General features: G+C 43.9%; 2 protein-coding genes across 4 annotated transcripts; one reads left to right on the forward strand and one right to left on the reverse strand.

Moving 5' to 3' along the window:
• Positions 1-9918: 9918 nt before the first annotated feature.
• TP53INP2 (tumor protein p53 inducible nuclear protein 2) lies at positions 9919-58158 on the forward strand. 3 transcript variants are annotated; one of them, XM_056845552.1, is made up of 4 exons: positions 9919-9971; positions 36554-36912; positions 55336-55681; positions 57735-58158. In XM_056845552.1, exons 2-4 carry the CDS (start codon positions 36789-36791, stop codon positions 57982-57984), a joined length of 720 nt encoding a protein of 239 aa, XP_056701530.1. In that variant the 5' UTR covers positions 9919-9971; positions 36554-36788; the 3' UTR covers positions 57985-58158. The 3 variants fall into 3 exon arrangements, with proteins under 3 accessions (XP_056701530.1, XP_056701531.1, XP_056701532.1); XM_056845553.1 differs by having other exon boundaries at positions 55546-55681; XM_056845554.1 differs by having other exon boundaries at positions 55549-55681.
• Positions 58159-71240: 13082 nt separating this feature from the next.
• On the reverse strand, positions 71241-102072 carry NCOA6 (nuclear receptor coactivator 6). Its single transcript, XM_056845555.1, has 13 exons — positions 101793-102072; positions 99996-100151; positions 98292-98414; positions 97400-97528; positions 95570-96385; positions 93127-93273; positions 91348-92464; positions 82837-82958; positions 78963-81926; positions 76494-76547; positions 75092-75128; positions 73652-73800; positions 71241-71843 (listed from the first exon to the last, which is right to left on the reverse strand). The coding sequence occupies exons 1-13, from the start codon at positions 102025-102027 to the stop codon at positions 71797-71799; spliced, it is 6096 nt and encodes a 2031-aa protein (XP_056701533.1). The 5' UTR covers positions 102028-102072; the 3' UTR covers positions 71241-71796.
• Positions 102073-131287: the final 29215 nt, after the last annotated feature.

Here is a 131287-nt window from a genome sequence, read left to right on the forward strand (position 1 = left end):
ACCTAAGGGAGGTAGGCCCATTTCAATGACTGTCATGTTTTTGTAAGGGGTGAAGGCCCACACTGATTACCTTTCAGCAAGACAGGTTACCAACAGAGGCTGCAATGACTGTAAAGGTAAAATCACCCTTCCTGCTTTTTATATTGTAAACCAAGTCAGGTCAAAGTCTAATTTCCTAAATTATAGAAACATAGAGCTGGAAGGGTCCACAAGGGTCATCTAGTCCAACCCCCTGCACCATCTAGTCCAACCCCCTGCACAATGCAGGAAATTCACAACTAACTCCCCCAGACACACTTTCCCAGTGACCCCTGCTCTATGCCTAGAGAAAGGCCAAAAACCTCTAGGATCCCTGGCCAATCTAGCCTGGAGGAAAATTCCTTCCTGACCCCAAAGTGGCAATCAATATTACCCTGGGCGTGCAAGAAAGGACCATGAGAGCTGAGCACTGAATCATCCCTTCCTGCCCTTCCTCTCATGATCTGCCTAAGGTCATAGAATCAGCACTGCTCACAGATGGCCATCTAGCCTCTGCTCAAAAACCTCCAAAGAAGGATAGCCTACCACCTCCCGAGGAAGCCTGTTCTACTGAGGAACTTCTCTAACTGTCAGGAAGTTCTTCCTAATGTTTAGCTGAAAACTCTTTTGATTTAATTTCAACCCGTTGGTTCTGGTCCGACCTTCTGGGACAACAGAAAACTCCACACCATCCTCTATATGACAGCCCTTCAAATACTTGAAAATTCATGTCTTTATTAGGATAATATCTACAACCACAATTTCAGTTCTCAGTTAGGATCTCTGGGCAATAAAACTAGTAAATAGCAACAACAGCAACACATAAGTAAATAAAAAGTCCCTTTAAACTGTGTGATTGCAAATTCAAAAGAGAAAAGAAACAAGAGGGAGAAAAATATGTAGTAAAGTCAGTTTCTTGTCTTACTTATGTAGGGTCAGCTTTTAAAGGACAAAGACGTCGCACAGGCTGCCTGCATGTCGACCATTAAGTGATTTCAAGAGACCATCCCGTGCAAGGAAGAAGTCTTCTGAAGAGAACAGAATCATTGTCTCATAACATGATGTAACCCTTGGCCAACAAGACCAGTGTGCATTCAGCCCATGTTATTTTTATTTGATGTCATGTGCAGTTTTATAATTGTTCAGGTAGGTGTGTCCATATGTGTATACATATCTATCTAAATACCTAATATATTCTAAATATGATAATAACTCTTGTGTGCTCTAGATTGCTCTAGGCTGATCTTGGCAAGAATTGGCAAAAATCTCTCCTCTCCCTTCTCTCACTTACTTATTTAATGCTGTTCTCCCCGATATGGACTTAAAACAGCTTACAACAACTGTGACAGACAGCTGAGTACTGATGTGTTGTCCCAGCTATGGAACCTTGAGTGACAGGAGGTTCGAAAAGAAAAAAAAAACCAGATAATTCTACTGTTGGCTGTTGAGACTTGGCAGTTGGAGAATGACAATTGACAGTTGGAGGTTAGTACCCACGGTTGAAGGAACACAGTTGTGAGTAGGATCAAGAAGGATCCTGTGTGTGGGAAGTGAATTGAGTATCCTTCCCTGAGGGAAATAGCTCCAAAGAAAAGGGGTGTTCCCTAACCAACTTTGAAGAGGAAAACTGGGAACCTGTGTGTTTTGTTCCTGCCTCCACCAACTTTAGAAATATTGTTTCAAAGACGCTTATGTCAATTCAACCAAGCAGTGACTGTCAAGTGTTCAACCTCTCAAAAGCAACCACCCCGTCTGTGAAATTTATCAGCTAAATACAAAATTTCTGTTGTATATAATTATTCTTGTTGTGGTGTTACCTGCTGAATTTACTCCTGAAACCTCCCTGACAACCTGACTTTACCATTTCCCCAAAAGAGAAAAATAAAACAATTTTGAGTTCTTAATTCATTCAGCGTCTCTTGTGACACTGTCTGACTTAAACAAAGGGTTTTTTGGCTGATTCCAAATTGTCCTCAGTGTGGGTCAGAAAAACAACAAGAGACAAGTCATAAGTCTCTGGAGTGACCCTGGTGAGGACTAACATAAAAGAGATCCATCATAACAACATACTCCTCTATTTCATTTTATTCTTGCAACAACTGAGAGAGACTTGTTCAAGGTTGACCAGTAGGCTTGCCAAGTGCCTGCTTCAAGCAGGCAATCTCCTGGGCAAGGGCCCTCCTACCCATCCTTGCCTCTAGAACCAGTCGGAGAAACAGTGTGTGTGTGTGGGGGGAGAGAAATGATGTTGGGCTACATGCCAGTTTCATGTCTGGGGAAAAACCTTGACATGATGCCAGATGTCAGCTGATGAGCCAGAAACTCTACGGTAATACTATAGTGTTTAGCAAATCAGTCTATGCACTGACATCAGGTTTTTGCCCAGATGTGATGTTGGCATGTAACCTGACATCATTTCCACCACTTGCCCCAACCCAAACCTCCACCTGGCATCCCTATCACTCAGTGAGTTACCATGGTAGAGTGGTAAATTGAACCTCGGTCTCCCAGATTTTAATCTGATACTCTAACCACTAGAACATGCTGGCTTTCACAGGATTCCCAGCTTGCTTGTCCCCCCTCCCCCAAGTGCTGGCTAATTCGCCAGTTGTACCTGTTCCTGGACAACTAGGAAATCGCCACAATCATCCACGACATATTATTCACATTACTAAAATCCACATGGAGGACAGTTTGCAGAGCTGTCTAGGGGGCACAGAGAAGGAGCCAACCATGGCCACCTCCATCTCCGATATGGCTTCCTGGTGCATTGCAGAGGAGATGGCTGAAGGCTGGCTGAAGGAGGAGTTGGAGGAGGGGGTTGGAGAATGGGGGCGTGTTGAGACGTGGAAAGATTGATCGCCAGCTGAACTATACACCTACTCACATCTGAGATAAGCAAAGAAGAAAACATATTTTTGGGATAAAACAGGGATTGGAAAAACTGGGGAAATTGTGGAATGGAAGCAAGCTGAGCCCCCAGGGAGGGGGACATCGTGCATAATCCCCACAGAGAATCGGGACATTTGAGGGAGAATCATAAGACAAACCAGGCATGCATATCCGACCCTAGTCTGAACAGTCCCCAAGCCTGCCATGCAAAGACATCAGTCTTTAGTGACTTCTAGTTTACAGTACTGCAACTTAACATGGAGCTGCCGTTGAGATGGCTCAGAAACTTCATTTTGCACAAAATGACATAGCCAGATTTTTGCTTGGCACAACCGTGCAGGATTGTATTTCTCCAATACTGAAACAGTTACATTTGCTTCCTGTTTGTTCCCAAGTTATTCAAGATGCTGGCTTCAGCGTGGTGTTGTGGTTAAGAGCGGTGGACTCTAATCTGGAGAAATGGGTGTGATTCCTTGCTCCTCCACATGAGTGGAGGACTCTAATCTGGTGAACCGGGTTGGTTTCCCCACTCCTACACATGAAGCCTGCTGGGTGACCTTGGGCTAGTTACAGTTCTCTCTGAACTCTCTTAGCCCCACTTACCTCACAGGGTGTCTGCTGTGGGGAGAGGAAGGCAAGGCAATAGTAAGCCGGTTTGAGCCTCCTTAAAGGTAGAGAAAATCATCTTCTTCTTCAGCATTTGATGCTTTAAATGTAACTGACACACAAAAATGTCCTGTCCCTTTAACAGAGGTTTAATGGGATGTTATTTACCTGGTGATATGTGCCTCCATGCCACAAGAAGCCTCATCTGCCCATTTCCACACATTCGGTCTGTACTAAAGGCACAAGGCCTTTTTTTCTCCAGGTCTGTTGGCAATCCTACCTTAAAGGTTAGATTCTGGGAATCTTAGAATGTGACTATTCCCATATAACCTCCTTTATGGTCTCAGATCATCAAGTGAGGCTCTAATTTGGGTTCCATTACTCAGAGAGGCCAGAATGGCCTAGATGTGCAGCATGGACTTTTGGGCCCAAAGTTATCCATCCATGGCAGAGTGGAGATTAGAACCTGGGTCTCCCAGACCCTAGTCTGACACTCTATCCACTACGCCACACTGGTGAAATGGGCAGTTGAATCTTTTCATGACATGGCGGTAAAGTAATGTCACCTGGTAAATAACAGCCCTAATTGCTACATGTGGTGTTGGATGTGTTACGGATACCGTGGACTGCCAAAAAAACAAATTGGGGTTACAGATCAAATCAAGCCTGAACTGACCCTAGAAACTAAAATGACTAAACTAAGGCTATCGTATTTTGGTCACATTATGAGAAGACAAGAGTCACTGGAAAAGACAGTCATGCTAGGAAAAGCTGAGGGCAGCAGGAAAAGAGGAAGACCCAACAAGAGATGGATTGACTCAATAAAGGAAGCCACAGCCCTCAATTTGCAGGATCTGAGCAAGGCTGTCAAAGATAGGACATTTTGGAGGACAATGATTCATAGGGTCGCCATGAGTCAGAAGCGACTTGACGGCATTTAACACACACACAGTTGGTACAGTCTGTTTTGGATAGTCTGGGTTCCATCAATCTCCACAGAACGCTAAGGTCTTTATTAAGGACGCTTCTGAAATATTTAATGTGTGGGGTCCTCTCATCGAGTCCAGGTGAAGCTCTAGCATGATAGTATCAGTTGACTCCATAATTTAACCCATTTCAGTCAGCCAAGTTTCTGGAATCCCATTCCACCATCATTGCCACACCATCAGGAAAAAAATAGATTTTTATGGTACACAGAGCACACAGCCCTCCCAAAGTACACACAGCCAAAGATAGGATGAGACTCTGGTTTCTGGGTTATTGTTCACCACCTGGATATTCTACTGACTGCTGCATTTTGAAAGGGGGAGGGTGCTTTATATGCTAATAGGAGGAAACTCATCAGTTCTGCACTAGCTACAGGGAACCCTAGTCAGTTGGGAGGCCTTGTATTGTGTGAGTGTTAACAAACAAGTGTTTTAAACTGCCAAGCTTTTAAATGCATACAATATGTACTCATATATAATGTGCATACATGCGTTGTATGCAAAATATAAACAACAACATCACCAGTAGGCTACCTTCATTTCCCCACATGATGTCCATGAGCTTGTAATGATTCTAATGATGTGTCAATTAGCCCTATTTATGTCCCAGTTCAGTCAATTGTTTTAATGGCTTTGCTAGATTCATGTTTTGTAGATAAAATACCTCTCTCTAATTCAGTTTCTGGCGTAGCAAGAATGTGCGGTCCTAAGCAGAGTTACACCCTTCCAAGCCCATTGACTTAAGTGGACCTAGAAGGATGCCACTCTGTTAAGACAGAACTGAAATCCAGGTCGCTGGTTCAAATCTCATCTCCACTACACACGTGCATAAAAAGCTTACCGGGTAGCCTCAGACAAGCCACAGTTACCCATCTCCGATGTAGGAATAATATTGCCCTACCTTACCGGGATGTTGAGAATTACTACGATAATACATGTGAAAGTACTGTATAAATGCTAAGTATAATTATTAGCAAAATATAGATTTGGGAGGGAAAATTTTTTCTGTCATCAGGTGCTTTTAGTCTGCACACCAAACAGAACCAGAATTGCTATCATTTTCTCATCAACAGCCACAGGCTAATAACGCTGGTTGGGAATTTTCATCCCACATATAGATAAAGCTGCATTATACGGAGTCAAGCCACTGGTCTATCAAGGTTAGCGCTGTCCATTGAGTGACTGAAAGTGATTCTCCAGTAGAGATCTTTCACTTCACCTACCACATAATCCTTTTATAACAGGAGATGCCAAGGACTGAACCTGGGAGCTTCTACATGCAAAGCAGATGCTCTGCCACTGAGCCACAGCCCTCTCACAGCACATGAACCAAAGGCCTGGAAGCCAGTAAGTGGATATATCTATCTAATAGTGCTCATACAGCTATAGCCTGGAGCAGAAAATAAAGGAATAAAAAAATGCCTTACTTAGTGTTATTCTTGTGGTATGTAATTATTGCCCCTACCGTATAAATTTAAGACAGAGTAACAGAATCATTTGTATCTGATAGTAGCCACAGCTCCCGTGCCCTCCTACTGCCAGATGCCTTGTTGGACATTTCCATATTTTTAAATAAAGGAGTAATTAAACTGGCCCTCAGCTCATTAAATACAGGACACTCCATGACCATATGTTCGATAGTTTTAAATTTGTCATGTGAGCATCTACATGTTCTATTTGATAGTTTTAACTTTGTCATGTGAGCATCTACATGTTCTATTTGAATATGGCATGTGTCTATATCTGCCCTCCAAAACCGCCAAAGGAAGGGCATTCATTCTTGCCAAAGTAAAAGCTCTTCTGAGCTTTGGTATAGTCAGGTAATAGAAATACTTCAGCAGTTGCATCAGAAGGGCAATACCCCAAAAGGAAGTCGAGCATACCCTACGAGCCCTAACAAATGTACTGTTAGAGTCTAATTCCTGTACTCGCAGTTATTACCTCTAGTTATTTCTATGGTCTCTGTAGTCTTTACTATGTCATTTGTAATTCCTAGACATTTCATTTTCTTTTCCAATAAATAATCCCATTGGCTAATGTGCATGGATCTGGGTCACTGGATTTGGGTTATACTTGTCAATACATGTACAAATGGGTCAGCTAAATGATGAATAAACTTCTTTCAGTTTTAATTAGAATGTTCACAACCAGAAAGCATACCTCCCCAACCCCCCAAGTTTGACCTCTTTGGCAGGATAATCTTCAATTTATGATCCCCCAGGCTAGTTGCCCAGCCCTGGATAGCCTAGGCTGCCCCAATCTTCCTGGAAGCTAGGTAGGGCTGGCCCTTGGACGAGAAACTACCAATGAAGTCCAGGATCACTATGTGGAAGCAGGCAATGGCAAACCACCTCTGTTTGTCTCTTGCCTTGAAAACCTTACGGGGTCAACAAAGTCTGCTGCAACTTGATGACACTTTACACACACACACACAGGCAAATTGAGGCTCATCTTGTAACATCTGCCACTTGCTGGGTTTTCGGTGGTTCTTTTTGAAGCTGGACCCCCGCTGTCACTGCAAGAGGAAGGCCACATCCGTGCGAGAGGAGGACTCGCATCCACCATTTCTGTATTCTTCCTTCCAGCTGGTTATTCTAGCAGCCTCTGAGTTGCCCATCGTTCATGCAGATAAGCTGTGGTTTTGGATGAGTAAGGTCTGATAAAGGGACTTCTGTTTCATCTCTAGCATGCGGGGGATATCTGTGTAGAATTACCCGCCGCTTATCTAATTTCATTCCCCTTTTGTCAGAAACAGATTAAGGCAAAATTAATCTTGTGACTCAACACAAGACTTTCCCTTCCGTGTCTAGCATGTATTGCTGAAGGATGCCACCAAAGCACCTACTTCTTGGAGGCCAAAAAACTAAGGTGATCGTGGCAGGCGAGCAGAAAATGAGCAGAAAATAAGTGACATTCATGGTACTTCACAAACATTCCTTCCAGATGCATTCAGACATACCAAAATGCAAGGAGTGAGCACAGTGGGCCCAGCCTCACCCAGTTCATGATTAAGCTGTCAGATGTGCCAATCAGCAAACTGAATGCTGACTCAGTTGACTGTCCTTCCCCCTTCCTCATTCTTCATATGGGCTGCCCGCCTTAGAAATGTTCTAAAGTCCATAATGCGTGTTCAGTTGAACATCTGTCCCTTCCCTTATTTAACACCACACACAAAACCTTTTCTAAATGTTGAAAAACTGCTCTGGAGCATGAGGGAGGAGTAGCCTTATGATGTCATAGGGAGCCAGCCAATCAGCAATGGGCACATCCCGCTTCAGCAGCAAACAGGAAGGACAGGTTTCCCTTGAAGAGAAGATTTATGTCTGAGCAAACATGGTACGTGTGCCTTCGCAGTGGGCTCACTGCTCAAATTGTATACATCTAGACACACCCTCAGTAACCTTTACAATGATCCTATGAGGTAGGTTAGAATTATTATCTCTGTTTTGCAGTCTGGAGACTGAAACTGTGTCTGTTGCATAACAGCACATTGCAAAGTCATGCAGGGTGAGATTTGAACCTGGGACTTCCTTGTTTGCAGCAAAAACACCCATACTACACTAGCTCCTACAGTATGCAGATACTCAGAAAGCAAGAACCTGCTTCCTTTTTACAGACAAAAATACCATCAAAACCTTCCACTAGGGAGATTCACAGCACAATCCTAAACAGAGCTGCTTTCTCCTTATTCTAGGGATTCAGGAGGGTCTAGCTCTGTTTAGGACTGCACTGTAATTAGAAGAGTTGGTTTTTATACCCCGCTTATCTCTACCGAAAGGAATCTCAAAGTGGCCTACAATCACCTTCCCTTCCCCCCACCAACAGGCACCTTAAGAGATAGATGAGGCCGAGAGAGTTCTGAGAGAACTGTGACTGGTCCAAGGCCACCCAGCAGGCTTCGTGTGGAGTGGGGAATCAAACCTGGTTCTCCAGATCAGAGTCTGCTGCTCGTAACCACTACAGCACACTGGCTCTCAGTTAGCCTCCAGTTCTGCTGCTCATCTTTACTTTGGCCCTCAGCCTTGAGATGAACCAGCAAGGCCCGTGCATGGCTTACTGCTGGTTTTATGTTTCCGGAGGGGGTTCTTGCACCATTTCTGTGGCCCCGTAGAGACTTTGTGAAACCAGAGACCTCTGTATATGGCAAATCCATTCAAACCCTACCTCGCCTTTATAAAAGTAAAACAATCTACATATGTGGGTCTTTGACTGAGAAGACAAAGACACTTCATTGTCCCCTGGAATGTCCAACTGGTAGATGAGTTACCTGCAACCCAAAAGCTTGCACAGTGGATCCTGAACAACAGTTAGTCCTAAGAAAGGTATTGCTTTCCTGATTCTTTGAATGTTGTCTTGAATTAACTTTCACTTTAAGAGGCATCCTAGGGTCGGAGTGGACAGTTTTTGCTTCCAGAATCTTAAAGCTCACTAGGATATAATGGAGGTAGAATTGGTGATAATTCCATAGTTCAAGCCCCAAATGACTCCTTTAAAAATAAATCTCATCAACAGGATCCCTTTCTAGACGGACTACAAAACGGGTAGTGAGAGGCGAAGAATAGGTTTGCCAGGTCCCTCTTTGCCACCCGTGGGAGGTTTTTGGTTCGGAGCCTGAGGAGGGTGGGGTTTGGGGGAGGGACTTCAATGGCATAGAGTCCAATTGCCAAAGCGGCCATTTTCTCCAGGTGAACTGATCTCTGTCGGCTGGAGATCATTTGTAATAGCAGGAGGTCTCCAGCTAATACCTGGAGGTTGGCAACCGTAGCGAATAAGCAGTCTTTAGCCCATTCTCTCGGTCCAGGAGGGGTGGGTGTTCCATGTTTTCCGTTGTACACCCCCCCCCCACGGCCCAATGGCCATATCGAAACCTGCCCGAGACCTATTCCTACGGCCGCCACCCAGCCTGCCTCCCCTCCACGGGTCCCAGAGTTCACGTGGAGCAGCAGAAAGCTCCCCCCACGGCTTCTCCAGAAGCCCCGCCTTCCGACCGTTGTCTGTCTCCCATTGGCTGTCGCGGACGGCCGCAGCTCCGACAGCGGGCGGGCCCCTTTGTGACGCCACAATCAGCTGTTTGAACGTTCTAATTTCTGAGCCGAGATCAACCCGGGATTCAGCAATAACAGAAAAATAATAATACCAAGACTGCAGCCAGGGGAGGGCGGGTGTCCGGAGGCCAGAGCAGCCGCAGGCAGCTTACAATGGTGTATATCTTCTGAGAAGATCCGAAACACCGTTCAAATCATCGCCGCCGCCGCCTCCTTCTCTTCCCCTGCATTCTCTTTGTGTGTGTGTGGTGGGGGTGTCCTCCCCCCCCATTTTTTAAACATCATTTCTATTATCGATCTTGGTTGATTTCAATTAAAACTACCTCACAGACTCTGCCTAAAGCTGGTGCTTTAAAAAAAAAATCGTGTCCGGTTTTCTTTGTGGCGTTGTTTACAAAAAACATTTGATGACATTCAAGGCCAGGTAAGCGTTCTTTTCTTCCCTATTTCTGTGCAGCTGATTTCTTTTCAAACTTGAGGAGCCTCCCCACTCTTTGTGGTGGAACTGAACCCTACCTGTGATTTTTTTGGGGGTGGGGTGGGGGTGCTTTTCCGTCGCTGAGAGCCATCTCTTTGCATGTAAGGTATTTGAATGGCTTGTGGCATTCGGTTTTGATATCTATTCCCTTTGTATCTCGCAGCTTGGATGCGGCCGGGAGCGTCGTTTTTATGCTTATGAATACGTTGTTACGGACGCATTATGATTTCTTTCTCTGGTTGGCAGGGAAAGAGCGAATGCATCACCTTGGGATAGGAAGGCACTCAACACTGGGGTGGGGGGGTCTTTGTATTGGTTTGAGTTCAGAAATAGAAAGCCAAGAGGCACCAGGCAGAAGCTGCGGGGTATTCGGGGTTTGGGGGAAAGGCTTGTGTTTACTTTACCCCCACCCCCCGCCGGAATCATCCTCTGCTTTGACTTGTGAATTAAAATGAGAAGGGGGGGGGAGAATGCCTGTGGGTTTTTGAGAGCACCTCCCCGTATTTACACTCACGATTTCATGGGAAGGGGCCTCGGTATTAAACAAAAGGCTGTGGGAGATCGACCGCGCCAGAGGCGCCGGGATCTGGCTTGTTTGTCACTTGACTCCCTTTCTTCGAAGCGCAGAAAGGCCCTTTTGTCCCGGCTTGCTTGGGCGACCGAAAAAGGGCAGATATTAATAATAATAGCGGGGGGGGGGAAGGGGACTCGGGGGAGCGAGGCGAGGGAAGGGGAGAGGCGCGAAGGCCAGCCCTCCCCTTGTTTGTATGGAGCCCCGTCTCCCTGAGGTCATAACAGGCGAATGGAAAATGTTCCTCATCATTAACTGCAGCTCGGAGCTGCAAGTCCTGCCAGCGACCGCTACGTACGGGCCTTAGAATAGACGGGCTCGGTTTGTTTTCTTGGGAATGGCTGATATGCCTCCCCTCCTTGTCTGTTCTTTTTATTGTTGTTGTTGTTGTTGTTGTTGTTGTTTGCATGGGTAGGATTTCTCACTGCTGGGAACCTTTGCAAGGGGTCGCGTGTCAGATCGGTCGCCTCTCTCTGGCTTTGTAAAATGTAATCGACATTACATTGGGGGAGGGGTCGGGAAGGCAAGGGTGGTTGGGGAAATGCGCGGTTGCAGACAAAGCTCTCCTTTCCGCACCGGCTAGCCTTTCAGTGCAATGAAGATGCGTGCCGAGCAGGGTCCGTAAAGTGCAAATAGGCATATGCGGGACCAGAATCCAAGTCATCCGCTAGAGGACTGGAGGGTCGCTGCCTCTTTGGGCGAAAACGCAGGGGAGGTTCTGCCTTGGATTTGCCGCTCTCTAGATGCCCATTTCCCCCATCTGAATTCTCAAAACTCTGCATGGGGGTTTATTTTTGAGTTTTGAGAATTTGGCTGGGGCAAATGTGCGCTTGGAGAGCGGCAGATCCAGGGCAAAACCTCCCGTGCGTTCGGTCAAACTAGCAACAAAGAGCTGACTTGTGAAAGTGGCCAACAGACATCCCGTTTGTAGAGCTGGAGGGAACTGGTGAGTGGGTTTCACCAACCTGCTGATTTCTCTCCTTATATACACCCCCTGCTTTTTGCCTCTTTGTTATTTGTTTCTTGGCCAACGGAATAAGACTTCAGGTTGATCTCTCCCCCCATTGGCTGCCTGGCATTGGAAGCTTGTGGTGACGTCGTCGTGATTTGCATATGACATTGAGGCGTCACCAAGGCCCGCCCTTTCCAAGCCTCTCCCCCCCCCCCCCACGCATATTGAAGCTGTCCTCCTTTGACCTGTGCAAAAAGCTGTCGCGGGTTGCGGGGCCCGAGATCGGTGCATTCCTTTGACGATTTTGTAGGCAGAGGCCTGCGTGGAGTCATGGAAGATTTTTTATTTTTGTACCGCTGAGCAGGAAAGCAAGAAAGCGGCTCAGCAGAAAAGGCCCCTGAGGAGGAGGAAGGAGGGATGTTCTTCGCCTTTGCGCCACTAACTCATCTTTGTTGAGAGCTTTGCAAAGAGTTCGGATTTCAGGCTCATTCAGCGCGTTATGTTTTATTTACCTCCTTTCTTAAAATATTTATAATCTGCATCCTCGGTTTAAAAAGATCACCCGTGGTTGCTCACACCAAACTTTTAAAGAAATATGTGAATCAACGTTTTTTTTAAAAAAGCACAGAAGACCCATTCACAACAGCATCGGTTTAGCATCGGTTTCTATTAAAACAGCAGCAGATGATAAATCATCATCTCAGATCACGGCATGCTAATGTGTAATTTCATAGTGGGCACAGCAGGAAAGCAAAATCTTCCATGCGCCATAAAAGCAGAATAGGCAACAGCGCAGTTTTTCCATGGTTGAATTAAAACGAGAACTCAGAGAATGTTTTGAATGATCTCAATATGTATATATGTCTCAGTGTGTGTGTTGCATCAAAACATATTCCATGCTTGCCCAGAAATTGTTCCCTAGTCTTTGTATTGCATTATTTAATCACCAAGTGTGCCTTTTCTGCACTGAGATGATCATTCATTGCCCTTCATCAGCACGTAAAAAAAATTGTGTTCCAAGATTTGAGTCCAGTAGCATCTAAAAGACCAACTGGATTTCCAGGGTGTAAGCTTTCAAGAGTCAAAACCTCCTTAGGCCATTTATGTTTGGGTACTTTGCCTCTTGTTCTCTGCTGGACTGCTTTGGGGATTCGTTGGAGTTAGTCATGATTTTTCTGACCTTCAAAAGTCACTTCGTGGCCGCTGCACACTTGTCCCGTGTTTACAAGAACCTGTTTTGCCACAAATTTAAATGCTCAGAGCCCAAATCGCTGCAAATTGATGCCATTTCTGTGCATAGATTTAGCTTCCTGTTTCTCTACCCACACCCATTCTCACTTGTCCCTCCCTCATCCAACCCCTCCCCTAGAACCCCTTCCCTATTTTGGTGTGTTTCAGCAGCATGTTGAATGTAGCCAACTTTTCTCCCCCCTTGCCTCATACACATCCTCTCTGGTCAGTTTCAGCAGCGAGTGGGGTTTTTTTGGTTGCCAAATTTGGCTATTTTGTGTGATAAGCAGGATAGGCATTTATATTACATGCAATTTTTTTACCATGTCCACTGCTGATGTTTGGCTGACCTGGTGTCCATCCATTTTTAATAATCACAATGGAAAGGTGACAATGATGCCAGAGGCATCAGTGTGAGAGCTGAAATGCCTGCCATTTATTATTGTGTGTATTAAAACCAACTGCTCATTTCAAGCTTGCCTCTGCAGCCATAAGTGCTAGGAAGTTGCTCAGATGGGTTCTTCTGTAAGGACAAGTGTGATAGATTCAAAGGCACCAGGAGCACTGCAGATAAACTATATATGGGAGCTGCAAGGATGAATTCTCCATATTGCAAAAGCCCCCCCCCCCCACTTTCTTGGTCATGGACCAGGAAAGCAAATGGCAAAGGTTAACCCATCCTCCAGTCCAAAGGCAGGGACGCCTAAAGAAGACTGGCATCTTTGTTGAGGAGGATGGCCCTCCTGGTTTGGGTCTTTTCAGCTGCAGGTAGAGTCCCTCCACCACTCGTGGGCCCTTCTTGAGAGAAGAATTGGTGTGGTGGTGAGAAGTTTAAGCCTCCCAGCTAACTAAAGTTTTGAATGAAGACTGTAGAATCTCTCACAAATCATTAGATCTTCAGGTATAGGCTAGGTAACAAACTTGAGGGGGTTTTTTGCCACAGGAATCCTAGTTGAATAGACATTGATGAGGATCCTCCCCACAGATTTCGTTCACAGCTAATGGCATAGCTATTTACATAGTGTTTCTGTTGATTATCTATCTTTTAAAATGGGTTTTTAACAAAGGACTAGCTTATGCTGGTATTTTTAAATGGTTAACATTGTTTCCATAAGCCACATCAAGTCCTTTGGTGGAGACATTTGGGGCAGAAATGACATCACAAGTCTACATCAGGTTTGTATATGGTGATATTGTGGTAGACACGTGGGCCATTTATTTATGGTAATTAGCAGCGCGTTCCAGGCTGAACTGCGTCTCATATTTTTTTGAATTTTACATGCTGAACTGTCATTCCGGAAGTGACTGCAAAGCCGGCGCATACCTGCTTTGTATTACTAAAGAGTTAACTTAACGCGGTCTTTGGCGTTTGCCTCAAAGAACCATGCAAAACAACAGTGGTGCGTTAGCTATACACATGCTAATGACTGCAATCAGGAACAAAGGAGCAGGCGAGTGGTGGGGTGGAATTTCTCCTTTTGCGTCTGGACCGTGAATGGGCATTTTTAAAGTTGCATTTTAAAAAAGAGCTTCGAGGGAGCATCAAAATTGACCATGAATAAATGGCCATGGTGTTCTTAGATCTGTTCTGAAAGTCTTTCCTTCGCTTGTCTTCAGTGCCCATTCTGTTCTGAGGTATATGGGGTTTGGACACTGGAATAGCACTGTCTAAATAGTTATTTTGTTAGAAGTACTGTCCCTGTTAATTGCCAAAAATAAGAGCCACTTACTCCTCCCAGTCTGAGATATCGGGTTTTTATGTATAATTTCTTTTGATTTTTCTCCCGGGTTTATTTAATAGGATTATTTGACGTAACAGGATAATGCTCACAAAGCAACAATTGTAACATTTGTTCCACTACGAGAAGAAGGATTCGCTTGTTTTATTTTCTGTTTAGTTTCCCCTTACCAAAAAAAATCTGTTCAGTATCCACTTCCAAATAACGCAAGCCACCTATGCAACAAATTTCTCTCAATGCAGAGACAAATGTCCAGTTTGTAGGGTGAATCTTGTTGTGACCAAGGTCATTTATGCATGGGTACTTTCACTCATGTTCGCCCCCAGTTGGTCTTGGTTATTCCTTGGAGTTATGCATGAGTTTTCCATCCATTAGTGATGACCTTGCTGCCAGCCCTCGATGTCCGGGTCTTCCCATTCCTCTGTTAACTGGACTCTTCCATCATCCCTGAGCAAAGCCCGGGTAAAATCCCCATGCAGAAGGGACATGCAAGCTTGGTTTTGCTCACAGCTAATTACAAAGCAGCATGTCCAGAGGTGGGGTCTGAAATACTTCCTGCTTCCTTTGAGCTCTTTCTGAGCAGAAGAAAATCTTTTTTTAAACTGAGGCTTGGAATTCTCTCCCCCCCCTTTCAGATTGCTCCATTTTTTTATGTTGTTGTTCTTAAAATGCTTTTTTATATGGCATTTGGGTTTGGGGGGATTTTCTCTCACAGTAAGCTCTACAAATACGGTAAGCCAATCACAAAGCAGCATTTAAAGGGGTGGGACTTGATTTTTTGCTTGGAGACTGCTGGTGCATAGATTCCCAACAGGAAAGTGTGGGTCTAGCGAGCAACGAACCTCAGGTAAAACTCCCATGCATAAACGACCCAAGGGACCTTTGCAGCTGAAAACTCTCCGTGGGTTTTCATCTCCTTAGCTGCTTCCCCGCCTATATTTTGCTCTGCCCTGGCTTCAAAATTAGAGGATTTTTTTTAGCATTCATGCAGCATTGTCCTCTAATTGCCCACTTCACAAGTTTTTCACTGTTCTGCTCCAGTCTTCTTTGCTATGATCTTACTTGAAAGAACAGAGTCTAAGCACATTTGTGCACTGTCTGAACAGGAAGGGGTCGTTTTCAATGGCCTTGCCCACATCAACACCATTTTCCTTCAGCTGCCATTTCCCCTGCCAATGGAGGGATTCTGGAGGGCTTTCAAAACATGAGTAATTGCTATAGTGCAGTCTGTTGCCAGAATCTCCTAGTACCTTTGATTTCCCAGTTTTCATTTTAAAAAGTTAGTCTCTAGCCATTTTCAGTCAGAGGAACCATCTAAATACAGCCATGAATCTTGTGGCTAGGCTATACACTTTGGTTCTTCAATTATTGTGAAAGTCCATGTCTTTTTTGTTGCCTGTACCTGCTCACACTGGATTTTTCTTTTTTTGCATGTAATAAGCCATATAATTGGTTGCCAGGTGCTTGCTGTGTCAAAGCAGGTTGGCTGGGTCTATGTGTTTATAAAATTTTAGTGCAATTGAGAAAGTTATACGATCCCTCCCAGGCCCTTGGCCCTTGCCCACAAAGCAGGAAGCTTTTGTGAGATTTTGATGCCAACTGTGAAGCCTGGTTAAGTTTATTGTCCCATAGAGTCAAGAACAGGTGGAAGTACTTTGACATTAGCTAAATACATTTTCCAGGGGTTGGGGAACAGGTTTTAATGCCTGCGTCATTGTCCCCCAACCAATGACTCACAAAACCAGAATAAAATATGCAAAACAGTAAACAAGTTCAGAACAACTGTAAGATTTGCATGATTAATACAAGTTGGGGTTTCTTTTTGGAACAAAATTTCAGTGGTCTGGATACAAAATTTTAATATTTTTTTAATTGGTGAGTATACCGAGCCCTGACAATTAAAAGGATGTTAACAGTTCATCCAGCTCTTAAAGAAAACACACATTGAATCATTAACAGGGTACACAAATGTTAAGTGTTCAAAGATGCCTTCTCTACAATATCGTAAAGTAGCATGGAAAGTCTGTTGTTTGCACAGGCCTAACCTAGGTTGCACCTATGATGTTAACCTTCCCGTGACATCTCAGTCTTTTTTGCTTTCAGAGGAAGGAACATTTGACATGAAAGAAAGGGCTGCCTGGGGAAGAGGGGGTCATCCTGGGGGTCCACACAGTTGGGCGTGTCAAGTGATTTTTTTTCATATGATGTTGGGGTTGAATCTGGGTAGTGTGAAGGGGAATATAGAGTGAATGCTTGTCTAGGGGCTCTGGTGGCTCAGCAGCTCTGGGGTAGAATCGTTAGATTACACATGTATTGGAGCTGTGAAGACAACATGAAATATGTGGATAATCAATATGTGGAAGAGAGAATGGGAATCATACTAGGGATGCCAGCCTCCAGGTGGGACCTGGAGATCCCCCAGAATTACAGCTCATCTCCAAACTGATCTCCAGAGATCAGTTCTCCTGGAGAAAATGGATGCTTTGGAGATTATGCATCATGACTAGTATCCATTTTGACTAGTAGTCATGGATAGTCCTATCCTTCCAAGTTGACAGCCATCACCACATCCTGTGGCAGAGAGTTCCACAGTTAAACTATGCATTGTGTGAAGAAATACTTCCTTTTTTTCTGTTTTCAATCTCTCACCCTTCTGCTTCAGCAGATGACCCCCCCATTCTGGTATTATGAGAATATTAGTATTATGAGTAGGATTGCCAGGGACCCCCTCGCCGCTGGCGGGAGCTTTGTTGTGGGGATGCGGGGGCTATCCATGCGTGCATGGAGCAGCTTGTGGTGCAATGGGTGCTTGCCCTGGAAGCGATGGGGATGCTCTAGCACATTCCTTAAAAAACTGTATGGAAACTGTAGAGTTTTTGGAGGAATGTGCTAGAGTGTCCCCATCACTTCCGGTCTTATAGCTGCAGTATGTCCAATGGGGAAAATATAGAACTGTTGAAAGGGTTATAGTCTGGTAAACCTTTGGGCACTTAGAAAAAATGCTATATACATTCTAAGCAGCATTTTTTTGTTATGAAAGCTTTGATTCATTGAGCTAATCGAATAATAGGTTTATAGCTGCTTATTTCAAAGTAAAGATGGGTCAGTGCAATACAGGAGACAGATCCTTTTTGCAAAGCCAAATGTGGAGCTTCATCACCAAAATCCAAGTTTTGAATCAGGTGAATTTAGTGTCTTTTCAGGTCTTGGTCTCGGTATGATTTTGAATTATAAACAAACCAACCAAAAAGGCTATCCTATATCTTCTCTTTGGGACCATGTAGTCAAGCTTTTTCCCCAAACCCCAATCTTCACCCCCCAATTCAGGAAAGGAATCTGAAAAACTCTTCCCCAAATCATTACCCTCGAGGAAGTCAGCTGTGAGAACAATGGAGGGGTAGAATGTTTGACCAGAAACTGTCCGCCAACACAGAGAAAATTACCTGCGCTTCTCATCCCATTTACATCAATGGGATTGAAGCTAGTTGTAACGTGGAAAAGTCCTCATTTTTTTCAGTGAAGAATGACAAATTTTCTATGGATCACAGCTAGTGTATATCTCTAGCATTCCCAGTAAATGCAGGTCAGATGTGGGGGAAAATCAGACTTCTGTCCTTAATAGCTTTATTTAAATCTCTGTGATTTAACTACAGCCAGAATTTTCTCCTTGGATTTCTGTGATGCTTGGCATTTGGCAACTGATGAATCAGTCCTATGGCAATTGCTGTGTAGGCTTGATGGTAGCAGAAAACAATGAGCTGGAGCCTGCATGACATTTCTGGCAGTTTATTTATGGGTTGCACTGGTGTGCATAGGAAGGGAAGGCATAGTATAGTCTGATCTCGTCAGATCTTGTAAGCTAAGAAGGGTCGGCCCTGGTTAGTATTTGGATGGGAGACCACCAAGGAATACCAGGGTTGCTATGCAGAGGAAGGCATTAGCAAACCAGCTCTGTTAGTCTCTTGCCTTGAAAATCCCATAAGGGGTAGGGTTGTGGGGGGAAAGGTTCGGTGAATTTCGGGTTCGGGTTTTTTTGGCCCATTTTTTTGGGGGGGGGGGTAAACCTGAAATAAACCCAATACCCATACCGGTAAATATCGGCATTCAGCTTATTTTCAGGTTTTCCGAAAAATTCAGGCCCATTATAGTCAATTGGGATTTTTTTCTGAAGCTCCTGGGGAGCATTTTTGAAGGTAGAGTCCCCAAATTTGCAGCATGGCTGCAAGGGACTCTCCTTCAACGGACACCAAAGTTTGGTGAACTTTGGGACAGGGGCTTCAATTAATGGGCCTGCAAAGCTGTCGCCCCCATCCTCCAGGCATTTGCTAGCTGAGCTGTCCATTGGTTTTCAGGTTCAAAAGTTCAGCGTTGCCAAGGACTGGTGGAAAGACTAGTCTTCTGTTGGGTGATATACCTGGGAAGCTGGTCAGACCACGTTGGCTCCGATTACACGATCCCCATCTCAAAAGGCCCCAACTATGGGGCCCTAGCAAAACCAGTCAAAAAAAGAGAAATAAATTGGGGGGAAAGCACAGAGCCATGCCTCTGAGCAAAGATGAATAGCTGAACCCGAAAAGCCGAATATGTATTCAGCTTTTTCAAGAGTTGCCTATTCGGCTTTATCCCCATGGGCGTTCAGTAAATCAGAATCCCGAAATTTATCAAAATGGCTTTTGACTGCAGTACTGCGCCACGGGGCTCTTTGTACTTCCAGTTTAAAACTATAATAGGTGGGAAGGTGAAGCTCACAGAGTATGCATTAATTGGTTTTTCAATGCTCATGCTTTTCAGGTTTGTAGATCAAGGTTCATTAATGGATGACATATGTTTTTTTCCCATTTTGAGCCAACTTTGGAATAACTAGAAGATGCCACAAGTTGTGGTCTGGCATCTGCCACGTAAATTAAAATGCTATAGGTCTCAAGTTCGTAATTTGTTAACGGGGTCATATTTTCAGCTGAGCGAAGGTTAGAGATCAAACAATTTGACTCATTTGAATACAAGCTAGGGATGCATTAACCTCATTAACCTAACTTGAACACAAGCTAGGGGAGCTCTGTGGCGCAGAGTGGTAAGCTGCAGTCCTGCAGTCCAAGCTCTGCTCATGACCTGAGTTTGATCCCAATGGAAGTCGGTTTCAGGTAGCCGGCTCAAGGTTGACTCAGCCTTCCATCCTTCCGAGGTCGGTAAAATGAGTCCCCAGCTTGCTGGGGGTAAAGAGAAGAAGACTGGGAAAGGCACTGGCAAACCACCCCACAAACAAAGTCTGCCTAGTAAACGTCGGGATGTGACATCACCCCATGGGTCAGGAATGATGCGGTGCTTGCACAGGGGACCTTTACCTTACCTTAGGGATGCATTAACCTCATCTAGAAGGAATTTCCCTTGCACAATTTTGACCGACAGGAATGGGAGTTAAGAACATAAGAAAAGCCCTGCTGGATCAGACCAAGGCCCATCAAGTCCAGCAGTCTGTTCACACAGTGGCCAACCAGGTGCCTCTAGAAGCCCCCAAACAAGACGACTGCAGCAGCACCATCCTGCGTGTGTTCCACAACACCTAAGATAATAGGCATGCTCCTCTGATCCTGGAGATAATAGGTATGCATCATGACTAGTATCCATTTTAACTAGTAGCCATGAATACCCCTTTCCTCCATGAACATGTCCACTCCCCTCTTAAAGTCTTCCAAGTTGGCAGCCATCACCACATTTTGGGGCAGGGAGTTCCACAATTTAACTATGGGTTGTGTGAAGAAATACTTCCTTTTATCTGTTTTAAATCTCTCACCATCTTTAGCAGATGACCCGGTGTTCTAGTATTATGGGAGAGGGAGAAAAACTTCTCCCTGTCCTCTCTTTCCAAACCATGCATAATTTTATAGACCTCTATTATGTCTCCCCTCAGCCCCCTTCTTTCCAAGCTAAACAGCCCTAAGCGTTTTAACCGCTCCTCACAGGGCACTTGCTCTAGTCCCGTAATCATTTTGGTTGCTCTTTTCTGCACCTTCTCAATCTCTGTAATATCCTTTTTTAGGTGGGGTGACCAGAACTGTACACAGTATTCCAAGTGTGGTCTCACCATAGATTTGTACAAAGTATGATATTAGCAGTTTTATTCTCAATTCCTTGTCTAATTATGGCCAACATGGAATTTACCATTTTTACAGCAACTGCACACTGGGTTGACATCTTCATCGAGCTATCCACTACCACCCCAAGATCCCTTTCTTGGTCTGTCGCTGCCAGCACAGATCCCATCAGTGTGTATGTGAAGTTGGGATTTTTTGCCCCAATATGCATCATTTTTACACTTGCTCACATTGAATCTCATTGGCCATTTTAATGCCCATTCTTCCAGTTTGTAGAGATCCTTTTGGAGCTCTTCACAGTCCGATTTTGTTTTAACCACCCTAAATAATTTGGTGTCATCTGCAAACTTGGCTGCTTCGCTGTTCACCCCCAACTCCAGGTCACTGATGAACAGGTTGAAAAGCACCGGTTACACAACAGGTTGAAAAGCACCAGTTACACAAGTATACTTCCATCCTCTTGTGCAAGTCATTTTTAGTGAGGCTGTCACAGCATGGGCCCAATATGTGCAATGCCCAAGGTCAGTTGTACACTTCTTACATGTCATCTCAGATCTGAGTGACCCATGATTTTGAACAAATTTTCTGACGCAGAAAAAAATAACTGCCCCTTTTGTCTCACACTCTTATTTAGTAGCAAAACCACTTCAGCTTTAAAGATCAATGTACTCAATGCAGAAATTTAGTTTTGTTAATTAAATATCACCCTTTCTCTCATTTATAGTACTGAGACCACCAGTCAGACTGTACTAGTTCAAGCCTTTTCACAGGACTCAGTCATTCTGGAGGATGTTGTGAAAAGAGATCTGGTGAAATTTCAGTGCAGGGTTGCTGGGCAGTACATGATGAAATCTTGCAAACTTCTGCTATTAGCATCCCGAAAGGTAGCTTGTATTACTCAGGGGGTCTTTGTGTTTTACAAGTCTTGAGTGGAAATCAATACAAAAATAGGGGTGGGAGAATAATTGAGAACCTTTGCTTTGGGTGATTTGAGAATATCCTTGCTATTGACAGCATTCCTTGCAAACTCTGGCCTTAAAGTTAGGGATAATCATGGATGGTCTGATCGTGTCAAAGCTTGCCAGACCCAGGAAAAGCTTATGGGGCTTTTGGCTTCCTGTGCTGACTGGCAGCTATTCCAGACCACACTGAGCCGGTCATGTGGGTGTGACATCAAGTGCTGAATTCAGATTTTGGCACACCACCACTTTCCCAGATTTAGCAAGGACACCGGGCAAAATCAGTGTGTGATATACATCTATGTGGACAACTCAGGACAGGATAAAGCATCTGAAAGTCAGCAGGGACAAGGGTTTTCTTGCATTGAAATGGGATTTTTTTTGGGGGGGAGTCTAACTTACCCCTTTGCTGAAGGTTCCTGGGACAGCTTCCAAGCAGGATCTAGTTAAAACATTACAATTCACATTAAAATACCAAAAAAAAGAAAAAAAGAAAAGGAACTCGTAAACAACCAATAAATAGCATACCACACTGAAAACATCAGGTCAAACAAATCATTTAACCAAAAGTCTGGGTAATTTTGTTAAAATCTTAGGCTGGCACCAAAAAGCTGGCAAGATCAGACCCTAGCATAGCCACTGTGGTCTGAGTTCCACAGTCAAAGTGCTACCACCAAGAAGGCCCTGTTTTAAGAGGGGTGGGGGTTTCTTGCCTTCAAATGACAGCGACCTCATAGGGTTTTCAAGGCAAGAGATGTTCAGAGGTGGTTTGCCATTGCCTGCCTGTCTGTATCGACCCTGGTCTTCCTTGGTGATCTCCCATCCAAATACTACCCAGGGCAGACTCTGCTTAGCAGCTGAGATCTGATGAGATCAGGGTAGCCACGGCTATCTAGGTAAGGCCCGTTTTAAGTAATCCTCAAAATAAGGACCTCAGTGGCAAACCACCTTGAAATTATCATCTATTAAAAATGAACCATTGTCAAGGATTGTGAATCAATATGTTTGGTTTTGGAAGAACTGTAGAATCTCAGTCTCTGGAAGAACAAAAGAATCAAAGGCCTAGAGCCGTGTTGGCGAACCTATGGCACGCGTGCCGACTCCGGCACGCGTAGCCCTCTCTGCCGGCACGCGCGGCTAAACTGGGCGACGAGGGCTTTGAACTGCTCTGCGCTGCAGCGCGGAGCAGTTCAAAGCCCCCGCCCCCTTCCCTGCACTCCCTGCCGCCCAGCTGGGTGGCAGGGGCTTAGTACCCCCCCTCCTCTTGGATTCCAGGCATGCGGTGGGGAGGAGGCACGCGCTCGGGCGGCTTCTTTTTTTTGCCTCCTCGGCGCGTGCGCGCACAATGGCCGGGGCCGGCCGCGACGGGGCTCCCTGGCTGACGCCTCTGCGGCCGATTGCTGCTGCTGCTGTTGCTGCTACTGGTGGCCAGAAAAGCCTCTCCAGCCTCCCCGCCCCCCTGCTCCAGTCTGCCAGGGCTTCTGTCCTGGGCAGCTGCTTCAGCGCTCTCAGCTGCTGCTTTTGCATTTGCAAAGCCTCTCCCGCCACCCCGCCGCATCCCGGTCCCAACTCTCTGGCGGCTGGCGCAGGGACTGGCAGGAGGGGCCAGCAGCACGGCGGCTCCTTCCAGCCGCTTCCCATGGCGCGATCCTGAGCCCGGGCTGCTGAGCGTTTGCAAGGCCGCCCGGGCCGCCCGAGCGCGCTCTCTCTCGGTGCAAACGCGTTGCAAACAGGTGGAAGGGGGCAGGGTTTGGGGGGGGATGGAGCAACGCGTGCATTTTGCAAAATAAAAAAGTGTTTGTGTGTGGGGGGGGGGGGTTGCACAACTAGTGGCGAGCCCGATTTTAAAAGCCGATAAGAAAACCTTCGTCTCTAGAGATCTGAGAAAGAAACTGTTTTGTTTGCAAAATCGGGGGTGAAGGAAACGACCAGGCAGGATTTGAAAGGCAGGGATCTGCAAGGGAACATGCTGCCGGAAGATCTGGGGGGCGAAGGGGAGCGGAGTTAACGCGGCCTGGGGATCATCCCGTCATTTCTCCCCCCCATGACTGTTGGGGGGGATTGTTTTCTTCAGGGGTTTGGCAGCGTTGCGAAGCGCCCAGGCCGACTTTAGTGGCGTGTCTATTGATCTCAAGGCTATTCCCAAGGCTGCGTCCCCTGTGCGTGTGTTGGAGGGGAAGCGCCGTTAAAACTTGTTTCTGCGTTTAGGATCGCACTGCACCACTGTCGAGTTTGAAAAACGACTCGGAAAGGAGCCCCAGCGCAATAGCAGGGACTTATTTCCAAGTGAGTTTTTCTTGCTGTTTGTTTTTAAGGACTGCGCTGTCTTTAAACGGGTGATCCTAAGCCTGCTTACTTGCGAGCAAACCCGGTTTAACTTAGGGGCGCTCACTACAATAGGAGATCGGCCGTCCATCCGGCACCAGCCTGGGGACGCTTACTCAGGGGTAAGCCGCTGAATGGCAGGAGGAGGACCAGAGCGGTAAATCTTCCAAGGAAACCTGCGCAGGGGTGCCATTTGAACGCAATCCCCTGCGCGCTCCGCATGATCTGCGTTTTTACTCGGGAGTAAGGCCAGCGGGGTCCCAAGCGACCCGCCGCAGCGGAGCAGTTCAAAGCCCCTGCCCCCTTCCCTGCACTCCCTGCCGCCCAGCTGGGAGTCCAGGGAAGTTGTTTTTTCTAAACTGAAACCTCAGTATTCAGGTTAAATTGCCGTGTTGGCACTTTGCAATAAATAAGTGGGTTTTGGGTTGCAGTTTGGGCACTCGGTCTCTAAAAGGTTCGCCATCACTGGCCTAGAGTATTTTCTGAGATAAGAATCAGTGTTCTGTAAAGACAGAGATCTTGTGAAACACATTTACCAAATTATCAGAAGGCAGCAGACAGTTTGACAGCCTTACATTTTCCATTTGTTAGGCAACCATAGAGATCTTTTGCTATGATACCATTAAACACATTCGGTGGCAGATTTAGAACAAGAATTCATGATAAAGGCAAGATTAATGCAGTCCGCTTTAACAAAATAAATTAGAGATGTCCCTTGTTATGAGAGATTTTAGAGCTGGCAACACACATTTGAACAGCTTGGGTTGACTTTGACAGAGGAGTACACAAGTCTTCACAAAGCAATACATACTCAAATGCCTTCTTTCATGAGACACCGTTATCCCATATAGCCTAACTGGTGGTCTGCATTTGACTCTAAAGGGGAAATGGATGAAGGCCATGTGCTGCCAAGAGTCAGGGTTTTTGCTCCATTCTAGTAGGCTGGAAATTGACCCCTTCTGATTTGGTGATTTGATCTAACAATTCTAGGTTAGAAAACTGATTATCATACCACTATTCTAATGATCTTTTATTTTGCACACTGGTTTTTTTTTTAGTATGTGGTGAAATTTAAATATATAAAATATTCAAAACCCTTGCAGACAGGGTATAAAGCATTAAGAAATATTAAATGAAAATCTGAATATTAATAATGGATACATAAAAGATCAATATGGCAGGGATGGCTCAGAACAGTATGTTTCGTGAAACTGCCCAACCTCCCCCCACCACACACACACACATTGTGACTCTTTCTTCTCAATCTCAGCTTCCTTGTATATGTGCAAGGGAGTGGAGCAAGATTTTCTTACATGTCTTACAGCCCATTCCTGAGAATGGGGCCGAAACTCCGTAGGAGGCGTGACCTCGCCGCTGGCGTAAATGCGTGTAATCACGCGATTACACACATTCACGCCGGCAACGAGGCCATTCCCACCGGTAGCCGAGTGCCGCGGGACTGCGCCTCCCCCCTCCGCCGGCACAGCCTCTTCGTGGGTCCGGCAACAGTGTGGAGAGGCCGCGCCGGCTCAGGGGGGCATTCTGGGGTTGTTCCATGGGCAGATTTTCCAAATCCTTGTATTCGAAAGAGGAGATGCCTGATTCCTATATACTCACTATTCGTTGCTGTATACACCTGAGTAAGGCAACTTCTCTCAAGATTTTAGGGTACAGATTCCAAAGTACAAAAAGCATCAGTGTAACTTTCCCGTGTAACTTTCCCTTTCACTGTCCCTTCAAAAGGAGGTTGATGATTTTCCCCACACCGTTTACACGTGTTACGATTTACACAGTATGCATACATTATGTACTGAGTAACTATATTGAAATACTATGTATCTTTAAAGAGGCAGCCCTTAGACTCTGAAAGGCAGATGTTCACATGCATGTATCAGTCAGTATCTCATCACTGACAGAACAATGTATTAAATGTTTCCACTGAAAAGGAGTCTGTTAGGCGATATCAAGAAGTTCTCTCTGGTGATTGGTCCTCAGGGTTTGTTATGGATGATGTTTCACTCATCAAGCTATAAGCATCGGAGCATGCGTCAGTAAACTCACAAAGTAGTCCTTTAAACAAAACAGGGTAATCCATCAATTCACATACAGTCCCCAAAGGGGCCAATAACACCTCCTGGGCCATTTTGGATTGAGAAAATGGCACAAGGGGAGAGTCTAAACTCCTCCTCCTGAGCCTTAATCCCAGTCCAAATTGGGCTCCAGCAAGCACACATGGGAGCTTACTTCCCAATAGCTGCCATCTGTGTATGAAAAGAACAAAGTTGGGTCGGCCTGACCAAACTTCTGGCAAAATTTATCATCCAGTTTGGAACTCGGGACAAACAGACTTTGAGATATGGTATGCAAGGTGTTCTACATCAGTGTTCCAAATAATACTTCACAAATGGTAGGGAACTTTCCCCCAGATTTTACACACAGAATTTACAGAAACTGGAGACCTGCAGGGTTAGAATGTAAAAAACAGATGATCTATTAATTTATCGCCAAACTGTCAACTGTCCCACTGGTTTTTAGCAGCTAGCTTGCTGGGGGTAAAGGGAAGATGACTGGGGAAGGCACTGGCAAACCACCCCGTAAACAAAGTCTGCCTAGGAAACGTCAGGATGTGACGTTACCCCATGGGTCAGGAATGACTCGGTGCTTGCACAGGGGACTACCTTTACCTTTAGGCACAATTCACGGGGCAGCTGTAGCCAGCTGCTTTTGTTCTGCTCCAGCTGTACCTGGCTCCTGGTGACTTGAGTCAGAATAAATTTGCCATGAGCCTAAACTGCAACACTGGGCTGCCGTAGTTCAATCTGCATTAGGAAGGTTTGTGATGCAAAATCTGTTTGCAGATATTAGCTCATTGTACCACATGCCAGTACACATGCACTCATCTGAACTGACATACAGTATGCCATTGTAGGTGAATGCAGAACAGGAATACTTACTGGGTATTGGGATCTTTGCATAAAGGTATGGGCTGTTCGTCTAATTAATTTCAGTGTGTGTGTGTGTGTGTTAATGAAAGTCCTCCAAAATGTTCTATCTTTGACAGCCTTGCTCAGATCTTGCAAATTGAAGGCTGTGGCTTCCTTTATTGAGTCAATCCATCTCTTGTTGGGTCTTCCTCTTTTCCTGCTGCCCTCAACGTTTCCTAGCATGACTGTCTTTTCCAGTGACTCTTGTCGTCTCATGACGTGACCAAAATACGATAGCCTCAGTTTAGTCATTTTAGCTTCTAGGGTCAGTTCAGGCTTGATTTGATCTATAACCCACTGATTTGTTTTTTTTTTTTTGGCAGTCCACGGTATCCGTAACACTCTCCTCCAACATCACATTTCAAAGGAATCTATTTTCTTCCTATCAGCTTTCTTCACTGTCCAGCTTTCACACCCATACATAGTAATAGGGAATACGATGGCATGAATTAATCTAGTCTTGGTGGCCAGTGACACATCCTTACACTTCAAAATCTTTTCTAGCTCCTTCATGGCTGCCCTTCCCCGTCTCAATCTCCTAATTTCTTGGCTGCAGTCTCCCTTTTGGTTGATGGTGGAGCCAAGGAATAGAAAGTCTTGAACAATTTCAATTTCCTCATTGTCAACCTTAAAGTTGTGTAATTCTCCTGTAGTCATTACTTTTGTTTTCTTGTTGTTCAGCTGTAGACCTGCTTTGGCACTTTCTCTTTTAACTTTCAGCAGTAGTTGTTTCAAATCTTCACTATTTTCTGCCAATAATATAGTGTCATCAGCATATCTCAAATTATTAATGTTCCTCCCTCTGAATGTTTCAGAGATGTAACCTAATCCTATGCTAAGGTTACCAGGGCCCTCTTTGCAACCTGCAGGAGGTTTTTTGGGTGGAACCTGAGGAGGGCGGGGTTTGGGGAGGGACTTCAATGCCATAGAGTCCAATTGCCAAAGCGGCCGTTTTCTCCAGGCGAACTGTTCTCTATCGGCTGGAGATCAGTTGTAATAGCAGGAGATCATCAGCTAGTACCTGGTGGTTGGGCAACCCTATCCTATGCATGTTTAAGTAAATTCCATTAAGTTCCAGTCCATTAAATTCAGTAGGACTTACTCCCAAGTCAGTGTGTCTAGGATGAAGCATGTGCTTGTATCTCCCCCAGTGAAATCAATTAAACTTAAAAGCATTAAACTTTAGCTGGATTGGTTACTTGGTACAATTGAGGTCTATCCCAGACAAGCAAAGATACAATCTGCTGACAGGGGTCTTTAAAAGACAGTGCCATCTCTCATGATGTGAAACAAACCATGTATCAACTGGTACCCAACTGAATATGTACTTATTTTCAAAACTCATAGTAATGTATTCATAAATGTATTGTACATACATATCAATTCAATAATGTAGTTACAAACATTTGATTTGTAACTATATTATTGAATTGATATTAATGTATACACAAATACATTTAGGAATACATTACGGGGAGTTTTGAAAATAATTCCATATTTGGTTGGGCACCAGTCGATAGATGGTTTGTTTCACACATTAGTACCTGACTCCCCCCTTAATTATTATTCATCTCTCGTGATGTGGCAGTTTCTCCTCATCACGTTTTGAAGAACAGTTTCCTTTGAGAACCACTGTACTTTCTCTCATTACTGTTCTTTTTTTTATTTAAAGTTTTTATTAATTTTTTGCATATAAAGAACATAATAAAGAAAACAACAATCAGAATTTTAAATCTTGAAGATCAAAAATTTGTAAAATGTTGTTAAAACTAGAAATTAAAGGATTAATTTTTGACTTCCCTTCACCCTCCGTCCGTCTCTGAATAGATTTGTAAATTCTTTCGAATAAATTTCTGATCCTAATATTATTAAGCATTTAAAATATACATCTACAATCAATAGTTTCTCCAATGTTTGTCTTTTCACACCATTAAAAATATTACTTCATGGAGCAGATCAATGTGTAACCCTCAAATTTTCCCAAATGTAATTCCTTTTCGCAATAATCCCTCCTAGCCTCCCATTCTCCCGTAAATTGCATATTGTCCTTTTGGTTAATCAGTGCTGCTAACTTCGCCATTTCCACCAGTTCCACTCTCATTACTGTTACGAGGGCAAAATACGGGGGATTCCTTGTCACAGGCCAGCCTGCGGTCAAGGCCCACCCACCCCCAGCCCTCTTCTGTCTGGATGAACTGTTTTCCCTCCGTGTACATGTACCATCTGTGGTATCCCCATTTCCTATTCCCAGCTGTCTCGGTGCTGTGTGACATGCATGTGCGCTGCCCCCTCTCAGCACAATCCTCTTTTCAATGTCACTAATGTGGCTGAATTTCAGGAGGGGGATGCTGATTGGCTAAGAGGCTGAAAATCCACCTTTGTCCGTACTAAGAGCCCAGCTGAGCTTGCCTACGAAGGCCTCTGCTGAAGGCTGACCGTTGTGCCTCGTATGGCAACCAAACGTTTCTCTCTCCCTTGCTGTTCCTGTTTATTACGACTTATTAGCTCTTCTCTATACTCCGAGTCTGGAAACCTCCAGCTCTTCATGCACTATATTGCAGGCAAGAGGGAAAGTAAAATCACCTCTGGACAGAGGGTTTCCCAATGTCTAATCCTATCTGGGGCTGCCAACTGTTTTTTTTTTTCTGGAAGTGCTTCTATATTTTTATCAGGTGTCTGGCAGGCAGACATTTATCAGGTGAAGCTGTTGCCATTACTCATGAACTGGTGAAACATGATGGCTCATAGAATGAGCAGCAATCCAAGACATCCCTGGTTTAAATCTGGTGTCTGCCACAAACTCACTAGGAGACCTCAGGCAAACCTTGCCCCCCCCCCCTTCAGTCACCAACTGCATTATGAGGATAATTACAGTGTCCTACTTTATAGGGACATTGTAAGGATTACAAGATAATATTAAAAACTTAGGTTGATGGATTTCCATTCTGTACGGCTAAATGTGGTGCCTTCCATGAAGATAATTCACAGTGGGTCGCCGTGTTAGTCTGTCTGCAGTAGTAGAAAAGAGCAAGAGTCCAGTAGCACCTTAAAGACTAGCAAAAATATTTTCTGGCAGGGTATGAGTTTTCAGGTATCTGAAGAAGTGAGCTGTGGCTCACGAAAGCTCATACCCTGCCAGAAAATATTTTTGCTAGTCTTTAAGGTGCTACTGGACTTTTGCTCTTTTCTACTATTAAAAACTTAGAATGCTGAAATTTCCATTACTGTTACTTCAACTCTTTGGTTTGTACTGTTAAGAGCACCGGAGCTCTGCATACTAGACCAAATAATGTTGGCAGTCCCACTACTGCTGCTCTTTGGTGGGAGAAACAGCACTTTCAACTGGACTGTTTAAAGCCTGTATTTAGGGTTGCCAACTGCCAGGTAGTAGCAGGAGATTTCCTGCTAATTCAACTGATCTCCAGCCGATAGAGATCAGTTCACCTGGAGGAAATGGCTGCTTTGGCAATTGAACTCTATGGCATTGAAGTCCCTCTCCTCCCCAAACCCTGCCCTCCTCAGGCTACACCCCAAAAATCTCCTGCCGGTGGCGAAGAGGAACCTGGCAACCCTACCTGTATTGGATCTGGCAATAGGGTTGCCATCCTCCAGGTACTAGCGGGAGATGTCTCGCTATTACAACTGATCTCTAGCCGATAGAGATCAGTTTGCCTGTACAAAATGGCCGCTTTGGCAATTGGACTCTATGGCACTGAAGTCCCTCCCCTTTCCAAACCCTGCCCTCCTCAAGCTTTGCCCCAAAAACCTCCCGTTGGTGGCCAAGAGGGACCCTGTCTGGCAACCCTAACTGGCAATCTTATACCTACCATCTGCTCTGTCTTGAGCTGGGATACTTGAGATGCCCAGGATAAATGCTGGTATACTCAGGAAATAATTTTTGCAAACTAGCAGCAAAATCTGCACGCTTGCTTGAAAGCAAGTCCCGCTAAATTCAGCTGTCCTCATCATACTTCCCTTAGAAGTAAGTCCCTTTGGGCTCACTGGGCCTGTCTTCTGAGTAAACAAATTTAGGGTTGGGGTGGGTGTTGCCCAGGGCCCTATGATGAGTCAGTGTCCGCTTGTTAGCCACACAGACTTGTGGGACAGACTGCCTTACCACGCTTCTCCTGCGCTGCCTCCTCCCCCTATAGGGTTTATTCATTGCTGCCAGTGTATATATGTGTTTGCTGGCATCACAATGGATTCCATTGCAGCTCCCTACCGAGGTAACTGCTGCAACCCAGCACTGCCACGTGTAGGTCCCCAAAAACATGAAAGTCTTAGGGTGGGACAAGGGACAGTATGAAGGAGAAAGGAGCTACCATCCACCTCTGAGCCAGATCTTGCAGTGCTCATGCACAAATCCAATTGGGCCGAAGCAGTGGGATGTGAAGATTAGGCCTTCTGCTGCATACCTATTCTCTCTAGTATCAGAGGAGCATGCCTATATTTTGGGTGTGGTGGCAGGATGGTGCTGCTGCAGTCGTCTTGTTTGTGGGCTTCCTGGTTGGCCACTGTGTGAACAGACTGCTGGACTTGATGGGCCTTGGTCTGATCCAGCAGGGCCTTTCTTATGTTCTTATAATCAGCAGTGGTGATGCAGGAAACCCAGGTAAAAAGGTTCAATAAGACCTTTGGGGCAAGTATTAACCCAATGGGGAAAACCGTGTGAATGTATGAACAGTTCTGCCTGGGAAATCACATCCTGCCAGCTGTGACCCCCAAAGTTATAATTTCTAGACTCTCAAACCTAGGATCCCCCTCTGGGCTGCATTCTAAGTCATTGCATCTTTCCAGCTGAGAAATAAACATATGCCCTCTCGTCAAAAATCGTTAACAATCTGGGGGTGAAAAGGAGCATAAGTGTTCCTGCCAAAACAAATATTTATATGAGTGTTCTGTGGTGGAGTTGTTGCTTGCAGGGATTAGGCCTTGAATTAGGGCTGCAAACCTCCAGGTGGGGGGTGGAGTTCTTTCAGAATGACAACAGATCTCCAGACTACAGAGGTCAGTTAAATTGTGGAACTCCCTGCCCCAGGATGTGGTGATGGCTGCCAACTTGGAAGGCTTTAAGAGGGGAGTGGACATGTTCATGGAGGAGAGGGGTATTCATGGCTACTAGTAAAAATTGATACTAGTCATGATGCATACCTATTCTCTCCAGGATCAGAGGAGCATGCCGAATATATCAGGTGCTGTGGAACACAAGCAGGACAATGCTGCTGCAGTTGTCTTGTTTGGGGGCTTCCTAGAGGCACCTGGTTGGCCACTGATGGACCTTGGTCTGATCCAGCATGGCCTTTCTTATGTTCTTATGAGACAATGGCAGCCTTGGAGGGTGGACTGCAACTCATTATCCCCCACTGAGATCCCTCCCTTCCTCAACACCCATTCTCCCCAGGCTCCACCTCCACCTGTTTCAAGATGTACCAAATAGGGTTGCCAACTGCCAGGTAGTAGCTGGAGATCTCCCGCTGTTACAACTGATCTCCAGCCGGTAGAGATCAGTTCACCTGGAGAAAAATGGCCGCTTTGACAATTGGACTCTATGGCATTGGTCCCTCCTCTCCTCAAATCCCGCCCTCATCAGGCTCCACCCCAAAAATCTCCCACCGGGGCGAAGAGGGACCTGGCAACGCTAGTACCAAAGCCTACTGGGACAAAGTAAAACTAAAAACAAAGAGCAGTTCCCTTTTGAGAAAATAAAAGCCAGCAATTACTCAGATGTCTTCCAGAACTAATTGGAACAAGAGTCCCATGAGAGTAAAAGGAAAATATCATTGTCCTTATATGACTGTGGCATTTGACTAGTTCTGCCTACCAGCAGATTTAAATTATTGGTTTTAATTAGTGTTTTTATGTATTTTATTATTATTTACAATGTAAGCCACCTTGAGTTTCTGTAAAGCAGAAAGGCGGGGAATAAATGTTTTTAAAAGATAAAATAGATATGAACAAGCGCTGAATGTGCCTCAGTTTGAACACTGGAAGCATGCTATATAAATATGAAGCATGATTAATTATGATTGGTCTTTGGTTGGGTTTTGATTTGATTAATTGTTGCAGCTGTTTGCACAGAGTCTGTTTTGTCTCCTTCACATCTGGAAGGTGAAGGCTGCCTCCACACATCACTGGATGGTGTGCTATTGCTGTGTGGGGCCAGTCATTCCCCACTGGATTTTCTTGCATGGACCAGGCCATCCATTTGTGGATGACTGCTGTAGTGCAACAACAGCACAAGATCCAGCGGCGTGTGGAGGCAGCCAAAGGATCGTGTGAGTTTAACTCAAGCAATAGACACAGCACTTGCTAGAACAGTAAATGTTTCCTTCCACTCCCAGAATTTCAACTATTTCTTGTTTTATTTCTCGGCATATCAGCTGGCTCTCTAGCTTTTGGGAAGCAGACAGTAGGAGGGCTGATCATCTGCGCTTCTAGAACAGCCTGTCTGCTTCATAAAGGGCATTGACTTCGGGTTTGCCGCTGGCTCAGCCCAGCATATTGCTAATGACTATGACCATGCTGTACAAACTGCTGGAAACCGCCGTATACTGGGTAGCTGTGTGGCGAATTAGCCTGGTATGTGAATACCCTGTGATGGGATGCGTAGTTTAGAAGGCTGCAGAAAGAAGGACTTGCAGACTGCAATGATTAAGTCAGGCAGTGGTAGGAAGAGGAGACGATATGACATAATAGAGAGTGAGTTGGACTTGGCTTTGGAAGTCCCGAGTTCACATCTCAGCTTCATCATGAAGCTTGCTAAGTGGTCCTGGCCAAGTCACTCTTATTTCAGCCTTGTGTGCTCTGCAGAGTTCAGGCGATTAAAGTCCAGTATGCTCCTATTCTTCCCTACAGCTCCCATCACAAAATATTTACATACCATCACAAGATATTTACATCCCGGTTGATTTGCCAAGCAGTTGCACTGAGCACAATAGTCTGACTCTCCAGCATTTTCGAATGAGGGGGCCCAATCTTCAGGCGTCAGATAAGTTCACCTGGAGAAAATGGTGGCTTTGGAACTTGAACTCTTAAGGCATTATACCCCATTGACGTCCCTCTTCTCCCCACATCCTGCCCTCCCCAGGCTCCACCCCCCAAAATCTCCAGGTTATTCCCAACCCAGAGCTGGCAACCCTAGATGTGCTCCTGTGATTAAACACGGGCCTCACTAAGCCCCTTGCTTACAGCCCACGTGGAAAGAAAATGTAACACAAATGTTCTAGCTTCTACAATATCAGGGATCTGATCAATCATTCAAGACCTTAGGCAGATGATGAGAGGGAGGGCACCTTGGCCATCTTTTGGGCATGAAGTATGGGTCACTGGGTGTGTGTGTGGGGGAGAGGTAGTTTGGAATTTCCTGCATTGTGCAGGGGGTTGGACTAGATGACCCTTGTGGTACCTTCCAACTCTATGATTCTAAGAGATGGTAGATGAGAATATGGCTCTTGATTTATCTCCACTTTATGCTGCTCTAGCTGCATGGCTTTACTGCCCTTCTCACCAGACTTCCCCGGCTGAGTCGCAGCCCTGATAGGAAGCTGGGGCAGAAAGCAGCTTCTCACCCCCTCTCTCTTGCTTCTGGTAGTGGGCCACAAACTTGGGGTTCATAAATCTGCCCTTCTTGCTTAGTGTCGCCCTAGGATCAACACCAAAGGGGAACTGTGTGTTAGTGTTGCCAAGTAGCAAGGCAGTGAATGAGGAAGTGTGCAATCTCTTTAGTTAAACAACTTTATTACTGTAAGGCACAACTCATGTTAACTACAAAACAGATCTAGGTACAGCTAAGCAAAAGAAACAGAACATGAAAAAAAGGTATGTAACCATGCAAGTTTCTCCCCTCATTAGGCTTGCCATTTGCCCAGTTATGGTGGGCAATTGCCTGCCAATTAACTAGGCTGCCCGCCAACCCTCACCTGGTCGTCAGGCAGAAGCAGGCACACTGAAGAGGGGGAAGCCATCAGTTTCCATAAAGTTTCTGGAGGACAATGCTAGAGTGTCCTGCATGATGCTGGAGCTTCTGGGGTAAACCCAGAAGTGACGTCATTGATGTGTGCGCAGATCACCTACCCCGCCTTGAAGAAGCTCCCACTGGTGGCGAGGGGGGACCTGGCAATCCTACCCCTTGCTGGCCAAACAAAGAGCAAGAAGCAACAGAATCCCAAACAAAGGAACACATTCCTCTTTCTAGACCTCATGGGCTCTTAGGTCCTCATCCAAACTAGGTGTCAGGTCCTGGAGTTTAAGCCAGCCAGAACATGATCTTTCCAATGAAGAACTGTTAGCACATCAGAGAGCTAGAGTGTTTTCCCTTTGGGGTGTAAATTACCCCATTGGTTTGGCAGAGTGTATCTTTCCCATACTCTGCCAGTCTCTGGGAAACCAACTCAACCTTCCATCTCCATAATTGTCACCAGCATACCTTGTCCATCTGCCCCTCATCCACAACAGTTGCTAGTCTTCAAATGTTTAGAAAGATATACAGAAGCAATTTTTAACTGTCCACTGAGGTGAGGACATACAGCCAGTGTGTACTAGTTAACAATATCATTTATATGTTTAGTACATTTTAATGTCAACCTTCCTCCAAAGAGCTCAGGACAGTGTACATTATTCTCCAATCATTCATTCTATCCCCATAACAACCCTATGAAGTAGGTCAGGCTGACAGAGCATGCCTGGGCCAGGATTACTCAATGAGCTTCATGGAAGAGTGGTGACTGGAACCCAGGCCGAACGTCTCAAGGTAACACTCAACAGTTCACCACACTGGCTTCTCCATATATATGAAGCTGCCTTGTACTGAAATAAACCATTGGGTAATCTTGTCCAATATTGTATACAACTGGCATCACCCCTCAGACAGAAAAAAAAATATTTCTCAAATCTTCTACCTGAGTTCCTTTGCTGGTGAATGAACCTGGCTGGGGGCTTCTAAAGGCAAAGCAGATGCTCCTCTACTGAGCTGTGGCCCTTCCCCTAGGGACAACAATTCACCAGTGGAACTAGTTGCCTAGAGAAGTTGTGGAATCACTTGTCTTCAAGTAAACTGTAGGCTGATCTCTCAACAGTCTCATCTTTGTATATTGCCCTAAGATAGGAAGCTGGAATAAAGGGTCTGTAGTATCTCTTCTTCCTCTATGATATGAGTAGTGTGACAGAGGAACACAGAGGGTGTGAGTTAGTGCGCACAGGGCCGGAGCCCGGAGATAGTGGCAGAGACACGATGTGAACTCACAGTGTGATCATCTACTCTTACTTCTATTATTTCCATACATATACCCTGAGCCTGTGCTTCACCAATGCAATGCAAGCTACAGGAAGAGTCATGTTAGGCTTATCTGCCTGTTTGTGTGGGAGGTTGGGCTAATATTAATAACAGCAAATAAGGCTGTAGGACAGCTCACTGGCCAAAGCACAGCTGAGAGGCAGAGAGCTTGACTTAAGCCCTTGAAAAGGTGCTTGTGCAGTTAAGTGTGCCAGCCAGTATGAGAACCAGGAGAACCCAGCAGACAGCCCTGTAGGGACAGGAAACAGCTATGTAAAGACGATGGCTAATTAAGTTAATGATCCATGCAAGGGTTTCTTTCCCCTCTTTTCTCCAGGCCATGATTTCCTCGTGATTCAAACAGCTGTTTCAGAAAGTTTGAATGAATTTCTCCTTTCTTCGCAGACCTTTGCACTGAAGCCAAGTGAAGAACCTTATGATTGCACTATATGTAACTCAACTCAGCTAAGACTTCACTAAGAAACAAGTAGTTCCTGCCTTTCAGAAGGATTCATCCATCAAGTCGTCCCAGTCTTCTTCCCATCAGCAACTTCCAGCTCTGCAAACTGAAGCAGGTGCCTAGCAACTCATTCCCATCTTTCTTCCTCACAAAGCCCACCTTGGAAATCACCCTCCAGCCATGTTCCAGCGCTTCACCAGCCTCTTCTTCAGTGACACCAGCACACCCGAGGGCCTTGAAGAACCCAAGCCCTTTGTCTCTGAAGAGGAAGAAGATGATGGGTGGCTCATTATTGACCTACCAGGTGAGATATATTAGCAGGAATTTATTGGATTGTACTCAGAGCCTGAGTTCTCAAAGCAGAGGACTGAGGGATCATGGGTAGTTGTAAATGGCAACCTGGGGCCTAGCAATTCAGGCTTCTACCAAGACAAATGGTTGTTTCTGAGAGAAGGGCGGAGAAGTTGTTGTTTCTGAAGGACGGGAAGTTTCAGTGGGCTTCCCTTCCATTTGGTGACTGCAGACTTCTCTGGAGTGGAACCTGCATACCATTGGGTGAACAGCAGTGGTCATCCTTGAGGTAAGGCAGTAGGTACAAAATTGTAGGAAACTGCTATCAATGCAGGCTGTGAGGAGCCCAGACCAGTCTTCAGAAACTCGCTGACAGGAGATGCAAGGGGGCCATGGAGGCAGAGGGGCAGCCGGAGTCAGCACTTTGCAGATTGGTCGCTATGATTCCCTCAGCTTTATGTTCTAGACTGTTTCTCAGTGTCAGTGTTAAGTTTCTTCCATACTGTACCTTCTCACCTTCATATATTTTGCTGGAATAACAAGTAGTCTTATCAAAGGGGCGTGCCGCCTTGTGACTCCTGCCTGCTTAGAAGCTTTCAGAGAGTAGAAAAATCTCTTCAACAAATATAAGAACCACTGTGATATAGTAATTATAATGTCAGACTAGGATCTGGGAAACCCACATTTGAATCCCCACTGTGCCATGGAAGCTTGCTGCTTGACCTTGGCCAGTCACTCTCCCTTAGCCTAACCTACATCACATGGTTGTTGTTGCAAGGATAAAATGGAGGAGGGGAGAAAAATGTTATAAGCCTCTTTTGGTCCCTATTGGGATATAAATATCAAAATAAATAACATAAAAAGATCCGACTTACAAATCTAAGGAATGTAATGAATTTAGACTTACCACTACCTCTGCTCCAAGGCAGAATCCAGCCTTCTCTTACTACTGATACTGAAATGATTTGATATTGATTCATTCAGCTTTCTATTCTCACTACTTCCAGTCCAGCTGTCATATGTCAAGCTGATCCTTCATGCTTCAGAAGCCATAGCTTGCTTGCTCTTGCCAAAAGCATTATCTTGTTTGTGAGATTCTCTTCTCAGGCTTGCATCGAGTACTTTCAGTGGGTTGCATTTTCAGTTCCTACAGCTCAGAATGATGTTTGGGTCTTCAGCCCCCACTGATTTCTCCATCTGTCTGCAGATGGCTTGGGACAATACGAAGAGGGTCTTCAGACTTCACTGATCCCTTCACCTATTCACAGTGAGATCAAGCCAGTGCTAAAACCTAATGTTCATGCTGCTGTTCCCCTCTGTCTAAGATGTGATGTTGGCATGGAGTTATCTCCTACTACATTGTCCTTGCTTTTCTTAGGGAACGTCTCTCAAACTTCTGGTATGTCGGTAGAATACCAAACTGGGAGCAGGAAAAACTCATGAAAATAAGCCAACTTTTACAGTGTTTTCCAGTATTCAGAGCAGATATTAGAAGGATGTTCAGATATAAAAAGAAGGGCTGCCGTGTGAGCTGCTGGTGTCAGGTGAGGCCTTCCCATTGGTCCTGGTTCCTAAAAGTGTTGGGATAAAAGAAGCTGCTGAAACTGCAAGAGGAAAGCTTTCATTTCATGCACAATGAGGCTTAACTGAAATTCCTAGAAACATATTGCCATGTATCTTACCTCTCTGCTCAACAAGGTATGAAGCCTTCCTCCAATTTAAGTGCCTCTGGCAAAAGAGCCACTTAAGTAGACTGGAGTGATATAAAACATACTTTGTTGACTGGAGTGATAGGAAACATGCCATTGTGCCAGCATTCCAGAACTCCTGGGTCTTTTAGTGTCTCTTGCCGAGAGTCTCTGGGCAGCTTTTGCTTTTCCTCCTCCAGTATTGATGCCATTCAGCTGCCTGTTCTTTCCCCACCCCACCCCCCATGCATCCTGGACGTGGATGAATGATACAGTAGGCCAAGAAAGGAGGCAGGCATCCGGGCCGTTGTTTTTCCCTTGGGCTTGTCATATGAAACAAACATAAACTTCCTCTGGGTTTGCTATTCCTGACTTATCTGTTCCCAGCTTAAAACATCTTTCTGCCTCAGTACTGTTCAGTCCTTTCTCAATGCCTAAAATGGAAGCAGAGCGTTAGGGTTTGGCTGGTGAGTGCAGCCAGCAGATTGGTTGTACCTCCCCGGTCTGATCCTGGCATACCCACTGAGTAAGCTAAGTTAGCAAACTAGTTACATCCAGCAGAGAAGTTATGCAGAAGGGCTTACCCCAGCCTTTATGTTGTTCTGAGTGGAGTCCTGAATTAATTATTTCTTTCTTCCTGCTGTCCTGCCTCCATCTGTGCCCACCCCTAATCCATACCAGGGCTAGAGTTGCCAAGCTCCACTTCTGTTTCCCTTTGGTTGCAGTACTGAAGCTGCTTTCTCTGGCAGCAGTAGTGCTACTGGAATCATCAGCTGGCTACAGAGTACCTTATGGTCATACCCATGCAATGAATAACATTGTTCCCTAAGAAAACATTTGAAATAATGTTTTTTTAAAAAAATGAAAGACAGCACTTTGTGTGTGTCCCCTGCCCTAGAGCAGTCACTTTTTTGCTAATTAAGCAGCAAATTAGTTCAGCTTTGGGTGGTAGAGAGAAAAGTAAGTAAATACTTTATTTGTAGGTAGCCAAAGGCCATTACAAAGTAAATTAGACTGTAAAACAAGAAATTTACACAATAAAGATAAAAGATAAAATACAAAATGCCATATAAATTATGATAAAATGCAATATAATTAGAGTATATCCTAGCTGGCCATCAGTTCTGGCTAGTTACATTCTTTGGCACCACTTTTGCTCTTATCTTTTTAGCTGCTAGAGCAAAAAGTGACAGCCTATAAATGATAAATGAGTCAGTATCTGACAACACAAATACTAATTTATTGGAATCAGGAGACAAGTTTAACCCAGTTAATATCGTATGGAGGGATTTCCCCCTAGGTATTGTGCAAAGAGGACAAGGTAAAATGTAATGGGGTAAGAAAAGTAAGCAGCTCAGGCTAACTTTGTAGTAGCTGAAGTGTATTAGGTTTCTGTTGTTCCATTTAAAAGCAATATCTCCCCCACCTCATGCAGACTACAATACCCATGACTTTTTGCTTTGGAGCAGCCAGTCCAGTTTTAGACTGTCAATTTAATAAAGCTCCCAGACATGGAATGAACCCCCCCCCCCGCCTCAACCTAAGCTCCAACCAACAACTGAGCTTTACATCATTCCTTGATGATAAGGTTGCCAACCTCCAGGTCGGGCCCGGCATTCTCCCAGAATAACAACTGATCTTCAGAATACAGAGATCAGTTTCCCCAGAGAAAATGGCAGCTTCGCGGGGTGGACTCTATGGAGCCACATGCCTTCTGAGCTCCCTGCCCTCCCCAGACTCCACACTCAAATCTCCAGAAATTTCCTCGTCCAGAGTTGGCAACTCTACCTGATGAACACTGAATGTATTTTATTGAGATATGGTAGCCTCTACCGTTGGGGTTGCCAGCTTCTTGTTCTTTTGTGGCTCTTGTCCACTTAAATAGTTACTTGAGAATCAGAAATTTAATCTGGGAACCTTTTCCTACGATTGTATCACTGTATTATGAACAGCCTCTTATCTGCTGGAGTATTTTGTTTTGTTTTTTGAAGCTGTGCTTATGACTGCAACTTGGGCTGGAAGTAGGGTTGCCAACCTCGAGGTGGTGGCTGGAGATCTCCCGCTATAGTTCACCTGGAGAAAAGGGTAACTTTAGAAGGTGGGCTCTATGGCATTATACCTCATTGAAGTCCCTCCCTTCCCCAAACCCGCCCTCCTCGGGCTGTACCTCCCAAATCTCCAGGTATTTCCCAACCTGGAGGTGGCAACCCTAGCTGGAAGTTCTGTGTGTGTCAGAGCTTCTCCAACTTATTAACTGCTGAGCCTTTTTGTGGGATGGAAGTCAGATGACTCAATCACTTGCAATAACAATCTATGACCCTTTGGCTTGCAAATTAGGCGGAGAAGTAAACAAGCCTCTGTGAATTTCAGATCCTCCCTTTCTCTTCCTGCTGCCAAACATTTGCCATTGCATGCTCCTTTAAAAAAAATAGCAACAACAAAACCCAGGGTCGTGCTTGTGTTATAGATATTTTTAGATATCCTGGCATGAAACTAAGAATAAAGCTACCTCCCGGTGCAATAGCAAGGCCTGTTTTTTCATGCCCCAGTATGCCCTTCACCTCATGCTCAGGGGTTGTTGCAGACTCTCTCAAAACATTGAAGCAGATTTCCGAGGGACAGCATTGTTCCTACTTCATCAAGCAAAGGGTAAACCTAAAACGTGAGTGTCCAAAGTGTAGCACTCCTGGGAAAGAGCTGGTGGGCAGAGTGATAGACTTCAGTCTATTCCTCTGCCTGTTCTGGTGTCTTCTCCCAGTTTCAATGGATCAGAAACAAAGGAGCCCAAGGCAGCTCCTCTTTCCCTCTGCCTTCTTCAATGATAAAGTAAAGAACTGTATATTTCAGCCGAGAGGGAAGGCAGAATAAAAATATAATATCTAGATAGACTGTATTTGAGAACACTATCCTAACAGCACATTCCCGACCAGAAAGGGGCTGCGCCGGCATTGAAACTGCGCCGGCACCCGGGCTACTTACGCCATTGTGAGTGGCCCCAACGCCGGCAGGAAGGCCTGGACTCCAGTCTCCAGCGCCACCCCAGGACGCTGGCTGGGCCTTCCGCTGGTGTCCCACTGGCATAAAGGCCCGCACCGGCATTCCGGGGGGGCCTCCAGGCATCCCGGGGGTGTTCCCGGGGCGTGCCGGGTGCGGAGGTGCCTGTAGGTAGCTTCCTGTCCCCATTCATCTCGGAACACTGGTGGTGAGAACGGAATTGCTGCAACTGCTTTTTAGCAGGTGCAGCACCGCTGTTCTCTACGGGGCGAAAAGCCCCATTGTTACCCAAAAAAGCCTCTCTTTTGGCGGCCGTGGAATGGCTTTGGAGGCACCGCGGCGATGCCTTGGCCACGCTGCCTCCGGCTGCCGAAAACTCAGGAATGCGCTGTAAGTGTTGTTTATGTAAAACTGTAGTTTTACGATAAAGATGAGCAGGAATTGCGCACTATCAGTTTATCCTATATGGATGAGGCTCGGTGGGGGAGGGCTAACTGCTAACCTCCAGGTGATCACTCAAGCATCTGCATCAAGTCTATGGGTTGTATCCAGACGAAATTATCCGCTAATGGAAGAGGAGAGGAAATTTCTGCAGACTCACCCTTCTCACCAGGGTTGCCCTGGCTACCTCCTGGAATTACAACTAGTTTTGAGATCACAGACATGTGTTCCCTGGTGAAAATGGCTGCTTTGGAGGCTGGAGCCCATGGCGTTGTGGTGGTCCTTCCCCTTCCCAAATCCTGCCCTTCCCAGGCTCCACCCCCAAATCTTCAGGAATTTCCCAGCCCAGAGTTGGCAACCCTACTTCCCACTGCAGACCACCCTCAGGTCATTCTTTAAAATCCCCTATTATCCAGGAGCAGCATTTCATGGAGATCAGTGAGCTGCAGTGGGAGGGGGAAGGCAGGACATTTTGCTCTGGATCCAACCCTACATGCATCCAACACTATGGGCATACAGCTGAACATGCATAAGACTCTTCCCTGGAAAAGCAGGGATCCACAGAGAAAGTGACAGTCATATGTGCACAGATTTGATGTCAGGAGGATATGTGGATATCTGACCAGTTCTGCTTCTCTCCCCAGATAATGTGGGCAAATGGCTAGTGTCCAGTTCTTTCTCAGAGTTTTGTGTGATTAGAAACCCTGGCAAAATCCTAAGCGCAGTCCCACTCAGCTTACATAACCCAACCAGATATCAAAACAAGGCTGTCCCAAGACATTTGCTTGAACATCAAGGAAACAATAACTTGGAAACCTCATGTAGCAATTTGCTTGGTGACAAATGCCACAGCAGTAATTTCAGCCTCACTCCCAATCCTTACCTTGGCTGAGCGGTAAAACTTGTTGCACAGAGAAAGAAGCAATAGGATGGCCAAACACAAGAAATCTCTCTGCTTCTTCTCTGAAACCAAGCGCAGGAGTGCCAACTGCAGGAAGGGAAGCTTTAGCTAGAAAACGGAGATAGCGCCCGTGAGAAGAGAAGGGGAAGTTTCTCACTGCATTCATCCAATGGTACAAATAGGCTAAGATTAATTGAGAGTAGGATTTAATCTGAGAGGAGACAATGGAAGATTCCAGACTGGACTCCCAGCACATTTTTAATTGCTTAACAACAACTGGGAAGGCTACTCTGGATTGGATGCCACAGCATGAAGGGAAGGGGCTTTTAATTCTTTCAACCTACATTTGTTCCCTGAACTCAAATGTTCCCCAAGAGATTTTATTGACCATTGGGGGGGGGGGGACATTTAGCAACATTCAGACAACCTGTATGTTTCTCCCAAAGGGGCAAATATATCAACTCCTGGGGCTGCTTGAGCTCAGGAAAATAATACACGGTTGAAAAGGTTCAACCCTTATTCCCCTTCCCCCAAGTCAGGGCCACCATCTGAAATGGACTTCTCCACAACTGCTAATTAAAACACACACACATGCACACGCAATGGAGGTCCCTGATCTAATGTCTTATCAGCACATGTTAATCTCCTTAGGTCAAGGATTTGGGAGGATGAGCCTCAAAGATGGGAGAAGGTTTCCAGTGGACAGCAGGTTTCCTTTAGCCTTGACTGACCCCCTCCCCAACTCTTTAAAACAGAAAAAAAATAGACTAGGCTCCAGAGACCAGGAAAAAGTCAGCCCTTCAACATTTGATCTGCAGGTCCACAGCTACCCTGGTAGCATTGTCTCCATCTTAACATGTCATTTGCAGTGTTTTGAAACACAAGAAGGCGTGGAGGGTGGCTGGCAATTGTGAGGCTGGACATATCAGGAAAGTCATTCCTGTGGGTCATCGCCATTCATTTATTGCGGTCAATAGACCAAAACCAATTTAAAATTCAGGGCTCTACAGCAATCGTACATCTCCACATCAAATATACAAATATACAAACCCATAGAGCGTATAAAAATGATTAAAAATTCAATCACATACAATAATAAACAAGTGCAAGTAATATCCTTGGTACACTAACTGATAGGCTCATGAGTCCCTGTCGAGAACTGGAGTAATAATATGACTCGATTTGGCCTTTTTTGCATTACACACCAATCTACAAAACCTGGCCACTTGTTTTGTTATCTCCGGGAAAGCGTCATTAAGAAGAAAATTTACCCTATCTGCCTCAGTAAAACCTGTACTTTTCTCTAAGAGAGGGCCCAAAATCTTTCTGCGCTCCTTGTTATAAAAACTACACCTAAAAAAAAAAATGTGCTCCACTGTTTCCAGTTCAGCATAGGCACATGGGCAGAACCTATGTGAGTAGGGGATTTTTAGATACCTCCAGGAGGGCCGAGGGCAAGGCCGAACAGCTTGCAAGGGTGAAAGCTCTCCTGGTGTTAATAGCTTCTAACTGCGAAAGATATTCTGTGGGATTCCTGTGGGTCCAGGGAACACGTTTTCGACTTTGGCTGCCACAACTTCACTTTTCATCTCCTTTTTTCTTTCTAAACCTGTACACCAGCCAGCAGCTCCAAGCATCTGTGCTGATACTTTGACCTGTGTATCTTGCCTATTATGCATCCTGCTAAGAATCTGCAAGCAGCAATGGTGTTTAATTAAAAAATAGCAACAACAACCTTCTTCATCCCTCCTGTCAGTCGGAGACCTAATTACAGCTGCCTTTTTCCTGGTACTGGAATTGCACAAACCTACGGAAAGGCTCTCGTGAGCTCACGCCTTCAGTATTATATCTGAGGTGATGAGCTATGAGATTGGGTGACTCCCCATGGGACGTTAATGGAAATTGTGGTTTCTTTATGCCATTGCCGGGATGGGCGTTCCTTCACTGTGCTGTATTTTAATGTTTACAGCTTTGTATTTTATCTTGAATCTGTGCTGACTTTGCTCAAGACCTTTGGTTGGAGGAGCATAATAATAAAGGAAAGGAGACATTAATGGCTGCATTCAAAGGTCGCCATAAATCGTGTTTTGCTTAAATCAAGGTTTGTGCAACAAACTGGTTCGTGTAGGATGACCTAACTACATGTTCCATTCTGAAACCCTCAGGTGTCAAGAGCCAACACAAAGACTATCCATCAGACGTGCGTTGCAAGTTCCATTCTTGGTACTCAGTTCGCAGGCACTGAGGGACCCAGTTTGGACTGAGGCCACAGCATGTAGGGAGAGGATGCTTACACCTTCCTCTCATGCTTTTTTCCTGACTGGAAACTGTCCTGGGCCATGCCATTTGCCCTGCTGTGGAAACATTTGTGTACCCCATCAATAGGGTTGCCAGGTCCCTCTTCGCCCCTGGCGGGAGGTTTTTGGGGCAGAGCCTGAGGAGGGTGGGGTTTGGGGAAGGGAGGGAGTTCAATGCCATAGAATCCAATTGCCAAATTTCCTCCAGGGGAACTGATCTCTGTCGGCTGGAGATCAGTTGTAACAGCAGATCTCCAGCTAGTACCTGGAGGTTGAGCAAACCAAAATCAACACCTCTGCACTAATATCAAGGATAAGGAAAGTAGTGCAGGAATCTTAGGCTATAATTACTACAACACAAATGAGTGAAACATCAAAGTGTAATCAATGCATACAATAGTGGAAAGGGACAAACATACAACTATATACAATGGTATTTCAATAGTCCACAAAGGTATGTATAAATGTGTTTTTTTCAATAGTCCATAAGGGTACATAGATCCAAGAAGATTCCAATAGTTGGTCACAAGACCTCAGCAGATGTGTAAAAGACTATTATGAAAGGAAGACGATCGTTTCATTCTTCATCAGTTCCATTCCTATGTCAAAAATCATTCTATTAAAATATTGCTACTAGGCATAAATATTGCTACTACCCTTATGGACTATTAAAAAAAACACAATTATACATACCTTTGTGGACTATTGAAATACCATTGTATATAGTTGTATGTTTGCCCCTTTCCACTATTGTATGCATTGATTACACTTTGATGTTTCACTCATTTGTGTTGTAGTAATTATAGCCTAAGATTCCTGCAGTACCTGGAGGTTGGCAACCCTACCCATCAATACACGTGGGGCCTCCTGACGGGCAAATAGGACACCGTGTTGTTTTTTTTTACAGGTTGAGAAAATGGCGTGTGGGGAAAACATAAGCACCTTCTCCTCATAGTTCATGGTCCCAATCCAAATGGGACCCTGCATGCCTGGAATTAAATCCCCAGCAGGAACTCACAACACACGCCTGATAGAAAGTTCTTGTGGTAGGCCCAAGGTCTTTGTAACTTGAAGTTAGGCGTGCAGATGTAAGTAGGAAATGCTGCTTTGTGTGTAAAGCCCAGCTTGCCTGCTTCTTGCCTCTCTCCTACCTCCCAGTAGGAAGGATGTCTTCCCTATAAAGCCATCTTTTGTGGCCAGGTGGCTGCAAAGAGAGGTATTAAATTGTGGTTTGTGAATTCAGACTGCACAATAAACCCCAATTACCACAAACTGCGGTTTACAAACTGGCTACAAACCCTATTGTGAAATCCCAATTTGTTTGACTTATGCTTACAAATGTCACAATTTATTGGGGTTTGTTCAAACCACGGTTTATGAACCACAGTTTATCATGATATCTGAATGCTGGCATAGAGTAGGCCACTGAATCAATGAAATAACAGTATTGCTAGGTGTGCAAAAGTCCTAGTTTGTGAATGACAACAATGGGCCTCTGTATAATGGATAAGACACTGTTCATTTCTGTACACAAGTGTATGAGAATTCAGTGTTATTCAGTGTGGCACTAACTTGGACAGCATTTCTCCTCAGCTATTAATAGGACCATATCCAGTGACTGGGAGACCGATATCTACTGTGGAGGGTCTAATTTGGGTCTGACATAAATCTTTGGAAATATGCTGTTTGAAATGTTGTCTCGTGTTTTTAAAGACGGGCCAGACTAGCCAGCATGACCCTTTAACTTCCTCTTATGGATTTTCAAACCATTAACACTGTTTGTACCATAGCAGATTTCTTGATGATTGATTTGGCAGCATCAACGTACACCTTTAAAGGACAACATAAGTGAAAATATAGGTCTCTGAAGACCATAAAATCATAGTTCAGACTGGCGGGAGAAAGTTAGAAAGAGGAAGTAAGAAAAGGAAGAGGCCCGGATAGCAGAACGAATGGGTGCAAATATGATCAGGAACAGATAAGCTCTTGCATTTTTCCCATTTCTTTTAATGAGGTTTCTGGTTTCTGTTATTTCATGCATTATTAAGGTCCTAAGTATTTGTTAAGTGATTTAATCAATCATTAAGTGATTGATCCAAAATTTAGATTTTGATAGGAGCTGCCTTCTGGAAATGGGTGTTTAATGCTGATGTTATCCTAAGGAAAATGCCAATGCAGAAAGTGCAATTTATGATCCATTCTATTATTATGGGATCCTGCATTTGGACCACCCCCCAATAAAAAGCGTGATACTCTTACCTTCAAAATGGACACATACTATTTTTTACATTTGAATGCTTCAACTCTCTATGGCTTGGATCCTACAAATGAGTTCCATGTGTCCTAGAAAGGCTGAACGTTCCATTTGAACAAGATCAGTGGGTTTTGATGGGCCCTTGAGCAAATGGAAGTGCTAGCGGAAGAGGAATCATGCTTCATGGCAGAGACTATCTAGCATCTATGGAACTTGTTCATAGGATCCAAGACTATATGTTTACCTCCCAAATAATATATTTCTGAAGAATTTCAATATTCAAGCATTGTAGGAAAATATATAGATCTTATGTTCTAGTTCCTTGCCTGCATCAGTTCAAAGGTTTGTGAACATTTGATGTGCATCATTTGATGGGTAATGTCTCTTTTGTGTGCCGTGCTTGGTCCATCTGTCTGCCTTTTAAGCCAGACTGACCATAGTGTCATTACAGTGAGAGCATTTGGGATCAGTGTTCATGTGAAATCATCCACTGTTCCTGTTTGAACTAGAACATTATGTTCTGCCGCTCCTGTGATAACACCACCAGGACATTCATGGCCTAAGAGATATATTTAGATGACGCACTCCAGAAGCAGTTATATGCTTATGAGAAAGGAAGGTGGTAACTACTGGAGAACAGAGACATATGAAACCACCTTATACCAACAGACTGTCAATCCTTCTTGCTCAGGGTACTTTGACTAGCAGCTGCATTCAAGTTTCTGGGCAGAATTAGGCAAGAACACACTCACCAGAAACAGGATTTCATTGGGCTACTTCAGGCTGCCACAGGAGGAAGAAGGTGGGGGAATCACTCTCTGTGGATGGAAATCCGTGCACCCATGGAAATGTTAGCCTGTATCCAACCCATTGGTTTTTCTTTTTCTATATCAGATTAGAGAGCCAGCGTGGTATAGTGGTTAAGGTGTCAAACTAGGACCTGGGAAACCCAGGTTCAAATTCCCACTCGCTCCGTGGAAGCTTGCTGAGTGACCTTGATCCAGTCACACACTCTCAGCCCTGACCCTCGCTAGAATTTGGATGGGAGACCTCCAAGGAATGCCAGGGTTGTGACATGGAGGCAGACAATGGCAAACTACCTCTCAATGTATCCTGCCTTGAAAACCCTATGGCATCGCCCTATGGCATCACCATAACTCAGCTTTGAAGGCGGGGGAAAAAATCAGATTGAGTCTGACCCTGATAATAAATGTACTGTGTCAGAACATTGGTCCAGTATTCCAAATGGCAGCATGTCCTTCCTAATACTGCTATTTGAGACATTTTAACTAGAGATGCCAGGGACTAAAGCAAAGGTCTTGTGCTCTTATGTGAGACAGCCTGTCCACTAGATGTATGTAGGCAATCGCCCAGAGCACCAGTCTGCCCAGAGTTAGAGGGGCGCCATGCCAGCCCTCCCAAAGCATTGTGGTATTGGCCACAGGGGGTGGGATTGCACTGAGATACCTGGACTGCAGGTGGGGCCTTTCCCCATCACCGGGTCTCAGGTGGGATCAGGAGGCATGATACTGTGGCATTCCACAACCGGTGCACCTAGGCAGTGGGCAGGGCCTTCCCCGTTCACCGGGTCCAGGATCGGTGGCAGAGGTGTCATGGCAAGCCTCAACCCCAGTGAGGGTAGCTTGAGCAGGGCCAGCTTCCCTGTGGGGCAGGGGAGGGCAAAGTCAGTTGCCTAAGATGCCAAAAACCCTCAGGCCAGACCTGCTTCAGGGCACCTATCTGTCACTGAGCTATGGGCTCTTCTCCGTAACCTGCATGCAACCTGCTGGGGCTTATCTACCTTGTGTGTAAAGGGCCGTCAAGTCACAGCTGACTTATAAGAGCCAGCATGGTGTAGTGGTTAAGAGTAGTGGTTTGAAGCTGTGGAGTCTGATCTGGAGAACCGGGTTTAATTCCCCTCTCCTCCACATGAGCGGTGGAGGCTAATCTGGTGAACGGGATTTGTTTCCTCACTCCTACACATGAAGCCAGCTGGGTGATCTTGGGCAAGTCACAGCTCTGTTAGAGCTCTCTCAGCTCCACCTACCTCACAAGGTGTCTGTTGTGGGGAGGGGAAGGGAAGGCGATTGTAAGCCGGTTTGAGTCTCCCTTAATTGGTAGAGAAAGTCGGCATATTAAAACTAACTTCTTCTTCTTCTAAGGTGGCCACGTAGGGTTTTCAAGGCAAGAGGCGTTCGAAGGTGGTTTGCCATTGCCTGCCTCTGCGTGGGATGAGAGAGTTCTGAGAGAACTATGACTGGCTCAAGGTCACCCAGCAGGCTTCATGTGGAGGAGCCGGGAATCGAACCCGGTTCTCCAGATTAGTCTATACCGCTCTTAACCACTACACTACGCTGGCTCTCTTAAAAGTTACATTTATGCACAGGAAGGAAAAGGTTGCATGTATGCCCACTCAATGCTGGATTTTTGTGTGATTATTTGTTCTAGTAAACTAGTGAAAAATAATGCAAAGCTGCGGAGCATATTCCTCATATCCCTAAAGACTATCCAGCTTTAAAGCAAGTTGAGACAGAGTCCCAATTATAGCATCCAGTCTTGGCCATTTTCCTTTGCTTAGCTGCCTCTTCACAATACTGTCCCTAGAGGCCTGCTAAAAAATAGCATCGACCAAGTTATCTGAATATGCCAGGCTTCTCACATGAACACATGAAGCTGCCTTGCGCTGAATCAAACCCTTGCTCTATCACAGTCAGTATCATCTACTCAGACTGGTAGCAACTCTCCGAGGTCTTAGGAAGAAGTCTTTCACATCACCGCCAGTGGTGGCGAACCTATGGCACGAGTGCCAAAGGGGGCACGCAGAGCCTTCTCTGTGGGCACACATGCTGTCACCCCAGCACATCTAGAGAGTTGCAGATCCAAGGCAAAACCTCCCGTGCATTTTGGCCATTTGGTCCCTCGCCTGCCAGCCGTGATAAGACCCTGCAGGATCCGCCCAGGCCTGCCTCCCGCCTTCCTTTCCCCCCTGCTTCCCGGAGCCTCCCGATGGGCCTCTGAGCGGCCAGGCAACTCCAGAGCAGCAGCGGCAGGGCTGGCATGGAGCGGCAAAGCCAGGGGCTGCTGCTGCCACTGCTTCTGGCTGCCCTGGCCGGCACGCAGTATGAGAAGTACAGCTTCCACGGCTTCCCGGCGGCCGAGCTGCTGCCGCTGCAGCACGCCTACGCCTACACACTGGAGCAGTGCGAGGGCTGGAAGGAGAGCGTCCGTGCCCTGGAGGCCAGCCTGCGCCTCCACCGTCTGCTGCGCGACAGCGAGGCGGACTGCCACTAGGAGTGCGCCGGCGGCGGCAGTGAGGCGCTGGCAGAGCCCTGGCTCAGGGAGCCAGCCTTTGGAGAGCCGGGCGCCGCGCCGGACGAGGGGCTGGCTGAGCTGGAGCTCTTCGGGCGCGTCTTGCGGTGGTCTCCTGCCTGTGGCGCTGCAAACGTGGCCTGCCCGTCTTCCAGCTCCGCTACCTGGCGGCCGAGACCCTGCGCGACTTCCAGTGACGCACCCCTTACCTTTACCTGCACTACATGCTCTATAAGGTGAGGGGCGCGCCCCCCAGAGACCATCCGTCTGCGCGATCCTGTGCAGAGCGACTCCGCTAGCATGGGATGAAGTGGGGATGTTAATGTATGAGTTGTTTTTTCTAAACTAAAACCTCAGTATTCAGGTTAAATTGCCGTGTTGGCACTTTGCGATAAATAAGTGGGTTTTGGGTTGCAGTTTGGGCACTTGGTCTCTAAAAGGTTCGCCATCACTGGCCTATCATATCATTTTAACTAGAAATGCCAGGAATTAAACCTGAGACCTTCTGCATGGCTAGCACAGGCTCTTCCACTAGGATTGAAGAAAAAAGAGGGGAATGAAACCTAGCCTAGAAAACAGAAGCTGGGTACCCAAGGTTGGGTGGGATAAATAAAATATATAGATAATGAAAATATAATTTATTTAAAACACTATGTCAAGATAAAAATTATTTAAAAACGTTAAAACAGCACGATGGCATTTCCTAAGGTTGGTATCTATAACCACATGCCAGATGCATTTCGGCCTATTTGGCTTTCCTCCGTGGTCAATTGAAATCCATGTAAAACATACGCACATTTACAGATATATATACACATACAGACAATATATATCAGACCAGGCAGGTATATTGGTTGTATAATATATTACCAATTATGCAAACATCTGGTAAGATTGTCTCAAGTTGTTATACTGGGCTGTATATGTCTCCCATATAAAATGTGTGCAATTATCAACCTGGTAAAACTAGGATTGCCAGCCCTAAAGGTGATGTCACACATCACCGTGACGCTCTAGCAGTAAAGTGTGACATCACTTACAGTTATGTGACCAGAAGTGACCCACAATGTCATTCCCCCCACAATTTCTCCCACTGCTGCACTGGGAAGCAGCAGACAGTGAACGTGGGAGTGAGAGACCCTAGTTCCCCACCTTCCGCTTAGCCATGGCCCCTCCTCTCCTCCTCCTCTATGGACTGACGAAAGCAGGTAAGTTCTGATGATTAGGGGAAGTCACAATTTTTATATCCCTCATGAACAGTAAGAGCTCTGTTCAAAGTGGTCATCAATCATAGGCCTTTTATGCATGGCTATTTCCCTCGCTGTCACCCCTCCACAAACTTTGAGTCTTTGTTTGATTATGCATGCTGTTCCCGACCATCAGAGGTCGCCTCGCTCTCCCCCTGCATTTGCCTGCATTTTCAGAGACCTGTTTTATCTCGAATTGGAAAACACGGGGAAAACGCAGGGGGAGAGCCGACCTCCCACAGTCGGAAACGGCACGCATAATCAAAACAAAGACCTGAAGTCTTTGGAGGGGTGACCACGAGGGAAATAGCCATGCATAAAAGGCTGAAATGTGTTCTAACTACCAGTTCTCAAACTTAAATGGAGACCCCCATTTTGATTTTTGCAGACCATACCGTATCATCCTCTACAGTACGAACCACATCAGCTACTCTGTAAAACAAGTTTAAGGAAAACATTTGTGTTATCTGTACAAGGCACACGTGGTCAGATCACAGAGGTAGTAAGTTCTATAGGGCTACAAACCCAAAGCCTCTGACTTAGGTTAAAATCAATATCATCCCTTGATTGGAAGGGACTTTTTGTCAGAGAGAGAAACTTCCTTGTGGTTAATAACTACTAACAAAAAGCTGGCTGAACGGGTGGAAAGGAGCCTACAAAACTTTTAGAGCTGCTCAGAGAAACAGAAACACAACAGAGAAACACAAAATTCTGAAGTGCTGTTCAGCTGAAAACTGCAATTGGCTATTATTTTCTATGGACACAGGGGACTCTATCTCTATGGGGAAATCTTTTGCATTGGAAAATAGAATGAAACCCAGTTTTACACCTGAAATAACAATGATGACTGTATTAGGACTGTACCCCTTTGGTGCCATTCACCTGATTAGGCTTCTTAGGGATGGATCCCAGCAGCCAATCAGCATGTGCCTGGCTGGTACTCTGATGTGATCTGGAAGATAGGTGTCTGGGCAGGGATGGCTGTACAAGCTCCCACCCTTCAAAAGACAGAGAAGCCCATTCCATCCCCTTCAGAGGCAGAGAATTCCTGCCCCATTCCTAGAAAACTGTTTTCACGTTAGCTAGATGGGCATGAGACCTCCCTCTCAGACCTTCCAAAGTCCCTGGGCCCCAGCCTGAGAAATGCTGAAATAAAGACTTATTTTGATGTCCCTAGAGTAGAAGCCAGCATTTCATCCAGATGGAGGGGCTGTGGCTCAGTGGTAGAGCATCTGCTTGGCATGCAGAAGGTCCCAGCTTCAATCCCTAGCAACTCCAGTTAAAGGGACTAGCCAAGTAGGTGATGTAAAAGACCTCTGCCTGAGACCTTGGAGAGCCATTGCCAGTCTGAGTAGACAATACTGACTTTGATGGACCAAGGGTCTGATTCAGTATAAGGCAGCTTATGTATATGTATGTATATGTACGTACCTAGCAGGTATTGCGTTCCTTTGAAAGGATGCAAGTTGCTTGTTTTTTCTAAACGTCCACATCATAATACCAATTATGCCTGTTTGGCTGGCACAGCTAGTAGAGGTGCCCTGTGGGTATGGCACACACTAAGGGAGCCATGTTTGGGAGGTCAACCTCTTCTGCTTCCTCAAAGGATCTCATAATAGGAGTGACAACAAAGAAACCTGCTCCATTTCTTCCAGTAAGAGTGTCTTCATGTCAGCAGTTGCAATGACCACTTTTAAGAAGAAGAGTTGGTTTTTATATGCCGACTTTCTCTACCACTTAAGGAAGAACCAAAGCTGCTTACAATCACCTTCCCTTCCCCTCCCCACAACAGACACCCTGTGAGGTAGGTGGGGCTGAGAGAGCTCTAAGAGAGCTGTGACTAGCCCAAGGTCACCCAGCTTGGGGTTGGATTTGAGCTGAGTCATTGGGTTTGAGCTGAGTCATTGTCAGCTCAAACCCAACCCCTTTCTGACTATATATCACTCTTCCTACACACTTGACACTGAGAGACACTGTCCTTCAGTGTTACTCCTCTGAAGATACCTGCCACAGCTGCTGGCGAAATGTCAGGAAAGAAAATACCAAGACCACGGTCACACAGCCCGGATAACCTACAAGAACCGATGAACTCTGACCGTGAAAGCCTTCAACAACAATAATAATAATTTAAAATCTACATGGCTCAAGATTTTTTTAGGTTTTCTATACCTATCACGTTTTAGAGAAATCATGATAGACTCTAGACAAATATCCTTATGGATAATTTAGCTTGTTCATGTGACCAGTATGGATATTAATGGATGTATCAGAGTATGACCAGTATGGATGTTTCAGAGAGACTTGGGGATGCAAACCTACATGTAGGGTTGCATCCTGAATGTGTAAGTGGAGTATTTCTTTTCTCCAGTATTAGGGGGGTGTTTAGGTCAGTATGGTTGGGGTCAAAGGAGTGCCCCGCTAGAGAAAGCCCCCTTCTGTACTTGATCAGTTGGAACCAAGCAAACGGGGTATTTTGCTGATTTCCTTTTTCTCCACCCATTTTTCTTCGGCTGGATTTTATTTCCCTCCTTTTGAAAGCTTTCTATTAGTCACTGCCATGTTAAATTTGCCCACATTCAAATAAGTTAGTACATGCCAGTGTGCAATGGTTAGTTTCTCCTTCCTTCCACCTTCTGAGAGAGCTAGCCTTGCTGTTACCCGCAGATGCTCTTGTGACTCCTGGTCCACTGGTGCTTGGATAACCCACTTGGGAGAGCGACCTTGCTTTGCATCTGTTTTGTTTCTTTTCCCCTTTTCCATTTGGCATGGTAGTTCACACTTCACCGGGCTGGGCTGCGGGTGCAAACAAGGTGACAGGGCAGTGACTTTTTTAGGTGCACCAACGAAGCAGCATGCAGTCTCAGAGCGGCAGTGCAGGAAGCCTGGTGGCATTGCGAAGGACACCTGGGAGTCAAGCTCACTCTGTGCGCAGCTGCACTGGCAAACAATCCCAAGGCTCCTTCGTTGGCTATTGCAAGGTGTAGCTGCTTTGGGTGGCAAACCATCTTAGGCCATCCCTGACTCTTCAGGGAAGGTTTTGGGATGAAGTATAATAATGCCTTTTGGGGTGTCGTTTATACTAATAATGCCCCCTTTCTCTTCTCCCTCCCTCACCCCTTCCTTCCCATCCATTGTATACTGAATGCGTGTGCCACTTTTCTTTTAATATTTCCCGCATCCCGCATTGCCTCGCACACCCTTTGCATGGCTGTGAACTATGGCGCCTCTTTTTGTTTTGATTTTTTGTTTTCTGTTCTGGCTGCTCCCATTTTGTGCGGGTGGGGACTCCTGTCGTCTCTCATTAGATAGTTACGCTTCAGCCTCTAGCAAAGAGCGGCGGGTAGGTGAGAAGGATTCCGTTTGCCCTTCTCCTTGCCGCCGTGGGTCCCCTCCACCTACCACGTCTTCGCCCCACTCCCTCAGTGACTGTGTCAGCAGGTCCATGCCCTCTCAGCCTGACCCCTGCTTGATGGACGAGAGTTGGTTTGTTACCCCTCCCCCCTGTTTTACTGCAGAAGGTCCTGACCCTGTCAACATGGAGAGCAACCCGATGGAAGACCTCCTGATCGAACATCCCAGTATGTCTGTGTACGTCACCAGCAGCAGCATCGTTGTGGAGAGTGAGGGTCCTGAGGAGCATATCCATGAGAGGTAAGTTCAAAACTCTGTGGAGAGTTCAGCGTAATTGTCCAAATACTCTGCCGATAAATACCTCCCTCTGAGGGCAACAGGAAAAGAGGGAGACCCAACAAGAGATGGATTGACTCAATAAAGGAAGTCACAGCCATCAATGTGCAAGACCTGAGCAAGGCTGTCAAAGATAGGACGTTTTGGAGGGCATTGATTCATAGGGTCGCCATGAGTTGGAAGCTACTTGGCGGCACTTAACACACACACACCTCCCTCTCAACCCCATACCCAGAAGAGTTGCTGAATATAATTTGATTATCCTATTTGAGTTCCTGAGAGTTTGTACATATACTATGCATTTACATCCAAACACACACACACACACACAAATCCTTCCTGGCTTCACTTGTCATTGTGTTTGCATAAGGTGCCAGTAAGGACAAAGGGGAGGATTGCCAGTAGGGAACTGGAAGGAGAGAATAACTGAACAAGGCAGGATCTAGCCTCATCAACATTAGAAGACCCTCTTTCACTCCTAAAGTATTCCTGTCACAGATAGTACATTTTTGCAGAGAAAACCCACACGGGACTGGAATGGTAGTGGTAGAAAGTGTTGTCAAGTTGCAGGAGATGTATGGTGACCCTGTAGGGTTTTCAAGGCAACAGATGTTCAGAGGTGATTTTCCATTGCCTACCTCTACCTGCGATCTGACTAGCCTGGGCCACCCAGGTCAACCAGGACTAGAATGGTTGTGAGAATTGTGGAGGTGAAGTTGTGTCAGTTTGCAGTAGTGACAGGGGTCCTGTATTTATTAGATGCCCATTAACACTTGTACTGTTACAATTCATACAAAACTCACAATTACAGTGGATGCATTTGCAGGAGTTAGAGGAAGGATCTCATGTTTCCAGCAGCAGCAACAAAAAATTGTATAACTGCTATATTTACATCCGCTGGGAAACTGCAGCTGCTCGTTTCTTCTTCGTGTATAATCACCAAGTGTTGTGGCCCATATGCTGATTGAATGTTCATTCCTGCTCAGGAGTGCCTATATAGGGTTTCTGTAATACATCATGGCTCTCAGAAGAGCGCTGTTGTGAGTCTCATAACTCGAGTTGGCAGCTCCAGGTTGGGAAATACCTGGAGATTTTGGGGGTGAAGCCTGAGGAGAGCAGGGTTTGGAAGGGGGAGGGACTTCATTGCCATAGAGTCCAATTGCCAAAGTGGCCATTTTCTCCAAGAGAACTGATCTCTGTTTCCTGGAGATCAGTTGTAATAGTGGGAGATCTCGAGCTACCACCTGGAGGGTGGCAACCCTACTCATAACCATAGCTAGAATGTTAATTTTTTCCTTTTAACATATATGTAGAGAAGCAGCCAGAAAATGGCTGAAGATGCTCTTCTTTGAGATATTGGAATATAGAAGCCTTTCTGATATTCTCTGGCCCAGTTCATCCACTTACCTCTGAAAACAAGATGGGGAAGCATGGACACTCCTATGTTCCTACCATACCTAGTCATAGTTGAAGAAGTCTTTGTCCTGATCTCAGGCCTGCTCATTCATAGCCCTCTAGAATAGTCTTCCAGAAGAGGTGAGGAAGATGCCTTCATCAATGGCTTTCAGAAGGTGTTGTAAAACACCCCTATCTCAGTGGGCTTTTTTAATGACGATACATGAAGGGTTATTGATGTCCTTTTCATGGCAAGCAACTGTGTATTGTGCTGTTTAACTTTTATGGATATGATTGTGATTTATTTGTTGTGGAGATAAGGCAGGGTATAAATGTCTTAGATAACAAACAAAAACACATGGGCAATTTGTGCAATTCTTCCTCCTCCAGAAAGGGAAGAAAGAAATTGCATGAATTGTCGGTCCATGCAACCGTATCATTTATGATGTTACAGGTATGTCAGTGGGCACAATAATTCGTGTTTCCCCCACTAAATCTATAGACAATGCTTTAAAAGGTTTCTGTGAACAAGGCCATTGTTGGGAACACAAAACATTGTATGTCCTCTCAGTGTGTCTTGTCCTTAAATGACCCTGAGTATCATGTTGCTCTTTTTGTGCAGCGAGGTACCTGAACGCCATTTACAACGCCATGCTCCCCACCACTCCAACTCTCTTGCCACCACGGCTGCCATCTTGGAGAAAGTCAACCAAGTGCGTCGGATTCAGCGGGCAAAGCAGCTGGTGGAGAAGCACAAGCTCAGCCAGAAAGTCATGCAGCGGCAGAACCGCACCAGAGAGTGCCGCCCACGCAGGGCCAAACACCAAGGCAGCTTTGTCTACCAACCATGCCAGCGCCAGTACAACTACTAAGCTACTTCAGGAAGTCTACACCATGGGGCATTATCCTTTTAATTCTCAGCTTTGCCAGTTTTTTTCACAATGCTTTCTTCAGCCAAGAGGGTCGTCTTCGTCCATTTTCTGAAATAAACCCGTCCCCCTGCGAGAGAGCCTCCTACGTTCTCCTGAGTTGGCACCATTCAATTATAGTTCTTTCCCAGGCTTTTCTTGGGCTTTTCGACAAAAAATACATTTTCTGATCTATGACTTCCTTCCCTTTTGCGGTTTTATTCTCCCTCACTCTCCTCCATACTTCCATGAATGTGGATTTGGATCTGGAGTGGAAAGTGCAAGAAGCCCAGCATGTCCCACTAAGTAACAAGGCTTCAGGTCTATTTTGAAACCCCAAGCTATGGGTTTTTAAAAAAAAAAAAAAGTGTTGAAGAAATGTATAATGTTATGTTGATTACCAAAAGGGAAAAAATTCTCTTTGGGTGGGTATATTCCTTGGTTCCTAGGTAGCATGAATTCATACACTGGCTCTTGTAGTGGTTACCAGTGTTAGACTAATTTGGTGCTTCCAGTGAATATATCACATTTTGTTTTTTTAACTAAACCAAGAAACAATGATTTATAGGGGGGCCAGCGTGCCCTGTCAATTTATTTTGTCCCTTGTTGTTGCACCAGGGAGCCTGTGACATCAGTGCCTTTCTTTATGACATCACACTCTTCGCAGTGAAAACAGACTGTGATGTCACAAATGGAGATACCAGGTTCTTGTGCAAACTGGAACACAAAACGATAACTTAGACTAATAGGTCCAAATTTAATAAGTAACAAAAGTGTATCTTGTGACTGACTTCCACTCCTTATAAATACGAATTGTAGAGTATGAATGGTATATTTGTTCCTTTCACTATGTTGATGTGGTTGCTAGGCGTGAAAAATTTGGCACATCCTTAATTATATAGGGGCGCAAGACAGCTCCACGGAAAGCCATGGGAGTTTTGCCTTGGACTTCAATGGAAGTGGGATTATACCTGAGTTTTCTGTTCCGAAGTGTCATGTGATGTACAAGAGAACCTTTCCATATAGCGTAGCTGCAATTATCAGCAGCAGTTAATGGGTTCTTTGGGAGTTCACAATTATGGAAAGGGTTATGCTTGTTTTAGTGCAGTCCTTAATCACACATGACCTTTCCAAAATGCATGCAAGTGGCTCTTCAATCGGATTAATTTCAGGGTCATCATAGGTTTTCTTGCAGTATCATCAATTGGATCCACCCTCTTGCAGAAAACATAAATGGTCGAGTGTTTTATCCTATGTTTGCCGAATGAACACAATTGGAATATCTGATACTTTTAAGAAGGATGTGGGGAAAATCCTGGTGAAATTATCATGGACATTTGTAAACAGAAAAGTGAAACAAGGAAAGAAGGAAAAACAAAAATAAGATTAAAACTAGATATTCCCATTTTTTTCATATATTTGCCATGAGGTTGTTTAGGGAAGTCACATCTAATGAAAAGGTTTTCTCACACTGAAAGAGGGAAAGGGCTACAAGTAAAATGAAAAGAAATTTCAAAAAAGAAGTTTTAAAAAACCCCAAAGCCCTTTGTTTTTAATGCTGAGTGGGCATGATCTTGCCAAGCCAGCTGCCGTAGCTTTCAATGGGAAACCATTAAACATGTGATTCAGGACTTCTATACAGGGATGTTTCCCTACGGTCACCCCCACCGACTGCTTCGGGGCTTCCTTTGATTATGCGTGCCTTTTCTGCCCGTCAGAGGTCACCTCGCTCTTCCCGCACATTTTGCCTGTGTTTTCCAGATGCTGCTTTAGCCAGAATCTGGAAAATGTGGGCAAAACGCATAGGGAGAGCAAGGCAACCTCTGACAGGCAGATAAGGCATGCATAATCAAAAGGAAACCCCGAAGCAAGTTAGTGGGGGTGACCGCGGGGAGATGTCCCTGCATAAAAGGCCTCAGTTTTTCCCATTGGTTTCAATAAGATTTTTATTTTGGCTGGATCATGTCCTAACACTAAATTCAGTAGTAAAGCATCACATATAACACTTTACATCCCACCACCATTGGAATTGTTCATGTTATCTTACTTTGGCATTTGTGCTCATGTCGATGACCTCAGCAGAGATAAGACACATATTTATCAAGGTGATAAAAGTATGTTGGAGATAGTAGTGGTGGATGTGAAACTGAAAGATGGTGAGGGAGGCCGGGGGTGCTTAAGAAAAGGGTAGAAGGCAGATAGTAGGAAGGAAGGAAGGAAGGAAGGAAGGAAGGAAGGAAGGAAGGAAGGAAGGAAGGAAGGAAGGAAGGAAGGAAGGAAGGAAGGAGAGATTTGAAACTGTTGCAAAGTTGCAAGTCAATGATGTGGAGGTCTAGACGTTAGAGGATGGTGGGAGCAGTATGTGTGCCTGCATTTTGAAAGAAACTTTTACGACTCTAGAATTTCTAGGCTGCATATAGGACCGAGAACGTTTGTTTTGTAGCCTGGAAGGTGTCTCCTCAGATAAAATCATTTCAGGATTTACCTGGTTTCATAGCAATTCTACTAGGCAAAGTCGTTACTCAAATAAAAACAATCCTGTGTGAAACACCGGTATGAAAAAGGGGAAGGGAAGAGCAAATTGTTTTCCACATAAGTTCTTTAAGTGTTTCTTTGTAATTACCTTCTCCCTCCAATCAAGGTAACCTGAATGCTCACATTTGAGAACTCTTGAGCAGATGCCGAATATGGATGAAATCTGAGTTTCCACTATTTTCTATAATTCCCTTCATGCTGTCCTTTGCTATGAAACCTCATAACAACCATTTGATTTAAGTGGGAATTGTACATTTGTAATGACAATGTTAAACCGAATTTACTTTTTGGACTAAGCCTGTAAATTCCCTCTTGAAGCTCAGTTTGGGAGTGATAAAAAAGAAAAGCTTTTTTTTTTAACATGGAAGAAATATCTTTGGTTTGACCATATTTATATACCAAGCCTGAAAAGGCAAGTTGGCATGTAAAAAAAATTGCCTGCTACGATACAGGTGGTATAGCAGTTCCCCAAATTATAGGCTTTAATAGGACTGTGATAAATATTTCTCTGTTCTAATTCATTGTCTGTTGTGATCTTCTGCATTTAACTTCCTAGCTATCTCAATTTGGGTTGGTTTTCTAAAATAAAATACTTATTAGAATCAGTGTTTCCCCACTAATGGGTGGATCCAAAGAGCTACTTTAGGTAAATCCAAAGGCTTGGAAATTCTTAGTGGGATTGTTACTTTTAGTAGTAGACCTTGATGTTGTCACAATATGCTTTTGAAACACATTTGCTCTCCCACCCTTAAAGGAAGAACCTCAGTTGCTGGCGTCCCAAGTCTCTAATTTGGCGCCAGTTCCATATTATCGCCAGGAGCTGCAGCTGAGAGTCAGAATCCTGGTTCTTTGTTTCTTGAAGATAACACCAGACTAGCACTCAAATATGAGCTAACCCAACCACTTTCCCAGGATGCTGAGTGCTGACATATGAGATCCAGAAGACGTGATTGACAAATGCAATTGGTTTAATCTTGGTTCGAGGGCAAGTTGACCTCAAACTGTGACTGGCACGATTGCATTTACTGATTACATCTTTTACTTCTCCTGTGGCTTACAGGAAAAGCAGTGCAGATGGCAGGAATTAATTTGAATCATTGCAAGCGTGGCAGTGTTCATAGAATGCATTGGTTTTACTTACATTGGATTAAGACCGGAGATTAACCTTTCTCTTTGGTGAACTTTTTTATATCCTTTTGCCTATTTGGTTTCTCTAGAAGAGCTCATTAAAACAATATTTTAAGAGCTGAAACAAATTAAAAGGGAACATTCTCATTCAAATGTTCATATTTTCAGGAACTGAATTTTGAATTTGATGGATTTCATCTTTTGATCAGTCTGTAAACGTTAATATTCAAGTCTGACGAAAAGCCTTGTGTTTTGACTTCCCATCCCCCTACCCCATGGCCATTTTTGAATCCCATTTCTCTGGTCTTAAATCCCAGAAAATAACTGCATGGGAAGAAAGAGATGTTAGTGATTTCTGGTGTGATTTGTTAGATACTTTTGGGAGGGAACTTCTCATTATGATGAGGCTTTTGCCTATAGAAGTCGCAGTCTTCTATCACTGTAAAGCTGGGATTTTTGGAGAAGATACTTCAGGATGCTGCTATAAGGAGAGAAAACCTTTTAAAATGCTCTCACGCAGATTCTAATTCAGATTTACAAATTAAGTGTGACAGTTTCAGCTCTCTGTTATTGCCAGTGAATCTTAACTTGTAAATGAACTTTGTGAGGCAAAAAGGGTGTGGGGGGGATGTGAAAATTTGTGTGGGAATGAACATGGGCTGTAGATAGCAGACTTAGGTCTTCCTTCTCTCCTTGAGCACTGTCTGCAGAATGCAAGCCTTCCCATGTCTCCAAAGGAACTGCCTGGATGAGGTCACTTCATTCCTCTCTCTATTTTTTTCCCTAAGAACTTCTTTAAAATGCCACTGGGCTTCTGTTTAACTTTGTTGTTACCCTCTACTATTATTTCTAAGTGAATTCAGCGGCACAGTGTTAGGCAGCCCCCCCAATGATGTAATCCTCCTCTAGAATACACAAGGAGCCCCGTGGTGCAGAGTAGTAAGCTGGAGCACTGCAGTCAAAGCTCTGATCATGACCTGAGTTCGATCCCGACGGAGGTTGGTTTCAGGTAGCCGGCTCAAGGTTGAGTCAGCCTTCCATCCTTCCGAGGTCGGTCAAATGAGTACCCAGTTTGCTGGGGGTAAAGGGAAGATGACTGGGGAAGACACTGGCAAACCACCTCATAAACAAAATCTGCCTAGTAAACGTCGTGATGTGACGTCACCCCATGGGTCAGTAATGACCCGACGCTTGTGCAAGGAACTACCTTTACCTAGAGTACACAGAAATTCATGTGATATTTCTCTCCAACTAAAATGATATTCTATGGGGCTTCAGCCCTACTAAGATGAGCACTGTGTCTTTGATTACACTATGAAACATGCTTCAGTAAGTTGCATGATAACTAAGAGCTGGTTCAAACTAGTGAGCTTCTGAACTGGTGAGTGGAAGGGACATGGTACAGTCCTAAAGCAGGTTACCATCTTTCATTCCAAAAGGCTCCGCATGTAATAGTGTTTGCTTCACCATGAGGGCTGAAGGCCCCTTAATTCCTTCACTGTATGAAGTGAAGCCTAGCAGGAGATCATCATCAGGAAACAGATATGCCATAGTGGCTTGATTCACAAAAATCATCTCAAACCAGACCATTAAAGAGAAACCCATAGACCTGCTTTTAATATGTGTAGAAAGGGTGATGTGGTACACACAGATCATGTACCTTTAGTTGCTAAATGTCCGGGGGTGGGGGGAGAAAGATGATAGGACTTATTTATGCCCTACCTGTGATCTTCCTGAGAGATCTGCCTTGCTACTGTTAGAGACAAAGCGTTGACCTCGACCAGGAGCCCCCAGTCTTATGGGTACATTTGAAAAGTTGAAAGCATGTAGAGGACATCACCACAAAATGGCTGCTAGGGGGTGGGGCTTCAGCCAGTCACAAAATGTTAAGAGTTTCCAAACTAAGCATTATCCCATGATAGAGGCAACTGTTTCCAAATGAGTGCTCCTTGTAGACCACTGGTTCCCAACCAGGGGTCCGTGGACCCCCAGGGGTCCGCGAGAACTAAATTAAGGTCCGCGAAACAAAGTTATAAACCCATAATAAATCAATATTTTCAATTAAAAGTTCTCTATTATAAAAATATATATTCAAATATTATTCTAAGTTTAATGTTTAACTAACAGTTATGATTAAAGTTTATTTTCAAATTCTCAAAAATTTTATTTTGAACCTTGTCCCTGCACCGAACAAAAAAGTCCTAGTGGTCCCTGGTCAAAAAAAGGTTGGGAACCACTGTTGTAGACACAAAGGTGGCTCTTCTGAAGCACCTCCTCCAGTGAGATGGAAGAAAGCAAGAAGGGGTTCGTTGCTTTGGAGAAGGGGGAAGTGGCTGTCAGGAAACACATCGAGGAGAATCTTGGTGCTCACTGGCACTACAGTGGGGATCACTGGTGTAGACTGAGGGACCTTTGGTCCGGTCTAGAAAGCAGTACTTACATACATGATGCAGGTGAAGCAAAGTGCTACAAGGCAGCAAAGCTTCCTAAAAAAGCAAACAATTTGGAGGAGGGTTGTTTATGTGACATCATTGTTTCCAGATTTGCTGCTTTCATTACAGAAATCTATATAAATGAATTACTCATGCTTTTCCTTTTTTATCCTCTCTCATCTAAGGCTTAATCCATCACCAGTTAAACGTTAGAGGGAAAACGTCCAATAGTGCAAAAAAAAACAAAAAAAAAAACAGCTGGATTCTTGAACTGTTTGAACAGTACAAGACCCTGCAAGGGAAAACAGGTGTATGTGGTGGTTGAATTCCAAAAATACAAATTCAAGCTATGATTCTCAGATGGCCTTGTGTCTCAGCTTCCCCCTTGTAAATTCAGGATAAAGTCCTCTTTTTACCTTATAGTAGTGTGCTATGAATGGAAGTTTCACAGGATTGCCCTCTCTTCATGTAAACACAAAACCTCCCTGTTTGCAGAACAAATCCCAAACATCCAATGACAAAGTATTATCAATCTCATCTCGTCAACTTTGTAATTTCAAGCATGATGTGTAAAATGGCTCTGTTGTTTTGCTACTTCTACTAATACAGGAAAGCCATCACATGTTCCCATCCAAGTAATTCTATTCAATGTTCAGTCTGAACCAAGGGTGTTCAAGAGCATCACTACAGGATCCTCCTATGTTAAGTTGGTGCTTAAAAATAATAATTTCTTTCTGTGTGTGTATGTGTGTGTATGCACATCTGTAAATATGATACAACACAGAGAAGATGTAAACTTTTTTTTAAATTCAGCAATTGTAAATTGGTTAGCTGTGCAATGTTCTGAACGAATGGTTGGGAGAGTGTCGAAATGACAACCTTAAAAGGATAGGCTGAAATCTAAGTCTTGAAAAAGTTGTATATGGAAAAATTGCAGCACAGACTCAGGGACAAAACAAAGTACGTGGCTACCTTAAAGGTACATGTTTCGGAAATGTTTGATTTGGATGTTGTTTTGTGTATGAGTCTATTGATACTAATCTGCATGTCCTAAAAAAATTACGAACTTAGTAGAACTGTGGTGTGTGTTTTTTTTTTTAACTTGTTTTGAAAGTAACTTAACAATCCTGTTTGACTAGCTAATGCCTTTTAGTCCCGGGGAAAGGACTTGATTGCCCCTGGCTTGGCTGTGTAACAGCATTAACACCAGTCTGTGGGATAGCGCCTCTTTTTGTAGTGGCATGACCACGCTAGGGCACACCCACACCACTTCTGTGGATAACAAGTTGGAAGAGTGAGAAATGGCAATTTGTAGCTCACTTTTTGTCTTTTAGGTCTGTTCTTTTGTAATTGCCATTAGCAGACATGCCTGTATATAGATATACATAAATATATTTAAGCAATATTTTCACGAAAGCACCCCCAGTGTTTGGAGGGGTACTGAAAAAGCAAAATAGGCAAGGCCTGTGTTCTAGAGAAAACCATGGCAGAGTCTTATCACTGACCACAAAAAATGTGGCTGTTTCTTGCCCGACATTGATTTCAATGGAAGCAAGGTAGAACCTCCCTGGTGGGAAATATCCTGGAGTGTTTGCCATAGAGGAGGGTTGAAATAGAGGAGGGTGCTTTGAAATGTATTCAGTCTGTTTAGTAGCCATTTCATTAGTCATTTGTATTTTTTAAGTGGGGAGGGAGCAGTTAGAGAAAGTATAAGATAGGTATTTATTTCCTTAGTCACTTTTAAGTGGTTTTTGTCTCCAGAATTGTGTATAGTTAGCTTCTTCCTGCCAGAGCAATAAAAAGAGAAACTTAAGGTACAAGTCTGCGCACACTAAAGTAACCCCATTAAAAAGACTTAATTTCTGAGTAAGCATGCTTAGGACAGAGCTGTAAAGACCACTGCATATACTACAGGAAAAGATGGCATTTCAGCCACGTCTGTTTTGGGTTCATTTGAAAGGAGATCCATCCATTTGTCTAGGTTTACACGTTATTAGGAACAAAAGCTGGGTGGGAAAGCTAGTCATCATCTAACGGTAGAACTGAGGGTATTCGTTAAGGGTAACTTCAGCATGAGGCAATTGTTTCAGCAGCAGGATAATTAAATTGAAACCGTATTATAGATAAATTTGTCGTTGATGCCTGTGAGATGTTGTAGAGATCAGTGAAGTTCAAATGTTACACCTCAGAAAACCCCTCCCACAATGATCCATTTGCTGTGGAACCCCTTGAATGTTGCAGAAGATTTTGAGTGCATTCCATAGGAAGTTTGTAGTTCACATTGAAGCACCAGAGAGGAATTTTATTCAGTCATGAAAACGGAGCTCTAGAATGCATCTAGAATCAGGAATCTGCGGGAATCTGGAAATGAAGGCCTTCTCTTTCCTCCCTTACCAGTCTTGTCACAGAATCCCTAAGCAGCTTTCTGATTAGGAAAAGCCTCCTTCAACCATGTCATATAAGCATTGGCTTTGATTATGCACCAATTTGTTTTATCCTTTCCATTTCAAGTTTTGGTAAATTGCAGCTGGATGCTGAATGGACTACTCTACTCTGCCTCCTTTCTTCTTTTTTTGGGGCAGTTCCTAAATTCCTGCCAAAAGTTAAATATTATGTTCTTTCTGGCAACAAACCAATAGCATGTAGCTATTTTTAGCCCGGCCTTGCAGGAGTTAAAAGCAAGGACAGGTGGCTAGAAACCATTATTTTGATTACTTGAAGAACAACTCCCATTCATTTCTTTGCACACAAGTGGATTGTGCTCTTAGCCATTTCAGCTCATCAGCTGGACAGAAACAAATGCACAAGGTAAAGGCAGAGGAGTAAAATGGACAGGCCATCACTCCACATGATCAATAATTTGCTGGAGTACTCCAGTGTTTTTTTCTGGTGGGTTGTATTTCTGGTGGGTTGTTTTCTGGTTGTTTTTTAAGATTCCCTTCTTCATTAACCACAGGCATTGTATATTGGCCTTTACTATTTTTTAAATAATGGGTTTTTAAAAAAGATTTTACACTATCTAGGCCTTCATTTTAAACCTCGGTTATCCTCATATTGTGTGTTCTGTTAAAAAGGCCTAGCTACCCTGATAATTTTGCATCTCTCATCTTTCCGTTTTTAAAGTTATCTCTCTATTGCAAGGCCAGTCAAGACAGAGAGGCTTTGGGCAAAAACGCAGGGTCGCTTTAGCCTCCTTTATTCCCTGTTTCAGCCAGAATTCAGCCAGGATCGAACGCATGCGTTTTCGCCAAACTGCGTTAGATCCTGGCTGAATAAAGTGACCACGCGTTTTCACCCTTTGTCTCTAAATCATAGACAGGGCTTCTAGGTGAGTAGCTTCTAGGAACTAATTTTCCAAGAAAAATTTCTAACACGCCCAGCAGATACATAAAATGCCCCCGCAATGCCAGTATATGCTGTGTCTTGTCAGTAATGTTGCTATACCCAAATGTAAGCACATGCTGCTAGTAGAAGTCTTAGGATCAGGAATCATAGCTGTTAAATACAATACATTCGCTGTGGTCCAGCTCTATCTGTGTGCTGCTAGCATTAGATTACAGCTAGTCTTGCATGGGGATCTGCATCCCCAATCACATCAATAGAGACTAGTTGCATACTGCAGTGTGGATGGAAACACACAACCAGGATGCACAACATCTACTGGATACCAATATTCAGATTTACTGTGCATTGCAAAAGCCTGATCTGGTCCACAAAGTCCATTGAGGGATCAGGAGACAAGAGTTCAATTGGGATTTCTCCATTTAAAAACATACTGAGACAAGATTTCCACTCTTGCACGGATGCCATTTATTTCAATATCGCTCTTTTAAGGGAGGAGCCCCATGAAATGGGGTCAGTGGGATTTATCTGCTGTAACAGAAGCCCCCAATCAGTGCTGACTGCATAATGAAACAGTTCTCGCTGTAAGTAGGGCTTGGGTCCAGTAAGATTTCATACCTTAGCTCTGAAGAAGATATAGTTGTATGCAGTCATGGTTCAGTGGACAGCCAAAGATCCACATTTGTATCCAAGTCGCAAGAAAACATTCTTCCCTGTCCATATTCTGCAATGCAGATGGCACTGGATGCCTCACAGATTAATTCAAATGGCACTTTATTATCTTGTACTTTGAGGAAATATCCTTGCCAACAGGTTACTGTGGCCAAGGACTTCACCCTTTGGAAGGAGGGTAGGGGGAGAGATTGCATAAATCAGATGCAGGGTCAGGGCTGATAGGGCGGGGGGGTTAGAGGCTTGAAGGGGTCCAGTGCCCAGAGGTGCCCTTAGATATTTGCTGTTAAAATTCCTCTTTCCTGCTCCAAACCCCACTGAAATGAACCCAAATTTTCTCTTCTTTCCCTATTGTTTTTCCTATGATAGGAAAAAATAACTTACACTACACCATCCCTAGTAATAATAGCCTTTTATATTATACCCTAACCTTACCCATTAAGTAGCCATTGAGTGTTAACGATATCTCCTTATATGCCAGCCCTCTTGTTCCTGCTCCTATTATTTGCATCCTGAATACCTCTTCATGCTATATTGACTTGTGTATGTGCCTTTCACCCCTTTTTTTGCATGATTTGGCATACTATTATCAAGCAGGAAAACATACACACGAAACCAACAGGAAAACTTGACATAGGCAACCATAGTTAAAATGTCCTACTATGCAAAGGTGACTGGAAATTGAATTCTACAAATGTATGTATGATTTAAATATTTAAAACTAAGATTTTCAAAGAAGACACCAAGGGCTTGATTTGGCAAATACTTTCCAGGTACAGCTGTATGTATGTATGTATATTAGCAAGGCCACTTCATCTATTACATTTTTTATTCCAGTGACTACTTTGTAAGTTATTTTTCCAGGATAAAAATCTCAATGTGGGAAAGACTTATACTATGAATTATCTGCTTTTCAACAGTAGTTCTCCTGTACCTTTAATAGTTGTGTAGGTGAGAGAAGTTCAACAGGTGCAGCTTTCAAAACCCTTCAGCACTGTGATATGACAAGCTACATCTATTTCTACAGCTACACAAACTATTCAACAGACATGAACTGTGACAGTGAAAGGTTGGTCACTTGCAGTTTATATTGACGTTTGCCTCAATTCCAACAAAACCATACTGAATAGCCAGGAATTCCTAATATGCAAGACAACATTATGGTTTTTTGTTATAGGAGTGACATAAGCAAAAAAAATGCAGACAGTCTCCCCTGGTTTCAACAGGGTAGTTGACAGTGGACCTGTGAACATATTTGCAGGGCATATGGAAAGGATATGGATAAATACTAGTTTCAACTCTAATCGACCATCCATGTGCTAGTGAAGAGAGTATTAAGATATGATTACCACCAGCATTTTGCCAAAACTGTATTAGGATCGCCATCATTTCTATACTTCTGAAATGGCTAGTCTAAACAATTTGGGTTTGAAAGGGATGCCTTAAGTCCTCCTCTACAATGTTTTAAATAGTGCTTGTCTTTTATTTTAGCAACATGCACCCCACCCCCAACACAACCACTTTCAAAAATGTTTGCATTTGAGAACCCGCATGCTGGAAAGGAGCCCCAGGCCCCCAAACAGATTGAATCCTAGTAATTCTCTCACAGCTACGTTCTGCTAAACAGGGAAGGGGTGTGTGTAGGAGTGAATTTAAAGCATAGATCCTATCTATTGTATGCCTTACAATGGGACAATGATTACAATGAGAGCTTTTGGCCAGAGGACAACAACACCCAGCCCCCCAGCCCCGCAAACTTTTCTACTGTCATTTATACTGTAGAATGAAAACATAAACATAGTTTAAACAAACAAAAAAATGTGTCCTTGTGTGCTTCCTGCTGAAGTGGCAGGAGAATGAGGAAGCCCATTGCTTGTATGGCACTGTTTAGACATTTGCAATGTGTTGACAGAGCAAAGGACACAACTGCCTCAAAAGTGTTCTGTGGTGTGCCTGTGTGTATGTAACATGGTTTTGGTTGTTAGACTGTAATGCTGTCCTTTGGGGGGAAAGTCTAATATAATGGGGCGGGGGAAACCAAGAAATAAAAAATATATATTTAAACCATGACTGAAGTGGAATTTAATGAGTTCTTTAAATACACGATACTTAACACGTTGCATGGAATCGAACCCATTTTTTTTTAATTGAAGGAATCGTCCCTTAAAGGGGTTTTGTATGTATAGCACACTTAGTGCATACAGCCAAATCATCAGGACACCCAAAACTTTGTATGGGGGAGACATCATGCAGCTTTACACACCAGTTAAAGTTGTACCACTTAAAGAAATGAGACCATTCACACTGGTTTGGATCCTATGAAGTATGAGGATGCTCAGAATGTGCTTTCCCCCCCACCTGTTCCCAGTAGTGCCCTAAGACCTCCTATATGCTGATGCTGGAGATTGCAAGACCTGCCTGGAAAAAAAGCCCTGCTACTTGACTGGCTTCACTGAATAAAGCGGGAGCCAGATGAAACCGCCCTCCCCTTCTGTCAGCCAGGCTTCAGTTGATGCAAGAGTGATGCCGGACTGGCTCTTCCTCCTCACTGCAGCCCCCAGGATGGAAGTCTTTTTTGTTCACACAGATCCTGTAACCTCCAGCAGCAGTTTTTCAGAGGTCTTGGGATTACTAGGGGTGGGGAAAGGTGAGCGGACAAGAATTGCCTCTGTGCACGTCATAAGGTCCAAGCCTCAACATTACTGGTTTGGCAAATGGACTGATTAGCAGCTTCTGAAACCCAGGAAGTAGTGAAGTGAGCTTCTTCATGCATGTTTGGCATGCGTATGGCTTCCCATGTGGACCTAATGGACAATGCAATTAAATTTTGTAAAAGAGTGGGCTATGAACTAAATAAAGATGGGATTAAAACAGTAGCTCAGCTAAACCCTTACCTGCACATTTACATGGTCATTTCCTCACACACCAGACTGTGTTCACATTGTCTCCTTGCTGTTTCCACTTACATATAAGCCTCCACGTTTCTTTTGCTCTCTCATCTTAACTGAAAAGTAACCCCAAGTGCTTCTTCCATATGGTGCCAACCCTGAACTCTCAATGTCCCACTCCTCGTTTACAATAATGCTGATGTGAAATAATGCACAATGCAGATTGTAGGTCAATGACATTTATTTAGAGCATTAAGTAATCCACATTTCACAAACCTTTTCCATTTCATTTTGTTTTACTGGTCCTTTTCTACAACAAATACATCAAGCTTACTATATAATAAAACTATTTACATTTCCAAAATTGGGCCATATGTAGCCCTTTTACTGCTATTCACATACAGTACTTGACCAACCGCACAATACATTAATATCTAAAAAAAGACAACCCTGTACTCTAGTTTGTCCTATGAAAAAGTGAAAACATACAAATAAATTTACAATTATCTCATTTTTTTACATCATGCTAAATCTAGTGTGCTACGTTTGGATTTTACAAAACCAGAGAATTTAACAAGTAACCTGATTATTTTTAAAAAATCATTTCCTCTTTAGAAAAAAGAAATTGTATTTATTGGGAACAATATAATATTAAAACGAGCTACTGTACAGAATATTAGGGGTGGTGGGTTTTTTTACTACAGGGAGAAATCACAACTCAGAATTGCTAAACTGATACAATTCACACATTTACAAGCCTTGCATATCCACTCAGTAATTCACTTCGATTTTCTTCTTTTTGACTGCATAGAATTGGCATTTGTTTCTAAGGAAGAGAAAAGCAATTTCAAAAGACCATTTGTCAACCATCCACATTTTAACACAAACATTCTCAAAGGAAAGACGAATATCGTCATACATGGAAGCCAGAATTGAGTTCACGTGTCTAAAACTAATCTCTGGTTTTGGCTTGGTCTCCATTTCATTATCCTGATATTTACTATTCCAAAGTTTATGTACAAAACCCACTGGTTCTCCACAACCCTAATCTAACTGATGTGGGTTTACACTGCAGCCTTATGAAATAATATAATACATCAGCAACCAACTGTCCCATGGGTAAATCAAAAATTAATCCTAGGACCAAAGTATTTTAAAGGATTCTCTGATTTTTTGGGTATCATTAGAGTGGATCTAAATGCCAGCATCCTGCTGCCCTCTTGTCAGTTATTTTATCTTCTTTAATTAGGAACATTTCTTCTCACAGGAAGATACCCCTCAGCTTGACAGACAGTGGTCATTTATGCATGGGAGTTTTATCTGAGGTTCGTTGCTGGCTGTACCCACACTTTCCTGTTGGGAATCTCTACACTAGCAGTCTCCAAACTCAAATCAAGCCCCAGCCCTTTAAATGCTGCTTTGTAATTGGCTTACTTTGCAGTGCTCACTGTGAAAGAAGATCCCCTCCCCAAACCCAACTGCCACATAAAAAAGCATTTTAAGAACAAAAAACAAAAAAAGGAGCAATCTGAAAGAAGGGGGGGGGAGAAATCCAAGCCTGGGTTTTAAAAAGCCTTTGTTTTGCTCAGAAAGAGCTCAGAGAAAGCAGGAAGTATTTGAATCCCCACCTCTTTACATGCTGCTTTGTGATTGGCTGTGAGAGAAAGCCAGTTTCCCCTGCTTTGCCTACTGCATGGATATTTCAGCCGGGCTGAGTTCAGGGGAGAGGGAAGTCGGATTAACAGAGGAATGGGAAGACCCAGACATTGCGAGGGCTGGCAGCGAAATTATTTCTTATGGACGGAAAACTCATGCAGAACTCCAAGAAACATCCGAGTCAGACAGGGGGTGAACAAGAGTCCAAGTACCCATGCATAAATGACCAGAGACTCAATGGGGAGCATGTGTGCTCCTGGGATCGAGGAGACTGCTAAAATGTCTTTTGCTAGCACTTCAAAGAAAGGGCACTGGGACTGGATTTGTCTTCACTGTAACGCTGCCCACAAGTGCTGCACTTTACTTTCTCTGATGTCAGTGAACAAGAGGAAAATTAGGGAAGGATGGACACCATTGGGTGGGGCTATATCCTGATAACCGCAGTGTCTGGAGAGAGCAGACTGTCCCCTAGAACTAGACAGGAGCCACTGAGAATGGAGCTGGTTCTTATTTGCACAGCCGACCTTGGTTCGGTTTCTTACAAGGCAATCCTGAGCAGAATGACATCTTCTATACACACACAGTCTGATTATCCTATGACACTTCAGAAATAAAACTAAATTTAGGTCCTGCCTCCCGGAACAAAAGAGGAAACACCCACTCTTAAGATGGCCTCCTCTCCCAGAGCGAGAAAAGCACTTTTCTCTTTTATTTCATACTTAACTGTTTCAGTTAAACTCATTTTCCCAATAAAGATATTTAAGTGGACATGTGCTTTGTGGATAAGGACACATTTTCGAGAAGCTGAAGATGGAGAACAGGGAGGTAAAAACAAACTCATCAAATGTGCAATGCCTTGATGCCAGTTTGTTCCTAACTCAAAGGTTTAACATCACACTAAATATAAGCAAATGCATTTGGTGCCATCGTTACAAAAAAACTACTTTTTTGCTGCCTTCATTTAACTGGGCAGCTTACCTTTTGCAGAGCTGGATGCTGATGCTGGTCTGGAGGACCTCTTGCGCTGACCGTTCTCTACTGCCTCCTGCACTGCCACAGAGTCCTCTGTTCTTGAATTTCTTCTACTTGGAGTTTTAGACTTTTCACAAGTCTCCTTTGGCTCGTTTCTGCCAAAAGCAGGACAACAACAATGTGTTTACAGAAACAATAGATAGCATAATAAAACAGGATGAGATCTGTAGCCATGAAACATCATATGAACATGAAGTTGCATTATACTGAGTCAGACCACTGGTCTATCATGGTTAGTACTGTCTACTCTGGCAGCTCTCCAGGATGGAGGTCCTTTCATATCAACTACCATCTGATACTTTTAATTGGAGATATTAAGGATTAAAGTAGGGACCCTCTGCCACTGAGCCATGGCCCCACCTTTTAGTTTTCAACATCAAGTCCAAAGTTTTCTACTCTTACACTGCTATAAATTTTGGCAGGTGATAATTTAGGTAACTAAGTACATAAATCTTTTTTTTAATAAAAAGCTAGGACCAGCCTTCATGGGGACAATGCTGATTATGGCAGCTTGGACACTTTTAAGATTTTAAAACATTTTAACATTTTATTTTCTTTATGCTGAAAAACTGTCAAGTGCCAATATTTTGAAACCCTTGCTGAATAGAAGCCAGATTCCCCCCAAAACATCTCTGGGATAAAAACAGGTACGACAGGCACAGAAACAGAGACTCTGTAAGAGGGGGAAAGTTTCGGCTCTTGTTCCCAGATGCTTAGGTTCACTTCAGAGGAGGGCTATCTGCTTTATTGCATTTGATTGAAAAGTATGATTACGGGTGTTAAAAGTGCCCAGTACAGTGTTCTCACACTTGCAGCCCATCGACAGCAGAACTCTCTTGCTTTTAAATGATTCAATAATGCAATCATCAGTGGAATAATCACAGGATATGAACTTAAGTACACATGCAAGTCTTTGCAGGAAGAAGAAGAGTTGGTTTTTATATGCTGACTTTCTCTACCACTTAAGGGACACTCAAACCGGCTTAGACTCACCTTCCCTTCCCCTCCCCACAATAGACACCATGTGAGGTAGGTCAGGCGGAGAGAGCTCTAACAGAGCTGTAACTTGCCCAACGTCACCCAGCCGCCTTCGTGTGGAAGAGTGGGGAAACAAATCCAGTTCACCAGATTAGCCTCCACCACTCATGTGGAGGAGTGGGGAATCAAGCCCGGTTCTCCAGATCAGACTCCATCGCTCTTAACCACTACACCACGCTGGCTCTCTCAACAAGCCCTCAACAAGCATTTCCTGCTATAGGCAAACAGGGCCAAGGAAAGAGAAATCCTCCAATAAATGACCACTAAGTTATACAACCCAAAAACCAAAAGAGAGAGAGAATTAGTTTGTAACAAAAGATTCATATTCTCCAATCTGAAATTACGTACATAATGCCAGTGATAACTGCAGAATTTGCTTCTAAATCTGAAAGAAAAAGACAGAGAAATACTGAAGTATCTATTATGCTGTTGAAATGTATGTACAAAAGAAAAATCCAGGAGTGAAAGATATAATTCAAGGATTTCTTAGTACAACCCATGTTGGAAAATCTTCAGATACACAAAACAGCTAAGCCAGGAGTCCTGTGATCCTTGGTCTAAGAATGAAGTCCACTTCACTCATTGATGAGCCCAAGGCCTACATCTTCAACAGATCTCAATGACCCTTCCCCTTTCCCCAGTCAGAAAATAAGGGCTGGGATCTAAGCAGAGATTGGACGAAATACAGGCCCTCCATGATTTTAATCAAGTTGTGGTAAAACATCTGCCCGCTTCCAAGTAAGGGGGGGGATTTACCTTGAAGGAAACTGGAATGTTCAACAACTTAAAAAGCATATTTGCTCCACAGCAGCAATATCTGTATTGCTAGATGGTGCCAACTTTATTATGAAGCCTAGCCACCTTTGGGGGACAATTTGTGAAGTCAAGTTCAACAGCCAAACATTCCCCAAGCATTCTCTGTTGCGGCTCCCACCTTATGTGGCCTGTGTGATGAAGGCTCCTTCACTTTTATCTTTCCGCAAACTGCATAGAACTGAATAGTTCAGGAGGGCACTTTATTAAAAGGTATAAGAGTTTTAATGTCTTATGAAGAACTTTAAGCCATTCATTGAATTATTTATTGTATGTAGTAAACTGTTTATTGCATTTTAAGGAACATTTGTAATCCCCCTTGCACCTCTGTAAGAAAAGTGGATAATAAATGACTTTAATAAATAAACTTCTGTCCTCCAGATATTGGTCTGGAGAAAAGTAACATGTGCACAGCGAGAGAGAGCCACCTTTGGCAAAGTACACTTAAGTTTTTGGGAAAACATTTAACCTTAGCCATCCAACCTCTTTTTAAAATGACCTGTGCAACACCCCCTCCCAAATTCCAAACTCAACAATGATTATCACATTATCCCTTTCCTTGATCTGAACAAGGTAAGCAATATTGTTGTCAAGGTAATTTTTCAGCTATTCAGGGTTATACTGGTGGAACTAAGCAGTCACCTGTTTCAATGCAGACTTTGAAAGCTATTGTGCTAACACTCAAAACACAACCAAGGTTTTACGCGCACATCCATCCCCTTGTGAACTTTTCTGCCATTTTGTTCAAGTAACATTTAAAAAGAGGAAGACCCAACAAGAGATGGATTGACTCTATAAAGGAAGCCACGGCCCTCAATTTGCAAGATCTGAGCAAGGCTGTTAAGGATAAGACACTTTGGAGGACACTGATTCATAGGGTGGCCATGAGTCAGAAACGACTTGACGGCACTTAACACACACACACACACACATTTACCTGTTCTTTGAGCAGCACTCTCTGGTGTTGAAACAGGAGTCTGGGTTGAAGATGCTGAAATAGGAGAAACGAGGCAAGGTGCTTAACTTTTCTGTCAAGGGAATCTACCTATAAAATCAGCCGGCCTAAGCAAAAAGGAATTTTACCACTGGAAGCCAACAGAGACAGATTGTCTTGTTTTACACGACAAACTATGAATGTTTGGCTTCACGCTGGACTGTAGGACGGAAATGGTACTAGTTGCTGTAGTCCAAGGGTGGGGAACGTCAGGCCCGGGGGGGCGTATAAGGCCCGTGAAATCATTTGGTCTGGCCCTTCATGGGTCCTGGCAGATCTCTAGCTCAGAAGGATGCTGCCCTGCCTGAATCTCTTGGGCCCAGCTGGGGACAGCAGAGCTCAAAAGCGGGTCGTTCTATGTGGCAGACACTTGGAGCCGTCTGCGGTCATGCTTCTTGGCTAAATGTTTGACCAAATATAGCAGGCTAATTTTTAAGCTGATAATTTTGTATGGCCCGAGAATGATGTTACAAATATCCAAATGGCCCTTGGCAGAAAAAAGGTTCCCCACCCCTGCTGTAGTCGATGACCTCCATCTGAATGTAGGCAAAGGCCTTGCAACTTTGCTGCTCCTATTGGATTTATCTGCAGCCTTTGATACAGTGGACCATGCCATCTTGTTGAGGTATTTGGAAGCAGAAGTAGGTATCAGGGAACGGGCCCTGGACCCATAAATGGCAAGGGTCTACTATATGTGTACAGATTATTTATGAGTGGGGGACATATACAAATCAACATTTTTAAAGGGCCAACTGATTATTAGCAGCACTTTAAAATGCAGCACCTTTCCCCTTTTTGCATATTCATTTCTTCCAATGAATAATTATCTGCTGAACCAGTGATTTGGAACCAAATCATTTTGCCTGTTATAAGGACAGCAGTGTCTCCATTCATCACCTTGTGCTTACTTATTATCTGAAATTCATAACGGAAATTTTGAAGCCTTAGAAAAGCATTGTCCCCCCCACCCCAGCTTTTTCCAGAAAAGAAAATCAATATTAAAATGTTAGGGAAATTGAAAACACATGCAACACTTACTTGCTTACCAAAACCTCAGTTTGGTCTACCGCTTTATGAACATGAAATGTATTGTTTATACTAGTCTAGTTAGCCAATCAGTATTTTTAGGGAATTTAAAAATGAGTGCCTCAATTTTATTCAAACAATTTTAAATAGATCTGCAGCTGCAATCTTAGTTTGGAAAATAGGAACAAAGACTTGGAATAAAAACCACATATATTGTAATGACCGGTGAATGCGGGTTTCTTGGTGGGACCTGATGGTGGTCTGTGGAAACTTACTTGTTTTGAATAAAACCAAGAGACTCATGGATGGGCCCTTTCAGCAGCTGCTCAAGGTAATGGTAGGCCTATCAATCAGGAAGAGAAACTGGTGCCATCTCAACAGGTATTTCAGAAACAGCTCAAGATACTCTTGGGCTGAAAGACCTTTAATTTATTTTACAATGTTTCAAACAATGGTATCAAAATTATTTCTAAGCAATTGTTTTATGTATGTTGAGAGCCATCTTGGGCAACTTATTAAAAGGCCTAAAGGCAGCATAGAAATAAACGAAATGAAACTGACCAAACAAAAGGAAGTTTATTATCTAGGACTGGAATGAGTGGCCTGGATTCAGCTTTGCATTGGTCGGAAGACCATGATCAATCAAGCTTTGGACTTCCGTTACTCAAAACCACACTTATTGGCTAAAAAAAGACATGCCTACCAGCCAATCCATAAATACCAGGTCAATGAACCTGAAATGCTGTTTCTCAGGAGATCCTTCAGGCCATTATGTCACACAAGGGGGCTGCAACAAGAAGAACTCAACAAGAACCTCCTCCTCTCTCCCATAAGCAGAGCAAGCTCTGTAACCTTAAGTTCTCCTTGCATAAGACTGAGGGAAGGTAATTCCTGCTGATTCCCCTCCCCTTTTGCAATCCTGCATCACATAGCATACAGTACTGTTCTGCAGAATCCCCCCAGTTCTCAGCAGTAGCTTTATGGAAGGAGGGGTGCAGGAGACTGTTAGAAAAACAAGGTAGTAAAGATCTCAGAAGCTAAGCAGGGTTGCCCCTGGTTAGTATTTGGATGGGAGGAATACTCCAAGGAATACCAGGGTCGCTATGCAGAGGAGGCAATGGCAAACCACCTCTGTTAGTCTCTTGTCTTGAAAACCCTACTGACTTAAGTCAGCCGCGACTTGACGACACTTTACACAAATACAAAGATATGTATTGCAAACCTTGTTTGTTTGCCAGACCTTGGATTTAATTGTGTGTGCTTGGGTGGGGGGAGAGTGGGCTTCAAATTTTACCAAGCATTCACATCTCTAGCCCATCTTTCCATACACGTTTTGGGTTTTCAATTGCTGGGGGGGGGGTAGTTGTATATAATTAGAATACGTACCTATATGCTGTGATAATTCAGGGTGCATTTCTGCTCTCTCATCATCTGGTCCAATTCCAACCTGCTCTGCAGGCAAAGTGCCAGGGTTACCATTAGTGCTTGGAACTGTCAACATGACGTTAGAGTTCACTGGAGTGGTTACTACTGAGAGCACATTTGTGGAAGGAGTGCTGCCGGGTAAGCTAAGAGATACAGAGGCAGAAACAGTAGCGCCAACATTCAAATGGCCAATCCCAGAAGTGCTTTGTTTCAAAAGAGCAGGTGCTTGAGGTGCCGCAGCGTTACCTTCCAGTTCTATAGGCAGCTGCTCCGCTTCTAGACTGTTAGGGATTGGAACATCTAGTCCCTGGCCTTCCGCTTCTCCCTCCACACCGTATTGTTCGTCCCCTTTCTCAAAGCCATCCGTAACTTTCTTACATGCTTTTGTCAGCAAAAACTGACCAATTCTGTCCACCTTCCCCTTTCCTTTAGTCGATGAAACTGGACTGCGCCTATTGATAGAGGATCCGGGGCTATGCGCATGAGGGGAAACTACAGCTCCAGGCTGTGTGGCTGCAACAGAACACGGATCAACAGAAGTCTGAGAACTCATCTCCTCTGGGTTGAAATCTTTGACTTGTTGAATAGGAGGCTGAATAGGAGGATGTGAAGTGGTTGAAGGAACTGTGGATGGGGAAGAGGGAAGCTGTACAGGAGTTGCTAGTGAATTAATAACCAGTGACCGGCTAGTTGGCAAGCTTGAGATAGAGGTATTAGATGATGAGCTAGGAGGTGCAGGCCCAGATGAGAACTTTATATTCTGGGATAAATGCAAAGGACCAACAACTGCAACAGACTGTGGCATTAAATTAGAATTAGAAGTCATTGGGGTTGCAGGAATTGTACTTGGCTGAGACCCTTTCATAACCTGAATTATTGAGGATGAATTTATAAAAACTGGAGTAATGAACTGAGGTCGAGCATTAGACTGGACGGTTGTCTGTCCTTCAGAAGCCATTACTTTATTACCCACATTAGGCATGGTGACAACAGTAGACATTAACGTAGGTTGCAAATGAGAAGGCATCGGCGCTGACGAGTTAGAAGATGATGTGATAGGGTTGGAAGTTACAAATACTGTTATCTGATTGGGTGGGAGAGATGTGGAAATAGAAGCAGAGCTAACAGGCCTCTGAATTACTGGGGGAATATTCTGAGATACGTTTGAGTTTATGTCTCCCAGGTCTTGTTGCATTTGAGCAGAACAGGTTTCAGTGCTTGGGGGTAAGCTCAGGGAACAAGGATCTTTGCTAGAAGGATCCTGATGAGGAGGAAGAGGAGCAGGAATGGCAGTAATCTTTTTAAATTCCTCTGCACAAGTCACTGTTGGAGACACTTCAAGGCCAGGGAGACCTGGAGGCTTAATGGTTACATTAGGAGCTCCAGAATGGTCAAGAAGTTGACTTAAGGATGTTGGTGCCTCACGCATAGCTGGAGAGAGAATTGTCTTGTTTTCTTCCAGGCTGGGAAGCTTGTTGGCTTCTACAGAAGAGGTCTCTCTTTTCTGTTGCTCTTCATGGATTAGGATTTTGATTTCTTGGCTTGGAACACCTTTCATCTCAATGTTACGTTGATCTTTGTTCATTTGGGCAGCTTGCGTACTTGGACATGCACTGTCCTGAGAGCCACTGAAGCTCTCTTTGTTGTTATCCTCGGGAATACCTGCCATAACAGATACAGGTATTGCAGGGTTCTGAACAGACAACATTCCATTATTTTGAAAACTTCCAGGCATGGGCATTTGCAAAGGAGAAGGGCCAACCATCATACTTCTCTGTAAATCCATGTTCTGCATGAGTGCAGGATTCTGCTGAGGTGTCAAAGCTAATTTGGCTGCTTTTGAATTTTGCCTTCCAGGGCTTGGTGTGGTTTTCCTACTTGACCCAGGACTGGACCTTCTACTGTTGCTTGGACTGGCACGCTTGGCTCCCCCAGTATTGGTTTGCTTTCCTGAATTAATAGCCATAGGATCCAACTTGTGTGTTTGTGGGGAGATAAAGCTTGACTGATTGTTCATTGTGAGATTTGAAGGTGCTTGTCCAATGGCCTTCAAAGTGGTTGGATTAAGACCCTGCTGATCAAATCCTCTATTAAGGTTAGGCCTGGGAGGCAAAGGAATATTAATCTGAGGAGGGAAGAGACCTGCAATAGAAGCATTGAGCCTCTCTGGGGATAAACTTATTTCTGATGGCTCTGTGCTTGGGGGGCGGTTATTGGGAGTCTGAGGATAGTAAGGTCTTGGACTTGCCCTGTTTGGTGTTTTGGGTCTTGATGTTTGTGATGTGGTAGCAACATTCTGATAATGGTGTGAGTGAGGACCAGGAAGAGAACTAGGCTGCTGTTGAGGACTTGCACCTTGGGAAGCTGACAATGGAGAAGGTCCAGGTTTCGGCCCTGCCATCATTATCTGGTTTTGTGAAACCACTAAATGCGATGCAATGTTATTTTGAGTCCCTGATGTAGGAAGGGCTTCAGGCCCATTTCCGTCTGCAATAGAGGGTACTGACGGAACTTCTCCCAGTGGAGAACTAGTAGGGTTCTGTGCGTTATCTTGGTAAACTATCTTTCGCGCAGTATTCACTAGAGACGAATTGTTTGGCATAGGAATTCTTTGCTTGTCAGGAGATGGAGGCACTGCACCAGGACCTTGCAGACTAACCATAACTGACATGTTGCTCCCTGGATGCACTGGCATTCTTTGAGTCTCTACATTCAGAGGGCCCCTAGGTTGATGGACACCTTGAGGAACAGGAAGTCTGGCAGATTTAGGGTCCTGTTGCATCATGAGCATCATCATCATCTGTTGCTGCTGCTGTTGGGATGGGGTCTGCTGAGGTATTGGTGTAGGCTGCTGCTGTCCATGTTGCAAAAGCTGAGGTGGTATTTGCTGAAGGGATCTTTGTTCCATTGGCTGTGACGGGTAGCCTACAGACAAATATAAGATGAACATTCATTTATTGGAAATATGGAATGTGTCACTAAAATCCAGCTCCTTAGCAGAGGTCTGACAGCTAACCAATGTAAAACCTTTAAAAAAAAAATGTCCCAGATAATTAATGTGAAGCATTATTACAGCTAGAATTACTTAGCATATAAAATAAGTCTTGCTAAGACTTTGCAAAGTCCTTTCAGCATTCTTTGTCTACAAGCATGCGGATAAGACATTACACACTAGGACTTCCAAAAAGTATTCACAATGTTACTTATAAAAAGTGCCATCTGAAGCAATTACACTCCTCTAAGCCCATTAACTTTAATGGACATAGAAGGGTATAACTCTACTTAGGATGGCACTGTAGAGGTCCTTGAGTAAACTTATCAGTGATTAGAAGAGGATGAGTAATGGACTCGAGTACATGGGCCGTTTTCACAAAGATAGTAATTAAGTCTGGGGTCCTCAAGTTATTTTATTGGGACTAGTAATTATAAATTACATGGGAAAAAGTCAACCCAACTTTGCAGATGATACCATATAGACACCACTGAATCATGGCAATATCATATTGCAGAAATTGCAGGTATGCCGCAGATCACTATGGAATATTCAGCAACATGTAAGACACACAGATAATTTTTTTAATCCTGTTTATATGTGCTTGGAAATTGAGACCAAATGCAGCATTTTATGCACATGACAGAAAAAGATGTTATTGGGTACATATGCAGAAGTCTTTGGATGCACATGACAAAGGAAAAGCCTCTTTGGAGCCTGCTGGAGATGACAAGAAAAACCACATTTAGAATCAATGTTAATAGCTATGGCAACATCCCCGAGTAAATAACATCATTGTATTTACTGAATACATTAAAACCATCATGAAAATATGTGCATCACCTGGTGGTCTGTTTGTGAAGTCCGCAAGTTTATGTCCAGTGTTATCCAAATTTATACCTTGCTCTCCTGGCACCGATGGCTGATCTGCCTCTTCCAGACCAGCTGGGCGTGAATCTGAGGCACTAAAGACAGAAATATGTATGACTAATGCAAATTGAGTTCTTTGGGGGCGGGGGAAATGGCTGAAACTGATTTGACTTCTTAAATGGAAAAAAGTATATGACATGCTGTGCTATAGTCAGATGCTTATTATGCACAAAAAGTTTATCCACCCCTTGGCCAGATATGGTGAACACATTGTTCACTGACTAAACAAAGGAAGGGCAGAAGATTTTCTCAGTTGTAGATCTTTAAAAACTTTACTACAGTAAGAGGCAAACATGCCCGGCTCTTTTTCCTTCCAGGATACCCCCCCCCCAGCCTCATTTATTTATTTCTGTACCATCCCATTATAGCTGTTCTACTATGGACCAGTCCAAGAGAACTATAATGCAGTACAATTCCTGGGGTTAATAATCACGTATCACCTGAAAGGATGTGAAACCCATGAGGCAAGATCGTTTACTCAAATGTATTCAGCAGATCTCAGCAAATTAATGAAAGTATTCTCTCTCATGGTAAGTAAGCAGTAGATTATGAGTTACCAAAAAACAATTAAAGGAGATTTCACACAGGATCACAATGCAGGACTCACAATATAGAGTCCAACAAAATGAGCCACCTAGCTCAGTTCTGTCAGACACTGTTTCAGACACAGGTCTTCTACCAAGGAGATGCTAAATACTGAACCTGGCATCTTATATGCTCCAAACACATACTCTTGACTCCACTTTGGAGATTACACAGCGTTTCTTCAAAGAGACACCAAGGCATGCCTGGAATGCACGTATTACAGCAACCTTGCTCAAGCTAAGCAGGTATAGGTCTGGTCACCACCTGGATGGGAAAATTGCTGGGAATTCTCTGCATGCTGCCTTGTGTTCCATGATACAATGCAGGATATTAAATGAACACTGAAGGTGGGCCAAGATGAAAAGATTTTCCAGGTTAAATTTTAAAAAATCAAGGAAAATTGCTTTATCAGGAAGAGGTTCAGGGGCTCCATCCCAATGCCATAAGCAAAAACTGGTACATTCTGTACTGCTTTCTATTCATGCACCCCTGGCAGCCAATGGAAGTAGAATTGCTGACTCTTCTTATGATTGGTTCTCAGCAGACCACTAGAATTTAACACAAAAAGTTTGAGGCATGGAATGGTACAATGAAGTATTCAAAAGGAGAATTTGCTTTATATCAAATGCCATAAACACAATTGTTCAAATACACTAAACATCTCTTAAGGCCTTATCCACTATATAAAGAGGGATATTAAGTACCGTTAAGAACTAATTCCAATGTTCCAAAGCCAGGAAGTGCAAAACTGGGTAGCCACTATGTTGACTGCAAGATCAAAAAAAAAAACCCTAGGTGTTTTTTTATTCAAGGAAAATTGGTTTATCAAGGAAGGTTTTTTTCTGCTGATTGTTTGACATATTCTGTAAGCTACCTTGAATCTCAATGAAAAAGGTAGATTATAAATGATGTAAATCAACAAACATAAATAAATGGGCAGCACAATAACCTTAATAATGTGCTGCATCATGGGATAATGAATGCAACAAATCTCTACAGCCTTCTATAAACCATAAGCTTATTGGAAATCACCCCTTAAGCTTTGGACTCAACTAAATAAAATCATGGTTTAAAAGATAAGATTCTAGAAGATTAACATTGTTAGTCTGCTGTGGTAAAGATGACCAAGAACCTGATGGCTCATTAAAGACAGGGGAATGACAAAAAGGCAATTTATTGCTGTATAGTCTTTTATCAGCTATTGTGACCAGGAGTTTCTTCATCATGCCTCAGATGAAATTACCTCTTGTTTGCAAAGCCTGATGCAATCAAATCAGGAAATTTTTATGGTGCTAGATGATTCATTGTCTAATTTCAGATTTCCTACACAAAATGATCAATTGAAAATACTTTGTCTCAATTATATCCGCCTTAACTCCCATATTTCTACGGTTGACATTGTTATTAGGCAGAGGCAGCTGTAGACTGAGTGATGGTTTTCCTTACTGCTTCATGTCACTTCACAAAATTAAGGCTACTGTGCTGGGAATCAAAGGGCTGAATTGTTGAACTTGGATTTCTTTGCTTTTTTTCATTTAATTTGCCCTCCCTAACTTTACGCTTTAGCTTAATGGAGGTTCCGTCATTGCATTTTTATGTCAGATAATAATGAGTTGCAAAATATAAATAAAGGCTCTCAAGCTAATTCATAGTTCAAAGAACATGTCTGCATTGTGCTCTGTAACATCTTGTTCTTTCCCTGTTTGTTGATCGCAAACCCCATTCATGGCTTTGCGTAGCTCTACATGATGCCTCCTTACCTGATTAATGTGCTGTACTTGACAGCTTGGGGAAAACTGAGGAGTGTTTGTTTTTAAAAAGAAATGACTAAATGTGTATACACAGTGGTGCATCCCTACACATTTAACTTTGCTGTGTAATATCTTTTTTTTTTGTAAGTATGAGGGAAGTTGGGGGAAAGGCGGAGGCTCATGGGGCTATTTTGCAATTCTTTATTATCTGACATGAAAATGCAATGAAGTGTCTGGGTAGATACTGATGAATGTCCTCAATTTCTCTGAGCCAAAATTACGAGAAGGAACAAAGGGCAAAGTATTATCTAAAAGACCGACAACTCTCAGCTGAAGAAACTTCCATCTTAGCTAAGGGAGGAAACTTTGCAGTCACTCCCACCCAAATTCCAGTGGAAGACATCATTGCAAATGTAGAATCTGCCATTCGTAATCTACCTGAAGAAGATGCTGAGGAAATAAGAGGAGAGACAGCAAGAATTCTACGAAAAGCAAAGCCCCCTGCTAGCAATATAACACGCAAGGAGAGAAACGCCATCAAGACCCTCAATGCAGATCCAGAAATCATTATTCTACCAGCTGACAAAGGCAATGCCACAGTGATCATGAAAACAGAAGAATACAAAAAGAAGATTGAGGAACTACTGGACCCTGCCACATACAAAAAACTAAAACGAGATCCAACTTGCAAAATTACCAGGAAAACTAGCATTCTGATCAAGAATTCCACTCTTCATCCCGACACACACAGAAAACTATGCAAGACTGAAGCACAACCACCACGATTATATGGACTACCTAAAATTCATAAGGATTCCGTTCCACTCCGACCCATCGTGAGTGCCATTGGTTCCCCAACATATGAATTAGCTAAATATTTGACCACCCTCCTACAGGACCACATTGGAAAAACCACTTCTTACATCAAAGATTCAACTCACTTCATCAACAAAATCAGTCCGTTAAGACTCAATCCAAAGGATATATTAATCAGTTTTGATGTTGTATCCCTCTTTACCAAGGTTCCAGTAAAAGACACAATCTCATTGATTAACCAGATTTTTCCAGAAGATATAACAGCCTTATTTCACCATTGTTTGACAACAAGTTATTTCCTATGGGATCAAGAATTTTATGAACAGATTGATGGAGTAGCTATGGGAAGTCCACTCAGTCCAGTAATAGCAAACTTTTACATGGAATATTTTGAAAAGACAGCATTAGAATCAGCACCTTACAAACCTACAGTCTGGTTCAGGTTCGTAGATGATACATTTACCATTTGGAGCCATGGTGAAGAAAAATTAATGGACTTTCTAAACCATCTTAATAATATCCATCCAAACATTCAGTTTACCATGGAAAAGGAAATTGAGGGTAAACTCCCATTTCTTGATACCCTTGTCATCCGTAAAACAAACCTTCAGTTAGGTCACAAGGTCTACCGGAAACCAACTCACACAGATCGCTACTTACACAAAAACTCCAACCACCACCCCCGACAGAAAAGAGGAATAATCAAAACATTAATGGACCGTGCAAGACGGATCTGTGAACCACAGTTTCTCAAGGAAGAAACTAATCATCTAAATCACGCACTGCTAGCAAACGGCTACTCCAAGAATGAAATCAGAAGGGCCATTAAACCAAACAAAAATCAGAAAACTCAAGAAAAACAGTCTCCCATAGGAAAGGTATTCTTGCCATTTATTAAAGGAGTCACTGATAGGATGGAGAAACTTTTGAAAAAACATAACCTACAAACAGTGTTTAAACCCACCAAGAAAATACAACAAATGCTACGATCAGCAAAAGACAAAAGAGACCCCCTCACCTCTGCAGGAGTATATCGTATACCTTGCAGCTGTGGAGAAGTTTACATCGGGACCACAAAACGCAGCATACAAACAAGGATAAAAGAACATGAAAGATACTGCAGACTTGGCCAACCTGAGAAATCAGCAGTGGCTGAACATGGACTGACACAAACAGGACACAGGGTCTTATTCCAAGACACTGAAAGACTGGACAATTCTACCAACTATTTTGTCAGATTGCACAGAGAAGCCATTGAAATTCATAAACATCAGCACAACTTTAACAGAAAAGAGGAGAGTTTAAGAATGAATAAGGCTTGGCTTCCTGCCCTGAAAAACCTCCAGACAAAGACAGCATTCAACAATAGCCATACAGATTAGCTTTGGATTACACACATTAACAGATCACTTCAGGATACAATGGTTCCATATTAACATACCATACCCTCATTAGCACATTATCTTGATACTTACAGGACAATACTTTTGCAGGACAATACTCAGCTCAAACCCAACCCCTTTCTGACTATATATTACTCTTCCTACACCCTTGACACTGAGAGACACTGTCCTTCAGTGTTACCACTCTGAAGATGCCTGCCACAGTTGCTGGCGAAACGTCAGGAAAGAAAATTCCAAGACCACGGTTACACAGCCCGGATAACCTACAAGAACCAATATTATCTAAAAGGCCTATTAGACTAGGGCAAGGTAAGGCAAGTATCTTATGGCAGTATTACCTTTTGTGTGGAAGAAATCCAAAGCAATAGGGCCAGGGTGATCTCATAGCAAACCTGTGTCTGTCCATGACAGGCACAAACATAAAGTTCTCTTGTGCTCCACCCACCTCAAGTCTTTGTAAGAAAGGTGGGCTATAAATAAAGTAGATCAAAGAGCCACGGAGCACAACTGAAGGCTCCCTCAGTGGGAAAGCCTTAAAGCTCAAACTTGCTGTGATGTCTGAGTCCCAAGAAACTGGAAACCAAACCCTCAGTACTGTACCTACTGCACAAGGGGAGGAGCTGGGAGAGAACACAAGCAGAAGTAGCATGTCAGATCCAGAGTAAATTGACAATTTCCACTGATTTCCCTTTCCTGCTTGCAGACCCCCTCATGCCATTCCTCAGGGTCTTCTATCCCCCAAGAGCAGAGCTTTCTTGAAAGAGTAGCCTGAAATGGGAAGGAGGAGGCAGGAAAGGTCCATTACACTGATAGACAATTTAGTCTGGATCCAACCCAGTGTTTGTGCCTGTAATGAACAAACCAAGGTGGGACAGGATGTCTGAATGTCACCACTAGCTGCAAGTTATTCTTCCAATATTTGCTACTAAAATCAATAGGTACACACACCTGTACCCTAAGAGCCTAACTACACAGTATGTTTCTTCACTTGCTTTCCCGTGTTCCCCACAGCCACACAATAGCTGTGGGGAACGGATTCTTTTTTTTTTTTTTAAAAAGAACCTAAACAGGCTCAGAATGGTGCAAGTGGAAGAGCTCCTGACTCTCCCCTAGCAGTTTTCTCACACAAAAACCCCATGGAAGGGGAGTTATTTAAACCAATTTTGCTTTCGTGTGTGCAGATACTTCACGTGGAGCATCCAAAGCAGCAAAATAACTCCCCCAACGTGGTTTTCATGCAAGAAAACTGCTGGAGGGGGAGTAGGAGGAACTCTACACACCCCAGCACTGTTCTGAACCTGTTTGGATTTTTTTTTAAGCAGTTTCCCACAGTTGCTGTGGAGAACACAGGAACACAAATGTAGGCAAATGAAGCAATGTATCATGTAGTTTGGCTTCCAGTCATGTATTATCATACACCTGAGCATCCTTCTTCCACATTAACTCTCAGTATCTTCCCTTATTTTCTCTCTCACCATTCTCAATTTAGCTATTCCTGTAGCTAAACAAAATACTGATCCCTTAAAAAACACTGGGGGGCAAGGGTTAGACAAAAAGTATCAGAAACCAGCAGAAATGTTCTTTTTTGCTGCACCTGTACAATCTCATTCCAGATCAATGCTTCCAGGTCATGTCTTGATGTTAGTACCTCAAGGAGCAAAAGGTTCAGTGCTCTGATTTCAAAAATTAATATGAGATTGTGAGAAAATAATCAGTTACTTCCTTTCCATTAATGGATGATTCATTTGATCTAAGATCTTCAGTCAGGCCACACTAAATTATTGTTTATTATTATTATATGTATATATACCTATATATTTTAAATTTTACTTTATTTCTAAATTTGGAATTAACCTTTTAAAATTTTCTTAACCATGTCATAAAAAATCCATGTATACACACTTTTGTATTACATTCAGAATACTTAACACTTTTTATGGCCCTCTCTTTACTTTGTTTCTTAGCTCCTTTTTCTCCCCTTTCATATTTTCTAAAGGTAAAGGTCCCCTGTGCAAGCACCGGGTCATTCCTGACCCATGGGGTCACGTCACATCCCGATGTTTACTAGGCAGACTTTGTTTACGGGGTGGTTTGCCAGTGCCTTCCCCAGTCGTTTACACTTTACCCCCAGCAAACTGGGTACTCATTTTACCGACCTCGGAAGGATGGAAGGCTGAGTCAACCTTGAGCCGGCTACCTGAAACCAACTTCCATCGGGATCGAACTCAGGTCATAAGCAGAGCTTGGACCGCAGTACTGCAGCTTACCACTCTGCGCCACGGGGCTCCCTCTTCATATTTTCTACCATCACACAAATAACCAGCAAATCCAAAGAATCGCTTCAACTCTTCTTGTATTGAGAACAAACTCTGTAAACTGAAGCTGATTCAAACTTATGACCCCTTCCTTCCTTGCCCAGTACTTTTGGGGTCAGTTTCAGACTGTCTTCTCCTTCACAGCCTCTGTACCCAGAAGTACACCAGAGCTGTAGAACAGATCCAAGATTGAAAATGGTTGTGGGATGTAAAATATTCTTATTTATGAAAGTAAGAATTTCTTGTGAAACATTCTGAAGAAAATCAATGGTTAGTAGGCCCATAAAAATCTCTACACATAACAGTGTTGAAAAAGCACCCAGGAATAGAAACAGTTTAATAAAATATAAATCAAACCGATGACCTACTGACCACTGGACAAAAGGGCAGGAAGTCTGAATGTATATACAATTTGCTCAGTTTCCATTCTTCTTGTGACTGCTTTTTTTTGGGGGGGGGGGAGAATTAAGGAAATCTGGCGTATCGTATAAACCTTACAAATTGCCTCCTTTATGCAGTTGCAGATGGTGTGATCCTGAGGTCCTCTCTTAGGCTTTACTCCATGTAGAAGGTGTTTAGGTCCACTACATATCTGAACTAACCCATTACACCTCATAAGAGCACTGAATTCCAGTCTCATGATTTTTAGGAATTGCTTTTGATATTGGAATGCTGTATCCTAATTTGGACACTGCAATTTATTAACCAAGATTAGGGACCATGTCTAACATGCTGCAAAATACAGGGGTCAATGTAAGTACATGAACTGTATGTGATAGTTATTATCTTAGACACAGTCAAGGCAACGAAAAGCATGCTGGCTCTGACCGAGTGTCAGGGCAAGACAGAAGCTTCTCCCACCATTGTTCCTGCAGTTATCACTAAGCAGTCAGAGGAACTCAATGCCTCTGACTCTGCCCTCTCAACCACTGACACTACAACCTTCATGGGGCCAGATAGTTTCTGAAGGAATAAGGAGAGCTGGCACTCATGTGTGCACCCAGAAAGGTGACAGAGGGACCAGAAGTAAATAATGTTTTCAGGCGCTGTTGCGTTTATAATGTAGGAGACACTGTGGAAGCAGCCAGCAGCCCCTCCAAAGCACTCCTAATCCTATCCCTATGATCCTTCTTCATTTATACACTTAAATCCTCAGCAGAGGGGATGCATATTAAGAGGGGAGAAATCTAAAAGTACTCTTTGGTCATTCACTGTGGCTAATAGACCAATGAAAAGCATCTCTTCAATGCCCTTCCGCTGTTGCTGCTTTCGCGAATTACTTCTGCACCAGCTCTACTAACTGGCTTTTCTCCTGGAAAGTGTCGGCTTTTGGAATTCTAGCTTAACAACTAACACATATACACATAATGAAGTATTTTTACCAAACAACTTCTTTAATTCTTTGGCATAGGTTGGAGAATCCAGTGGCAAAACTGCTACTGTGTTGTAATTTGGAGGCTCTGGATAAAATAACCATACCGCAAAGCTATGAGCAATTCACACATGACTAATAGTGTTCAGCCATGTAGGAAACAAAAGTGTTTTTAAACCTACTTAATTTGTTCTACTTGCTGATTATTCTTCTTCTTCCTTGGAGGTTTTTTCTTCTTGGGTTTATTGGCATTTTGATTGTTCGGTTTGCTGCTTACACCAAAATGTCCTGCGGATATATCACTTTGTAGCAAGTTTACTAGTAATGGGCTTGTTAGTGTGACATCTTTGTTGACGGGAAAACTGGGATTTTGCCCACAGGACATCTGATTTCCGTTTTGCGCTCCACCAAAAGGAGTGCTGAAAGACATCCCATGTCCAGCAAAATGGCCTCCCGGTGTATTGCTGTTTCCTTGCATCCCTTGCAAGTGGGGCGGCACCATGTTTCCTTGCTGCATAGAAACATCAGGTAGCATTTGTGTCAAGTTTACATCACTGCCTGTTGTAGTGGTAGTGTCACCCAGTTGCTGAGACATGTGAGGGTTAGGGCCTGTGGGCCTCAGAACTTGTCCTTGATTCCCCAAAACCTGAGGATTGCCATTCCCAGGGCCTTGCTGGGTCATCATCTGCCCTGTGAATTGCACCATGTTTCCTTGCATATTGGGAGTTGGTCCTCTCATTATCTGAGCTGGCCCCGTCATGACGTTAGACTGGCTCTGAGCGTTAAACGGTTGTTTATTTCCTTGCATCTGATTGGTCATCATCTGCTCCATCATTGAGTTTTGGGGCAGCAGTACCTGGCCTTGGGGTCCCATCATCTGATTGTGCGCAGCCATCATTTGCTGTCCTTGCTGGGGAATCATCTGTTTGGGTGGGGTCATCCTCTGTTGCACTGGACCAAGATTTTGGTTTTGAGGTGCTACCATCATCTGGCCCTGTGGCATGAGCTGAGCTCGAGAAAGTATCATCTGATTTTGTGGATTTAGAGATCCCTGAGGCTGAATGTTCACCATCTGTCCTTGGGAGGACACTATTTGTTGGTGCATCCCCATGAGCTGAGACTGTGGTCCTTGTGGAGGCTGTCCTGGCATGGTGCCCATGTTTACTTGTGGAACTCCACTTGAGCCTGTCTGCTGGTTGTTTATATTGCCATGAAGTCCCATTAAATTGGTCTGCATCATATTCGGTGGGCCGTGTTGAACTTGCATCTGACTTTGGGAAGGACCATTTCCTTGACCACCTTGAAAACGCATACCATTCAAGTTAACAATAATATTATTAACTGAACTGCAATCAACATGTAAATTAAAATAACTTTCAAAAATCAGCATACTGAATGTTCACAATACCAATAGTTACGGAAGTACCCATGACAGAAGGACTGAAACTGACATCATTTCCATGTCAATTACACATGATCAAAACATGCAAATTTGAGATGTTACAGCCTAGTGAACTTGCATTAAAAACACTATAGAAGTCAACTGCCATAAAAGTTTCTTCCCCTTTTCTCTCAAACAAGTTCACCATTGAGATTAAGGATTCTATGGGCTGGATGCAACCAGGTTTTCCCCTGGCAAAAAAAGGAGGGGTCCCCTTTGATTTCCAAAAGGCTGTACTTGGAATCATGAGACCTGCATGAACAAAAGCCATGATGGATTGGGTGGGTGGGTGGGTGGGTGGGTTTAAGAAGAACTGGGTGAGATTGAACAAAAAAACTGGCTGGATGCAAACCTAAATTATTTAACACAGCAGTTTGTTTGGGCTAAACACACTTCATTTACAGCTTCCGTTTGACATTTATAATGCACCAATCATTTATAAATACTGAACCTTCTCTCATATCTCTTTCCTAATTTACAGCAACTGGATAAGTAATTCATCAGAATACAATTAACAGACCTGTGTGTTGTGCACTTTGACTTGTTTGTAGTTGAGATGTTCCACTATTTGCAGGTGTTCCTGGTGCTGTAGAAGGCACCTGACTTTGCATGAAGTTCTGATTTGTCTGTCCTGCAGGAAAGCCAGGTGGGAGACGCTTGGGCATTCCTGGACAGAAAATGACTTTGTCCATTAGATAGCAGTTTCTATAAATACAGTTTTGTAATCTAAACTCAGAGGAAAGCTAAGGGAAGGGCAGCGCAATCAGGAGTCAAACCATGTGAGGAAAGACTGAGTATATATAGCCTAGCCCTACACAATGCAGATCAACAGGGTACACTCCCTCCTTTTCTATGCTTTCCTTTGTTTCCTTTCACATTCCTTCCATCTCCTTTTCCGCCCTTCGTTCTGTCTTGAGTCCTTCTGTTCTTAGCCCCCAATTCCAAGCTACATCACCAGCTTGTTTCTAGGTGGGCTAAAAGCAAGGGGAGGACTGAGAAGATGCAATGGTGGTGAGGCATTGGCAGGACAAGCCATGTTACAGCAACTTCCCACAAAGTCTAGGCCTGGGGTGTTAAACTCAATTGTTAAGAGGGCCGGATATGACATAAATGTCACTTGGTCGGGCCAGGCCATGCCTCACCAGCCCAGATCAAGAGTGGGGGGCAGTGGCTGCCTTGCAGGCCAGATAAGAGCTCTCAAGTGGCCGGATCTGGCCCTAAGGGCCTTATGTTTGACACCCCTGGTCTAGCCACTAACAGTTGCTTAAAGGGTAATGATGCTGCAACCTGACTCAGTTTGCTTGAAACTGTTTCACTAATATCAATACTTTCACCACTAGCAGAAAGGAGGGGGGAGTCCTAACTATGAGAAGTAAACAGAGGGAAGAGATCGCAAATGAGGAGGGGGAGGAAAGAGGATATACACTTAGAAAATGAGTCTGGCACCTAATTTTTTTTTGCGCTGGCTCCTGTAGTTAAAGAAAATTTGTCAAGGCCTGCTGACAAGGTAATCTGGATGTGGCAGGAACTAGGAGGAAGGAGTGGGTTTCCCTTGCTGAGAGTAAGGGCTCAGCAAGGGAAACCCACTCCTTCCTCCTAGTTCCTGCCACATCCAGATTACCTTGTCAGCAGGCCTTGACAAATTTTCTTTAACTACAGGGGCCAGTGCAAAAAAATTTAGGTGCCAGACTCATTTTTCAGTCTTCAGCGTTTTGGATTTTAATTACCAGGTTTTCGAATTACTGCTACTACAAAACCTACTCCTAAGCTCTTCATTTCTCATAATTTTACTAAAGCAATTACAAAAGTGCTCTAGCATATCAACAAATATGATGGTAACCTTAGTTGTCTTCACCATGATGAAATGGTAACCTTTAGCCCTAGCTTTACTTCTTCCCAATTTTTCATAATTCCATTATTGCTTTAAGAATCTCTATTTAATTGATATTGGGGCCAGTATAGAAACATCTGGTTACAGAATCAATTCAGCCATCCTTTGCTGTTGAGAGATGCTACAATAAAATGACTGCTGAAAATACTAAACATCATAATGAAATTTCTAGGCGTCTTGGTGTTCTGGGATTGGTCAACCCCCATCTTCTACTTCTCTCACTCATACACACCAAATAAAATCCACTGTACATAGACTTATGGAGACTCTAGTATTGGCTTCAACTGGATTCCATTATCAGAACCCCTAATTCTCACACCACAACTTATTTCAGTTGGGTACCTGTAACTGAGCTGAGGCAAACACATGGTTAACTCAAAGTTTTCTTGGCCTCCTACAAAACTGAGGTCTCCCATGTAAATGAAACTTTATTTAAAAAACATATATGGATGCAGAATTAGCTTTACTCTTTCCCCCTCGTGGCAACCACGTGGGGGAAAGGCATCCTTTACTTTCTCACTTTACTTTCTCCAAAGGTACCAGGTGATAAGACTCGACTGCAACTCTTTGATTATACAGGAATAAGGTAAAGGTCCCCTGTGCAAGCACCGGGTCATTCCTGACCCATGGGGTGATGTCACATCCTCACATTTCCTAGGGAGACTTTGTTTACGGGGTGGTTTGCCAGTGCCTTCCCCAGTCATCTTCCCTTTACCCCCAGCAAGCTGGGGACTCATTTTACCGACCTCGGAAGGATGGAAGGCTGAGTCAACCTTGAGCCGGCTACCTGAAACCAACTTCCATCGGGATCGAACTCAGGTCATGAGCAGAGCTTTGGACTGCAATACTGCAGCTTACCACTCTGCACCACGGGGTTCCTATACACAGGAATAGCAGAACATATAAACGTCTTGTCCAAAAAACTTCCACATATACATTATCCCATAGTGCAATGCTTTAGCAGTGAATTCTCACGTATTAAGTTATGTAATTAGCTCAGTGGATGTGGAATAACTCATCAGTTTGCTAAACAGACTAGGCAAATACATATTTTAGTTAAAGAATGACTTACCTCCTAACCCAGGATGTAAACCCTGTGGACCCTGGTTTTGCTGTTGCATGACCATGAAGTTAGGAGGCACGGTTCCCTGCGGTACCATAGGATTACGGCCAGGAGAATTTACAGGCTGTTGAAACCCTTGGGAGAGGGCATTACTCTGGGGAGGCCTTGGTCCCATCTGCTGCTGTGCTTGGTTAACTGTTGGGGAGGATGCCGGAGATCCCTGCTGAAAGGAGGAGGGGGAAGAGGCAGGAGACTTGCTGGTCAGGTGGGGTTGCTGTAGGGGTGTAGGGACCCGTGAGGGTCCTCCCTGAAGGTTCTTCATCTGAGGAGCAGTAAATTGGCCAGAGTTGCTCATCTGAGGAAAGTTTGTGTGTGCCTGGGAAGCTTGTTGGCTTCCAAAAGGGTACGGAGGTGGAGGGTGGGAAGGTGTTTGTACTGTTGCTAAAGACGGTCTTGCTTGGAGTTGCTGCTGCATTTGTCCAGGCAAGGGAGCCTTTTTCCACCCCTGGTTAACTGTCAGTGTGCCCATTGTCCCTTGGGATGGAGTAGGTTGAACTGTTCCAGAAGGCACCTGGTTCCAAGCAGGAGGAATTGGAACCTGACCTGGGGTTGTAAATGAAGGGCGAAGACCCTGTTGTGGTTGCTGGTGCTGCTGAGGGGGGCGTGGCTGCAGTTGTTGCTGCGGCTGCATCTGTTGGAAGTTGGCTGGGCTTATTTGCCTGTTAACAGGAATTGACTGCACAGAATGAAGCTGAGGCATTACCGATCCGGACGGATGATTCTGCTGTTGGATAGTCAGTCCTGATAACAGTGGGTCCACAGCATCTATTAAAACAAAATGTAGAAATAATGACAAGCTGCAGGTGGTCAAAGTACAGCCAATAAGGATCTCTGAAAATGTGAGCTTTGATGAGAACCAGAATATTCACTCATAACATTCTTCAACAGATCTTCACCAGACTTCACATTAGGAAAGCGATGAACACCACCAAAGCTAGAAACATTACATTACTGCCAATAACTGCTACTGTGCATAGTGACTATACAGTTGAACTTTGACACCAATGTCATAGGCGGCATCACTTCCATTCAGGTTTTTTGGCCCCAGCATTTTCAATGTCTTTTTCTATACATTCATTTATATTTATAGCTGAGTGCTGAGGATAACATTTCATTGATCTGATGAATGTGTTTATTCCACAGTAAATTAATTAAAGTGCCATTCACTCATTTTTATCAATTAATGTGGAACCTGCAAGAGGAATATTTCAAAAACTAGAGGCTCTTTCTATTCAAAAAAAGCAGTATCGTTCAGTACTTTAGATCAGGGGTGTCGAACTCATTTGTTACGAGGGCCGGATATGACATAAATGTCACTTGGTTGGGCCGGGCCATGTGTACCATAAAATTTAATGCCAGTTACCGGAGATACAAACTTTATAGAAGGCACAGGCAAAGCCTATTTATAATACTATTTTTTTATTTTTTTTAAATTAAAATACAAATAATAACACTCTTATAATATTTTCTTCTTTTTAACAGTCCTTTCCTCAGGAGTGGGGGGGGGGACTGTCCCAGCTGGGGAGCCCACAACGGGCTTGCCAGCCCAGATAGGGATGGGGAGGTGGCTGCCTCACCTGTCTCAAGGGCCGATAAAAGCTCTCAAGGGGCCGGACTTGGCCCCAAGGCCTTATGTTTGACACCCCTGCTTTAGATTGTATTCCCAGGTTAACATGTACAACAGGGGGGGGGGGCGGAACAGAAATACACATCTCTAGATATACTTATGCAAGTAGAAGACAACTGCATTTAGTGTTAGCCTCATTTATGTTTGGGTACCTGACTGAGAGGCCGGCCGAAGAGTCCTGGGTTGCAGCTCAGTGTTAGCTGAACTTGTCATCATAGATGAAGGCACATTTCCACTCTGCTGCATCATGACCGCTGCAGGATTATTTATTCTTATTAACCCTAGAAATGTAATAATATTTTTCACTGTCTTGAGGATGCAGTTAGTCCTACTCCAATATCAAAGCACAGCACTGTACAGATGTGAAAAACTTCAATCCTGCACTGAAACTTAGAAATTCCAATCTACGCTCTGGATCCAGGGAAAAAATGTATCTGGACTAGAAGGAGGAAGAATGGCTGCAGGAACATATTAGTTCTTGGGTTTGCTGGATCGCCTCACGGGGTCCCTAGAAACAGTCAGAAATTTCAGGGCTTATCAGGCTGCCCTGGGAGGCGACACTTAAAGGCTCCCTGGAGTGGCTAGTCTCCTTCCACACACTCCTGTGTTCCCTGAGACAGAGGCTGACACATGGAACCGCAGTTGCTTGCGGCTGCTTATGCCAGTTCCAAGTAACAGATCCAATATAATTTTACCAATGCAACAATACAAAATATGATGCCCTTGGGACTCTCTTTCTAGAATGCTCCGTATACCAAGGCATTATATAGTGCCTTCTGGCTATCTTTCTCTCCTTTTACTCTTTTTGCAGGCAAAAAAAAATATTACTTTATCGTATATTTAAAAATTTATATATCCCACAGGCTCCTGAGGCACCTTCCAATCATAATGGTTAAAAACTAACAATTAAAAAACCCACAAAAACAAACAGCAGTGTTCTCACTCATCTCTCTCAAAAGAGATTTATTTCAAGAAAAATCAATGGAAAAAATTGTAACATTTTTCATAAAGTATCATAGCTAATTTTTAAAAAATTGTACTTGCCTTGGCTACTTTGCATGGGAAATCCTGTCTCCATTCGGACTGAATTGCCTGGTCCAACAGGCCCATTAATCCTCACCTCTTGCCCTCTGTTTTGAGCTAATGCTAAATTGATAGCACCTTCACCTGTGATCGTGTCAAAATGAGAAGCAGAACATAATGGCTTAGTCCAACTAGTATATATTTAAAAATACCATTTTGCTGATATTAATTGAACTATTAGGACAATATGAAGCTTGTACATTGCTTGGTCTCCAGTAAGGTATCATTTGAGAGCTCAGAACTAAGGTATCATTTGAGAGCTCAAAACTAAGGTATCATTTGAAAGCTCAAACTATTTTTAAAAGAACTTTTATGCCATCCATCAGATTGTTATGGGTGCAGAGTCTGATATGCAGTCAGAGCTTCCCTGCCAGCAAATGTTTCTTCATTCATTCTGTAGAAGGAAGGATTCTGTGTGTACATGCACTCCTAAAGAAATCAAATGTACACGAAATCTCCGGAGCAAGGTACTTCTTTTTTCAAAATAAAGTTTCATCTCATGAAGCAGAAGAAAATAATTAGCAGGTAAAATTTAAGCAGAATTGTTGACATGCCAGTACTAGGACTCTGGCAGCCTCCAACACAGAGATAAATAGTAATAGAGAAAATTCACAGGCCTGGCGTCCACACTGCACTTGACACTGGCAGCAGCATTTCTGTAGCACATTTCCCATCCTTGTCTTTAGTCATACTATTTAGCACCATTCAATGGCTTGGATCCCAGAGGGGATTTTTTTAGGGCAGAGGGCAATTTTCACTCATCTCCCCTCTCACTGCAACCATCAAACTTCCCAAAACTATTCCTGGGAATCTCCTGCCTCCAAGGAACAGTATTTTTTGGGGGGAGGGAGGGGAGACAAGAAAGTCATGTTGCACAGATGGAAATCTGTTTTGACAATGGAAATCCATGGGATTCAAGTCACTGTGTGAATATTAGCCACATGCAGCACTACTTTCTTTTGGCAACTACCAACAATGTGGAGCAGGCACATGGGATGCTCACTGGTTAAGTTCAGATGCAAGGCCAAAGCAATGGTCTGCCACTATGTGAATGGGCTCTCATGCAATTTCCCCCCTCCTCACAAGGGTCTATGAAGGCCAGTATTGTCTGGTCTAAGGGGCATCAGTTATCCAGGATCTTGGACAGAAGACTTTCATATTACCTACTACTTGATCTTCAACTGGAATACCAAGGATCTTCAACTGGAATACCAAGGACCTTCTACATGCAAAGCAAATACTGTGCCACTGAACACAGCCTGTCCCCTAAATAAATGTAGCTTTACTTGTCCGTGAAATAAATTAGCAACTCCCTCCCCCAATACTGCATTGTTCATTGGATGTATTATGCTAGTCCACTATCTCATAATGCACCATTAGCTCAATGAGAAAGGTGGATGATAAACGAAATAAAGTTACACCTAGGACTGACATGATACGCAGTAACTAACAATACAACTTGGGGCAGGAACAGAACAGGCAAAATCATCACAAAGACCTGTGGCAAGAGTAGTATAGCCTACCACCAAATCACAAAATTAAAATGCTCATGAACTATACCATTATCTGATGTTATCGTTCCTTTAACCAAATGAATGAAAAAACTAATTATCTCAAATGTATTTCTTAACTATCCTACAAAGCCCACAAAGTAACTTTAACTACCTTCAATTTGAACCGAGAGAATCCCCAGATCTCTAAGTTGTTGATTGTTATTTTGAGCCAACATTCGTAGTCGTTCAGCTGCTTCACGAGGAATATTGAATGTAACACGGACGCTGTTCCAGGGTTCCACCTTCCTCAATTTTAACTTGTTAGAATCTTAATTAAGAGGAGGAAAAAAACATAAGAAAAATCAGCAAATAGCAAAGCTACTTACTTTGGTATAAAGTAAGGATTAGCAAGGATCTCATACTTGTATTCACTGCTTCCTATCAATAATCAATCTTCTTAAATCAACAAGAGTACCTACAAGAAGAACTCAGTATATTACAATGAAGGCAGTAACTCTGGGCTACCTCACATAAAGACCTTTCAATTAATCACTTAAGTATATATCTGTGCACATGGGACAGCTGACAAATCAATTTCAGATGTTCTTCAGTCAGAAAAGCTGCCTATCTGCACGAACAAGAAGGCATCAGATCTCAGCACAGTGAACTTATGCTATCTTGAAGACACATTCTGGAACATTCAAGATCATAGAAACTGCCACAGCTGGGATTCATGAGCTAGCACACATGGACAAACAACATCCATAAATGAAGAAATCAGCCAAACATAATGTCTGAACCAGACCTACAATATACCTTCCCTGATTAAATCTAAACCAAGTATCAAGTTGCCTTGAACCAAGAGGAAAGGTGGGATACACGTGTTAATAAATAAATAAATACTAAATATCAAATATACCCATAAAATTAGAAACTTGATATATTACATGTTCTACTTATTTCCAAGTATTTAGTGATCACTCACAGTAAAATGGAAATGGTTCAACATAGCCTTGTAACCTGGACCATCAAACCTTTTAGCGAAAGTAAAGATTCTGAATGGAGAGAGTGTTTATAGTGAATAATAACATCAGTTTTGACCAATGTAGAACTGGAGCTTACCGAACAATTTAATTATTATAAGCATGTTCTCCAACACTGGGTAGTATAAACCATGGCAAAACAAAAATTTAGCAGAATATTGCTGGAAAAGCAAGTTAAAGTATCATAGGACAGGTTGCATAACACTGTTAATAATATTTAGGGATACTAACCTAGCACAGAATATTTCAGTATACAAGGATAGAATACCTCAGTAGGAAAACCCAAATAATTTCCTTCACTTGAAGAGGGGCATTTATTTCTTTCACTTGGACAGCTAAAGTACAACCAGATCACTTTATCTATTCAGTGCACAAAATTCTCAGAGGCTGCCATAATGAGTTTTTTCCAAGGCAAGAAACAAATGGCTTCAGTCTCCCCAAGGTAACTCAACTCCCAGGATTTATTCTCTGCTCACTGGAAATAGGAACCATGGCATAATTTAATAGCCATAAATAAGGAGAAGTTCAATGGCCTGCCCACAACCCCACTTGAAAATTTAATAAATAGATGAATGATAAAATGTTGAAAGAACAGTAATATAATCAGAAGGTGATTAAAGAACGTGAGTTGCACCCTATGCAGAGCTTTCCCACTTTCCCCTGAAGCCTGCTGAGAATTCCCAAAATCCTTCTCCTGAGGGCCAATGGACACTCGGGGTCAGCATGGGGGACCTGAAATGGGAAGGTGGGATCAGTGGAAATCTCATTCTTGCAGAATAAGGCGTAAGATCCAATCACCTATGCCTGCTGCTTATGATAGCCATATCAAAAGTGTTACCTAAAACAATATGGACAATTCTAGAGTAACTTAATTTTTAAACAATGTGTTACATTTTCAAGTTAAAAGATACAAGACAGTAAAGTACCCATGAGTAAAAGGCCAGGCACGTCATGCAATATGATGCCCAATTTCTGTTTGAAGTCATCATCATCTATATTCCCTTTAAAAGCTAAAAAGATGGTAGAATCTTCAGAAAGGCCGTCATGATTTATCTCATCTTCCTCCAGTCCAGAGTCAATATCCACTTCCATGTTTTCCATAGTTGAAGAGCACAATGAGGAGTAGTTATCTTTTAAGCTAGGTATGTCACCCCAAACCATGGTTATATGATTTGCTGCAGTGGAAGCTACTCAGGTATTAAGAACCTATAAAAAAAAGTTCAGAAATAAATTGTTTAATACACATATGAAGAGGCATCTAGGCAAGCACAGACTATTGTTTCTACTGCTTATATTTTATTGTTAATAGGTTTAGACAGGGGTACTTCTATTCATGTATCTCGTATGTACAAACCTGCTTCAATATACTTTAGATCTTATTTAGCTGCACTGACTAAATGATATGAAAGACTCAATTTAAATTTAAAGTTACTGTCGAAGGATTTTGCCCAAGTTATAATACAGCACAGGATCAGGAGACAGGAAAATATTAATGCAAGGCACACCTTTCCCTGCAGTCTTGGGAGCCAAACATGAACCTACTGTTGCTTAGAGTATAGCTGCCAACCCTGCCTGGTGTAATAGCCAAAGGGTAATCAAGCATAGTGCCAGTGCAGAACCAATACACATGTAACTAAAGCTTTTTCAGAGGCAAATAGGTCAGGGCTGGAAAACACTGCTTCCTTTACGTGGAACTGTCTACATTACATGTATTATGGTACAAACCAAATAGGTCAGGGATGGAAAGCACCATTACATGTATTATGGTACAAACCTCTACCTCAGGGGTGTCGAACTCATTTGTAAGGAGGGCCGGATATGACATAAATGTCACTTGGTCGGGCCAGGCCATGTGTACCAAATCAAATAAATAAATAAATAACATATATTTTACTTAAAATACAAACAAGCTTACAGCAATAACACTCTTACAGTATTTTTCTTTAATTATCATTCTTTGATAACTGACACCTCTTGCTCTGAACCACTGCATCAAAATCTGGAGTCAAAGTCTGTGCTGTAGCAATTTTGACCAGGTACATCTCTGCAGTGGCACCCAAACTATGGAGACACTACTCAAGAGAAGTCCTCTCTGACACATCATTGCTAGCCTCAGACACAAAAGAAAAAGAAGTCCTACTCCATCAAACAACTGGTATCTGAAACATGTCTGGGAGTTGCTCTCTGCTTGGTTTTCAGCTGTTTTGGCTAACTGATCTATCCTTTTACTGATTATATATTTTTCTGATTTTTATGAGGACTTTATTTATGCTTGTCCCAAGGGTCTCATTCCACTCTTGGGGCTGTCATTCCAGTCCCAGAACACTTCTGCTACTCTAAGGGGCTGTCATTCCAGTCCAGAATGCTTCTGCTAGTTCCAGGAGCTCTCATTCCACTCTTGGGGCTGTCATTCCAGTCCTGAATGCTTCTGCTAGTCCAGAATGCTTCTGCTAGTCCCAGGGGCTCTCATTCCACTCTAGGGGCTGTCATTCCAGTCCAGAATGCTTCTGCTAGTCCCAGGGGCTCTCATTCCACTCTGGGGGCTGCTATTTCAGTCCCAGAACGCTTCTGCTAGTCCCAGGGGCTCTCATTTCACTCTTGGGGCTGTCATTCCAGTCCAGAATGCTTCTGCTAGTCCCAGGGGCTGTCATTCCATTCTAGGGGCTGTCATTCCAGTCCAGAATGCTTCTGCTAGTCCCAGGGGCTCTCATTTCACTCTAGGGGCTGTCATTCCAGTCCAGAATGCTTCTGCTAGTCCCAGGGGCTCTCATTCCACTCTGGGGGCTGCTATTCCAGTCCCAGAACACTTCTGCTACTCTCAGGGGCTGTCGTGCTAGTCCCAGAATGCTTCTACTAGTCCCAGAATGCTTCAGCTAGTCCCAAGGGCTCTCATTCCACTCTGGGGGCTGTCATTCCAGTCCCCGAGTAATTTATCTTGGCCTAGAGAGCTTAATGGAAAATCCATTCCATATTTTCTTTGCAACTCTTTTTGTGCTGTAATGTGTTTCAGTGGAGCCCATGCAAGTCAATGGGCAATCCTGGCTCCCATTATCTTCAGTGGGCTGTGCAGACTCTCCTATTGTTTCTAATGGGCAATCCTGTCATTCGTTTTAGTGCATCTCACCAAAATCTAACAAATTGCAGCCAAAGAAAGAAAAGGGAACATATCAACACTCAAAGTTCAGCCATAAAAAATAGTTGACCACACAAGACCTCTGAAACAGAATGTAAAAACAGTCATCTGACCATTAGATTTGTTGTTTCCCATCTTTGAAAATGAAGAGCAGGTGAACTGTTTGAATTAAAAGAATAAAAGGAAAGTAATGTGTTTGTTGAGTGTCAATGGCACCCATTACTGCTCCTCCATATATTATTGTATTTAAGCTAACTATATGAAAAGCAAGATCTACCAGGCAAAAACTACAAATGAAAATCGTGGGGGGGGGGTGCAAAGAAGAATCGGGTGAAGGCTGTCTCTTTCTCCCTCCTCTGTGAGCACAACGAAATCCCTCTCGGGCTGAACTGCAACAAGCAGCAGGATGGAGGTCCCCGGAGCAGCATGGGAAAAAGAAACGCCAGAAAGGCAGGACACTTGGAGCCTGCAGTGGATTTGCTGCAGCAGAAACTTTGGTGGCTGGCTGGGCGGCTGGGGCTTCTGCCACGACCCAGGCACCTCGTCTTTCAGGCTTCTGAAGGGAAGTGATATGGGGGGAGGCGCAGAGCAAAGAGAACGAAATGGGGCTGCCGCCGAGAAAGCAAAAACGATCCCTTAATTAAAAAGAGGGGGAGTGGAGAAGGCACAATTCGGGGATACTGTGAAGCACGGAGACCAGGGCAAGGCATGGCTCAGAAGCCAGAAGAAGCGAATGCCCCACTCTGCACCGAGAAGATCGAAGCTGCCCAAAAGCTGCGGCCGTGTGTGTGCACTGAAGATCAGCAGGTGCCCCTCTCCCTCCTAGCGCCTCTACACGGTACTTTGCACCCCGTTCCCACCTCCCCTGCGCATGCCAGCCTCCCTTTCGAGCCAAGCGTGGTTCCCAGTGCGACGCACCCTCCTTCCCCAGCTGTTCCTCTGCTGTGCGCATGCTTGCACCTAGCCCGGTCTGCACCAAGCGCTGCATGCTCCCAGAGCCGGTGCAGAGACGGCGGCTTGGCTGGGATGAAGCAACCCGCTCTGAGGCTTGCACGCTCCCAAGCCTGAAAATGGCTCCAGTCTGTGTTCCGATTGGCGCAGCTTCTACGCTCCAGCGAGGGGGGGAGAGGGGGGAAGAGGAGGGGGCTGCCTCAGCTCTGCGGGCCAGAGAACAGCCCCCAAAGGGCCGGATCCGGCCCCCGGGCCTTATGTTTGATACCCCTGCTCTACCTGTATCACAGCAGCTAGTAAAGGTAGCAGGATGGCACAGCTCAGCACACACAGAGAGAGAGATCCTGAAGGGTTGAGGACACCTAAGAAGAGGGGTTCATTAGCAAGGGGGCTAGAGGGACAAAGAGGGTGGTGGTCAGTGACCAGTGGGCTGAGTTTGGCCAGAGGTCCTGATGGCTGGGCAAGGGTGGCTGAGGCATGTGGCAGTAGTGATGGGGATAAGATACCCTTAGGGCTAAGGTCAGGGAGGCAGAGTCCTGAATAAGGTGGGCATTCCTGGTCCTTAGACCAGAATATTATTCAAGTGGGCAGCCCTGCGGAGTTGGGAAACCCTAGATTGAGAGGGAGAATAACCCGTGCGTACAGAGGCAGTAGAGAGTGCATTAACTATCCCAGCAGCAGAATGCAGGAACTCTGTGAGAAGTGGACATCCTTGTCACAGAGTGTATCAGGCTGGACGGGCATTAAAGCTTGGATATTCAACCAATGCCTGCAAGTCTCATCTTGGAGGGGGATGGAACCCCAACCAACATCCAGCATGTTACAGGCATCACGAGTCCAAGTCCCATACCCCGCTGGCCTTCCCAAGGTACTTACCTAAAACTGTTTCTCCTCCACTTTTCAACTGTTTGTAATTGAATACACAAGCGCACAAAAATGCCTTTCTACTCTACATATTGGCCAAACAGGTCTATCATGCCACAAATCTGATATTAAAAATCACAACATTTAGAGACTAGAGAGTAAACATTTGAAACTTCCAAGGCATTCTATTTCTCACCTAAAAGTCATCATTCTTCTACAAAAGAATTTTGAAGTGAGAATCCAAAGCAGATTGCTGAACTAGAATTCATCAAGAAGATTAACACCATCCTTCCCCAGCCCCAGAGGGTCTCAGGACTTTTGGATTTCTCACTCATGACAGGTGCTAATATCTTATATATCTCATCCTTTACAGATGGGACTTAGTGCAGTGACACTTCTGTAACTTTCTAATTTGATCTGCTTTTTGTGTTTTATGCTAATCCTATTTTGCCTGTCTATCAACAGTTGGGAGTGACCCTCACCTATTCTGAGTACACTGATCCCTCTTTTCATTGATCTTGCTTTAAACTGGCCTTTTAAAAAACAACATCTTTTCCCATCTTTCTGTTGTTTGCATCCTTTTAATTAGGGGTATGCATATCAATATGCCAAACTTAAACACCCCCTCCCCCGAAAGATACTTTTTCAGAAAGATGCCTTTTTAATACCAGGAAAAATAGTGGCAATAAAGGGGAGCCGAAAAAGCAGGTCCTAAATAATGCCAAACTTATTCGGAATTATTCGTGGCTGCTATGGCTCCGCCGCCATTTTTTTAACTTCCCCCCTTCCTCACTTACCTGCACTCTGCTTTGCTACAGCAGCAGAACTCCAGCTGTGCCAAAGTTAAACTGACGAGGGTCTGGCTAGGAAATATTTGGGAAAATATTTTTCTAAAATTTCTGGGTTTATTAAACTCGAATACCAAAAATCCTGAAAAGAAAATTGGGGCACACCCTTACTTTTAATATAAATTAATCAGTTTTCTCGATGTATACTTCAAGCATCTGACTTACAAAAGTTTATGCTGGAATACATTTTTTTTAAAGTATGTGGACTCCTGTTTTATTTACCTGATCCTTTTAAGTGGTGATGCGGAGAATTGAACCTATGACCATCTGCATGTAAAACAGATTCCTTAACTCTGAGCCACAGCCCACTCTCAAGGCAAGTCCGTTACTTTAAGAAGCAAGGGAACTGATGAGTTTGGCAGTGTTTTCAGGCTACCATCTACTAGGTGCTTCCAACACTAGTGCCACTGCTGTAACTGCACTTGCAGAGGGACGAACAGCCATTCCACAGCAGTGTCAGATGCAATTTGATTGCTAGGAAGCAAGAATTCATAGCAGACAGGAATGTTAGTCTCCTTCAGCGAAAGCTAAGAGAAAGTGACCACTGGGGGAAAACCCTTAATTTAGTGAATAGGATTTCAAAAAGTTCTGCAGCCACTGAATATTGTGGCAGATGTTCTCAAAAGTTTCATCATTCTTCCTGTCTTTTTTTTTTTTTTTTTTAAAGCAAAGTCATTCCCCATTTTTTCTTTTGGAAGAGAGAGGAGTGACATCCTTGTAGGGTGTGCATTCTGGAGTGTGCACTGAAAATAAAATACAAGTGACATTCAAAGCAGAGATAATGACAGAGTTCCCTCTCAAGGCCAAACTGTTACTTTTAGCAAAAAGTTGGGCCTGTGTTCCCCGGATCCAACATGTGTCCTCCGCAGCCACACACCAGCTGTGGGGGACAGCTTCTTAAAACGGGGGAGCTCAGAACAGCACCATGGGGGGGTTCCTGCCTCCCCTCGAGCTGCTTTTCCATGCGAACACCATGCTGGGGGGGTTACTATTGTTATTGCATAAGAAAGCAACTGGGGGGAGGTAGGAGCCCTTCCCCCCGTGGTGCCCTTCTATGCCCATTTGGGCTCTCCTTTTTTTTAGAAGCCATTCCCGGCAGCTGCTGTGTGACTGTGGGGAACACCCGGACCCAACTGTTTAAAAACAGTAATGTTTAGTTTAGTCCCTGAAGTAACAAACTTACTATCATATGGCACCTTAAAAATAATTGTAATCTATCCTTTCATGGAGGAGCCTATTTCACCAGAGGCAGTGAAGTGAATCCTAAATCAGTAAGATTTATGTTACATAAAAAGAGGAAAGAAAAACATTACGAACACAGGGTTAAAAGGCGTGGTTTGTAACGTTACTATGCAAAACTGAGAAGTATACAGAAAAGCACAATGATTATTCGCACCAATAAAAAAGACAGCCTACCAGGAGATCCTGTATCAGAAGATGCATGACCAGTTAAGCTGACTGTGAAAATTCGATCCATAATAGTATTCAGGTTGCAGGTCTGCTAAAGCAGATTGCAGGAGTCTGATCCTCTAAACTCTTTCAGGATAAATCAGAAGCCCCAAATGAATCTGTAAATATATCCAGTTAAAATTAATCACCTTCTCAATTCTACCAAAACAACTCCAAATATAAGTGAAGTCAAAACCTTTACTCGATATTGATAGCTTGATAATAGTGCAGTGTTCAACATATTTTAAAAGTTTTCTTCAGTCAAGAGAGCACCATACATACACTTTATGCACAGCTGGAATTCAGGAATTTAAGATGCAACACCAAACTAATCCTTAGGCTATGTATAGCAGGATGATCCCCAAGTACAGAATGTAAAGTTGCAGAAGAGAAATAATTGTTAAGCTGGGCTGAGAGTACAATCCTAAAAAAGTCTACTTAAAACTGCAATTTTATTCAGTGTGGCTTACTCCCAGGAAAGTGTTTGTAGGATTGTAGCCTGAATTGCTTCCATTTAGTAAGCTGAGAACTAGATATCTGCCAGAAGACTTTACTGATTCATGTTTATTTAAGACATTTCAGCTGTTGGGTGGGGAGAGAGAGGGGGGAAGAGGAAGAAGCCAGCCGTGTGTGTGCCGGGGAAGAAGGAAGCCTTCAACCCTGCTGACGCGCGTGCACGTGGGGGGGGGGGGAAGGCGGTGTGTTGGCGCTCTTCCCTGCCACCCCCCTCGAAGGCCTGCACCAGCGGCAGCAGCACTGAGCCCAACCCGGGGGACGACAGCAGCAGCGGCAGCTGGGAGGCCAGCAGCAATGAGGCCAGGCCTCCTCCTCCACACTCCAGCAGCAGCTCCTCCTTGCCGCCCTCCTCCTCCTCAGCCCCCTTAGGCGGCTCCCAAAAGTCCAGTCCCAGGCTGCCGCTGCTGTTGTTCCCCAGGCTGGGCTCGGTGCTGCTGCTGGTGGAGGCCTTCGAGGGGGGCAGCAGGGAAGAGCGCCAACACACCGCCTCCCCCCCACATGCGCACGCCCACGCGGGCCAGCAGGGCTGAAGGCTTCCTACCTCGCACGCACGCACGCTGTTGGCTTCTTCCTCTTCCCCCTCCCTCTCCCCGCCCAACAGCTGACAGGCAGGAGAGGAGGTTTAAAGGGCGCTGCAGCACGCTGCAGCTTCCAGAACAGTTTCGGGGAGGGTCGTGCTGGGCCGCGTTTCAATGGCAGGGCCCTGGAGCTCCCGGGGGCCACTGAAAATGTCCTTGTGAGTCGTTTACAGCCCGGGGGCCTGAGGTTCCCCATCCCTGTCCTAAAGGCTGAATTCAGAGAGATAACATCGCAACTTGACAGAGGATAAGCTTAGACACTTTCTTGGGTATGGTTTTAGGAGAAAAGCAGAATCTCAATTCCAATTTTGCTTCCGGCATTATTTCTGGCTTAGTGTGCTGACTGCATGATGCAGATGGTTAGTGATAGGTTTTAGGGGCGGAGAATTTACAGTCAAAAACAGAATTACACCATTCTAAACCTAACGACTTAGAAGGGAATAACTCTGTCAAGCAATGGACTGAAAAAATGGTAACATGACAATCCTCAATTGTGACATGCAGAAATGACAGATACCAAGTCTCAAAACAAGAACCGAAGGCCAAGCTTTATTCTTGTATTCTATAGTTTAGAGCTGACAGACCTTGTTTACAGACAGAACTGTGTATTATAATCCATTATTCTGATTCAAGCTCAAAATTAACAGACAGAAAAGGAAGGATGTAAATGAAATCATGCTTAAGATTCAAGCTAGAGGTGACAATTATGACATAATTATATACAATTTTATTCTGAGCATTTCAATTTTGTAAATATGAAACACTATATCTATTTAATAAAACCAGTATTATATACTGCAATTGCTCACTGCTGACAGATGGCTCCAAACTGATATCCTCAAAACTGACTTGAACGTCTACCAGTTGGCTTGCATCTGCAAATGATTACTCATGTGATTGGTCTACTCATGTGTACAGTGTAAAATTAAAGCCCCAAACTCACATGAAAAACTGGAAAAAAGAACTATATGAGATTATAATCTCCAATGCCTCAAATCTAAACTTTACAGTTAAGAAACATTATAGAGATCAAGGAATTTCGGATACATTATATAACTGAAGGAAAAAAGGTACACGTCACCAGAGGTTGCAAGACATTTATATAACAATCTGCAGCTAATTCAAAACCATTCAGTACAGTTATTACAAAAGATGCAAAATTAAACAGCTTAAAATTTTCAAATGCTTAGCCAAAAAATACAAATGTCATGGATGCACCTGTTTCACACAGGTTATTCAAACCACAGTTTTCATTCATCCTTTTACTAAAAGGGCTTTTACTTTGAACCATTTTTCTAATTGTTCATTATCAAATGTTGTTTACATTCTCATTTCCCCCTGCAATCTTCTATAATGTGGGCGCCACCACACATTTCTTGACACAGACTCTCTGAACACTGCAGTAAAATTAGTAATTGCAATGTTCAACCAACTTTAGTAGCTCATTTTATGGAAAAGCACCATCTACCAAGTGATTTTAAGTGTTTGGTTATTGGCAGGACACTACCCAGACCGTATCAATTTCACAAAATATTAAAATTACTGCCAGAGAGGGAGGCTCACTGGATTTTTACTCTAAATTCATTGTCTCTTCATAGTTCTCAATGACTGTTTGGATTTTTCTCCTTTCATATAAAATGGGCTCACGTATTTAAGTTTTATTCATATTTATGAGACATTTTCCTCAGTTACTTCTTGATCTCTTTAAGGATGGACACCCCCACATGCATATAGTCTTTTCCTTTCACTTCACTCTTATTGCCTTATAGACTGCATATGCTAATCTGAATTTGTGGTTTCACTGACTTACACTATGAGTTTTTAAACTGAGTTTGAGAGATTTTCCTTTTATGCGTAGATATGTGCGTTAGCTTACTAATTAGTATATACTAATTAGTAATATAAATTTATTACAGATTTATAGTTCATATAGGATAATTTCTTCAATTTGGCTGATATGTCACCTGGCTGATAATTAGCAACATGTTTGTATTGTGTTATAGCGGTACTTGTTATATTCTTGTTTGTTGTAGAATCACAAGGTCACAGTTTGAAGAAGAGACATCGAAACGCGAAATTAGCCAGTGTACCATCATTGTACTGTTGTGGTTTCGTGTATTACAACTAATGCTTGGTTTCTGTTTATTATAATTGTACTGTATTACATGGTTTACCATTTGTCAGCCCTTGGCCCACAGAACCAGAAATCACCACAAAGTCATATAGAGTCCAAACAGATGGCTTTTACTGGTCAATTAGGCATACAGTGCAAACGAATAAAATGACAGCTATGAGAGGCTCACTAGCTGGGAGATATTATAAGGCAGGGAAGGCGGGAGATTACACGTACAGGCTGAATACAGTTTCTCAGGAGCTGGGTTCCCAGGCCTAGGTATGCGACCTTGGGGGGCAGACAATACAACGCAGAGACAGAGGCAATAACGAAACCGAGATAGCAGCCTGACATTCTGCTCCCTTCAAGGCCCCCTCCCAGTTCGCAAGGGGGCTGGCCGATCTGGGTAAGCAATGTGAAAGGCGTCGACGAGGTCGGGGGCGGAGACATCCCGTGCACGTACCCATTCGTCATAGGCAGGGGGGAAATGTTTCCAACGGACCAAATATTGCAGGTTGCCATGGTGAACACGGGAGTCAAGGATTTTGGAGACTTCGAAGTGTTCCTCCCCCCCCACCATGATGGGTTGCGCAGGAGGTGGGTCCGGATGCCATCGTGGAGAAGCAACATGGGGTTTGAGGAGGCTAATGTGGAAAACAGGATGCACACGCCTCAAGGACTTGGGGAGAGCCAGTTCCACCGTGACAGGGTTTATGACCCGGGTGATGGGGAAAGGGCCAATGTATTTGGCACTGAGCTTATGGCACGGTTGGGTGGAACGGAGATTTTTGGTGGAAAGGTAAACCAAAGTACCCACTTGCAGATCACCCCCGGGGGAGCGATGTTTGTCAGCTTGTGCTTTGTATTTACGTTTGGCTCGGTCGAGGTTGCTAACGAGCCAGGGCCAAGTGGTACGGAGGGCGTGTGCCCAGGAGGCAATGTCGGGGTTCCCCTCCCCCTCTATATCATCTGTAGGAGCGATGGGACTGAAATCTTGTCCATACACAGCAAAAAATGGGCTAAAACCTGTGGATTGATGCATGGCATTATTGTAGGCATATTCTGCTAAAGGTAACAGTTCTACCCAGTTATCCTGGTGGTAATTAACATAACAGCGTAAATAACATTCAAGTACAGCATTGACACGTTCAGTTTGACCATCAGTTTGAGGATGGTATGCACTAGACAACCCTTGTTCCACTCCCACCAACTTGAGGAAAGCTTTCCAAAACTTAGAAACGAAACCACTGCCGCGGTCACAAATTATCTTACGCGGAAACGAATGTAAACGAAAGATATGCGTCACGAAGAGGCGGGCCAGTTTCTGAGCAGAGGGGATTCCTGCGCATGGAATCAAATGTATTTGCTTAGAAAACAAATCAGTAACAACCCACAATACAGTTTTACCCCCACTGAGAGGGAGATCAGTCATGAAGTCCATAGCAATCACTTCCCAAGGTTTGCTGGGCGTTTCAAGAGGTTGTAGCAGTCCCGGGGGTTTGCCCTGCGATCGTTTCGCAGCGGCACAAACGGGACAGCTGCGGATGAAGGAGTCAATGTCGGAACGCATTCCCCCCCACCAGAACTGTCTGCGCAATAAGTGAAGGGTTTTCAGGAACCCAAAGTGCCCAGCTGTTTTGGCTCCATGGGCTAAATGTAAAACGTCCTTTCGGAGAGCCTTGGGGACATATAATTTCGAGTCCTTGTACCAGGATCCTCCTTGTTCCAAAACACCAGGAGGTAGGGTATGAGCGGAACGTTCTAAAAGGCACTGATCCCGAAGGACAGTTAAAAAGGACTCGGAAATGGGGATTTTGGAGGGGGCCCCCCCGTCGGCCATGGAGATCTTAGAAACAGTTATGGGGCTAGTGCTTACGTGCGGCGGCGCGCAGACTGCAGGCGGCTGGGCGGTCGGAGGGGTAGGAAGGGCGGGAACTCCGGTTTGTTGTGGTGGCGGCTGGGCAGCCGGTTGAGCTGGCGGAGCTTGTACGTTGGGTAAGGTGTGTTGATGCTGGGATCGAGTTTGTACAGCCAGCATAGGTAGAGCCCCACGTTGCATAGGGGTGAACAGAGAGTTGGTGGGTCTTTCGAGTTTTACCGGATATTGTGGTAAACGGGAGAGGGCATCCGCAAGAACGTTCTGTTTCCCAGGGACGTGCTTCAGGGTGAAACGGAACTGCGCAAAGAACTCCGCCCACCGTTGTTGTTTCGCCGATAGCTTATGGGACCCCGTGAGGGCAGCTAGATTTTTGTGATCGGTCCAAACCTCAAAGGGGACTTTAGACCCCTCCAAGAATTGTCGCCATAGAGTCAGTGCATGATGAACTGCTGAGGCCTCTTTCTCCCAGATGGGCCAGTTTAATTGAGCGTGCGCAAATTTTTTTGAAAAGTAAGCGCAAGGGTGAAGAAGACCATCCGGTCCTTGTTGGAGGAGAGCCCCTCCCATGGCTACATCGGAAGCATCGACTTGCACAATGAACATTTGATTTGGGTCTGGGTGCTGTAGCACCGGCTCCGAAGTGAAGAGGCGTTTGAGGGCTAGAAAGGCGGCTTGGCATTGCTCAGTCCATAGGATTTTCGCGGAGGGCAAGGCAGCCGAGCTTATTTTTCCCTTAGTTTTCAGTAGGTCCGTAATGGGTAGAGCCACCTGGGCGAAGTTAGGGATGAATCCTCGATAGAAGTTTGCAAATCCCAGAAACTGCTGGACTTGCTTCCGGTTGGTGGGGGGAGTCCAATCGAGGACGGCTTGGACTTTGGCGGGGTCCATGCGAAGACCTTGGTGGGAGATGATGTATCCCAAAAACGTGAGTTTGCTTTGGTGAAATTCGCACTTAGCTAGTTTTGCGAAAAGTTGATGGTTACGCAGGCGTTGCAGAACTTCCCTGACCAGAGCCACATGCTCGTCCATAGTTTTCGAATAAATGAGAATATCATCTAAGTAGACCACCACCCCACGATATAGAAGGTCATGTAGGATTTCATTGATGAGTTGCATGAAGACCCCCGGAGCCCCTTTTAATCCGAACGGCATCACAAGGAATTCATACATTCCGAAACAGCTAGAGAAGGCAGTGAGGTGCTCATCCCCTTCGCGGATACGGACTCGGTAGTAAGCTTCCACCAAGTCTAATTTAGAGAACACACGGCCTTCCTGTAATTGTCCCAAAATATCGGATATTAATGGGATAGGATAGGCATTGGTCTGGGTAACCGCATTGAGCTTTCTGAAGTCAATGCACAGGCGAAGGTCGCCCTCTTTTTTCCGGACGAAAAACGCGGGGGCCGAGTTTGGGGCATTCGAAGGGCGAATGAACCCTCTGGCGAGGTTTTTGTCCAAAAAGTCCCGGAGGACAGTGCGCTCGGAAGCGCTCATAGGGTAAATCTTACTCTTGGTTAATGTGCAGTCCTTTACCACTTCAATCGCACAGTCTGAGGCCCGGTGGGGGGGTAAGGCATCACATTCCTTAAGGTCGAAGACATCTTCAAAGTCTCGGTATACAGCGGGTAGAGCCGGTGGTGCTGGGGCAGTAGAGGTTAATGCTGGAACGGGCGGATATGGCAGAGCAAAGTTTTGCCGATGCTGGTCGCAGGTGGGACTAGCGAAGGAGATAGTGTTTGTATCCCAATCAATACTGGGACTATGTCCTTTAATCCAGTTAATTCCCAAGACCACTTCAAATCGGATAGGGGCTATAGTGAAGTCTATTTGTTCCCAGTGGGAACCAATTCCCATTGCCACCCCTATGGTGCGGTGATCAACTGGACCCCCCTGGAAATGGCTCCCGTCCATTTGGGCAAATTGGACAGGGGCGGGTAAAGCCTCAGAGTCGGCTCTGAGTGCAGCAAAAGTGGTTTCGCTTATGAGAGTGCGACAGCAACCGGAGTCAATTAGTGCTTTGACGGGGATTTGTGGGCCACCGTTAAGTTGCTGTAAAACTGCATCCACGTAGACGGTGGAGTCCACGTCTTTAATTTTGGTAGGAGCATTCGGTTTGATAGGAAGATCCTGAGAGGTCTGTGGAGACGCTCCATTCACCACAGACCGGAGCCGTTTTTTGACAAGTCGAGGGGAGATTCCAGGTTTAAGGCTGGAGAAATCCAAGGATTTTCCTCATCCGAAGAGGGAAAATCGTCCCCCAATGGGGCACTTGTAATCCGAGACCCGGCGGGGTCGTTGGTAGTAGGCAGGGAGGCTGGGTCCCCGGCATGGAGTGCAGAGGGTGTGGGTCTTCCCGGAGCTGCGCTGCGGGTGGCCGCGGTGCCTCTGCGTGGTGGACGACCTCGGGCGCGGGTTGTTGTGCTGGGACGAAATATTTCCTGGCGGCGTGGGCAAACGGCTGCAAAGTGGCCCATTTCTCCGCAAGTAAGACAGGCACCCCTCTGAAATCGGGCTTCACGTTCCTGGGGCGGACGTGGGGGATTTCGTGGGACGAGCAGTGGTGCCTTGGGTTGAGGCTTTTGGGTGCCTTTTTCCTTGTGCTTTTGACGGACGAGAGAAATGAAGCGTCGGCGGCTTTCCACTTCCTCGGCTAATAGGATCCAGTCTTCGAGGGTATCGGGATCGCCTCGCATGTAAGACCAGTTCAAAATGTCAGGATGCAAGGCTTCCCTGAAATGATGGATCAGGGTGGTCTCGGGCCAACCTACAATTTTACTTGCCAGTCGTTGAAATTCATCGGCAAATTCTCGAACTGTAGCAGAGCCTTGTTTTAATTGTAAGAGTTCCGTTTTGGCTCTTTCCCCCAGGAAGGGGTCCTCAAACCTCCTTCTCAGGGCAGTCATGAAGTTGTTGAGGGAACGAATAGCACGAGAGCGGGTGTCAAACTGGAGGACCATCCAGTCAGCCGCTTTACCTGTCAGAAGGGAAGCTACGTAACGCACCCGGCTGTCTTCCGTGGGGAAAAGTTGTCCCTGTTCTCGCATATAACTGTCCACTTGATGCAAGAAACAAGGCAAAGTCTCGAGAGATCCGTCATACGTAGTCCTCAATTTGAGTTGCTTCCAAGGGCCGGGCGCAGGTTGACCCGGTTGCATGGGTGGTCCGGGCGGAGGGACAACAGGAGCTCCAGGAGGCAAGGGTGGAGCAGGCACATTAGCGGGTGGTTGCACGGGTGGTCCGGGCGGAGGAGCAACAGGAGCTCCAGGAGGCAAGGGTGGAGCAGGCACATTAGCGGGTGGCTGTACGGGTACCCCCTGACCCGGTATCGGAACGGGCTGTCTCAGAGCTATCAGGGTTTGTTGTAATTGCCTGTTCTCCTGAAGCATACGTTCCATTACTTCCTGGAGTTGATCAACACGGTCGGAGAGCTCCCGATTCTGGGCTCTTAAGAGATGAGCCTCCTCACTTGGGCCACCAGTAAGATGAGGCTTACTGGTCCGGAAGCTTGTGGCCCATTGAGAGCTATCCCCATATAAATCCTCGTCTTCAGACTCTTCTGAGTCTCGACGTCGGTCAGCCAAACGGCGTGCGCGTTGGGTCGCGCGCGACGGGACAAACGCCGGGGAAAAGGACAGACCTGATAGCCCTAGTACATTGCCTTTAGGGCGCGTGTCCACGTTCGCCTGATTCCTAATCCTTGCTGCCGCCGCCCTGGCTGCTTCCGCAGCCTCTCTCTCTCTTGCGACCTTAGCCGCTTCGGCGGCTTGCTGATCCGCAAGAACTTTGGCGTTCTCAAGTCTCAGGGCAGCCCCTGCCGTAATGCGCGGCAAAAGTTCTGTCTCCAGGAGTGAGAGTATGGGGTCGGGTTCCCCGCCCAGCAGAGGTTGTACTCGAACCGCCAGTGCGGGTGCCTCGGCTCCGAAGGTCGAGGTCAAAACTTGAGCCAAGGTGGCTACCGGGGTGTCCTTTGTACATTCCACAAGGAGAAGAGCGGTGCTAATAGCGACTCGTTTGGCCTCAGCCTGACAGCTGGCTGCATCCGGGATCAGGGAAAAACCCTCCGGTGGGGCTCCCGCCATGGTAGAAAGAGTTTCTCGAGAAATAAGATTATCCAAAAGTCCAGTTAATATTTGTAAATCCTCAGTCGCCAATCGGGCATCGTCCAGTAATTGATCCAAGTCCTGAAGATCTAGACGAGCATCAGTATCCTCCGACGTTAACATCCAGAGACGTCCTTTAAGAGATTGCCACTGTTCCTGTACCAGTCCCCTCAAGCGGCAAACCTCTCGGGTCGTCCGGAAAAGTTCAGCGATTAAGTCTTGTAACAGAGTAGGATCCTCAGAGAAGGGCTCCAGGGTGTAGATCACCTGGAGAGCTGCACAGCTCCCATCCAAATGGCAGGCGAACCCCCCTGGGCTCCAGCCTGGCTAGTAGAATGGTGAAGAGAAGGTGATAGCTGTCATAATGTCAGCCCTTGGCCCACAGAACCAGAAATCACCACAAAGTCATATAGAGTCCAAACAGATGGCTTTTACTGGTCAATTAGGCATACAGTGCAAACGAATAAAATGACAGCTATGAGAGGCTCACTAGCTGGGAGATATTATAAGGCAGGGAAGGCGGGAGATTACACGTACAGGCTGAATACAGTTTCTCAGGAGCTGGGTTCCCAGGCCTAGGTATGCGACCTTGGGGGGCAGACAATACAACGCAGAGACAGAGGCAATAACGAAACCGAGATAGCAGCCTGACATTATTGTTCTGTTATTACTTATGATAATAGTTTATACTATGTGCCTTTGCATTTTTTGGCTAACCGTTTGGAAATTTTAATGTTTATATTATCTGCTTGATTTTGCGTCTTTACTGGACGTTTTGTATTAGCAGCAGATTGTTATATAAACGTCATGCAACCTCTGGTGTGGTGCACCTTTTCCCACTTCAGTATTCAGAGGTTTCTCCCCCGTTTTGTTTTTTCTGCATTATATAACTTGTATCTAGGAACAGAGTTTCAGTGGAATTATTGCTCGCCTAGTTTGGTTTCTTGTGGAACAAAGGGTAATGTGGGACAAGAACTGAAAAAGGGAAATGGGATATGAGAGAGGTTGAATGTGCTGGAACCAGATGCACAGACAGCACACTCCTACTCTGCTTTAAAATGTTACATCATAAAAGTATCTCTGAAGTGTTCGTGCTATTTGCAATAGTTTTAAATACTGAAAATTCTATAGAAAGCACTTGAGCATATAGAAAATGACATTCTCCCAGGGAGATTCTTTAGTACCCCGCTACAATTATTTTGCACCAATGGATGAAGACTTTTCTGTTTTGTTTGGCATCCCCTTACTGACCCTCCTTCCCATCTATTAGTTTTGTTTAATTGTATTAATATATATGTATTTTAAAGTATGTTTTAATTGGTTCTTGTGGGTTATCCGGGCTGTGTAACCGTGGTCTTGGTATTTTCTTTCCTGACGTTTCACCAGCAGCTATGGCAGGCATCTTCAGAGGAGTAACACTGAAGGACAGTGTCTCTCAGTGTCAAGTGTGTAGGAAGAATAATATATAGTCAGAAGGGGGTTGGGTTTGAGCTGAGTCATTGTCCTGCAAAGTATTAAAAGTAATGTGCAAATCATTGTCCTGTAAGTATCAAGATAATGTGCTAATGAGGATGTGGTATGTTAATGTGGAACCATTGTATCCTGAAGTGATCTGTTAACATGTGGAATCCAAGGCTAATCCGAATGGCTATTGTGGACTGTAGTCTTTGTTAGTCTGGAGGTTTTCAGGACATAATTAAAACATTAACATAATTAAAACATGTTTTAATTAATGTTTTTGATTGTTCACTGCCCTGAAGACCCTAGAAAGGCACCATAATTTTTTAAAAAATGAATAATAATGAAATCTACACCTCATAATAGAATTGTACCCTAGGAGAGTCCTTTTTTGCCATCAAGCCACAGCTGACTTATAGCCATCCCATAGGGTTTTCAAGGTGTGAGACATTCAGAGGTGGTTTGCCACTGCCTGCCTCCGTGTCACAACCCTGGTATTCCTTAATGGTCTCCCATTCAAATACTAGCCAGGGCCGACCCTGCTTAGCTTCTGAAATTTGACGAGATCGGGCTGGCCTGGGCTATCCAGGTCAGGGCGGAGAGCCCTATACCCCTACACATTCCACAGAATGTATAGAAATGTAACTGTTCAAGAGGCAGTTAAAAAGGGAGCAGGGTCATAGTTCCTGTCATTAAAATATTAGGCAGTTTTCATTACATTGCTTATTGCATGTATTATACTGTTTTTGTGGCATTGCTTTATTTATGCTTTGCAGTTTTTCTAGCACATCCTCTAATTTTGTATTTGTTTTTAATTCATTGTTTTATGTAGGCTATTTTTATTACATTGTTTGCTGTATATTGTTCCTATTCCATTGTTTAATTGCATAATCTGCCTTGAATCTCAGTGAGAAAGGCAGACAACAAATGGAAAAAAAAACTGAACCTGGAAAAAATAACAGAATAGAGTGGATTTTTTTTTAACATTTGTTTTTAGCCACTGTGGTTTACTTTTGCTTTGATGAAATGTTATGCACTACCTTAAGGTACTATTTATTATAGCAAGATGGGATAGAAACTTGTTAGAATAAATAGTTGAAGCTATTATACAACACCCTTACTAATAATAGCAGACAGGCATGAATTAATTCATTTGAGAGATATGGAGTGGAGGGATAATATTTTAGTGCATCATTTATCTGTTTTTAAAAATGTTATTAGCTTTAATAATTTGGTAAGTTACTGGATGATGAACTGCAGTCTTAAATAATTGTTATAATGGATGTAGGAAATTTACAGCCAATATACTATCTTGGCTGTACGCTACCCTATTGCTCACTGTATTCTAAATAACTGATAATACCTTTCTGGAAGGAATGTGTAATTGTCCCCCTCCCTTGTGATTAACCTCTCCATTTGCATTCAGAGTTCTCACCTCTGCAGCTGATACGGGACACAGAACTATTCCATGTTCTATTATAACAACTGTATTCCCATAGCAGATGAGACTACTGGTGGTAATTTTTATTCTCTACCAATGTCTAGAGGAGTGGCTAACTGCAAATGGGATTAAGCAGTGGGAAAATACAAGACCACTGCCATGCATCAGAGATGTCCTAAGTACAAATTGACCCACACTAGTTAACTGCTGCTCTACCTTGCTCAAATATCATCACTATAAATCCTTTGTAGAATCTAAAATATAACTGAAAGCCTTTCTCTGGCTTAATTATTTTAATGTCATGAAACCCTCAATTTTAGAAAAAGCACTTTTCCATAGGAAAGGCCTACCTACCAGAGTTTTCCTTTATTCTTCAACAGACCTGTATACCAGTCTGTTTCACAACCCAGAAAGCTTACCTTGCTCCCTAGGACTGGGGAATAAATTTGTTAAATGGACTAAAATCTGGCAAGTATAACCTGTACCCTTTTAAAAGCATTCAGTATTTTATTTAAACTCCTAGCATGCTGTTTAGACATTAGTAATAAACCAGGTTTTTTTTCGTCTGTTCCCTTTTCATTTTAACAAAATGCTAGACCTTTATCTTAAGAATTCATAACTTCTGGCCCACTTCCACAGAATTCTCTACTATACTATTTCTATTAAAAAGATTGCTAAATACACTTCCTTACTTGAGTTTAACTAAGTGTTCACATAAAGGGGACTGACAGTTGCCATTTATATGAAAACAAATCCCAAGGAATCTGAGGCTCAGGATCAGCTTCAATGATGTACAAGCAGGGGACCCACAAGGACTTCCAGAGGGCCTTTTGCCTTTCCTCACTACTTCCTCATTTCCTTCCCTGGAAGCCCCCATGGCCTTCTTCCCTCTGTTCACACTTTTTGCATCCCTGTCAATTTTCTCTCTTTCCCTACCCTGGCAACCTCTCCCTGGGAAAGGTCAGGCCAAGTTGCACACTGCTGGGCCAGACTCAAGATGCACGGTGAGGAACCCACAAGAACTTGTGGAGGGCACCCCACTTTTCCCTGTATCCCTCTCCACACCATTTCCTCTTTTCCTCCTCCTGGCAGCCCCCATATCTTCTCTTATTTTCTTGTTTCCTTTCTCCTTCCCATCCACCAACCAACCTTTCATCTACTGCCCATATTAAGCTATATTTATTATTTATTTGCTTCATCTATACCCTGCCTTTCTCATGGTACAGACAATGGGGATCCAAAACAGCTTATATCATCCTCTTCTCCTCCATCACAAACCTGAGAGGTAGGCTAGGCCAGGCTGAGAGTATGCAACTGACCCAAGGGCAATATGGCAGAATGGGGATTTGAACCTTGGTCTCTCAGATTCTACTCTGAAACTCTAACCAATACACTGGCTTTCATGTGGTGGCTGCTGCTGAACAGTAATGAACAGCTGGGCCTGGGTGAATCATGGAACTTGTATGGTATCAAATTGCCAGTGGTTGCTGCTGGGGCTGGCCCTAATCAGTCCTCCCTCAAAAGCCAAAAGGCGCTCTTGCCACAGCAGGTTTTCTTAAAGCTACAAGTACTGCTTCTATTATTTTGGATTTTTAAAACCCCCAGCTATTATTTTTAATTACAGATTTTTCTGCAAACCTGGGGTTTTTCTCAGGTTTGTAGAAGGATCCATCTTGATTCCAGTCTCCAGATTTAAGTAACTACAGATTTGGCCACACCAAGAATGAGATAATTTGATTTCATAGGGAAAATGTCAGCACAAACAGCATTTACTTTGATTCTCACAGGTTACTGGTTCTTATGAATGTATCTAAATGATGAAATCACAATACAACCACCAAAAAAAATCAATCACTAACACTGCATTTTTTCTACGATTGCATTCTGATTTCTTTATTTTTCTACAGTTTGTTGTTACAAATATGGACATGTAAAGTAAGAGTTGGTTTATATTTAAGGCTGAAGGGAATCCAGTGTCAACAGCTATTAACTAAGTCTCCACTGCATATAGACACGGAATCATTGGGAATATCATTGTACATTGCCTAACAAATTGTATTGAAAGGTCAAGGCAATAGTGGACAATAGTACTTTTACCTGAAATTATTCACATTCTTTCTTTACTTTAAGACATAATTCTTGCAATAAATACATGTTGGAGAGCAAGCCAAGAGTCCTGGATAGTGAGACTATAAGCCAGCCCAGTATTTTCTTACAAATTTTAAGAACATTTGCTTTAGCTTGCATGCAGAGTTAAATATTTAAGAACTCAGAACATAGAAAATGTATTCTTAATGAGGAAAAATCATAAGACGCAGTACAAACCTATGCAGAAACTCGTTATGAGTTTGCCAGCAACACAGCCCTTGCTAGTTTCTCCCTTTGAGCCTAACACCCATTCCTTCCAAAGATGTCTAGTTTCTAGAAGCGTCACAGAAATCTTCCAGCTGGTTTATCACGTTTCTGTTGTTATAAAGCCATGGGGAAAAAATGAGCATAGGGAAACATGATAAAAATGTATGGCTGCACAAAGCATCTAGCAGCAGCCAGTCTGATGCCACAAGGAGTTTACAATAGGGGGACATGGCAAAAGCCATCTGCTGATTTTCTCCAATACCAAATATATTTGCTCTAAACAGGGGGGCTGTATTTTTAGGTATCACCATTTTTAACTGTTGCCAAAAGATTTCTCCTGTGGTAATTTAAAAACATGTATGGCTGTATGCACGGGATAACTATACATAGGATAACTATCCACCATATGAAGAAGTATCTCCACTCTTTCCTGTTCATTCCAATGCCAAATACCGATGAGTTATCACAGCAGATCAGAGATTCAGTGTGACTGAACAGCAGCGTAAATAAATATTAGTATTTTGCATATATAATACTCCCAGTGCTCTGGGCAATGTAGGGTTTACAGCAGTTTCACAAACAGAACCCTATAAAATAGTATAGGGGGGATAATTGCTAATAAAAGGCACAGAAATATCAAGGCCATGGATTTCCATTAAAAATCGTATCTATATATCTATCTATATATCTATCTATATAAAAAAAATAGGGGTCAAAGGACTGATGTGAAGTGGAATGCTCTTCTAAAAAAACTTGAATGGAGTTACAAAGATGAGAGAACTACAGTGTGGGATGACAGCAGGTATTACCTTCCTTACTCACTTTCTGTTTCCCTCTCGCACCTTTGTAACTCTTATAAAGTTTGACTGAGGAAGATGAACAGCCTTTAAGTTGATGCAGAAAAGGCAAGAACCACATCGATTGTGACATTCAATAATCTCACACCAATTAATTTCACTTCATATAAACATGCTGTGGAGCTGTAGCCAATTGTAACTTTCCAGTTTGCATAGGGTAGATATCATAGTACACAAAAATACATCCTTAGTGGGAAGACATTAGTAATGGGAATGGCTCTAGCAGTGACCCTTTAGATATGTGTGACTCTCTCACAGTTGGTCCATGTACCATACAAATTTTACTTTGGATGTCAGAGAGAAGGTCTGCTTCTGCTGGGGTCACAAGGATGCACATCAATTGCTACATACATGCAAAAGCTACTTTACACCTGTTCTTCCAGGGCCAAGAAGTATCACCAGTTTTACACTTTTGCAGTTCAGCTCTACTGCACACCACATTTTGATGCAATATGGTACTTAAGTCCTGTATATTTATGAATATGCCCCAAACATGACAGCTGAAAATGGGAACATTTAGAATACTCAGTTTCATTACACTGCAAAAATTTAAACTTAACAGAGTTTAGGAAAAATGTGACACTTGAAGCATTGTTGGTAATAGATAAAGGGAGACATCAGGGTGAGAAAAGAAGATATTAGAGCTTTGCTGAAAGCACAAGCAACACACAAAAGTGCTCTGATTTCCAAACTATTTTAGACTTATCTCAATTAATTAGAGATATTAAAAGCTCTTGATATTTGCTGAAGGAGGTACCATATGTTGGTACATATTTTATGCATTAGACCAAAACCTTCACAGTGATATGCAAACGATTTGGACTACAATCCTATGATTAAAGTGACCACTTGAAAGTCTGCAATAAAATGAGATATTCTTTCTGCTCCCCATTTCTAAGACCATGGCCTAAATACATATTTCTGATGATAGCCCTTGTTAGCATTTATAGCCACCAAGATGTACTTGTCTATTATTGTTAATAGGCAAACAGACTTAAGACTGTTTTAGCATTCAACATGTTTTACCATTTAAAATAATGGATTACAACCTACAAAATATGATTATTAAAAAGGAGAAAGAGGGAAGAAAAATAATGTTCCATAAGTTACATAAATTACCAAAAGTTCCTCACTGCTCCAGCTGAGTACCTACATTAAAATTTTATCCCTAGAACCTTATAGATTTAATACATTTTAATGTTGCATTAAAACAGTAACATTAAGTTCAACCATATATGTTATATTGTTTAATACATAAACTAGTAATTACTGAAGCTATTCTAAAATGCATTCCAATTTCAAGGTCATACATCTGGGACTAACTAATGCCACTATCCTGCATCATCTTTCATAAACCTCTACTCCTTGCTCAACAGAGCCAATTATTAAATTTCCTCTATGTTCAGAACTTTTGTCTCTTAATCCATATAATACAACCAAGACTTGTTATATGCTGGAATTCAAATAGAATACTCCAATTATATAGTTGATTCAGGAATAGGGATATCACCTGCTCTGGATGGGCTGTACTTGAAAGAGAAAGCGTGCAGTTTGGGTGTGGTCCTGGAGTCCTCTCTGACACTTGTTATTCAGGGTGCAGAGGTGACCAAAAATGGTTTTTGTTATCTTAGACTGGTCCACCAGTTGCAGCTATTCCTGGAGAAGGTGGACCTGGGTACAGTCATAAATACCTTGGTAACACCCAGATTAGAATACTCTAATGCACTCTATCTTTTAAGATGGTCCAGAAATGACAACAGGTTCAGGATGCAGCAGCCATAAAATTAACAGGGTAGCACTGCAATGAGCACATAACACCTACCTTGTACCAACTACATTGGCTCCCAAGACGCAAAGTGTTGCTGTCAACCTTTAAAGCTCTAGATGGTTTGGGTCCAAAATACCTGCACAACTCTCTCCACTCATACAGGCCTGCCCTCACACTGATCACCTGAGGTAGCACTACTGAGGGAACCCATACTTGTGGCAGTATATCTGATGGTATGTGTGTAAAGTGCCTTCAAGTCGCAGCCGACTTATGGCAACCCCTTTTTTGGGGTTTTCATGGCAAGAGACTAACAGGTGGTTTGCCAGTGCCTTCCTCTGCACAGCAACCCTGGTATTCCTTGGTGGTCTCCCATCCAAATACTAACCAGGGCTGACCTGATTAGCTTCTGAGATCTGACGAGATCAGGCTAGCCTTGGCCATATCTGATGGGGACCCACATAAAGGCCTTTTCAGTGGCCATTAGAAACCCCACTCCCAAAATTATACTTGTCTTTCATTACAGGCATTCTGATGGCAGCTGAAGACTTTTTTTTTTTCAGAAGGCCTTTGATGAGAACATTAACTCTAGTTTTAAAATGATTTTTAAAAAATCTTTTATTAGGTTTTATTGTAATATTTATGGATGTACTTCTGATTATTATTGTTTTGAAAGATGGAATAATACTCAAAAATTAAGGTCTTGCCTATAAAGCTAACATTGAAGCAAAACGCATGAATCAAACTGCCTGCTCTCAAGGTGATATATACAGAGCTCTCATTTTCATCCAAATTAGTACATAAAGCAGATATTGTTAAAAATAAGATGTCACAACTGTTATTGGTCTTCAGTCTTGGGAGACATAGCAATCCTGTTCTGATTTGCCAGAGACATGCGGCACTTCTTTTCAGCCCCACTTGGCACACTTTTGTTGAAAGTAACAAGCTGGACTGTTACACTGAAAGGAATCTGAAGTTTTAAGATGACAGAATGCACATTTTTTTTCTTTTCACAGAGGGATGACAGTATACTTTGGTCACATTAAATATCAGGACAAAATTGAGCAGCTTGCTCATTTTATTATGTTAACAACGTTGACACGAAGTTAAGCATAGGCCTAAAAAGTTAACCAAACGTAGTCCAGTCCTGCAGATCGCTTCTCCTTGGCCAAAAAACAATTCCTTCCCAGCAAGCAGAAAGCCCAGCATGGCACTTAAGCAGCCATAAGGAAAATAAGAACATGTGAATAAGCATGCTAGTTAAAGTGTGCATGTTTTGCATCTCTCTCTTTCTATGTAATACAATTTAATCTAAATCCAATATTTTCTCACAGTAGCAGTATTTTAAAATGATAAGCAGACAGAGTCTGATTGGTCATCATTTGATTTTGTGCTACTTCAGACAAAAAATTACAAGCACCAACCGATTAAGCAGTTCCACATTTCATACACTAATTTGCATTTACAAGAGGTGGACAAGAGTGTAACAGATACTCTCACTAGACCATTCCTGGCACTCTAACTATTTGAGGGGTATTAACCACTTTCAGGTCATCTCTAAAGTAAGAGACGCCACATAAAATTTAAATGCCAACACAATTCAAGGCTAGAATTCCCTTCACCAAATCTAATGTGCAGTAATCTTCCAAATTAACTTTTGAAAGCAGAATGAAAGATTACAAGTACACAGACATAGAACAGACAGAATAATTAGTTAGATGTGATCTCAGACTTTCTCCCTCCCAATCCCCAAACATTCAACTGGCGTTATAAACCACAGTAACTTCAATGACATTAGCAGACAATAATTATTATACCAATGAACTGTTTTAAAAAAACAATGAATAACAACCTGAGTCCTGATCATGGACATATTTACATATTCTGCTAGTTTTAAAAGTTGTTTTTAGCATGTATGTTGTTTTAATTCTTTGTATTATTACACAGGTCAGTATTTTATAAACAAGCCATCAGAAAGTATTATAAACAGACAAAAACACTTTAGGGTTTTGGTCTCCTTTTGATCACAGGTCATCCCAGGACAATGTATTTCCCTGAGATCATCCAAGGATAAACTGCTCTTGGGAACAACCTCCAAGATCAAAGTAACATGTACTATCAATCCACATGCTTTACAGTGTACTAATTGCCTTCCAGAGTTTGACAGATTTCAAAAGGTTTCTCAGGATACAGATTTTGTACCTGAAACACTAAGTATCAAACAAAATACTAATATAATAGCTAAAATATCCGTACCAATGATGCTACTCCGTGACCACCTAAGCCAAACCAAGTGCACTGTAGTTCTACTTACTTTTCCTAACACCAAAATGCAGACTACAAAAATTAAGCACATTCTATGGGCACAAAAATATGCAGTATTATCCCAGTCAATCCCAATTATAAAACTGGAAGAGTCCTTGTCTACCTTATAATTCTCATGGGTGAGCAGTGAAAAAAGTCACTAGATGAATTAATCAGAAGTGGTATTTAGGGTTCAGAAAGCAGCATAAGGCCTGCTTCCGCACATTATTTCAAGCATCTTGAGAAAGGATCAGCCCCCTTGTCAGTGTGGGAAGGAAAACAGCTTGAAAGGTGGCTATGGGCACAATCCTGGGTCTAATTGGAAGAAAAGACTCATGCTATTCAGTGGGGTTTACGCTCAGGACAGTGTTTTTAGGATCGCAACCTAAATCGATCATTGCCCAGCTTTCTTATAACCTGGTGCAAATCCCATCCTTTACCCACTTGCCTTCCTTAAATCTATCCTAGATCTGGGTAATTCACAGTGGGTAGCCGTGTTAGTCTGTTTGCAGTAGTCAAAAAGGGCAAGAGTCCAGTAGCACCTTAAAGACTAACACAAATATTTTCTGGTAGGGTATGAGCTTTCGTGAGCCACAGCTCACTTCTTCAGATACCATCTGAAGAAGTGAGCTGTGGCTCACGAAAGCTCATAGTCTTTAAGGTGCTACTGGACTCTTGCCCTTTTTGACTAGATCTGGGTGTGTGTGTGTGTGCCAGATCTCAAATGAGGCGGCAGCCTTCTCAAACAGCATAGCCGGTGCATCATTTTACACAAAACAGTGTTGTGAAGAAAGGGGACGTGCGTTGCTTTGTGCCTTGGAGCACTCAGAATTAAAGAAAGAGAGAGAGAGAGAGAGCTATAGCTAGGCCCTGAAGCAAAGACCCCCCAAAGTCTGGCCTAACCAACCGCTCCCATTATAGGATCCATCCTGCAACTCTGCCCCTCCCCCCCCCACAGCCCTGGCACCCTCCAGTATTCACCCTCCTACCTTGCCACCCTCCGTATTGCCAGGCCCGCCTGGGCCCTGCCACTACCCCCCGCCCCTCGCAAGCTCCTCCAGCCTCATCCTTGTCCTGAGAGGCCACGCCAGCACCGTTGCAGTCCCAGGCCCGCGCGCCCCCTCCCCTCCCCTCGCCCCGGGGCGACCCTGACCAGGCCCGTGTTTACCCCCACCCCCCCCTACCTCCCCTCCAGGACGGGCGCTGGGTTCCCCTCACCGGCGCAGCCCACCCAACTCGGCCCCGCCTCGCCTCCGACACCACACACACACACACACACACACACACACACAGGGAGGGGGGGGAAGAGACAGAAACGGAGCCCGGACCCGCGCGCTCACCTGGCGGCGCTACTCCCGTTGCAAGGCGCCCGCTCCCGGCCGCCCTCGACGCCCAGCGGCGGGAAAACAAAGATAAACCGCCGGACCGGAGGAGGATGAAGACGGGGGGGGGGGAGGGGAAGTCAACACAAGCCCCAACGTCCAGGACACCGACCCTCAGCCCGGCCGCGGCTCCGCCTCCTCCTCCGGGAGGCCACGTGACCCGCCGGCTGCGCGCGTCGCTGGGGCTCGGGAGCGCGCCTCCGCTGGGGAAGCGGCGAGCGCGCGCCTCCTCCCCGGCCCCCCTCTTCCGCGTTCTCTTTGCCTCGCAGAAGCGGCGGGGGGGGGGGGGCGAAGGGAGATTGTTTGGGGCGCACGCAGGGCCGGATTAAGGTTTGGTGAGGCCCTAAGCGACTGAAGGGAGTGGGGCCCTTGATCTGTCCAGCTGTCAACAACACATTGCCGCTGTTTTTTTGTGTTGAATATATGCCATATCTGATCATTTATGGACCTTGAAATTGTTCAAGACTTTCTATTCCTTGGCTCCACCATCAAGCAAAAGGGAGACTGCAGCCAAAGGAATCAGAAGGAGATTGAGACTGGGAAGGGCAGCCATGAAGGAGCTGGAAAATATTTTGAAGTGTAGGGATGTGACTCTGGCTACCAAGACTAGGTTAGTTCATGCCATCGTATTCCCTATTACTATGTATGGGTGTGAAAGCTGGACAGTGAAGAAAGCGGATAGGAAGAAAATAGATTCCTTTGAAATGTGGTGTTGGAGGAGAGGGTTACGGATTCCGTGGACTGCCAAAAAAATCAAACCAGTGGGTTCTAGATCAGATCAAGCCTGAACTGACCCTAGAAGCTAAAATGACTAAACTGAGGTATTCGTATTTTTGGTCACGTCATGAGACGGCAAGAGTCACTGGAAAAGACAGTCATGTTAGGAAAAGTTGCGGGCAGCAGGAAAAGAGGAAGAGCCAACAAGAGATGGATGGACTCAATAAAGGAAGCCACAGCCTTCAATTTGCAAGATCTGAACAAGGCTGTCAACGATAGGACATTTTGGAGGACTTTCATTCATAGGGTCGCCATGAGTCGGAAGCGACTTGACGGCACTTAACACACACACACACATGGACTTAATAGATATCTAAAGCCATTTGCGCATAACAAAATATGTATTTTATCAAAGTAATTGTTGAACTGAAATACAATTAAGAAGAAGTATATTAATAGTGAAATAATTATTATTTCCTTTAAAATATTTTGGGGGGCCCCAAGAGAGTGGGGCCCTAAGCTATAGCTTGTTTAGCTTATAGGTGAATCCGGCACTGGATGTCCGAGTGCTCCTCTGAAAAGAAAAAAATATGTAATAAATACATTTTTATTTGCAGCTAGTAGGCCAGATAAGCAGGTAAAACAGAAACTGGCCTTACAGAGTGGATGTTTACAACCAAGGTCAACAAAATTAGGAATCACCCAATTTAACATTTCCGCAGATTAAGGATGTACGTTAAGGCGACGTAGCTTCATTGCTCCTGCACAATATCTTGCAACCTGGGTGGTGATTGGTGAGCTGTCCCCCAGCAGAAACCTTTTGGAAAGAAATGTATATGTAAAGTGCATCTCTCTTTAAAGAAAGGAGCGTGGTTCCTTGCCACCCCTTTACAGAGAGAGGCAGAGTGTTCTTACATACAGACGCTAATGCTCACTTCCCTGGTGCTATCACAGATGAAGCTGTCCCCCATCCCCACACACACAAGATAGGAGAGTTTGTATCTCTGGACCCTCACCTCAGGGGAGTTCCACTCTCTCTTATAGAAGGCCTCAGTCACACCTGCAAAGTACCTCCCCAAGAAGAAACGAGAGCTATGTCCTAAATCACATAATGCAGGCCCCCTGCTTGCCAGTTTGTCCTCCCTGGAAATGACTGTATTCCTACTAACATTTCTGCATGAATAAGACAATTTCAAAATCAAAAATTTGCCAACCATCCGTTGTGCCATTCTGTTACTCCCTAGGGCCTAGGCACATTGTCATTTTGTTAAAATATATTGAAGTGCGGGGTGTTGCTCTAGTCATTTTGCCATTGCCTGGGCAAGCAGAACTGTGCTAGGTACATTTTCCTTTTTGCTCATGCATTACTGAATCCAAGCCCCCGTCCCCCACAAATCTGGGAATAAGGCTCCTTGAATTCTGCAGGAGTTTCTTTTGAACAATATGCATAAAATCAAGTTATCCTAATGGTGCAAATCTGCTTCTTCAAAAATACAACATAGGGGAATCTGAACTTCTTTCTATATTTTTGCACAGTGCTTCCCCCATAACCCATCTTGTATTCCTTTTGGGTCAGCTGTGACTGGAAACAATGCTAAACTGGCCCTTAATCAGATCTAATCAATTAATTGTTACATACTGGCCTGGCCTTATCCAGATCATGCCATTTTTGCTCGTTTTTAAAACACCACAAATCTGTCTTGTTTACATT

The sequence above is a fragment of the Euleptes europaea genome, chromosome 2 (assembly GCF_029931775.1).
Source record: "Euleptes europaea isolate rEulEur1 chromosome 2, rEulEur1.hap1, whole genome shotgun sequence".
Lineage (NCBI taxonomy): Eukaryota > Metazoa > Chordata > Lepidosauria > Squamata > Sphaerodactylidae > Euleptes > Euleptes europaea.

Bases quoted from the DNA above. Each gene is read 5' to 3' on its own strand.
- TP53INP2 (XM_056845552.1), top strand. From the start codon at position 36,789: ATGTTCCAGCGCTTCACCAGCCTCTTCTTCAGTGACACCAGCACACCC. The intron at 36,913-55,335 runs GTGAGATATATT...GTCTCTCATTAG, and splicing joins GCTCATTATTGACCTACCAG to ATAGTTACGCTTCAGCCTCT. The intron at 55,682-57,734 runs GTAAGTTCAAAA...CTTTTTGTGCAG, and splicing joins GAGGAGCATATCCATGAGAG to CGAGGTACCTGAACGCCATT.
- NCOA6 (XM_056845555.1), bottom strand. From the start codon at position 102,027: ATGGTTTGGGGTGACATACCTAGCTTAAAAGATAACTACTCCTCATTG. The intron at 82,959-91,347 runs GTAGGTTTAAAA...TTCTGTCTTTAG, and splicing joins CAGCAAGTAGAACAAATTAA to TGCCTCAGATTCACGCCCAG. The intron at 81,927-82,836 runs GTGATGCACATA...ATTTGTCTGTAG, and splicing joins CTTCACAAACAGACCACCAG to GCTACCCGTCACAGCCAATG.